Below are 144,179 nucleotides of genomic sequence, written 5' to 3' on the forward strand. Positions count from 1 at the left end.
AATGTTCTTCAATTGAGGGCATGTGGTCATTTGCAAAGAGACTGTGATCAAGCCCTTAAAAGTCTCAGATCTCAAAATACCTGATGCTTTAAGTGTGGGAAGAGAGAGATACAATTTAATGCCAGTGATAGAAATTTTCAGTTCTATTGTTTTCACACATCAAAGGCAAAGCCTCTCCAGTAGAAAGAGCAGGAGAAGTCTCCTGAAAACCTTGGCCACTGGTCCAAAAAGTGCTTACTTCACTGAAAATGTCTCTATGTATAATTTCCTGCCACATACAGCACAATTAATGGCTTAAAACAGAAGGTGGTGGAAAATGTAGTAAGAATTCTGGAATTTTAGTTTCTTTAAAAAACACAGAAATATTTTAAGAATGTGTTTTCATGTTAGTCCCATGTGTATGCATGTGGGGATGCTTTGGACTGCATGTGTATGCATGTGGGGATCCTTTGGACTGTATGCAGCAACTGCCTATGATTTGCCTTATGCTCCAGCAGAGAAATGTTTTTTCCAGCTGCAGATAATTTCTGTGGTTGAGTAACATCTGGAATTCCCAGTATCTTTTCAGAGAGTACATAAATGCTAGAGCCTCAATGGAAGTTTTGGGTATTGGTTGGTCATTTAGGGAGGTTGGTAGTAGTTGTGCTCAAAGAAGAAACCAAGGAAAGAAATTAGATTCAGATTTCTCTCTCTCTTATTTCTCTTCTATCTAATGATAGGAGGTGAAATAGAGGGTAGGGAGATAATGGGTGGGAAAAGGAAAGACTCCCAAAGTAGAAAGATCAGCTACAAGCAATAAAGAAACAAGAAGAAAGAAATTTTAGTTTCAGAAATTTCCTGATTTCATTCTCCTCTCTATCCTTCTTTCTCTCCTATCTAGTGATAAGGGGTGAACCCAGAGGAAGGGGGGATAAAGGGTGGCATAAAAGAGAACCCACAACATAGCAAAGACCAGATACAGGTAACTATTTGCTTTTCAAAAATTTTGTGAATGGTTTGTTTTTTATATACAGACTCTCACTATGCATCTCAGGGCTGGCCTCAGGCTGGCTAGGCTGATGTCGAACAATCCTCAGCTTCAGCTTTGTGAGTGCTTGGATTATGGGTAGGTTAGGAGCTTCCTTCATAAATATTCAGATATATCTAATTATATTTTCATAATATTTTGTGTATAACTTCAGGGAATTAGGGGAATCTCCTGATAATCATCTATGCATATGTGGGAGCCCTGAGCTTACAGTAAATATTACACAAATTATTTTCTATGGACAATGTTACTGCTCCACTATAAAGTGGGTTGGACTTTGCAGAGTTTTTTGTTTTGTTTGTTTGTTCTAACCTCATATGATGAGCTAATAGACCAATTAAATTTAAAATTCCATTAGAATGGAGAAGACCTCTGCTCAGTGCCCAGAGCTGATCCTGTGCCAACAGAGCTCCATACCCAAATACCACTTGGAGAGAGCTGGCCTCCCAGGAATGCAGACAAGCCTGTGACCACAGGTAAGACTACCACTTCTGCTCAGAGGGACCTGCCCGGAATTCTCAGGACAAAGGAACTGAGGAGTGGCCTGGGACAGGAGCCTTTTGATTTCCCTCTGCTCCAGGAGCTGATCCTGTGCCATAGTGCTCCATACCCAAATACGACCAGGAGAGAGCTGGTCTCCCAGGAGTGCTGATACACCTGTGAGCACAGGTAAGACCATCACTTCTGATCAAATTCCGGGCCCAAGTGGGGTCCTCCCAGAGCCATCAGGACCCAGGATCCAAGGAACATCTGGGGACAGGATCCTTCTAGTTTCTGTCTGCAACCCAGAGCTGACTCTGTGCCACAGCTCTCCATACCCAAATTCTTCCCAGAGAGAACTGGTTTCCCAGGCTTGCAGGAGGGACAGGCCACAGTCAGAGACAAGGCCGGCTAACATCAGAGATAACCAGATGGTGAGAGGCAAGGACAAGAACATAAGCAACAGAAACCCTGGATACCCCAGCACAACAGAAAACAAGACTCTGATTTAAAATCACATCGCATGATGATGATAGCGGACTTTAAGAAGGACATAAATAAGTCCCTTAAAGAAATACGGGAGAACATAGGTAAACAAGTAGAAGCCCTAAAAGAGGAAACACAAAAATCCTTTAAAGAATTATAGGAAAACACAACCAAAGAAGTGAGGGAATTAAACAAAATCTTCCAGGATCTAAAAACGGAAATAGAAACAATAAAGAAATCACAAAAGGAGACAACCCTGGAGATAGAAAACTTAGGAAAGAGATCAAGAGTCATAGATGCAAGCATCACCAACAGAATACCAGAGATAGAAGAGAGAATCTTAGGTGCAGAAGATACCATATAAAACACTGACTTTGATTGTTATAATCAAAGAAAATGCAATGAGTTCCTAAATCAAAACATCCAGGAAGTGCAGGACATAATGAGAAGACCAAACCTAGGGATATTAGATATAGAAGAAAGTGAGGATTCCTAAGTTAAAGGGCCAAGAAATATCTTCAATAAAATTATTGAAGAAAACTTTCCTATCCTAAAGAAATAGATGCCCATAAACATACAAGAAGCTTACAGAATTCCAAATAGATAAAGAAATAGATAAAGCTAGAAAAGAAATTCCTTTAGTCACATAATGGTCAAAACACCAAATGCATAAATTTGAAAGAAAGAATATTAAAAGCAGTAAGGGATAAGGTCAAAAAACATATAAAGGCAGATCTATCAGAATTACATCAGACTTCTCACCAGAGAATATGAAAGCTAGAAGATCCTGGGCAGATCTCATACAGACACTAAGAGAATGCAAATGCTAGCCCAGACTACTATACCCAGCAAAACTCTCAATTACCATAGATGGAGAAACCAAGATATTCTATGACAAAACCAAATTTATACAATATCTTTCTACAAATCCAGCTCTACAAAGGATATTAGATGGAAAATGCCAACACAAGGAGGGAAACTATACACTGGAAAAATCAAGAAAATAATCTTCTTTTAACAAACCCAAAAGAAGATAACCACACAAACATAAAAATAACATCAAAAATAACAGGAAGCAACAATTACTATTCCTTAATATCTAACATCAATGGACTCAATTCCACAATAAAAAGACATAGACTAACAGGACCCAGCATTTTGCTGCATACAAAAAACACACCTTAGTGTCAAAGACAGATACTACCTCAGAGTAAAGGGCTAGAAAACAATTTTCCAAGCAAATGGTCCCAAGAAGCAAACTGGAGTAGCCATTCTGATATTGGATAAAATTGACTTTCAACCAAAAGTTATCAAAAAGGATAAGGAAGGATACTTCATATTCATCAGAGGAAAAATCTACCAAGAAGAACTCTCAATTCTGAACATTTATGTTCCAAATGCAAGGGCACCCACATTCTCTGTTTTTCTTATGCTTTGGGATGCCTAATACACACAATTCAATTCCTTTGCTAGTTCCCATGACAAGCCTACATTGGACATTTTGTGACTTTAATAACTAGTGACATTGTGAGGTTGAGCTTTTCTCTGTGTTGATATTATTATATTACCTCCCTTCTTCCTTTCTGGTACATCACAGCTTCTGACAGAATTTAGTGAATGTGACCTTCAAATATGAGACCCTGGTATCCTGCTTTTAAAGGTACTTTGGAGTCAGAAGTTGGGGGCTGGGAACCAAGGAGAAAGGAAGAGAGAAATCTATGACTTGTACTGTGTCCAGCTGTGAGGGAAGTAGCCATCTCAAATGTTGTTATTTTAAGTAGGTTTTCTCTAGTACTGTCAAGAATAACATCCTTTATATTTATGACATTTCCAATATCGCAACAATTTCTCTACAAAGCCAATTTCTAATTCTCAAAAATAGATTCACTCTATGGTTCTTCCTAGTTTTTTTCATTGAGAAGTTCACAGTTCAGCTCAGAATCCCAGGCATGTAATTAATTAACTCAGGGGGGTATCCTCATTAAGCCAGGAGCGTGTTGGCTTTCATTTCCCTGTCTAAAATTTTCTTCCCTCTATTAATATCACCTTTCCTTAGCCAGGGCAAAAATTAATCTGTGTTTCTCCCTTTTTCGGACATAATTTGTCCCTTTCCTAGATCAGTTTTTAGAATAATAATTTCCTCATTTCCTTTCAACTATAGTCCTGTGTGACTTTTTGCTTTTTAGAAAGAATTTACTAGGATTTGAGAATGAATCTTCCCCGATACACAATATAAATATAAATGCAAGATTCTCCAATTTTTAGGTGACTTCTGGGATTCTGGGAGACCAAGGCTTAGGATGACTCAGCAAGAACAAGCTCTGGTGAATGGAATTTAGAAAAAGGAAAGGGAAGTTAGAGGAAGCCATAGACAACTTCTTTTTCCAGAATGACGAAGCCCAATTTCAGGTTCCCACAGTTACTCTTAGACCCACACTGGCACCAAAAAAAGAGAAGTTAGGGTGTTCCCCTCGCAAAGTTAAAGGAATGTATTCTGTCAGCCAAGACTGGGTGACTCAGCTGCTAAACTTGTAACCTAATCACAGATGTAAAACATACACATCAAGGCTGTGGGGCTGTGGTGTGAGTTTGAGGGATGCCACCTTCAATTCCCCATCTCGGCCCTTGGCTCAGTGCGAGTCACAGGGTGAAATGTCCAAGTGTTCTTTGGCTTGATGGAACTGAATGCTGTGGTGGAGCTCAGTGAACATAGAGGTGAGGATATCACACTGGCAGACTATTTTAAAGAAATAAATAAGAAAGGTGCCCCTCTATAATATTCATATAATTGAAGATGATCTTCAAAAACCCTTGTGAGATTTTGATGGGAAATATCTATTTTATTTTCTATTTATTTCATGTTCTATATTACATAAAGATTAAGGGAAATGAAAACCCAGTCCTTGACTCCATGGATTTAATAATCTACAAGGTCAGAGGAGGAAGTAAATGCTCATTGAAAGTGCATGATAAAAAATAAGAATTGCATATAATCTCAATAGTGGTTGAAGATGAAGGTGAATTTACTTAGTGGATTAGAACTAAACTTGTCTGTTAATGAGAAAAACATTTATGAGATAATGCTATGTTTTTTTAGGATGAAATGCTAAGCCTCACAGGTGGGAGCACAGAGCAACACTACTTCTTAAACTCAGCTATGTCAATAAAAGCATATTCTACCATTTGTCCTCCTCCACACATTCCATGCCAGCATCCCCACCCACCTTCCAGAAATCTCTGACAGATAGGCTTTTTCGGCAGCATTATTTCCAGCACAGTAAGGGGGAGTAGAGTTATAGGCCGCAATAACTACAATAGCAAGAGTCAGGTTTTCAGTTTTTTCACCACTCACATGACTCCTGCCCTTCCTCATTTATGCTACTCTGCTTTTGAAACTTTCCTAACTTGAAAATGAAAGTGAGGCTGGAGCACTTTAAGGGCAGTTTCATTTTCCGCTTTATCTTGGGCATTATTTTGTAATGCTGTTTGCTATTTCTTTCCGTAGCTTACTACATCGAGAATTAGACATAGACAAGGGTTTAATCCAGGTCTGATTTTGTGATGGAAGACATAGAGGCAAGCTCTAAGATGTTTGGATGAAACTTGCATTTCTTTTTTCAAACCAGACTTTGCCATACAAACTGAAATACAGGATTATATTAAAACTTGGCTATGATGTGAACGTATCAGCAAGGAGCCCCCACTGCCTTTCAAAATTAGCTGAACCCACTGAGCAATTTGAAACATGAGTGACACTTGACCCAACATACTAGACATCAATTTTCTTAAAGTGAATGCAGCTTGTAATATTGCTGTCATTTAAACAAGGAAGTTTGTCAAATTACAATGTCCAGCATAACTTGGAAGAGTGAATCTAGGAGTCTGGGAAACTTATCTTTATATTGCCAGCATATAGCCAATAGCCACCAAGAAAGAAATAAGCCAATGGGGCAGCTACAGAATTCCTTTTTCAGAACAAAAAATCTATTAGGATTTGGGTATGAATATTTTATTTCAGAATATTGCAGAATAGAGATGGGCATAGTAGATCTTGCCTACAATCTCAAAATATGGGGGGGGGGCAAATAGAGAAGGATTAATACAAATTTCAAAAAGCCAACCTGGTCTACAAGGTAAGTTTTAGGCCAGCCATGACCACATAGTGAGAGTCTGTCTCAAAAATGAAAAACAAAATAAAGAAAAATATTTTTTGAGAGATTCCTTCATGGGGTTCTGGGAGAGCCCAGTGTTGATGCAGCCTGGACTTCTGGGTGGGGCCAACTAAAAAGGTCACTAAATGTCACGACACATGCAACAACATGAGTCACGGGTTCACAGTACAGTGGATGAATGGATAATCTAATGAGACACATGGGGATGGCAGGGGGCAGGGAGGGAATGCTTGCAGAGCACATTCAATCACACTGAGTACTAAAATGGCCTTCTAAAATGAAAGCTCTCCATTCTCTACAGGTTCTCAGCTTTGCAGCAGGAGAATGCAAGTTCACCAGAGGGCAGATTTAAATCTCATGTGATGATAACACAGAGGTGAAGGCTTAGCCCAAGGTCTCTTTTCCCTTCATGCAGTTGCCTATTCTCTGGTGAATAAAAGCAGGACAAGTAGTTGAGAGTATTGTTATTTAAATGTATGCTAATTACCAACCTCTGTTACATTCCAGTATCCAGATCCCATCATGAATCTGAAACTTGGTGTGGAGCCTGATCTCAGGATGTGCCAACTCCATGCAATGACATCATATATACTGAGAGAAATGCTCATTAATTCATCCCAGAGGAGGGAAGCCAGCCACTGAAATGTTTGAGTTAGGAAAGCCATAAAGACATAGGTTTGATTATTTTCACATTCTCACCAGCAAGAACTGAAGTATTGGCAGGAGATAAAGAACTGCCACATGTCTAAGAGAACCACATGGATATCTTTATAGATAGGAATCACTTTTACTTAGCATTGTTCAGTATTGAAAAGCACCTAGTGGGGCTGGAGAGAGTGATGATAGATGGGGAGAGGACAGAGAGATCCATGACTCTAATTTCTTTCCTTTTGTTTCTTCTTTGAGCATGACTAACAAACCTCAACCAACCTTCCTGAATGACCAACCACCACCCCTCCAGCTTCTCAGGACCTTTGCATTTACATACCCACTGAAAAGTTCCTAGAATTCCAAACACCACACAATTGCAGAAATTATCTTCAGCTGTCAAAATCATGCTTCTGCAGGAGCATGAGGCAAATCAGCAGCAGCTGCTGCAGACTGTTGAAGCAGCCCTGCATCTCCACACCTGGGATTAAAACGGAAGCACATTCTCATAATTTTTAAAGAAACAAAATATTTCAGAATTCTCACTACAGGGTACACTACAGTGTGTATGTGTGTGTGTGTGTGTGTGTGTGTGTGTGTGTGTGTGTGTGTGTGAGAGAGAGAGAGAGAGAGAGAGAGAGAGAGAGAGAGAGAGAGAACACAAAGGTACCTGTGAGTATAAAATTTATGCTTGAATGAAGGCAGACAGTCAGTAAGTTCCTCAAGAAACTTGATCTTTCTTTTCCCTTAATATCAAGCTTGTTTTTCTCTTTTGCTATGAGCTTACCACTTATATTCATGTTAAACATATTTCAAGAAGTCACTCTGAAGCACTCGGCTAGGTTTATCAGGAAGTCCTATCAACAGCACTCACACTCAGAGAAATGACTGAGCCCTCACTCAGCTACTTCTTTGCTGATCTCACTCTAGCCCTAGGAACCTCATGTTTACTGGGATTTTGGAAGTGCTAAGTGAAATTAGACAGTGGATGTAGAACAATATAGACAGAATCTCAGCTAGAACATGTTCACACTCCCAGAGAAAACTGGATAAAACTCAGCAAGAGGGATGATATTGTTCATAAATTGGGTATAGTGAAAAAAAAAACAGAATAATCAGTAATAGAATACAAAAAATATGTTATAATAAACAAATAGATGTGCTCTCTCAAAATACCTTACATTATCTGAATTTGCTGTCTTGCTGGGATGTTGTCAAACATCCTAATGTTTACAGATGAGATGGCATCAGAGAGTGACTAAGATGCTATCACTCCTTGGTGATGCCAATTGACTGGGCAACTGCAACATCAAACAAAGTGTTGTCCAAGGTTATCCTCCAAGCAAAACTGCTACCCTCTTCAGGAGCTTGACAGCTTCTGCTCTCTAAGGATCACCACAGCTGTTTTTGCTGACCATTGACATTCCCTCTTGGAAGGAAGGAGTGTCAAAGGATATGGGATGCTCACTTAAGTATCCAGCTATCCCTCCCAAACAGTTGTATACAATTCCGTCCTAATTATAGGTAGATCTTTGAGAAGGCTTAGCATAGAGGTTGGGAAGGACTAAAGGGCACTTCTATAGCCATGTGGAAGTCATTATTTATGCTGGGTACAGAACTTTGAGTGTGGCTGTTTTAAGGTTACCTGTAACCTCTCTCCCATTGTTCTGTAAGTAAGCCTAGGAAAATTTTTCTGGAGTGAACTTTGGTGGAATCACATGGTTGGATTGTTGTTGGAACCCTGAATGAGGAGTAGATGTTGTTTACCCTTTCCTGCATGGAAGGAATTGTAGCAATATAAGGGTGGACTACTGTAATTGGTTCTTTGACATCAGCCATTGCTCTGGCAATTTGGGACTTTTAGAACCAGGGTTGCTCTCTCTCTCTCTCTGTCTCTCTGTGTCTGTCTCTCTCTCTCTTATCAAGGACAAGAATATCCAGAGAAGAATGGAAAAGAAATAGAAAGGAGAGGTGAAAGAAGGAGAGTGGGGAAGAGGGAGAAAGGGAGAGGAGAAACAGATGTGGGCAGAGGGAAGAAAAGAGGAGGAGAGGTTCGAATAGGAGAAGAAAAAAGAGACACTAGGGTTTTGCATTCTCTTGAATTCCTTTATTGGTAGATAATTCATTTTGTAAAAATGATCAAATAAAATATTGCAATATTGGCTCAGATTTTATCTTTTAGACAATTATTCTAGCTTACATCGTCAACTCCAGAAGACAGCCATTAGCAGTCTGGACAAGCTTGTCACTGTCCTCTGTCCTCAACCTTGTTGTAATGAAGAGTGAGGAGACACAGGACTTCTTCTCCAGTGGATTCATCTGAGGTGAGAGCTTTGGCTGAAGCTCAGGGGTTCATTTCTGGAAGCCAGAACTCTGCCTTTGTTTGTGTCTTGGCTATTAATAAATGGAAATTATAACTGTGTAAGAGCAAATTAAAATGGGTCAAGGACCAGCTCTAGGGCTTTGTAAGCCCTTCCTTCTAAAGTGAATCTGGAATTGAAATCCATTCTCTTTCCTGCCTTTTATCTAAAAGTTTTAGGCCAGGAAAAGGCTGCATATATAATGGTATTTTATCCTTCCATCAGAACCTGTAATCTAGTCTGGGCAGCTACTAAATGACACACAATGGTGAAAAGTACTTGATCATTTCTTGTTTGACACATTTATGAAGTCCCTGAGGAAGACATGTTTCACCTTTCACCCTCGTCACTAATTTATCTATTCCTTTCTCCATGAAATAACATTACTGGATCTCTATAGAATATTAGATTGTACTGGATGATGTTAGAAATGCTGAGGGGACTTGAAAAGACAATTTCCCTACAATCCTATGTGTGGGTCTAATAATACATTTGATGCATCTGATTGATATATATATATATATATATATTTTAAAGTACAAGTAGGGAGGTTTCCTCTAGCAGCTGATGGAGCAGGTTCAGAGATGCACAGCCAGGCATTATGCAGACACAGAGAGAAGCTAAATTGTATGTCTTCATTGGGTCCCTCCCCTTGAAACTTATAGGAATCAAAGGGATGGAAGACACCAGGAGAACATGACCCACTGAATCAACTAAGCCCACAAGTATGGGCTTACAGAGACTAAAGTGGCAAGCACAGGGATTGCATGGGTCTGTACCAGGTCCTCTTTGTATATGTTATGGCTGTTAGCTTGTTGGTTTTGTAGGACTCCTAACTGTAGAGGCAAGTGTATCTCTGACTCATTTGCTTGCTCTTTGGACCCTTTACCTCCTACTGGGTTGCCTTGTCCTGTCTCAATATGAGGGCTTTTGCCCATTTTTTATTATATTTTGTTTTGCCATGCTTGGTTATTTGTCTCTTGGAGGCCTGCTCTTTAATGACAGGAAACAGAGGGGAAATGGATCTGGAGGAGAGGGGAAGTAAGAAGAGCTCGGAGGAGTGGAGGGAGTGGGAACTGTGGTCAGGATATTCTGTATTGTATGAGAAAAGAATCTATTTACAATTACGTATATATATATATATATATATATGTTATATATATGCTTTGATTACACACACACACATATATATATATGTATGTATGTATATATATATATATATATATATATATATATATATATATATGAAACGCAGATGGAACTTGTGGTTCTAGCTGTATATGTAGCAGAGGATGGCCTAGTTGGTCATCAATGGGAGCTCTCCCTTGGTCCTGTGAAGGTTCTATGCCCCAGTATAGGGGAATGCCTGGGCCAGGAAGCAGGGGTGGGCATGTTGGGAAACAGAGGGAGGAGACAGGGGATTTTTGGAGGGGAAACTAGAAAAGGGAATAACATTTGCAATATAAATAAAGAAAATATCTAAGAAAAAAAAGAAATATTTGTTCTTAATTTCATCTTTTGTATTGAGTCTTTTAAGGATAATATTCTTGACAAAAAAAATGTCAATAGGTTGGTTTATATCATCCAAGCAAAATGACAGATCACCTCTCTATATGAGCTAGCACTTCCCAAGGCCAAGTGTGACATTTGTCTCCATGAACATCAAATTAAACTGTTCCTGGTCATTTCTGGAGGCAAAGCTGGAAACTATAAAAGTCAGCATTTAGCTTATAAAAACAAGTTGTGTGTGTGTGTGCATGTGAATGTGAATGTTCACGTACATATGTGTATGTGGGGGGGGGGCATAAATCAATGTTTAGTGTTTTTCCTTAGGAGATATCTACCTTGTTATGTGAGACAGAGACTCTCACTAAGACCCAGGTCTCTTCAGTAGGCTCAGCTGGCCTGCCAGTTAGCCCCAGTCATGCTCCTATCTCTGTTTTCCTAATTAAGGCATCATAAGCAAGAACACCCATGCCCAGCTTTGTTTGTGGATGCTGGGATCAAACTCTGGTTCTCAAGCATCTCTGGGAAAAGCCATGGATTGAGCCCCAAAAACCACAGGGACCTACAATTTTAACTATAGCTGTTCTTGTTCTCTTGAAATTTCTGCTGGTAGGGCAAATTAGGCTATTAAAAACCTAACTTTATCAAGTGCATGTATTTGTTTTCCTGTTTAGATAGCCAATCAAATTAATTGATCAGTAACCTAAGGAGTTTTACATATGATATCTGTACCTTCATAAACCAATTTCATTTGTAATTTGTAATTTAGAATAGAGAGATATGTACTATTGTTGGGACACCCTGGTAGTATTCCATTCTTTTCTTTTGGTTTGTGAAGGTCTGTTTTCAAGAACCTAGAAAACAGAAAACCATAACCAATCAAAACACAGTGTTGTAGAGCCCAGTCTCAACAGATACATACATCTACAACACAACCGGTACCTAAGGCTCAGGGATTGTTGCTGTGGGACTGTGTCTTGTAGGAATGTCAGAATTTATACCTCAGAAGTGGCCTCCTAAACAAAAGCTCCACAAGGGCAGTAGCTACGCTAATGTGGAAGGGGGAGGCCTGGAGGCCTCAGCCCTAAACAAAGAACTACAGGCAACTAAGGGATGCTGAGAGCAGAGAAACGGTCTTCCCAGGGAGGAGCACACATATTCATATAGCACTAGTTAATGTAAAAAGGGGGCATGGATTTGAAAAAGACCAAGGAAGGGCACATGGGAGGGTTTGGGGGAGAAAAGGAAAGAGAAAATCATGTGGTTTTATTATAACCTCAAAAATTGAAAGAGATTCTTTTAAAAAGCACCTAGAAAACATACAAGATATTTGGGATTGGTAGACGTGACCACTCTGAACATTCAAAATGGCTTTGATGTGGCCACTTAACTCATGGAAGTATAGGAGACACATTATAGGGATAGTGTGTCTATTTTACAGAATATAGTGATTCTGTGTGTTGACTGGTCTGGGCTTCGTAGTTTAGCTTGGTTATGGTTGGGGTTTGTTTTATTTTCATTTTTTCTTACTTATTCCTGATCCTTGTGTTGGTTCTCTGGGACCTGGAGATGCCCTTATTACATTCATAACTTGTGAGCGAAATGAACAACAAACCAGATAAAGGTTATAATAATAAGTTTCAGAGTATAAAGGGACAGACCTGTGCTAGGAATCAGATATCTCTCCTAGCAGGAAATGACACTTCTGCAGAGACTTGGAGGGAAACAAGGGAAGTGGAACAGGGGAGTGGATGAAATCATCCTCCACGGGGCAGCCTGGTTCCTATCTTCCTATGAATGAATAAGAGAACCAACACAGGATCAGGCATATATGAGAAGAAAAAAAAAAAAACCCCAACCATAACCAAACTAAACCATGAAGCCAAGACCAGTCAACACACGGAATTGTGACCAACACTCAGTTACTATAACCCTCTGCCATTAGTTTGGTGGATGGTGTGCAAAAAAATCACTGGCCTGTGATGGTTACCTTCCATTTTGCAAGTAAGCATGGTTGTGAGCTTTGTTCGTGAGGGTTTGGATGCTGTAGGGCTCTCTGTAATCAGCAGAAACTAAGAATACCCTCCTCTACTCCATAGCAGAAGAGGTTGGCTGGTTTATGTGTAGAGGCCTGTATCTTTAAGGGTGGAATATTTTTGTGTTTTTCCCACAAGTAGAACTTGCAGAGTGAGTTTTGGTCTTAGACTATTTTCCTCATGACACAGGATTCTGGGCAAGAAAACACAGTGGAAAGAAAGATGGTGCCAATTTGGAAATTCTTTGAGGATTCTATGGCTTCTGCCACTACCGTCCAAATGTTGCTTTGTGGGAAGGGAGGACTGTTAGGGAAAAGGACTTGAAGCCTCCTTCTGAAGGCAGTCTGAGTATCGAACAATCTGGAGTGGAGGACTGTAGGTGCCACCCAAGTGAGGACTTAAGGTCCATCCTGGGTCACCCTGAGACAGCTATGGAAAACAGGAAGAGAGCACTGTGAGTCCCAGCCCAGGGAGGTCAAATCCCCATATTCCTGAGTTTCCCTTCTCCTAGTAAGGCTTCTAGACTGCTCATTTTGCGTTTTAACCTTTCCATTCTGGGTAAATTCTTTCTTCTAGGACAATTAATGTAACCTCTGTAAACCCCAATGTCAGTTTTCTTAAATCTGGGGACATGATAATATCTATTCTCAGAAGGAAGTCATGGTGGTTTGTACCATCTAGTGTTTGCTATTCTATTTGGGACACTTCTAGCTGATTTGAAAGCAGTTGGTTCTGGTTGGCTTAAAAAAAAAGTACTCACCATTAGTTAGGCATGGGATTAAAATCGCAGAGATCTGCAGGCAATAGATATGGAATTTGTCTGTCTGTGCATCAATTGGCTTAGACCATGCAAGAGCTAATGAGAGACACTGAGCACATGATACAACTGAAGTATATTTCTTGAACTCTTCCTATGTGCTACACACTGGGAATGCAAGGATGGACCACCCCCTCCCCCCAAAAATAATCTTACTCATGGAATTCTTGAGAAAACAGGAAAACAAGTATTAAAACAAAAATAAGTCAAAAATTCTTCATTTACAAGTTCTACTAAACATAACAAGATGCCTCGTGCCTAGAGACACATTTGGGTTCCATTTTGCTTCTTCTAAGATCACTACCCAGAGAACAATGTTTAATTTTATTTAACTTGGATTCAAATTTAAGACACTTGTTATAAATTATTTAACATAGATTTTTGTCTGAGTTGGTCTTCTCAGTCATAAAATGAAGATGGTACCACGGCAGGGGTCATTGAATGAATGTGTACGTGGACAGATCGTTCATAATTCCTGTTCTCAGAGGACCCAGGGGATGCTCAACATCTTTTTCTCCCTGCATTTTAAGTGGGCTACTGTGAGCATCAAACTTGAAAACAGAGTTGAACAAATACATACTTCCCAGGGAAGCTCTGTGTCTTTAATTCAGATAATTGGCTACATCGCTACCATGTTTGCTTTTCCTTTTTTCTCCAACCTTTCCCTTTTTTTCCCTCTAAATTGTTCTTTCTTCATTCTATTTTAAATAAGCCATGAGGAAACACCAAACTCAAACCATTCCATTTAAGCAGTAGCAGACTGGAAATTGTCTTAGTAACATCATGCATATTGTGATGGTTTGTATATGCTTGGCCCAGGGAGTGGCACTGTTGGGAGGTGTGGCTTTGTTGAAGTAGGTGTGGCCTTATTGCAGTTAGGTGTGTCATTGTGGATGTGGGCTTTAATATCCTTGTTTTAGTGCCTGGAAGCCAGTATTCTGCTAGCTGTTTCATATGAAGACATAGAACTCTCAGTTCCTCCTGTACCATGCCTTCCTGGATGCTGCCATGCTCCCACCTTGATGATACTGGACTGAACCTCTGAACCTGTAAGCTAACCCCAATTAGATGTTGTCCTTTATAAGACTTGCCTTGGTTATGGTGTCTGTTCACAGCAGTAAAACCCTAACTAAGACACATACCAAAGGGCTGAGCCCCAGTGATGGAGGGCATCGGGTCTGTATGACTGAGTGTGTGTGGTAGGTAGTAAGTAGTTGGAGTTTGGGCTCAAGTACATTTATGTGGCAATTTGACCCAAAGTGGAAGCTCAGGGATTATCACATTATGAAACTGGCAATTTGAGATTTTTTTTTTTTCATAAAAAGTGGTTTAGGGAGACAGCATCTTCTTGTGAAATAATTTGTTTACCTAATCTGAAAGTTTCTAATTGACAACTTCAGAACAAATGTGTGATTTTGTAAACAATGTCACACCATTACACAATAACAGGCAATTAGAGTGAGGAGGCTAATGAATATTTTCCCCATCCCTTTCCAACAATGGGCCTCATTCACTCTGTAAATACCCTTACTTACATACTGTAGCCTAATGAACTTTATTTTCATTCTCCATGTCACTCATGTTTCAGATGGAGTGTTTAAACTCCAGACTATAAAACATATTGGTGTTGTAATAGTAAGGCCTGCCTAGGGTCTGTACTGTTCTCCGGATGAAATGTCTATCAGAAGTGGGCTAAAGAACAGTTATCTTAATAACTGGTAATTTTAGGGATCTAACTTTTGATATATTAAAGTTGTTGCTATTACAAATGAGAACAAAAGGGAAGGGCCATGCTTATTATGACTTTGTATTTAATTTATTAAAGTTGGCAGAGTCCCTCCAAGTGTTTTTTTTTTTTTTTTTTTAAGAAAGTCAATAAGTACAGTCTACTTGATGGTTACTACTTCACTTTCTGATGAAGGGAGTTGATGGATAACTCTGAAGGGTCATCGGGAAGAGCATGAACAAACATCTTTTAGCAAATACATGCTTAAGATGACTGACAGGAGGAAAAAGGAATAAATGGCTGATGCGAGGCATTCACTCGCTCTTTCTCTGGGGAAATGGTTTAAGGTGAGAATAATAATTGGGCTTATTGTTCTCATCTAGCTAAATATTAAAATTTAGTTGGAAAATCGAATAATGTGTGGACTATAGATTTCATAACTTTGGATACTCGTGCCAGCACAATGGAACAAAGAAGGCCTCCAAAGGAGATTTTTAAGAGCCAATTAACTCTCAGTATTCATTAGGCTACTTGAGATTTTATAAGCCAATGTTTAACCAAATGAAAGCATACTTATGATGCACATTTCATCTGGAGACCAGTATGGAAAGGGTGTGGTATAGGATAAAGTCACCTGTACCACCTGGTTGTGTCCAGATCTTTATAAATCTGTGTGCACAGTTTCAGTTGACAGTGTGTAGATTCTTAATCTCCGAAGACTATTACTTTAGCACTTGGTATTCAGAGAGATGAACACCAGAATTGCAATTTGTTTTTATTATTTTATGTTTCTACGTTTTGTCCATAGGGAAACAGAAGCCTAGAGTGTAAGAAGATAGATTAAAATATTTACTTTGCTTGAGTATGGATACATTTTTGGATATCATACCTCAGCCACGGTGATGTTTATTGAACCATGTACTTCCATTGGGAATACTAATAAAGAATTCATAAGAGAGAGATTTGTAGCTTATTGGGAATATCTATATCTATCTCTATCTCTACATCTGTCTGTCTATCTATCTATCTATCTATCTATCTATCTATCTATCTACTATCTATGTTCTCGGAAAGTAGATACAAGCAGATGTCTGTGAATTAGCGGCCTGCCTAGTCTACATCGGAAGTCCCAGGATAGCCAGATTTACTTAGTGAGACTGTCTCAAAACAAACAAATGAAATTTCTTTTTAATTGAAAAACTCCCCAGAAAATCAATCCAAGACAGCAGTCTTTTATACTTAGAAGTTCTGACTGGAAATCCCCAATACTTCAAGGCTCTGAGCAAACATCTGCCCAAACTCTGTGACTCTTCAGAATGTGAGTAATAACTTGGGGACAAGTCCAAGAGAGACGGAAATAAATGCATAGTGACTTCACATATGCACCAGCAGAGAAGGCTCTACAATGCTCTAAACTAATTCTCTTGTTCATTTTTCAATAAATATTTTGTTATACGTGCTGTCATAGGAAACTTATTGAAAAGTGGAGTAGATTCATTCATTCTCCATGTCACTCATGTTTCAGATGAAGTGTTTAAACTCCAGACTATAAAACATATTGGTGTTGTAATAGTAAGGCCTGCCTAGGGTCTGTACTGTTCTCCGGATGAAATGTCTATCGGAAGTGGGCTAAGCCCCTGGTAATCTTTAATTGAAAGACTCTTGCCAATGTCACTACAGTTTCAGAAACTGCTAGTACTTTCCAGGAATTATGGTTTATTTCCCAATAAAAGGAGTGCAGAGAGTTCCTTGTATGGCCCTATTTAAGCAGACCAATTACTGTTTTAAATATGAGGACATCTCAGGATAAAAATTACAGTTGGATTAGGCAAGTTGTGTGTCCTCAATTTAATATGGGTCCCAGCTTTCTGCCTTTTGTAGCTTCTGGCCACAGCACTCTTTTTTTTTTTTTTTCTCAATGGATTCAGCACCATCTTTCCTAGGCTGATGCCAGTTTCTGAAAACTCCCTTAGGTACTACATACAAAGTGTCTCATGTAGATTTTTCCTCTCCAGCATCAAAGTCCTTAAATGCCACACCCTGCATCTGCTTTCAAAGCCGTTTTAATTGGATGCCCCAAGATAGCTTGAGGACTTAACCTCTCTTCACTCGAGTCACTGTCTTTTCAAGTCCTGGTTCAACTCTTTCAAGCTTCAAGTTTCAACTCAAATATTTACTGTGTATTTCTTACAATAGTGAGTTACCACATTGAGCATTTAGAGCCACAAGAAGCCTTGGTCTCTGCTTTCTTGGTCTGAGGGGAGCTTCTGTGAACCTGAATACCTATTCCTTCAGAATGACAAGTTATGCTAGCTGACTAAAAGAATCAAAGATGAGAACCAGGAGCAGAATTGAATCTCGTGCCCTCTGGCTTATTTGCTTCCCACCTCGTGTAGGCCATGACATTTCCCTGTACCTCAGTTTTTGCCTCTGTAAGGCCAGGGTGACTCTACCATAGGTCTCAGAGGACTGTTGTGACCAGTGAATGAAGGAACCATAATAAACGTCTCCCCATGGTGTGTAGTGTGTAGACCTTCATCATGCGTTGATCACAATTATCCCAATTGTGCTGCACATCTGATTTTTCAAAGTGTTCTCGTGAAAGCTCTCAGGACTTCAGAGATCATATCAACAAATAATAGACACCTATATCATTCAAGGTCCCAGGAAAACAGAAAACCACTATGTATTTGAGGTAAAAAATAACAGCACAAAGAATTGTTAAGTAGGCCTAAAGTTGCCAAGTTCATAACCAAAAATATGAGAGGAGAAAACGTCAAAGCGGTGGCTCTCTCTTTAGCAGTCGTCTCACTTAAGGGCTGGATGAGCCACAGGAAGAGCCGGACTTACCAAGTACATCTTGGAACCTTGCTAGGTTATCTCTAGGGCTGAGTCTCAGACTTCTGAGCCATGATTTTGTCAGTCTTCCCTGTGCTCTGGGGAAGGATTCTGTTAGTTGATAAGACGTCTGAGAAGGCATCGGGCAGCATGCCTGGGATGATGTGTTGATGAGGATGCAACAAAGCTCTTTTTTTTAAAAAAGATTTATTTATTTATTTATTTATTTATTTATTTATTTATTTATTTATTTATTTATTTATTATATGTAAGTACACTGTAGCTGTCTTCAGACACACCAGAAGAGGGAGTCAGATCTCATTAGGGATGGTTGTGAGCCACCATGAGGTTGCTGGGATTTAAACTCAGGACCTTTGGAAGAGCAGTCGGGTGCTCTTACCTGCTGAGCCATCTCACCAGCCCCAACAAAGCTCTTTTTACATGTGTTAGAAAAATATACATGTGATTCAGCTGTTGCTACTGTTAAAACAAAGATGCTGTTGCTGGGGCAACTCTTCCAGGATTAGGAAGAAATGATTCATTGCTTCTGGGTCCTGTTCTTTTAGAGCTAGCTGCACACAACCTGAGGGTCAAAACAACTCTGAACTCTAATCCTCCATTCTTAATTATTCCAACTTGTTTCTATTTCTTTGGGAAGAACAGTCTTCTTAAAATATTTATTTATTTATTTATTTTACTTTTATTTATGTTATCTGTGTGCAGGTACCTGAAGAGTCCGGAAGAAGGTGTGAGAATATTTGGAGCCTGAGTTACAGGGGGTTGCATGCCCCAGTTAGGACTGCTTGGAACAGAACTCAGGTCCTCTGGAATAGCAGCAAGTGCTTATTGGCCATTTCTCCCTCCAGCTTGTGAGTAGATTTGGCAGGGGAAAGCCAATGAACTTCTTGTCATTAGTCCTAATGTGGCCAGACTGAATTAAGGTTTTTTTTTTTTCTTCTTGCCATTATTTGTTTGTTTAATTATCCCCGGAAAGGTAAGTGGCCAAATCCATCTTGTTAGGTCTACCTAAATATTCTGGTAATACTTCTATGTGAGAAACATGGCTATGAACCCCAAGATATGCAGAGCATCCTGGGTTAGAAAGTTTCTTGACGGCTTTAAATTCCCTTCCTAGGGAATAACCCAGACAAGGAAAATTAAACTTAATTAAAAACTACTTGTAGGGCTTGCCCAAAGAAATCTTGAATTCCTTTAGAAAACATTTTATTGATTTTATTTTACATGTGTGTGTGTGTTTGCTTGTATGTGGTGAAAGTGTACTACAGGTGTGCAGTTTCCACAGAAGCCAAGAGAGGAGGGAGTTAAAGCTCCCCATGAATTGGAGTTGCCAAGAGTAGTGAACCGTGTGGATCTTCTGCAAGATTAGAGAGAATTCTTGACTGCTGAATCTCTAATTTCTTAAAAAGAATTTCAGCTCTCCTGAAGTGAGTGAGCTAATAAATTATGTTCCTTTTGCATGTCAAGCCTGGTGGGGTGGTTAATTTCAGCTGATGCTACAATGCGTTTGACAGGCTCAACATCATTTTTGTCTACTCTCTGGTGCCAGAAAATGCCTGGGAAAGCTTGTCACACAGCACCATACGCAAGTCAGGAGTGTTCATCTGGAAACTGTTTTGAACAGAAAAACAGTGATACTTCCCTGTCCCAGCAAGAATAATCATTTGGGATCACACAGGAAGGAAGATTTGCTATGCAACAGAAAACGTCTGTTAGAGGTAACAGACAAGAAGGCAGAAACCCACACAAGTCGGGGGAAGCCAGTAATTTAGCAGCCTTAGCTCATACCGGAGCTTCTGTTTCTCCTGGTGTCTTAGTTAGGGTTACTACTGGATTGATTAAACACCATGACCAAAAAGCAAGTTGGGGAGGAAAGGGTTTATTCAGATTTTACTTCTACATTGCTATTGATCTCTAAAAGAAATCAGGACAGGAACTCAAACAGGGTAGGAACCTGGAGGCAGGAGCTGAAGCTGAGGTTATGGAAGGGTGCTGTTTGCTTGATTCCCATGTCTTGCTCAGCCAGCATCCTTATAGAATCCAGGGCTAGCTCATGGATAGCACCACCCAGAATTGGATGGGCCTTCCCCCAACAATAACTAATTGAGAAAACGGCCTATCACTGGATCTTATGGAGGCATTTTTCTCAGTTAAGTTCCCTCCTTTCAGATACCTCTAGTTTGTGTGTCAAATTGACGTAAGACCAGCCAACATGTCCCGGGTAGTAATTACTTGTCCAAAGTGCAAGGGCAGCAGAGCTGACAGAGTAAAAGCAAGAGAAGGGCAATTGACTCAATTCAAATCACGCACACCTGCTCAGCGTGATGACAAGTTGTGCTAGCTTGGATTTGTCACTTCTAACTGTTCTTCTGTTAGTGCGTTTTATTCTTGCAGCTGCAGCCACAGGTACCAACTCTAGATTATTGAACAGGTGTTATCCTGTGGGTTAGGAGATGCCGTTTACCACTATGTTTCTTATACGGTACCAGTAGTGAATACACATCCACCTAGTTTGAGTCTAGTCTTTTTGAAATACATCTCCGTTCATCAGTGTAGATGAAAATATTCCCAACTAATCCTTTTGTTTTGTTTTCTGTGCCTACCCTACTGCATTTTATCATGCTTACAGAAAAGCACAATAGTGCAAGGAAAAGAAGCCGTTCACTGGGTCTGGATGGAAAGGTCCTGGTTTAAAGGTTAAACTGTTTATGAATTATATGACTCTGAAGGTGAAGAATTTGTGATGTTTGTATTCCCGAGTTTGTGTGACAGAAAAGTTTCTCTAAGGACCAACTCACTATACTTCCTTCTCTACCTTTCCAAAAGCCCTCAGCTCTAGATGTTAATCTTGTGTGTCATCTTAAAATTGCATTCTGAGAAGGTAGCTTCATAGCTCATTCAGTTAACAACACAGGGCACAGAATTCATGCTTCTCATTAGCTACAGCTAGGACTTAGAGTGATGGGTTGACCTAGCTAGTTTAGAATCCAAAAGTGTACTTACCAAGCAGAGAGACTCAAAACATGGTATCTAGTTTCTGTTGAGCACATACCATGTGCCCAACGTCTCTCTGAATATATTGCATGTCTTAGCACATTAGTAATCTATTCCCAGACTACCACTGTGGAAACTGAGAGTCAGTTAGGTAAGAGAGTTACATACCAAGACCTATGCTTACTCCTCACAGTTCGAATCTACCACATAAGGATGCCTCCATTCCTTCAAGTCTGTTCAGTTCTGCTATAGCAGATGTTAGTCTTCATATTGCCCCACTGCTTCTTATCATATACCATATCATCATTACAATTAAGTAATTAGGCACATAATTGCTTATTTAATATTGGGGGGGGGGGGCTGAGACTAGTTAGCATAAGAGCAGGTACCAAAATTATCCTTGTATCTTGGAGCCTCAGGTCCATATCCAACATACCAAATACATCCAAGAAATTCTTTTTTTCCTTATCTTTTTTAATTAGGTATTTTCTTCATTTACATTTCCAATGCTATCCCAAAAGTCCCCCATCCCCCCCCCCCAACTTCCCTACCCACCCACTCCCACTTCTTGGCCCTGGCATTCCCCTGTACTGAGGCATATAAAGTTTGCAAGACCAATGCACCTCTCTTTCCAATGATGGCCGAATAGGCCATCTTCTGATATATATGCAGCTAGAAACACGAGCTCGAGGGGAGTGGGGGTGTTACTGGTTAGTTCATATTGGTGTTCCACCTATAGGGTTGCAACCCCTTTAGCTCCTTGGGTACTTTCTCTAGCTCCTCCATTAGGGGCCCTGTGATCCATGCAAAGGCTGACTGTGAGCATCTACTTATGTGTTTGATAGGCCCCAGCATAGTCTCACAAGAGACAGCTATATCAGGGTCCTTTCAGCAAAATCTTGCTAGTATATGCAATGGTGTCAGCTTTTGGAGGCAGATTATGGGATGGATCCCTGGGTATGGCAGTCTCTAGATGGTCCATCCTTCTGTCTCAGCTCCAAACTTTGTCTCTGTAACTCCTTCCATGGGTGTTTTGTTCCCAATTCTAAGAAGGGGCAAAGAGTCTACACTTTGGTCTTCGTTCTTCTTGAGTTTCATGTATTTTACAGATTGTATCTTGCATATTCTAAGTTTCTGGGCTAATATCCACTTACAGTGAGTACATATCATGTGAGTTCTTTTGTGATTGGGTTACTTCACTCAGGATGATGCCCTCCAGGTCCATCCATTTGCCTAGGAATTTCATAAATTCATTCTTTTTAATAGCTGAGTAGTACTCCATTGTGTAGATGTACCACATTTTCTGTATCCATTCCTCTGTTGAGGGACATCTGGGTTCTTTCTAGCTTCTGGCTACTATAAATAAGGCTGCTATGAACATAGTAGATCATGTGTCTTTCTTACCAGTTGGAACATCTTCTGGATATATACCCAGGAGAGGTGTTTCTGGATCCTCCCATAGTACTATGTCCAATTTTCTGAGTAACCACCAGACTGATTTCCAGAGTGGTTGTAAAAGCTTGCAATCCCACCAACAATGGAGTAATGTTCCTCTTTCACCACATCTTCGCCAGCATCTGCTGTCACCTGAGTTTTTGATCTTAGCTATTCTGACTGGTGTGAGATGGAATCTCCGGGTTGCTTTGATTTGCATTTCCCTGATGATTAATGATGCTGAACATTTTTTCAGGTGCTTCTCAGCCATTCGGTATTCCTCAGGTGAGAATTCTTTGTTTAGCTCTGAGCCCCATTTTTTAATGCGGTTATTTGATTTTCTGGGGTTCACCTTCTTGAGTTCTTTATATATATTGGATATTAGTCCCCTATCTGATTTAGGAGAGGTAAAGATCCTTTCCCAATCTGTTGGTGACCTTTTGTTTTATTGACGGTGTCTTTTGCCTGACAGAAACTTTGCAATTTTATGAGGTCCCAATTCTCAATCTTACAGCACAAGACATTGCTGTTCTATGCAGGATTTTTCCCCTGTGCCCATATCTTCGAGGCGTTTCCAGACTTTCTCCTCTATAAGTTTCAGTGTCTCTGGTTTTATGTGGAGTTCCTTGATCCACTTAGATTTGACCTTAGTACAAGGAGATAGGAATGGATCAATTTGTATTCTTCTACATGATAACCATCAGTTGTGCCAGCACCATTTGTTGAAAATGCTGTCTTTTTTCCACTGGATGGTTTTATCTCCCTTGTCAGAGATCAAGTGACCATAGGTGTGTGGGTTTATTTCTGGGTCTTCGATTCTATTCCATTGGTCTACTTGTCTGTCGCTATACCAGTACCATGCAGTTTTATCACAATTGCTCTGTAGTACAGCTTTAGTTCCGGAATGGTAATTCCACCAGAGGTTCTTTTATCCTTGAGAAGATTTTTTGCTATCCTAGGTTTTTTGTTATTCCAGATGAATTTGCAGATTGCCCTTTCTAATTCATTGAAGAATTGAGTTGGAATTTTGATGGGGATTGCATTGAATCTGTAGATTGCTTTTGGCAAGATAGCCATTTTTACTATATTGATCCTGCCAATCCATGATCATGGGAGATCTTTCCATCTTCTGAGATCTTCTTTAATTTCTTTCTTCAGAGACTTGAAGTTCTTATCATACAGATCTTTCACTTCCTTAGTTAGAGTCATGCCAAGGTATTTTATATTATTTGTGACTATTGTGAAGGGTGTTGTTTCCCTAATTTCTTTCTCAGCTGGTTTATCCTTAGTGTAGAGAAAGGCCATTGACTTGTTTGAGTTAATTTTATATCCAGCTACTTCACTGAAGCTGTTTATCAGATTTAGGAGTTCTCTGATGGAATTTCTAGGGTCACTTATATATACTATCATATCATCTGCAAAAAGTGATATTTTGACTTCTTCCTTTCCAATTTGTATCCCCTTGATCTCCTTTTGTTGTCTAATTGCTCTGGCTAGGACTTCAAATTATGTTGAATATTTAGGGAGAAAGTGGGCAGCCTTGTCTAGTCCCTGATTTTAGTGGGATTGCTTCCAGCTTCTCGCCATTTACTTTGATGTTGGCTACTGGCCTGGTGTAGATTGCTTTTATCATGTTTAGGTATGGGCCCTGAATTCCTGATCTTTCCAGGACTTTTATCATAAATGAGCGTTGGATTTTGTCAAATGCTTTCTCCGCATCTATCAAGATGATCATGTGGTTTTTGTCTTTGAGTTTGTTTATATACTGGATTATGTTGATGGATTTCCATATACTAAACCGTCCCTGCATCCCTGGGATGAAACCTACTTGGTCAGGATGGATGATTGTTTTGATGTGTTCTTGGATTCAGTTAGCGAGAATTTTATTGAGGATATGTGCATCGATATTCATAAGGGAAATTGGTCTGTCGTTCTCTATATTTGTTGTATCTTTTTCTTCTACCTGTTTGGTTGTGGTTTCCTGTTTTTTCTTTAAGGACTTAGAGCTCTTTAGCAGTGTTCTCCTGTATTTCTTTAAGTGAGTTATTAAAGTCCTTCTTGATGTCCTCTACCATCATCATGAGATATGCTTTTAAATCTGGGTCTAGCTTTTTGGGTGTGTTGGGGTACCCAGGACTGGGCGAGGTGGGAGTGCTGCGTTCTGATGATGGTGAGTGGTCTTGCTTTCTGTTAGTAAGATTCCTACATTTGCCTTTCACCATCTGGTAATCTCTGGAGTTAGTTGTTATAGTTGTCTCTGGTTAGAGATTGTTCTTCTCATGGTTCTGTTAGCCTCTATCAGCAGACCTGGGAGACTAGCTCTCTCCTCTGAGTTTCAGTGGTCAGAGCACTCTCTGCAGGCAAGCTCTCCTCTTACAGGGAAGGTACACAGATATCTGGCATTTGGACCTGCCTCCTGGCAGAAGATGAAGGCCCAAAACAGGACCTTTCCCAGAAGCTATGTTGCTTTGGCCTGTCACAGAAGCTGTTAGTTTCTGTAGTCCACACTCTCACCAGTGCAGATTAGTCTAGGAGGGATCCGGGAACCCAGATGGCTCCCCCAGGTCCTCCAGCAAAGCCCTTCTGGGCAGGGCAGACACTTCTCCTCTGGCAGTGAAGGTGCCCAGATATCTGGATCCCCAAACGGGGTCTGCCTCAGAAGCTGACCTCTTGGGAACCTGGGGGTGTCCGCCAACTCTGCGCCCAGGTGACCCGGTGCTGGAGCTGACTGGAAAGGATTTGGACCCTGGTCAGGCCGGGTTTTCTGCTTTCCTATGCTGTCTCAGGGTCCTGCGTGATTGGATTGGAATAGAAGTTGTGTTCCACTCACCAGTTTCCTAAGAGGGCATGGAGAGTCCTCTAGGAGACCTTGGGTGTGTCTTCTGACTCCGTGCCCAAGGTGACCCGGTGCTGGGAAGACTCCAAGAAATACTTATGGGTGTGTGTGTGTGTGTGTGTATGTGTGTGTGTGTGTGTGAGAGAGAGAGAGAGAGAGAGAGAGAGAGAGAACACATCCTGGTCAAAGAATAACAGGCAACTAAGCAATGCTGAGAGTGAGACAGAGTCTTCTCCAGGGAAGAGCACACCGATTGGCTCTCCAATCCCAAGTGGTCATCCCTGAAATCATATGCACAGCAGTAACATATACAGATGGAGCAAAGTATATTTATATATTTATGAAGATAGAGCTATCAACAATTAAAGAAAAAGAGATGATGAATTTGAGAGATAACAAGGGGGGTGGGTGGGCACATGGGATGGATTCCAGGTAGGAAAGAGAAAGGAGAAATGATGTTATTATAATTTCAAAAAACTAAAAAATATAAAACAACAACAAAAGATTTATCATTACCTCTTGACATGTAAGCATTTTATCCCCAAATCTCATGGCCTCAAAGAGAAATATTTATTATTGCAATTTCTCTGTATTAGGACTTGGAGAGTGGCTTAGCTAGATGCTTCTGGGTAAGGCTCTCCCATAAAGTTTTCAAAAAGGGGTTAGCTTGGGCTTCTGAGCTCCTGCCATCTGAGAGCTTGTTGGAGATGTATGGTGGGCTTTCAGTATGGCTCACTCACATGGTAGGAGGCCTCAGTTCCTAGACTCAAGGACCTCTTTGTAGATGAGAGAGAGAGACAGAGACACAGACAGAGACAGACAGGGAGACAGAGAGACAGAGGGAGACAGAGACACACAGAGAGACAGAGAAACAGAGACATAGAGACCTCTTTGTAGATGAGAGAGAGAGACAGAGAGACAGAGACAGACAGAGAGAGAGAGGGAGAGACAGAGACAGAGAGAGAGACAGAGAGACAGAGAAACAGAGACATAGAGAGACAGAGAAACAGAGACATAGAGAGACATACAGAGAGAAAGAGAGTGACTGACAGGGACATAAAAGGAGATGAGAGAGACAGAAATACACAGAGAGACACAGGAAGAGACAGAGACAGAAAGAAAGACAGAGAAAAAGGAAGGAAGAGGAGGGGATAGGAGAGGGGAGAGGAGAGGAGAGGAGGGGAAGAGAAGAGGAGAAAAGGGGAGGGGAGGCAAGGAGAGCCAGGCACTAGGCCTTGTATCACATTTATGACCCAGTTGTTTAAAATCCTTTGCAACATATTCTAGTCATAGGAACAAATGCTGGTCTGACTTATAATGAGGACAAAAGAAAATGAATTTCTCTGTCCACCCTCCTTTGACAAGAAGCACATTTTAAAGACACTGTACCTTTCCTCATGCAGGTACTAGAGAAAATGTCCTTTCAGGAGCAATGAAGCAAATATAGAGAAACAATGTTTTCTGGTAGGTCAGCAAACCCCTCACTAAGGGAAGCAGTATCAGAGCATAGGACAAAGACATATAGAAAAAGAAAGCATAGGAGGGAAGATATGGGGAACTTTACACAGAAGAGTCAATGCAGTTACATCATTGGGATGGTCCTGTTTAAAAGAATCTATATCCAGAGTTGTGGCATCTCCATTGGAGACTGAAGCTCAAAATCATGAAGGGATCACTAGCATTGAGGTAGGAGCCTTGGGACTTTAAGTTGGCAGGCAGGTTAATTGAGTGAAGATGCTTAGTCATTTCTTAAACATGAAATGAGCCTGGAAAGCTTGTCTAACACTTTGGTTTGGTTGATGATACAGGGCCAGTCAAGAGAGAAATAATGAGGATCAGGGGACTGGGATGTGATCTTTGCAAGCAGGTTCCTCTGGCCAAGATACCAGCCCATAAGAGATAATGGTAAGCCTGGATTTTGTTTATGAAGCCTGGATTGTGGTAGGATATCCAGGGGCTGATGCCCAACCAGCAGGAAATCAGAAATGTGAATCTGAAGTTAGAGGGGAGCCCAGGTTTAAAAACGAGGCATTTCCTAGCTAGATAATTGGACAACGAGCCATGGTTAACCTGGAACCTGTCATGTGACTGTACTGTCAAGAAAAAGATTTCTGTTCCTGATTCATGTTACAAATTTAGCAACTGCAAATTCATGCCATGAACATCCTTTAAGAATCATTTCTCTTAAGAGGATTGCTCTGAACAAAACATGCTTATGTAAACATTTCAGTTCTGGCTGTTGTTATTCTGTTTCTATTGCTGTAGCAAGCTTACACAAATGTAAAGGCTTAGAGCCAGGCCAGTTTATTCTTTTGCAGCACTGAAGGTTAAAACTTCACAACTCTCTGGGCCATTGTGGCCCACATCTTTAATCCCAGCAATTGGGAGGCAGAGATAGGCAGATCTCTGTGAGTTTGAGGCCAGTCTAGTATTCAGAGTAAGTTCCAGGACCTCCAGGGCTACACAATGAAACTCTGTCTCAGAAAGTAAATACAAAATACAAATACAAAATATAAAATACAAAAAAAAAAACCCAACTCCACAACCAGTCCTTTACTCAGTCCCCCACTCAGGATTTAGGAAGTTCAAGTCTTGTCTTCCTCCTCCTCCTCTTTCTCCTCCCCTCTCTTCCTCCTCCATCTCTTCTGTTACTACTTTCTACAAACGAGGCGATCGCTAGGATTAAAATAGAGTCTAAGGTCCTTCAGACCTACAGCTTCTTTGATTGTGCAAAACATGATCTTTCAGTGACTGATGCTAAAGTCAAGTTGATAAAATCTTTTGTCATTTTTCACTACAGATTTCAGTTCAAAGAGATGGTTGGAGCATGAGTTACTGTGTTACTGCTCACTATTGAGCTTAAAGTTTACAAATGAAATCTGTGAGTAATTTTCAGTGTCCTCTGTGTTTAGGCATAAGCATGATGAACGAGTTGGAATTTACAGTGGAGTGAATCTGGAATAAAATGTTAGAGAATCAGCCAGTTTATGGGGACTTATGTTACTTTCTATGAACCTTTGCTTCCTTAAGGGAAAATGGGACTCTTAGGAGCCACCGGGGACTAAGGATTAGATGGGAGGATGACAACAGTACCTGGCACGCCTATCAGCTAGTAGACACTCAATAAATGCTAATCCCAGTTGTTTGGCAGAGCTTTGCTTCGCTTGTGTGGCAGGTTCTCAGTTTGGCTCTCATCATCCACGTCCTCTCTTCACCTCACCACCTTTCAGGAAATCAAAGGAAATGCTCAGCAGTTGACACCCAAGAGCCTTGTCAAACCATGTTAAGGCTCACCATAAAAAATAACAACAAACACAATAGTGATTCATAAAATCATAGTTTTAATGTAAAGGGTCATTACTCAGTAGCTTGAGTGGGGAAACTTCATAGCTATTGTTGGACACATATATAGTTCATAGGCAATAAATTAGTCACACCCTTTAGCCCATTTTTGCTATGCTTTACCAGGAAATGCTCACATAGGTTATAAACTCAGTGCTGATATGCCATTCATGACCTTTCCATTTTTTCATCCCTTAGAGATGTGTGTGTGTGTCTGTGTGCACACACATGTGTATGTATGTGTGTGTGTGCATATGTGCATGGTATGTGTATATGTATGGGTATGTGTATATGTATCTATATTGTGTATATGTGTGTATGTGTGTGTTCATGTGTGTGTACATGTATATATGTGTGTATGTATATGTATGTGTGTGCACACACATGTATATTTGTATGGCATGTGTACATGTGTGTATGTGTATATATGTGTATATATATGTGTATATATGTATGCATGCGTATATGTATTATTTCCCTCATCTGTTTTAGAAAATGCACATGCATCCAATGCTTGTTAAACATTTTACATTCTAAATGATCATCTTAGTATTCAGTAATCTGAGATTCTTTCATTGGCAGAAAAATATATATATATATATATATATATATTATATCAGAATAGAGAACTCTTTATGTAGTGAATACACTGAGTAGAATAGCTATGGATATAGACTCATGCATGTGGAGGCTGAGCCTTTAATTTATGGCGAATTATTTCAAATGAATTAAATGACTGTCCATTTGTTGCCACTTCTTAAATTATCTTGACTCTCAACACATTAATCCAATTCTAGCCTCTGACACTGATGGGGTAATTTTATTTACTAAAGGCATCCTGGATAAATAAAACTCAGTGCCCAAAACGTGTCAGAAGGAATGTAAACTCATTGAATCAGTCGGAGCCAAGTGCATTTGTAAGCTTTAACTTTATCTCAATTCAGAAAAGCCACCGGGACATTTTTTAAATACCTATTTGTGTTTATTAAGATTAAAGAATTTCCTTAGATCCAAGCAAGAGCTTACTGGCATTTCCTGTGGAAAGTATTTGATTCAGCTATTGACATATTATAGATGATCTTATGGAGACATGGATACCTGTAAATTACTATTATATATGACTTATTATTCCTAATTACAACAGGCAATGGGCTGGTAGTGATGGGTGGAGAGGAAGCCCCTTTGCCCCAACACTTACTTTCCATATAACAACACATATCTTGATTTGGATCTTCCCATCCTTATGTGGAAGATATGGAGGTCAACCTTGTGAAGGAAAAAGGTTGATGGAGCGTGAGGTGCCACAGGCTCCCGTGATACTTGAAAGAGTCCCGATCTGCCTCGCACATTAGATCTAAGATGGCCCCCAACTAACCTCATTAAGCAGGGCTTTCATTGGGGCAGGATGACAGTGTGGGGAGATATGATTGGCTGAGGATTTAGGGTTTGCGATTGGCTCAAACAAAATTATAAGCTTATGGGCTAGGTAATAAACTCAGATCTGTGCCTGATGCTGACATCTCCAGAGTCAGATTTCCTGGAATTCTTCATGTGACTCTGTAGTCTCCTATCCCCCATCCTCAGTTCTGTTCCCACATCCTTAAAGTTCAGAAAGTGTGATTATCAACGTTACAAACAAAACTGTCTATGTCAGAACCCCCTCATACCAATTCAGAAACCCACTGATTTCTCTAGTCACCCCAAGATCCTTTTTAATTCTTTGTGTTTTTGAACTTGTAGACTAGACTGATTTAATCTTTTGTGGTTTGTTTGTTTGCTTGTTTGCTTGCTTGTTTTGTATGATATACTTTCTTTTCCAAGGGTCATTAGAATGTCATTCCTGTTTTGTAATAATTTATACAAAATAATTATATAGGCGATTCTGCAAAGAAAGATCAAAATCTTAATATTTATTCATGTACTTGTTTTTGAGTCAAGCTCTGGCTGGCCAGCAACTTTAAGAATTCTGCTGGCCTTCCTCTGCCTTCTAAATGCTGAGGTAAAAATCATATGTGTTACCATACCTACTCTAAACTTTAATTTTAAGGAGCAAAATAACTTATTTATGCTCTTTAGATTTTTTTCTTTTAAATTGCTTCTGGGGATTTCCACCTTTGTATGTCTGTGATTTATTTTGTTATTTTTGCTATTCGAATTAATTTTATCTTCAAGTATTTTGAAAGTTGTATTTTATGTTACTATCCTTAACCCTTGGTATGCAGAAGCCTGTGACAACCCAACTCTGCTTTCTCTCTATCTGTAACTCTCTGCTCAACCCTCACAGCTCAACCTTCTCTGCCTGACTGCATAAGAAATCATCTTTACTTTGGAAACACAAATATTTAACTGGGCTATGACTCAGTGCTGGTTGCCTTTCAACGATTTTGCTTGCTTTGTGATAAACACCCTTGATCTGGAAATTCAGATATTCATCTCAGGCACATGTGCTTCTATTATATTCACCTTTTATTTTGGTTCTTCATGCTTCTTATTTCCATCTGTCTTTTGATCCAGGGGAGTGGCTCCCTCTCTTCCTTTAAGCTGCCAATGAAGTTCCTACGCTAGCCATACTTTTTGCTCCTGATCGCAATGAAGTTTTAATTATAGTAATATTGGTTTCTTCATATTTCACTATCTACCTAGTTCTCTTTATTTCCTAGCATATGACTAAGATCTAATCCTTCTCTTCTATCTCAAAGGCTTGTCTTATTGGATTTTGTTATGAGCACAGAACAGGAGCTATCAAAACTTTATTGCTGATTTAATATAGTAGTTTTTCTAGTGCAAGCTTGTTCCCCAGGTCTTGATTGCAGAGTTATCTACCTTTGAGTTGACAGAATGTTGTAATAGATTCTGTGTTGTTTGTCTGCTCTTGATCATGGAGAGATTGATATTGATTAAAGCCCACCCTTAAGTTTGAAACAGGAGGGCAGGTTGTGTAAGGCCTTAGGTTCAGCATCCTTAAAGCCGGTTATTGCTCTCACTTTAGCATTTAGGGTAGAGGGTTCAGTTGGCATAGGTTTCCATGATGCCACTAGCAGGATGAAAATGGAGAAGGATGCAGGGCTGTAGGGGAGGGCAGAAGACACTTTCTCTTTGCTCCACTTCTTCTCTGTGTTTGTTGAGGCTGTAGAAGCAAGAGTGTCCAGTCTTTTGGAACAGCTGTGTCCAGCCTTTGCCTCCTGTTTTATGTGTCACTGTTTGCTCTCTCTTATATCTTGGAAGAGCTCTCCTACATTCAGGAGACAGCAGTCACTCTGGATTTTTCCTTTGATGGTGTTGTACTTATAACCTCCCTGAAGGAGCTCCTCCAAAAGCTTGCCATCCACAGTGGTAAAATGGTCCTTAACGGGAGTGTCTCCATTTCTTCCATTAGGAAGAGAAAGAAATCAAACTCACCCCCTTCCCTCACTTACAGGCTGTGTACATGGAGTCTGCCTGTTAATAATTAATTATTAAAGTTAATTATTATTGAATTGTCATCATACAATTTAAAGTAGAATTACCTCCCCCCCCAAACAAAACAACTATTGTAAGTTTGTAGAAATACTGCTTTTGTAAAATAAATGTTTTGACAGTCAGTCTAACGATTTCAATCATGAATGAAGCACAATCACTCAGGAATCTGCCATTCACTCCCCAGCAGCAGCGTTCAGGTAGAAAGCCTTCTTGGTACTCATTGTTCCAGGCCAATGAGTCACAGTGGCCTTCTTATGTTCAGAGACAAAGCTACCTGGGAACATGCCGAGGAGAGGGGATCAACACTCAGTTACACAGATTGAGCAATTGTCAGACCATGGCTTAAAAATGCTCAGTGAAGTGAGCACGCTCAGATCCTAGTCAAGTTCTGAGAAAATCTATTCTAGTTAGCTCATTACTTTGTACTGCTGAGATCATGACAGCTCTGTATCCCTGGGACTCCTCATCAGACCTCTAGATTCTGACCTTGTCCCTCACCCTCCTTGGGTCCTCTTGAGGCCTCTGCTCTCCAGATCAGTACACTTCTTAACATCCCTGTTCCATACTGGGGATTGAACTCAAGGCCTGTATACATGAACTCCAACTGAACATTCTACCACTGAGCTACAGCCCTGGATCTGTCATTCTCAATTAATCTTTGAGGCATAGTAGACTTCCAGAAACAGTGTATTCATGAAAAAGAAAAGGGTGAATATCTGAATATCTAGGAGATCAGAGCAAGTACTGAAATCAAGGCAAATGGATATGTGGGCCAATTGGAGAAAACATAAGAAGAGAAGTTTTGAAGAAGGAATCCAAGTGACCAATAAGCATCAAAGAGAAGCCTGCTCTCACTATTGTCCCCAGAACTGTAAATGTAAACAACCAGACATCTTACAACCATTCATTGGTAGAATGTAAACAGTTTGCTAATATGAAGTATTGGCCCAGGAAGAAAGCACAGAGACCAATAGCAAGTGTGAGGTCTAGCATAAAACTTTGGTGTGTGTGTTATGCAAAACTGGAGTCCACAAAGCTCTGGGTCCTTCATTGGATGTCTGGGCTTCCATCCTAGTGAAAACATTTCAAATTTGTGCAGCAGAACAGCATGCCAAGGAATGTCCTTTGCAACATAATTTTCAGTAAAGAAAACTCAGCAATGATTCAAAAGTTCACAAGTGAGAGTGTAGGAGCACTAAACTGTGATATATTGCTGAAAATAGTGTGCTCCAGAATGCCACAGCTAAATGAATAATCTCACATGGCAATGTGGACAGATGATTAATGAGAAAAAAGGTTAAAATCCAATGCTACTTTTTAAAACTAGAAGTAGTACACATGTTAATACTATAGAATGATTATACATGTCTGCAGCTGTGTAGATACATACGTTGTCAAGAATGGATTTGATATGGTTTACATTAAGATTGAGAATTTATGTTCTGAAATTAGAGATATATTAGACAGATAGATAGATAGATAGATAGATAGATAGATAGATAGATAGATAGAGGGTCCTGAGTATACAAGGAAAGATGTCAACTTCCCTGGCAATGCTGGTATCTATTTCTTTAAGCAAGGGATATTGGAGTATCTGGAAATAAAGTTCTTTATGATTGACAGGCACACCAGTATTTGTTGTGTTTCCTTTGTAGATGTTAGCGCACTTTGTTTTTACTTTGTAGTCATTATGGTATTTTTTTTTAATTAAAAGCATTTACCCATCAGATCACTGGTCTTGTGTGACTCAACTCTCTGTGGGTCCTGAGATGGTAACAATACAAATGCATGTGGTGAGCCTTCTGCTCTTCCTGTGTCTAGGAAGTTGTTTTGGTAGCTCCTGGTTTGGTGAGACACACTTGTGACAGCATTCTGCTCAGCTGCACATGAATGGCCTACTATTATGAGGGTGGGGTGGGGCATGGGAGGGGGGTGTTTGAGTGTGTGTATGTGTATGTGTGTGTGTGCATGTGCTAGTCAGACAGAGACAGAGCGGTTGAAAAGAAAATCTGTGTTAAAACTGTCACCGATCTGCAGATGTATCAGGTTTTGTCTTTTTAAAAAGATTTATATACAACTATTAGCATACTTCCTCAATAGAAGCAGCCCAAAGGAAACCTTTCTGAACTTTAGTATCATTCTTGCTTTTTCTGAAAAGTTAGCTGGATTTATCAGGAGAATGCCATTCTCAAAGAGCAGATGACAGGCTCTGTGTTTTCAGAGAGAACTTGAGAGGTAGATACCCATTGCCCCTGCTTCCTCATCTAATAATGCCCCGTCCTCCTTAGCTAATGAAGGAGCCTTAATGTTCCCGAAAACTAAATGCAGTCAGGAAGGACTACACTTTGTTGGACCTGACCAACATTATGTGAAGGGGTTTGAAGTGTTCTAAAGGAAATCTCTGCCTTTCTGGAGGCTAGAGCGAGGATACAGCGGGAAGAGAACAGATGAGCAGGAAAGAGGTGAGGCTCTGTCTCAAGTGGGGCAGTGCCTCGAGGAAGTGGCTTATCAGTTTCCTTTAGAAATTGGGAATGAAGCCATTCATGAGATTAATGGATGTCTAGAAGGGCCCATCGGCTGTAGCTCAAAAGCATCCTCTCCATTTCTATCAGATACCTCTGTTACTGAGGTGTTTAAGAAGGGAGCTATCTTCTTAGGCCAGTGCACTATTCTGATTAAAGACATTACAGTGGCTCCCACATGGCTCTTACATGCAAGGGCAAGATTACCATCAATATTTCATTGGAAAACAAACACCAATTTCAGTATCTAGACATGCTAATAAGCCCCTCACGTGAAATTTCAAAGCCATGTCAACCTGCTGTGAACACCAACAGAACGAGTGGGAAGACACAAGCTCTAACCACTGGCAGGAGTGGGTGCAGTGGGCTTAGTTGTGGAATAGGTAGGATGTTTAAAGTGCCAAATGTGATGCCGGCAAGGAGCGCACATTTTCTTGTTGAGTGCTAAAACCTAGCTCCCAGAACATGCTTTGCAGCCATGTGAAACAGCCCAGGGGGAGCTGAAATAAGACCCCCTTTCATCCTCTAAGTTATTTAGGGTCAAGAATGTTTAAATAAGAACAAGATGGAGAGCTCCTCGGGGCATCAGAGCCAGAACAGAGAACCTTTTACCTGGGGCATGGTGGAACTGTACAGGCAGCCACATTCTTGTGGAAAAGTCTTCAACCAGGGAGGTTTGGCTCAGAGAGCAGCGGCTCAAGAGCTGGACTCCAAAGTCTCCTACCTTTTACCCAGGAATATCTCTTTATAGGTTCTTGGAAAATTTGGATCTGTGTGGTCTGGCCTGACTGCAGAATTGCATCTTCATGTAAATAGACATAGCGGGTGCTCGTATTTTTTTCTTCTAAGCAATTCAAATAGACCTTAAAGTATTTATGGGACTTTCGGGGATCACATAAATAACAGTGTACCTTCCCCCACCCCCCATGTAGTTTTAGACCTCGTGGAGAAAGGTGTGGATGGAAATGAGATGGCTACAGCTCAAAATGCAAGCTTTACTGATAACGCTGCATAGAAAGAACCCGAATCTGTAACTGCCAATAGTTTTCTATCTGAATCAAGCCCACCTACCAAGCAACCAGGTCAGAGGGAGGCCAGACACGGCCTTCATACAAAGCAGAACACTTTAAAGAGGTGTTCTGGGCCAGAGATGCTCCCACTGGGAGAGGGCCAAGCCCACCGCCAGTTCCCTTCCCACCTCACTTAGCTGCTTGGGGAGGTGAAGTAACAGGAAGATGAGAAAGGAACAGGAAGGCTGAGGTGCAAGTGCTTCTCCCACACTTTTCCTGTTTAGAGCAATGTTTCTATAGAAATACCGAGTGTTCTATTATCTGTAGCTAATTTTCACACTGTCCAGGACTGTTCATTTTAACCCACATCCTTAGGTTGAGGTTAGTTAACCTAGATAGAAACACTGAGCTCGGAATTTCCAGGAGTATTCAAACCTCACCTCTGGGAGGATATAGAGTAATAGTTGCTGAAACCCATCAATGCCAGCCCAACCCTCATATTTACATAAGAATGTCAAGGGCCTCTGTCTGAATTACAGAAGCAGGACCATTGGCTACAGTTTCTCTGCAGTTGAGCCAGGCTTCCTTTTAAGAAACTCCATTTACTTTAGTGTTGGGTATCGTTGGTCAACATTTTGGAGGAATGATGGTGTGTAACAAATCATGTGTGAAAGAAGTGGGATGTCTCATTTAATCGTTATAGTCACAATGAGATTAATAGCATAGTTATTCCCACTAAATAGATGAGAAGAATGATGTTCAAGGAAGGAGTTTTCTACGACCATTGAACTCTGACTTGGAGCTTAGGTGCAAATTCAAAGCTATGAAAGGTCATTAGGAAGACCCTGCTGGGTCTCACAAGTCACGGGAACCAGGATTGTTACTCCACATTAGGGAATAAGACTGTACCCATAGACAGTAAATGATCTTACTCGAGGATTCTCCCTGATATTAGGCTTGTTGAGTACTTCTCAGAAAAAAAGAAAACATCAATTAGTGCTTTTGTCTCATTAGCACACAGAGTTACACATATTAGGTTCTCAATAAATGGCTTATGACCTCTATATTACTGGTAATGAGTATTACACATTTAGTTGGTTCATTTAGCACATTCAACAAGATAATTTTCTATTAAGGAGTTATTAACTGCATAGAGAGATAAGAAGACAGGCTAAATGCCAAATTGTGGGATTTTTTAATTACACAAAGTCTATGAAATCAAAGGCTGTATAAAGTATTTTCATGTCCCAGTAATGAGCAATTAGTCCTTTTGAATTATAATTACACACAGGAAGGCTACAATCCTTCAGAATTTACAGGTGGCAACTATATAGAACATCTCAGTAAATAAGATCACTGCAGTTTTAATGGCAAAAGTTTCCTAAAATGTTTGTTGTGTGGGCAGATGTTTTTACTGTGTAGACAAATGAATATTACTGTCTATAGAGTAGGCATTAGAATCTCATGGACTGTCTGGCAGGTTAATCCTTACTTTCTGCCCACTAGTATCACACTCATTCAGTAGATTGGGAGAAATAACGAGGCCTCCTGTGGATAATTTTGCAAAGGAGACAGAGACTTTGAGACAGTCGTTCCTGCTGAATCACTTGCTTACAATGCCGTGGGAAAAATTCATTAGAAGAAAATGATGTTGAAATTTGGTCCCAAGGCTTAGGCTGGGCCACTGGAAGAACTCCTGCTGGCATGGGCAGAGTCAAGAAGTTTAAAGGAAAGACAAGAGGAATCTTTGCCTTTTCCCTGAATCTCAGAGCCCTATTTTCAAATTTTACCATTCCTACTGCGGTTTGAGTGACCAGGAGCCCATCTGCCAGTGAGGAAGGCTGTAGCAAGTCTGTGGGCCACCGAAGGGGAACCCATAAGCTATTATTGGCTTGAAGAATATGTTATTTAGTTTAAATAGTAATTAAAAAGTCAACTAATTCAGGAAACTTTTCCATGAAATAATTTTGAGGTCTGTTTAAGTGTTAGCGATAGGTTGATGTGTCTCCAAGGAGACTGGGGCTACACTATGGTTTTTCATGAGTTTACATAGGGAGACTGCTCACCCTTTGCCCTGTGCTCTTCATCGGATCTACTTTCTACCTAAGCCTGTACTTCTGCAACCTCTCTGTGTCCTGAGTTTCTGGAGTCTCCTAGAAAAGAGAACGAAACATCCAGACCCTGATAGTCTGGCTTGCTCATCACTGGCTTCATTGTAGCACTGCCCTTCCTTTGAGAGTAGAGTAAACAAAATACAGCGTCTGGTTAATGGTCTAGCTACTGCTGGGCAGATGCAGCATGACCAAGGCAACTCTTACAAAAATAAAACATTTGATTTGAGGCTTGCTTATGGTTCCACAGAGTTAGTCCATGATCATCATGGTGGGGAGCATGGCGGTAGACAGGCAAGTGTATGGCTGAGGCAGTGGCTGAGAACTCACATCTAATCTACATGTTTCAGAATGAGAGCGAAGAGGGAGACTGAGCCTTAGAAACCTAAAAGCCCATCCCTAGTGACACCGCTCTTCCAACAAGGCCACACCTCCTAATCCTTTCCAAACAGTTCTACGAACTAGGGACCTAGCACTCAAATATACAAGCTTTTGATAGACATTGTTATTTAGACTACCACATATGGAAATGTCTTTTTATGTGTATCTTTGAGCCAGTCCCCAGTATCTAAGAATTCAGTGAGGCATAAGTAAGCCTGTAAATGATGGTAAAGTGGGCTACATTTGAAGCCAGAGATGTTTGGAGCCGTAGTTGTATGAAAATATTGAAGAACTGTCTCAATAAAGAGGAGAAGGAGGATGAGAGCTTGGGAGGGAGGCCAAACGGAGGACGTTGAGCCTGCTATGTGCCTTCCACATAGCATCATTATTATTGATTTTTATTAATTTTAAGAGTGTGTGTGTGTGTGTGTGTGTGTGTGTGTGTGTGCTGGATAGTTTTATACCAGTTTGGCACATGCTAATGTTATCTGAAATGAGGGAACCTCAGTTAAGAAAATGCCTCCATGAGATTGGGCTGCAGGCAAGCTTTTAGGGCATTTTCTTAATTAGCAATTGAGGGAGGAGGGCCCAGACTGTTGTGGGTGGTGCCATCCCTGGGCTGGTGAGAAGCAGGCTGAGAAAGTCATGGTGAACAATTCAGTAAGCAGCACTCTGCCATGGCCTCTGCATCAGCTCCTGCCTCCAGGTTCCTGCCTGTTCCTTGTGTGAGTTTCTGGCCTCTTGGCTTTTGATGAACTGTTAGACCGAACTGTAAGTGAAACAAACACTTTCCCTCCCCAAGTTGCTTTGATTATGGTGTTTCATCACAGCAATAGACATCCTAAGTAAGCCAGTGTATATTTGCATGTGGATATGGACATGTGAGTTGCAGGTAGCCATGGAGGCAAGAGGTGTCCCCTCGAGCTAGAATTACAGACAGTTGAGAACAGTCTGATATAGATGCTGGGAACTGAACTTGGGTCCTCGTGCGGAGCTTTGCTCGGAGGTTTGCTGGTTCTGCTGAGAATAGAGATCATTCTATGATGGGAATAGCAGTCCATCTACAGAAAGTAGATTAAACTAATCTCGATTTCTTGAACTCTTGACCATAATGTTTCTTCATACTCATGTCTGCGTTGGTAAAAACTGGTTTTCTCCATTCTGGAGATAATTAAGGAAAGGTTCTCACTGGTATGGTCACTGAACAAAGCATTGTTCCTTCACCTTACTCTAGAAACTGGAACAGCTAAAGTGTGTTGAGGATGCGAGAATTTGAGTAATACAGTGGAAAGACTAGGGGAAGACCTGCCCATTGCCAGTGTTCGGGTAGCCTTGCTGTTGCTAGTGAACCAACTGCTGTTTACCCAGAGTTTAGAGAACAATCCATTCCCATTTCCCTCAGTGCTGAATAATGAGCTTCATATCCTTTTGACTCCATACTACTCCAAAAAAGGTCTTAAAACTTATTTCATCCTACCTTATTACAATAATCCCTCTTTGGTATTAAAGCTAGGTTTAAAAAGAAATAAATTAATGAATCAAATCTTTTGAACCAAATTCTGGTGCTCCAAAATGAGTTCATGCATCATTATAAAGGCCCAGGACACAGCTTCAGCTCCACCACAAACCATTGCATGACTCAACCTTTCCCAGTGATAGAGAACTAAAAAGGCAAGTCACATGATCAGTTTATTTGAGGACAGCAGGAACTGTGCAAAGTGGACTGCCAAAGGAGGAGGCAGCCCAGCCAGAAGAGTGGCACTTAAAATGAGCAGTGCTGGGGAGACGCTGCCTATTCTTCAAACCCACCCCTTTTCCATTGTGTCACATAGGTAGACTGAACCTCCAGCCTCTCTTGCTGAGTGTGGCACAACTCTGAATCTAGACCAGGAGAATGTGGGCAGAAGTGAGCTCGCCATGCACTGCCTCCTCCTTCAGTTTCCCCGAGCCCCACTTCCTTCTTTAATAGACATATGCTGAGACCTTGCTGAGACCATGGAAACCATCTGTCGATGGCAGGGCTTTCATGAGGCTGGGTCCATGAATGACTTAATGAAACATGTGCAAACAACCACATCTCTGAAGATCAACCACATAAATGTCTCTATCCATATATCCAACTCACCAACATTTACTAGTTCACCTCTCAGTAAAGCTAATATTTCCTTTGTACTTTCTGCGTCTTTGGTTAGACAGGGTTCAGTCTTTATGTGCTGATGGCCCTGTTGTATACTTAACTTTCCTCCTTTCCAGTCTCTTATTAATGGAAAGTTAGAAAAGTAGAAAGAAAATGAACGTAAGGAACCACTCACGAGCTAGGAGTGGGTGTCTTAACACTCTGCCATATTGTCTTTCACACTTTTTTTCTAGAGCAAAAAAAAAAGGGGGCAGGCTGTTCTTCACTATTTTCATATGACCATCACTTCAAACTTCCCTGACTTCAAACAGAGCCCAGTTTAATAGTTTTCACTTAGTGGCTTATTTGCTCATTCAATGTTCACTGAATGCTTGCATGTCAGGGACTGGCTCAGGGCTAGGGACAAAGATAGGCATGGTATAATTCTTGTTCTCAAGGGATCTATATTTTCATAGAAGGGAGAGGTATCTAAGCAAATAATGAAAAAAAAAGAGTTCAATGTGGTGATAGAGAAAGGAGCAAAGAAGACAAAAACATATTTGAAACAAACATCAGAATGTTTACTATATGTACTAGAAATTGCTCATTTAATATTTGTACCAATCCCATGAGATGTATATCACAGTCGTTCAGGGCTAAAGATAAGGAAACTAAACCACTAAGAGGTTAAATAGCTTGTCCCCTTTCTCCAAGGAGCAAGTTACTTAGTACATATAGAGAGATTGTGTATGTATTTGCATTTGTATGTGCTATGTGTATTTGTGTTTCCGTGTGTGGTGTGTGAGTGTGTGGTGGGGTATGTGTATATGTGTTTGGTGGAGTATATGTGTGTGTATGTGTTTGGTGGAGTATATGTGTGTATATGTGTTTGGTGGAGTATATGTGTGTGTGTGGTATGTTTGTGAGTATGTACTTGAATGTGTGTATGTGATATGTATATGTGTTTCTCTGTGTGTGCTGTATATATGTCTCTGTGTGTCTGTATGTGTGTGGTAAGGTTTGTATGTATGTGTGGTATTTTTGTATGTTTATTTGAATGTGTGTATATTGTATATATATGTGTATTTCTATGTGTGTCTCTGTGTCTGTATGTGTGTGGTGTGTTTGTGTGTATTTGAATGTGTGCTTGTGGTATGAATATGTGTGTGTGTGCACGCCCGCGTGTATCTGCATGTACGTGAGATGAGGTGTGTTTGTGTGTTTTTTTTTATGTGTGTGTGTGTGTGTGTGTGTGTGTGTGTGTGTGTGTGTGTGTGTGTAGTTCAGAGTTGGAAACAGTGATGCCTCAGTGAAGGAAGAGTAAGAATGACCAAGGACAGAGGGACACATGGGAAACTTCATATGACCAGGGACTTGGGATTCTCCTATGTTCTGCTGGGTAGTGGAATGTCAATAGAACATGTGTTTAGACTCTTTGAGGCAGTCAGAAGAGACAATGAGTCTGTAAAGCAGGCCTATTCAGCTTACATATTCTGTGGAGATAAAAATGACCCATGAAAATGACAGAGATAAGAGAAGAGAAACTATTGCTATTGCAATGGTGACAGCTCAAGGTACTGTCACATGCAGAGGAGATGTGGTATAAAATTAGTAAAGTGCCCATGGCATTTTCACTGAAGAATTTGGGAAGGTATAGGTCCTTGGAATGGGGTGAGTTTTCAGTACAGAAACATGAAATGGCTCTCAAATACTCACTGTAGTCAGCTCCAAGGCAGCCTGTTGACCTTATTGGTCTTTATCTACAAGGCAGCATATGTCATAGAAACAACACTTTTGCAACTTTTATACCACTCCTGTGTTGCTCCAAGCAATTTTGAATTATGGCAAATCTAGGATCCTCACAGTGTCATGCTCTTTCTCACTGCCAAATCTGACTTTTCTATCTTGACCTTCTAGCTCAGTTCCAAGTCTTCCCTGTCAGGAGCGTTCTAGTTGTTCAATATTCTTGCTGTTTCTGAGGTCTCAGGCAGGACTTGTTTTAATTCTACCCCAGGACTCCTTTCTATCGTCCCAATATCATTATTCTCATCTCCTACCCCTGCCATATCGATGGCTCAACGACTGCATGGGACGTGTTATGTTCACTTTGATGGAACTCCACCTTCCACACGTGATTTTAATTTAGGCTCTTGACTTTGGATTGTCTGTGTGAGCCCAGTGTTACCACAGTGGTCCTTAAGAGTGGAGGGAGGATGCAGAAGAGGAATGTGATGATGGAAGAGAAGGTCAAATTCTGCAGCTTTAAGAGGATGACACCTGCCATTGCTGGCTTTGAAGACAGAGGAAGGTGCCATAAGCCAAGGACCACACACCATCTTTTTAAAAGAGGGAAAAGACAAAGACATAGTTTACTACTTATACCCTTTAGAAATGGGATGCAACTCTGCCACCATCTTAGTATTAGCTGAGTAGAATTGTATCAGCTTTTGATCTCTAGAATTGTGAGACAACAAATTGATGGTCTTCTTTAGACCCTGTAGTCCACATTATCACATTAATAAAGAGAATGTAACTACATAGGCAGTGTTCTGTCTTAAAGGGCAAACAGTTCAGAGCATTATAGCTCATGTAAGTCTGCAGTTTCTTTCCATCTTCCTTCTATGCATAGCCACAGAGACTCCTGCTTTCAATTCAGCTTTTGAAGACTCCAGGGCATCTCTTGTTGGGGATACAATGTTCCTATAGACAGATGGAATAGGTTCCCTGACCTATGATGTCATCTGGTTTAATACAACAGCAGCTGATAAGTAATACATGGCCTTTCTGCTTTGTCAGAGCACTGTCCATGGCAAGCCCCTTCTCTTGACTATCACATTCTTCCTCTACTTCTTTTGGAAATGCCTGTTTTCACACTTTGCCCGTTACCACGGTTCTTGCCTTGAAATCAAGCCTTGCACCTGCCATGTTTGAGGAAAGAGGACAGAACACCCAACAGTCAGTAACTATATACTAGAGTAACTATCTACTGAATTAACATTCAGAGTGCAAGCAAACTCTGAAAGGCCATAATCACTCAATTAGGAGGGCTCAGTAGGAATCCAGGAAGTCAGCTTGGGCTCCTCACTTAAGCAATGATGGTCCACATCCTCCACTGTATCCAAGTTGAAGAGGACTAGAGACTTCAAGCCCATTTCAAGATTTGTGAAATAAAACCACCTTGTAATACATCTAAGTTCTGCGAGGCTCTCTTGGTGTGGTGCTCCCACAGTGGGATGCTTGAGATGATGGTGGATGAAGTAGTTTAAAGTGATCCATAGACAGCGTCCAATATCACTGAATCCAATCATGGAGTGTGAAGTGAGTTTCTTTAGAATTCTCTTACTATTCCCTCATGCATTAAGCCTTCTGTTCCATTGTGTCTATCACACCTTATAATCGAAACTATATCTTATTATAGGGAAGGAAGTTCTCAATTGGGCAAAGGCTACTGTTGACAGTGTTGTGAATGTACAGTAAACATGATACAAATTGAGTATATTAAAAGTGCATAATTTAAAGTTTTGACATGTCTCTACATCCATAAAAATCCACTGCCATAGTCACCCTACAAATTTGCTTGTGATCTCGTTCCACACCTGTTTCTACCTCATCTCCAGACAACTGCTGACCTTTCTGCCATTATAGATTAATTGAATCTTTTAGAGGTTTGGGAAAATGGGACAATATAATGTCTTCCCAGTTGTGGGCAGGGACCTGGCTACAGGAACCTAAGCTGTTTGTGTTGAGTGCACCCACATTGGTTTAATAGTCCACTGTACCACAATTTCTCTATCCATTTCTTTGGAGATATACATTTGTGTTTTTTCCCAGCCTTTGATTGTCACAGATAAAGAATGTAGAACCACTCCATTCACATCTTTGTAAGAACAAAGGCTTTTATTTCCCTTGGGTAAATGTCCAGGAGGTGAGCCAGGTATTAGATTTGCACTCAACTTAAAAAATCATAAACAGGGGTGTGTTTCACATAAAATTTCAAACTGATTTTCAAAGTGTGGGGGGGTATAATGTTGTGATAATTTCTGGATAGTATGTGAGTGTTGGTTCCTATAGTCAATCTCTTCAAATTAAGTCACTTTTGATCATCATGATATTTCAGTTAGTTTCCCTTCTTTAATGACTAATATGTTAACCATAGTATGTTTGTCTACATGTTTATCATTTTATTGAGGTGTATTTTTAAATATTCTTTAAATTTTCTACATTAAGTTATTATATTATCAATTTTTAAAGAGTACTTTACATGCATACACACACATACACACACATTTTAATACATTATTTAATAGTATTTTCTCCTACTCTGAGTTATCTTTTCCTCCTCTTAATGATTTTTTAGAGCACACGCTGTTAATTTTGATAAAATTCAACTTACGAATTAGGTTTATGTTTTGTGGTTATACGTGTGAGTGTATGCATGTGTGCGTGCGTGCGTGCGCGCGCGTGGTTGTGTGCGTGTGTTTCCAAGCTAAAAAAAAATTATTCCTTAGCTCAAAATCCTAGATATTTTTTCTTTTATTTTCTTCTAGACATTTTATATTGTTAGATTTTGAACTGCCAAGGACCTATTCTGAGTTAAGTTTTTGCTTATGATGTGATATGTGGGGGTTAAAGTACAGGTTGTTTTGCTTTTATATACAATTGACTCAGCACAATCTATTGATAAAGTGTGGTTTCCCTACCGAATTACCTTTATTCCTTTGTTACGTATCCACTGGCTCCATGAACATAGGCCTAATCTGCATTCTATCCTATTCCAGCAATCTGTGTCTGCCATACCTGCCTCACATTGTCCAGTTGTCACCTCTAAGCCTTTTGGGATCTGAACATCTTTGTTGTTGCTCTGCTGGCGTTTCTGGGTGTCATTTCACTATTCTCTAAGCTATTGAATCAGGCTGTCAGTCAATGACAAGGCATGCTGTCCTTTGTTTAAATTGCACTGAATCTATAAATCAATTTGGAGAACCAACTTCCTAACAACATTAAGCCTATCAAATCAGATAAATCTCTTTCCACTTGTACAAATACTTGTTCACTTGCTCCTCCCTACAGAGTTTTCAGTGTGCAGATCATTTATGAAATTGTCCATATTTGTCCCTACATATTTAAGATTTTTGGTGCTATTATAGATGTGATTTTTTTTTTTAGAATTTTAATTACGAGTATGACTAGTGAGTATATACATGCAATTTATTTTACATGTTAGCCTTGACTCTTGTTACTTTTGTTTTAGTGACTTATCTGTTGCTGTATTAAATACCATGACCAAAAGCAATGTAGAGCAGACTTCTGAGTCACAGTCTATCACTGAGAGAAGTTAGGGGAGGAACCTGGAGGCAGGAACGGAACCAGTGGCTGTAGAGGAATTGCTTTCTTATAGAACTCAGAACAACTTGTGAAGGCATGGTGTTGCCCATCATATTTGGGCTGTCCCATATCAATCATTAATCAAGAAAATGCCTGATAGACTTGTCTACTTATGAAGGCATATTTCTCCTATTTCTCAAATAATTTATCTTGTGTCAAGTTGACATACAACCAAACAGCTCATCTTTTAAACATTGTTAGCTATAGGTGAGCTTTGAAGCCTCTGTTAGATTTGCTTTAATGTGTGTAGAGGGAGGGAGTGTATGCATGTGTGAGTATGTCTGTGTTCATCTGATTTTGGGGACAGGGTTTCTTACTAAACCTGGACTCACTGTTTTAGCAAGGTTTCTTGAGTGCACTCCAAGGCTTCTCCCAGTACCAGCCTTCATCTCCCATCAGCAGCAGCAGTCACTGCTCCCAGCTTTTATGTGGGTACTGAGGATTGAACTCAGGTCTTCATTGTCAGCTCTTTACCCACTGAGCTATGGTATTCCCAGACTCAAGCATCATGCTGTTTGCCATTAAAGGCAGTTCTATTTTTTTCCATTCTAGATGTCCTGCTTCTTGTCAGTTATTGTCAGCATGGCTCTGTTGCACAAAGGTGGAAAGAGCAGACATCCCTTTCTTGTCCTTGATATCAGGGGGAAGTGTTACACATTCATAGGTAAGCTGGATAACATCATTAAACTTTACTGCATGGAGAAAGGTTTTTTCTATTCATATTTTGAAAAAAATATATAGATATGTAACATTTATGATTTTTGGGGGGTTGTTTTTTGTTTTTTGTTTGGTTTTTCAAGACAGGTTTCTCTGTGTAGCTCTGGCTGTCCTGGAACTCACTTTGTAGACCAGGCTGGCCTCGAACTCAGAAATCCGCCTGCCTCTGCCTCCCAAGTGCTGGGATTAAAGGCGTGCACCACCATGCCTGCCTTCATTTATGATTTTAATACACTTCTAGTAAGTTGAGCCCTTCACACTTCAAATGGTATTATCTATTTTATCCCTGGTAATTGTTTTTACTCTGACATCCATTGTCTATCTTAGTATAGCTGTTAAGCTACTTTCACTAGGGTTGGCAGGACATGTCTCTCTACCATTAACTTATTTGCTTTCTTGAGGAAATGGTGGTTATGATTAGACCATTTAAATTTATTGTAATGATTGGTACAATTATGTTTATATCCATTATGTTGCTTATTTTATATTTATTCTATCTGTTCTTTTTTTCCACTTCTCTGTTCTCTCTCAATAATTTTTCTTACTGTTCTATTTATTCCCCTTCTGATTTATTAGTAATATATTCTCAGAATTACTGTCTTAATTTTTGAATTGTGGTTTATCACATACACTATTAACTGTTCATGCTCTAGGCCTGAGTTCTATTATTCTGCCCTGCAGATAATACAACAACTTTGCAAGAGTATGCTTCCATTTCTTCCCTTCCTACTATATTATGGTTGCCTTCACTATTATGTATGTACTGAACTTGATATTTTATTATTTTTTTAATATTTAAAGAGTCCGTTGTGTTTCAGAGAACGTTACATAAGAAAAGCATCACCCCCTTTCACCCATGTATCTACCATTCTGTTCTCCTTCTTTAAGAGCAGGCACACTTCCATTTAATATTGGTTTTTTCCTTGAAGGCCCCTCAGGACTATTTCTTATAGAGCAGTCTGCTGCGGCTGAATCCACACAGGTGTCTGAAAGCATCTATATTCCCCTTGCTGTCTGAGAGTTATCTTTGTGTGGTGCTGGTTTCTAGGCTACAGCACTTTAGTACTTTAAAGGTGCTACTCTAATGCCCTCCTGTGTGTGTATTTCCACTGAGAGTCCATGCTGACCTTAACTAGTCCCTCCTCACAGAAAGTTTCTTATTACTCCCTGAAACTTTTTAAGATTTTCTTTTGGCAATTTGATTTTGATGTGCTTTGCTATAGCTTCAACTTAGCTTCTTAGATTTGGGATTATGATTTAAAAAAAATTTTTTTTACTGATTCTTTGTGATTTTCACATCATGTTCTCCAATCCCACTCACCTTCCCATTCTTTCATATCTGCCCTCTACCCTTGTAAGCACCCCCTAAAAGAAAATAAAATCAAAATAAAAAATGAAAAAAACAAAACATCAGAAAACCACCTCGCCATGGAAACTGGTGTGTGCCACTGTATTTCACACAATATATCCTTTTGCCCACACAGCTTTACTTACAAATATTCATTGTAATGAGTCATCGTCCTGGCTTGAGACCTCTGACTTCTGTTATACCATCAATACTGGCTCTTCACTAGGACTGCTTTCAGATATCCTGTTGTTGCCCTATGTCATGGAGATCCTGAGTCTTTGGTTCTTTAGGACTGGCTCCTTCACATACGCCAGCAGTTCATAGATGGGGTAGATGTTGGGGGTGGGCCAACTCCATGACCTGGGATCTGGGCCCAAGTGGTAGCTGAGTTGTCAGCCCTCTAACTCTCCTGTGCCCATGCTAGCAGTGCCAGCTCTCCAGCTTTGCCCAGGTTAGGGGCAGGAATAGCTCTCATGACTGCAGTAGCTGGTAAGGGGAGGGACTGGCTCCCCTGCATGGTCAGTGAGGGGCAGGTGAGGCCAGCTTCCCTGCAGTCGAGCCTTTGGGGCTGACTCCTAAGTCCAGGGTCAGCTCTACTGAGCTGCCTAGGGAAAGTGCTAGGTCATGCTCTTCAGTGCTACAGCCAGGGAGGGGCATGGTCAGCTCTCTCACACTTATACCACCAGGGCCAGCTCTCTTGTATCATCCTGGGGAGTGTCATGGCCAGCTCTCTTACACTTACACCACCAGGGCTAGCTGCCCTGTCCTACCCAAGGGAGGCACAGGGACAGTTCTCTTGCCTTTCTGATTATGATTTTATAAAGTTAAATTTGTAATGCTTTTATTCACTTTCAATAAATTTTTAAGTTAGCATGTACAGTGATGGATTTTGTGACCTTTTCTTTTCTTTCCTTTTCTTTTTTCTTTTCTTTTATTAAAATTTTCTTTATTTACATTTTAAATGTAAATAAAAACCCTTTCCTGGTTTCCCCTCTGGAAAACCCTTATCCCATCCCTCTTCCCGTGCTTCTATGAGGATGCTCCCTCACCCACCCACCCACTCCCGCCTCCCTGCCCTGGCATTCCCCTATACTGGGGCATTGAGCCTTCATAGAAGCAAGGGCCTCTCCTCCTATTGATGCCCAACAAGGCCATCCTCTGCTACATATGCGGCTGGAGCCATGGTTCGCTTCATGTGTATTTTTTGGTTGGTGGTTTATTTTCTGGAAGCTCTGGGGAGTCTGGTTGATAATGTTGTTCTTCCTATGGGGTCCCGAAGCCCTTCATTTCCTTCAGTCCATTCTCCAACTCTTCCACTGGGAACCCTGTGATCAGTCCAATGGTTGCTGTGAGCATCCACCTCTGTATTTGTTAGGCTCTGGCAGAGCCTCTCAGGAGACAGCTATATCAGGCTCCTGTCAGCAAGCACTTCTTGGCATCCACAATAGTGTCTGGGTTTGGTGGTTGTTTATGGGATGGATCACCAGGTGGGGCCAACTCTGGATGGATTTTCCTTCAGCCTCTGCTTCACACTTTGTCTCTGTATTTCCTCCTGTGAGTATTTTGTTCTCCCTTCTAAGAAGGACTGAAGCATCCACACTTTGGTCTTCCTTATTCTTGAGCTTCATGTGGTCTGTGAATTGTATCTTAGGTATTCCGAGCTTTTGGGCTAGTACCCACTTATCAGTGAATGCTTACCATGTGTGTTCTTTTGTGATTGGGTTACCTCACTTAGGATGATATCTTCTAGTTCCATCCATTTGCCTAAGAATTTCATGAAGCCATTGCTTTTAATAGCTGAGTAGTGACATTTTCATAAATATATTTTTCCTTAGCTTCCTTTTATATTTTTATGTCATCTCTCCTTTGTCTAGTCCTCCAGAGACTTCAAATACACATATTGGACTCAGTGACTTTGTCCTATAGTTCTGTGCCTTTTTCCTTTCAAAGGTCTTCTCTGAGTCATTTCATTTCGTTGCTCCTATTTCTGTCTTTAGGTTTATAAACTGTTTCAAAAGCAACATCTAGCCTGTTATTCATCCATCAGCATGTTCTCATCAAATCTGTTTTCTTCAGATCTACTGGTATGGCTTCAGCCATTTGTACATCTTCTTTGCCTTTATTTAAATATTTGAAAATTAGGAAATATATGGCCTTTATAACTTTCAGTATCCTATCTGCTTGTTGTAGCATGTAGATCAGTTCTGAATTGATTGATGATTGATTTTTTTTCTCTAAATATAGGTAAAGATTTTACATTCCTTTCTATGTTTAGTATTTTTTATTTAAGACATCTTAATTTTTACTTTATTGGGTTGATAGTATTGTATTCTTGTAAATGTTTCTGAACTTTGTTCAGGGTCACAATTATGTTACCCCAAAACAACCTAACAGCTAGGGGTTGCTGCCATGAGTTCTTAAGTTTTATAGGGCAGCAATCCATGCTAGGGTAGTTTCTTACAACTTCTAAGGCAAGCTTCACTTAAGACAAATTGACTAAGTAACTCACTGATCTTGAGATTATCTGATCTAACTGTGTAGTATGGCCTGGATACATCCTGAATACAAGCTGTTCTAACCCTTTTGTGTAATTTTTTTCTCCATCTTCAGAGATTTTCTTTGTGTATATGTGGTGACCAGTCATTATCTTTCTGAATAATTGGTGGGAAACATCTGCATAACCTTTGAGTATTCATCTTGTGGCATATTCACCTATAGCTGTCTATTCTGTGAATTATAGATGCCTTGCTCTCTCTGAACTTGACAGCATTTCCTCAGGTCTGTAATTCCTATGGGTCTGACTGTCCTGGCTGTCACTGGCTGTTGGATATTGACAGAAGCTCAGGCAACTGTAGCTCAGCTAAATATTTCTCTTTGCAAAATCATGTTCCTTTGCTATGTAATGCTCATTCTCTAGGCTTTTGGGAAAGAACACCTATTCCCTCTCACTGTAGGGTGGCTAGAGTCAGACATGTACCACTAGTATTTTATATAATTAATTGGTTCCATTATACTTATTTTTATAGTTACCTCCTATTTGTGATAATTAGTATTGATTCTCCATTTTGAATAAGTCATATCATTTTTAAAGGCAAACCTATTGAAGTTTCATGAATTAAATTGGTTAATGAATTAGTCAATTTTAAGAAAAATATTTGGGAACCAGTAATAAAGGTTTAAAAATGTGAGAAATAATAAAATAGCAGGAAAATATTACAGAAATTTGGGGAAATAAAGTCTAATCATCAGATCACAGTAGGCACTGAAGCCCATTAATAAAGACTTGGTCGAAGATTCCTAACCTGAGATGTCTGTCAAGCTCAAATCTATTAATCTTTTGAGCACTATTAAGGATAATAAAATTTCTTGGTTTCTTAAGATGCTCAGATTTCATGAAGCCCACTAGGATAAAAGAAGAGGGGAGGCATACAGACTAGTGTTAGAACTGGCATGTGTGTGAGGCCCTGTGCTTACTTCAGGGGAGATGGAGGGAGAGAAAAAGCAAGGAACTTTGTATGAGTAGCTTTTAAAAGAATGTCCAGTATTTTTTTAATGGTTTTTTTTTCTCCACTGTTGTATCCCAGTATGAGAGATTTTTGGTCAGTAGGGTGGTGTGAGACTCGAGAAAGTATATACAATGTCGAATGAAACAAAGTTGGCTTATCTGATTTTATTCTGTAAGTCTTGGTAAATGCGGAAAAGGATGAAGATCATCACCCACTGCTTCCTCTCTGGCTCTGGTCTATATTGAATTGGTGAAATAGTTCAAGTCGTTGACAGTCTGGTGACTCCCTTCTCCTCAATATAAAGAACCAAATCTGAGTTATATTTATGAGGTTAATAACAAGTCCACGTAAAGTTTAACTTTGACCTTTAACCATAGATTATACAACACCAGCTATCAATTTCTACTCCCTTCTCAACCCTTTTAGACACCATTATAAACTATAGTAATGTATAGGCTGCCTTAGTCATCGCTGCATTGCAGGAGTGCATTAAAGGCCTGGGCCATATCAGGTGTTCTGGAAGTGTTTCTGGAAGGAAAGTAGGAAGGGAAGAAGAGAGACAAGTGGAAGAACACAATTCAAGGGCAGTTGATCCTTCCAAACAGCTTAAGAACACAGAACTTTTCTAAGTTGATTACTATACTTCTTCCCTGGCACACAGTGCTAGATACATGTCTGCTGAATGCACACATCAGAGAAGACACACACAGTCCTCAAGTTTGCCATCTAATGAGAGTGACAGTGATAAACTCATATACAATCATGACTACTGCCATGAGAGGTGACAAAGGCACATAACGTGAGAAAAAATTAGAATGTGTAGTGAAACCAAAGCATCCTGGGAAGTAAGGGCCGATCTAGCTGAGACCTGAAGGGTAAGGAGAAGATGACTAGGAGATCAGTTGTGAGACCAGAAAAAAAAATGCTTATCTCTTTAATGAGGTCCTTTGGATGCTATCATTAATTAATTAATTAGTTAGTTAATATTTATTCTTCTCTTATTTATTATATCCCTATAGCACCTCCTCTTCATCCTCTTCTCACTGTCCCTCCACCCTGACCTCTTCTCTCCCCCAGTTCCATTTCCCCTCCATTTCCCTTCAGAAAAACACAGGCCTCCCAGAGATATCAACCAATCATGGCATAATAAGTTACAATAAGACCAGGCAAACACCCTCATATCAAGGCTGGACAAGGCAACCCAGTATGAGCAAAAGGTTCCCAAAGGCAGGCAAAAGAGTCAGAGACAGACCTCTCCCCCACTGTTAGGAGTCTTACAAGGATACCAAGCTACACAACTATAAATTATATGCAGAGGACCTAGGTCAGACCTATACAGGCTTAGTGGCTGTTGGTTCAGTCTCTATGGGCCTCTCTGAGGCCAGGTTAGTTGATTTTAGGGACTGTTTTCTTGTGCTGTCCTTGACCTACTGGCTCCTACAATCCTTCCTCACATTCTTCTGCAAGATGGCCTGAGCTCCACCTAATGTTTGGTTGTGAGTCTCTGCATCTGTGCCTATCAGTTGATGGATGAAGTCTCTCTGATAATGGTTATACAATGCTTTGGTCTCTGAGTATAGCAGAATATAAAGATTGCATAAAAATCAAATTGCCTAATCTACCATTAGGGCATTTATTCATTTTCTCACATCTGAGTGGCCATCACTGCACGACTCTGCCAAACAATGCATCTGCCCGGCAGTGTAAGCTTTGAGCAGACCAGTCACATGACCCAGAAGGAAAAGTCAGGTCTCTATCTAATGTTTTAAGGGAAACTTCTTCTGGAGCATTTGAGAGACAAAACTAAGTCAAACTTTCTCCCAACATCTAGGAGTTGTCATATGACTTTCCTAAGTGGAACTGCCTGTGTTTATCTTACAGAACATGGGTTACTCTTAAAGAGAAGATTCAAAGAAACACGAAGAAGCCAGCTCTGACTCCAAGGAACAAGGTAATGGTACACATACTCTGGGAGGCAAGGTGGACAGATGCTGAAAGTTGAGAGCCATCTTCAGACCTCAGATTTTTAATGGAAATACAAATAGGTTCCTGTCTATGTGTGCAAGCTCCCTCCTTCCCTCCTTCCACCCCATCCTGTCCCACCCCATCCACACACCCACCCATTCTAAACACTCCATAGCGATTTCAGCTTCCTTTCTGCTCCTTGAGTAGTCTGGAACCTCCACTTAGGCTTTGCTGTGTTCTTCCAAGAACGCCATGGAAGGAGCCTCTTTCTACTCCTCAGTGCAGGGCCAGGGAGTGCCTCTTCAGAAGGGTTTCCTGAAAACTCATGGATATAGTCCTTTTTTCCTATTGTCTTTCCCAGCTTTTTATGTAAAATACAAGCCTAAGAAGAGCAAAGGGCACAGAGCAAAGGGCAAAGGTGTTACTATGCTATTCTTCAACCGTACCCTGAGCACTAGAAATAATACTTTATATACAGTAGGTATTTGATAAGTACTTTGAAATATATGAGCTAAAATCAGACACTATGTTAGGTAGTAGTCAGTAAATTAATAGGTTAATTAGTTCTAGAATAAAATAGAGACTCCACATGGTTCTCTATGTGACATAGAGAAATAGTTAATCGAGATTTTCAGTTTTAGTTTGATGATATTTCTCACCAAATCACCACCACCAAAAATCCCAAACCACTTGTTTAAAAGGGTGATGCACATGGGCTTCTGCTGGCACAAACACTGCTGGAGACACAGCAAAGAAACTGTCTGTGACCCCTGAGGATCTGTCTCTTCTATTTGATAGAAACAAAAATTGTTCTGATTTGATCTGGGAACTAAGTGTATTCAGTTTAAATTTCCTTCTAGCCTTGATATGAGCTTATCCTTTTGCCATTTGCTCAATACAACTGACAGTACCATTGTTCCTGCCAGCATGCCTGGTAATGATGTCTCATACTCGCTGTTCCCCATGTTGTCAAGACTATGTCCCTAAAATAATATGCAAACCCAACTTCTGCCAAAGCCAGGAATGATGCAGGTTTGTCAGCCTGGAAGGTCAGCAGATATTATAGAGGAGACAGTTTTGGCTGATGAGAAATCTCACACTCTGTTAGCAACTTGAACATCTATTATTGCTTAAAGCAAAACAAAATCCCAGCAGTTCTCTCTCCTGTGATCTGTTGTTCTTTGAGAGTGCTGACAAGAGGATGATTTCATCAGAATCACAAGCTTGTTCAGCAGGCTCCCACCCACCTGTGCTGTACTCTTCATCAGAAAACACAAAGGAATAGAGTCTCAGTGACCAGGCAGGAAAGAGAGCGAGAATAACGGGACTGTTACTCTGAGATCTGAGACTGGGTGGTAAGGCTGAGCCAGGGAGGATAGATAGCACAGGCAGAGGAGCTGGGTTTGAATCTGAGTCTTATCCATTTCTGGATTATAGGATCAAGGGCAGCTCCTTCACCTTCTCCTAACCTCAGTTATCTGCCTCTAAAGTCAGAATAATAGTTTTGGTTATGAGCCTAGTTGTAAATGGCTGAGCCAGAGGGGAGGTAGGGGTTGGCACTGGAAGAGGTGGAGGGAGGGGAAACTGCAGTCAGGATGTAATGTAAGAGAGAAGAATAAAACGAGTTAAAAACCAGCATAACAACATTCAATTCATTAGTTGGTGTGAGCACAATAAATACACAGCCCCTTAAAACTAAACGTTGCTATGGAAAGTCAGTGCTTTCCTACTATTTCTAGTAAATTTTGGGGAGATGGTAGAAAGGTCTGGGCATTAGAGGCCTGTGAGATGTTAGAGGTGTAATGTCCAGATTGTTCGGAAGACACTTATCACGATGGAGGAGAAAGTTAGGTACCATAAACCTGGATGGAATTGTGCTTCTAACCCTCACTCATCACTTTCACACCTTGCTTGTCACTTACACATTGTTGGGCAGTGTTCTGTTCAACTCTGCACCAATTTCTTTGCACACAGAGCAGGAGTCCTGAGCAATTTCTATGTGCCTCATTTGCAAGGTTATCTGAGAACACCTGTTAAGTTTCCTATGGATTTTTGTGGAGTTATCTATGGAAAGAAAGCACTAATTGGCTTTTAAAGCAAGAGTTCTTCAAATTGGCTTGTCATCTGACATACTTTGTAAATGTGGCTTTCTGCTGTACAAACTGCCTCCCAATGCCACAGACAAGAGACAGTGCACAGTGCATGGCCTCTTCCATTTTCAGGAGCTCTGAGTGTAGTTGCCTTGGCTTCCTCCTCCTCTTCCTCCTTCTCCTCTTCCTCCTCCTCCTTTCCCTCCTTCTCTTCCTCCTCCTCTTTCTTTTCTTCCTCTTCCTCCTTCTCCTGTTCTTCTTTGTCCTCATCCCAAATCTCTCTATTAGCCCTTGGGATATAAAACAGAAGGGCTCCAATGTCACAGCAGTCCTCTTTTCTCTCCTCCCCAAGTCCTGCCATTACAGCAACCAGTCCTGTACCCAGATTCTGGGTGCTTTCTGATACATGGCTGAGAGTTCTGTCAAGGATTAAACACTCCTTGCTTTTTGTATGGAGAAGAGCTCCTTGCAGATCCTGTCCAGCACCAAGAGACATTTCTTGTTTACTTCCGGGGTCTTCACTTTCTTGTTCATAACTTGCACGAGACCAAACCCATGACACAGCTGCTGTGGAGCCCAGAGCACACAGGGCCAGGCTCTGCAGTAAGGCCACACAATGGGAAAAGAGACTCAGTATGTCAGTGAGGTGTATTGGACCCTTTCTTCTCAACATGTATTCATGAGCCCAAGCCTACAGGCCACCATTCACAATAAAATCTCACCACAGCTTCATTTGTTTCATTTCTATCACATGCGTAATTCTCCGGAAAAAAAATTAAATAGATTTTGATTTCTTTATGGAAAAATAACTCTCAAAAGATAGCCAGTATAGAGTACCAAATAAAGGGAAAAAACCAGAAAGTTAAAAAGGGTGCTTGCCAGAGAGTAATATTTTCTCGTTTATTCATAGTCTTTCCTGCTCAAAATCACCAAGGATAGTTTCTAGTGGATTCAAGAGCTATTCCTGTTAGGGAAGGCGGCATCAGGGCCTGTACTATACAGAGCATCGAGATTCAAGCATCGAACCCACTAGTCATGGTCACTCAGCCTGTACTGCACCAAGTGAAAACCAACTTTTCCCTTGCCTGGGAGCTGTGTGGTCTTAGTGGTCCAGATGCTGAGGCTCCGCATCCTTTTCCAGCAGGGCTAACACAATCATCCATTTGCTAAAGGCGAATGGCTCAGACTGCCTTTGCTTCGGAAGGTCAGGCAGCTATTAAATTTCCACTCTTCAATCAGCCTCATGTCTCTTCCCCGAGGACTGGTGTGGGAAATTTTCTCCCCTCTGTGTGAATTGTGTTGGCTCTATTATTAAATTTTCTGCTGCTGAATGAGGAAATCAAGGAGACACGAGGCACTTAGAAAGTACATATTCCGAACTCTTTTCAGCGGGGCCTAGGAGACAGTGTACTGCTAGATTATTTTAGGGCTTTATTTTATTTTAATTTTTTAAAAACAAAACAATGAGTTGCTTCTGTAGGATTATACCTATTAAGAGAATTCAAACAATAATAATTGAAGTAATTAGGAAGCTAGTTTCCTCCATGGCGATGCCTTTGGAGACATTGGGGTACATCCCAGGGGAAGGAGGACAGGTACTATGAGGATGGGGAGCACAGCCCTTCGGGCTCTGTTGCTGGCTGGGGTGTTTTGCGGGAGCAGAGTTTCTCTGAGCTCGCATTCACCCACCATCCTCCTATGTTTCTGCTATGAATAGTCTAAGATTGGGGCCAACAGGAAAGATTTTTTTTTCCATTTCTGTTCCTTAGCCATTGAGCAGATGGATTGTTCAACAATCAAAATTTACTTAGGTTTCCTAATACCCCTCTGAAGACCATTATTTCTCAGGTTTACATGGGGGTGGGGGGAGACAACCCTGGAGTTAGGTGAAGTAGCTAACTCACTCTTGACAGCTTGGGGCTTAAATCAGGTGGCAGATGGGAGGGTCTGTGTGTTTCAGCACTGTGTGGTGAGACCTTGCTCAAATCTCACTCTCCTCCTGATGCAGGGTTTTACCTTGGAAGGCCTGGCTAGAGGGCTCCTCCACCCAGTAGTAAATATCTATAAATGAAATCTCAGATAATTCCCCTTCCTCTAAGCAACCAGCATGTTTATCAAATATTCTCATTGGACATTTCTTCCCATATTCCCAGCATCCAGGTTGTACTTAGATCTCTGCAATTCTTTGATACTTACCTTAACTGATTTTAACACTTTACTAGACATGCTCATTCATTTATAATTCTTCCCTGCATCCTTCTACCCACTCGCCATTTCACTTCAACATCTCTTGCTCAGTACGTATGGAAAACCCAGTAGACTACCGGCACTAAATCAGACGATGGGAATAAATGCAGAGCGAACTAGCTACTCCTCCTCTTCTCATTTGCATAACAGCTTAGCACAGGAGACTGAAGCTATTCCAATAGCCAACCTAATATATAGCTCCAAACATTCACAAGAATTAAAATAAGGGCAGGGAGGACTTGAGTGTGTCAGCTCTGTGGGCCTGCATTTGTCCTGGAGAAGTTCAGACTCCTCTGAGTTAGGAGTGGAAGAGCATACACCACTGTCAAAACCAGCTATCACTGACTGAGTGTATGCTAGGCTTTGTTTGAACCACTGTTCATATAGTAACTTATAAAATCCTAAATGTGACCATAGATATTGTCCTTCAGAACCAGTACTTGGAGTCACTTACAGTCACACCCCACTCTCAGCCCCTCATATAACTGAAGAGGGAAACAGGCTATCAGGCATAGGATTTTGAAACCAAAGCATATAAAACAGGAAGCAGCATGTGACAAACACACAGAGAGGATTGGCTAGGGGATACTGAGGCCTTTGCCTTTGTTTCTAGGTTTTAAGAAGTCACTGTCTGTTATTATGCTAGGAAAGTGATATGATTAGATCCATCATTCCAAAAACCACATCGGCTGGGGCTGAAGAGATGGTTCGTAAGTTAGAAGCACTCCTCTTGCATAGGACTCAAGTTTGATTCACAGCACCCATCTCAGGCAGCACAAGTGCCTGTAACTCCAGATCCAGGGGTTCTGTTTTCTGCAGGCACATCTCTGTGCTTGTTGAGACTAAGGAAAGCAGGGAGTGTGTGTGTGTGTGTGTGTGTGTGTGTGTGTGTGTGTGTGTGTGTGTGTGTGCGTGTGTGTGTGTGTATGCGCATGCGTGTATGCCAGCCAGGAGACTATTGGACTCTTTGGGGTTTGACAGAGGACATGCCATGACAGGTGAAGGTAAATAGAGGGATTCAAGGATATTCATGAACAGTCCTGTATTAAATTTCAGTTATGTAAGGTGAAGCACATGCAGGCCTATGAGCTAAAATAGAGTGTTTTATGCATCTCCATTCTTTAGTTACAAGATCTCTGCCGGGGAAAACTGTGTTGTTTCTTACAGTTGCTGATGCATAGGGTCTTGAGGTTATTCTGATGTATATAGTTCTCCCGCAGCAAGCAGAACTAAACGTCCTGGCTAACTCAGAGGCACTTGACACTGACAACAGATATTAAGCAAGTCTAAACTCAGCAAGCTCAGGATTTCTTCAGTGTTGAGTTAAAGAAAAAAGAAAAGACTTTCATAGATTCTATGAGCTCTGAATGGGGAGTTAAGGACAGCTCTAACAGATTCTATAACTACAAACTAAAGATATTATTCTGCCAGCATGCCCTTAAACTCAGAAGAATCACACAGGCCTCGTGTCCATGAAGCGACTCAAGAGGCTTTTTAGTTAAATGGAGAAGTTCTAGGGGCTAACTCTCTTGTTTGTAAGGATTACAGTATTTCTGTGGGTGCTGGATTAAAAACATTCAAAAAGAAGAGAAGCCTTCATTAGCACAAACACAGAAAGCTGTGTTATTTGGGCCTATGCCGGTAAATACAATGAAGCAGACAATGGAGAGGCTTGCCCCACCATTTTGGGGTCACTGGGTCACCTTTCTAATTATTGGTATCCAAATAGCCAAGCTGGATATTCAAGGTAAAGCTTTTTCAATTCTTTGGAAAATATCTTATTCTATTTTGTTTGGTGGTCAATGTTTGGATTTAAGTAACGGAATCAAATGGCCTTAAGCCAAATCAGAGGACTAAGCCCCAATCAGAGGGGTTGGCCGGGTGTTATTAGGATATAAATGGGAACGGAGAAGGATGTCTCTGGATGCCCACACTCACCAGCACAAGGCATGGAGACCAGAAAGGATCAAGCTGCACATGACTGTGACTCTGTGGAATCCCAGATTGCTGTGACTTCCTACTAGGTCAGGGCCTCCTACTGGATCTCCAAGAATGAGCAATGCCTCATTTGAAGTAATGGACTTATGAGTACAGGGCTTCTGGGAACGTGTTCTCGTCAGATTGTCTTACAGTCCTCTTAGAAGGGCATGCATGGACACTGTAAATTCCACTTCAGGGGTAGAGGGAAATGTTAATCCAGCTATCTGCAGGGCAGGAGGGACCTGGAAGAGACAAGGCTTAGTAGCAATCCTTTGACTCAGATCAGCTCTTAGGTGGATACTCACTGAGAGCCATTCTCCCCACCCCCACCCCCACCCCCGACTGCTCTCTCTGTTCCTCACTCGGCTCCCTCCCTTCCTTCTTTTCCTCTCCTTAGTCTGTGCTTATGAAATACTTCTTTGAATAACCCTACTGTGGCAGTCACTGATGAGAGAACCCAGGCAAAAAGCCAGATAACCCAAGCCAAAACAAAACACAACTGTTCCTAGAAAAGAGAAGACTAGAATTTCTGAGCCAAATGTTAATCGTGGTGAGCCAGAATTCAGATAATTGAGGTAAATATGGTTTGTTTTGTCTGTTTGGCCTAATTAGCTGAAAATTTTCCTTATTTCTATTTATATCTGAGTGCTGAAACTCCAACCCATGAGATAGCCCTTCTCTGGAGAATTCATTTCAGTGATCAATGGCTTTCTATTATAAATTATATAAAAAATTGTTCTTAAGGTTGAATGACATCACACATTGAATTGTTCTGCAAATGGAGAAATGTCCATGAAAATCATTAATGTCTATTTTAATGTGGAAACCGAAGTGTTAGGTGCATGCATGAGAAGGGCTTTCTGGGGGCTAATAACTGTGACATACTTACTATTGCAGTGTATTTACCAAAAAGGTGCCATAGCACTTGGCTGTGACATCAATGTACTCCCTCTAAGCCCCATAGAGTCCCTGTAACCAGAAAAACTGTCAGCCCTGCATCCCATTTTTAACACACACATCCACGCTCCTGGGAGTCCTTAGACAAAGAATTATATCTCCCTTACTACTAGCTGAAGAAATGACCCCCTTTAACCTCTTTTGTTGATGACTTGACCAAACAGAAGTCTGGGTTTCAAGGTATTAAGCTTTTAACATTAGATCATTTCAACCTTTACCCAAAATAAGTAGGGGACGAGCTTAGGGCCTTACGTAGACGCCTCATAAAGCAACTTCACTTTTTACAGTTATTTGTTTACAGGGCTGTTGTACAATTAAACTAATAACATCAGGCTTCCTTTTGAATAACTTCTGGTTAAAAGATGAGGTGGGCAAATGAATTGAAATATTAAGCAACTATGTTATAGATAAGGAAAATGTAACTTGCTGCTGACAATTTGCCAAAAATCACAGTCATAGTATTAAAATGACCAAAGCTTGGTCACATTATAGTCACAATCAAGGAGCCATGGCTGTTCTACAGATCACATAGAGTCTTGGCCTTAATTTTAGGGTTCCCCAAGTCTTTCTTCCCCAAAAGAATGAAAAAGTGATAGAAATGGCTGGCTCATGCCATCGCAAGAGAGGGTACTATGCTGTTTCAGACATCAGCAACGAACTTGTGTGTGTGTGTGTGTGTGTGTGTGTGTGTGTGTGTGTGTGTGTGTTTCCACACAAATCCAGAGAGAAGCTTCCTAGTGTAGAAGATGTTTTGGGTCTATAACTTTCTTTCATGATAACTGGATAGCAAAGTTGGTTGGGAGAAAATTCTCAATTTTAAAATGCCTCTAACATTGTTAAGTTTATCAGCTCTAAATGACTTTAATTACTGTGAACAATCAAATTTGGGTTGGTTCATTTCTAATCTAGAGACCAATGTGCATCTTTTCCACACATCACTTCCATGGTAGTAAACCAACAAACTATTTATGATTTTGTTTCTTATTGTAAAAGCACTGAGCAATTTGATTTGCCTGGTTCTAAAAATCCAAAGCTTTGTAAATATACTGTTTTTCACCTTTGGGCTTTCTTTCTTTCTTTTTTTTAAAAATATTTTTTCTTAGGTGTTTTCCTCATTTACATTTCCAATGCTATCCCAAAAGTCCCCCATACCCTCCCCCCCACTCCCCTACCCACCCACTCCCACTTTTTGGCCCTGGCGTTAATGTACTGGGGCATATAAAGACTAGGCCATCTTTTGATATATATGCAGCTAGAGTCAAGAGCTCAGGGGTACTGGTTAGTTCATAATGTTGTTCCATCTATAGGGTTGCAGATCCCTTTAGCTCCTTGGGTACTTTCTCTAGCTCCTCCATTGGGGGCCCTGTGATCCATCCAATAGCTGACTGTGAGCATCCACTTCTGTGTTTGCTAGGCCCCGGCATAGTCTCACAAGAGACAGCTATATCAGGGTCCTTTCAGCAAAATCTTGCTAGTGTATGCAATGGAGTCAGCGTTTGGAAGCTGATTATGGGATGGATCCCTGGATATGGCAGTCTCTAGATGGTCCATCCTTTCATCTCAGCTCCAAACTTTGTCTCTGTAACTCCATCCATGGGTGTTTGGTTCCGAATTCTAAGAAGGGGCAAAGTGTCCACACTTTGGTCTTCGTTCTTCTTGAGTTTCATGTGTTTAGCAAATTGTATCTTATATCTTGGGTATCCTAAGTTTCTGGGCTAATATCCACTTATCAGTGAGTACATACTGTGTGAGTTCCTTTGTGATTGGGCTTTCTTGATTAAAGTCTTAACAACACCTCTAATAGGTCTCCTCATTCTTCATGTTTCATTATTTTCTGGATCTACCAAAATGCCTAATTCATATCATTGTAATTAAGCTTTCAAGATTCTTTTCTCCCTAGCTTTGTTCTTTATTTATTCATTCAGGGAAGAATTGATAAATATTATTTCATTGCATTCAGAGCTAACATTATCAGTAAGCTACATGCTGGTGCCATATGTGAGAAATTGATTCTCTTTGGTTATATATACCCAATGGTATATCCTGTTTGGTATGAATGACAACATATATTTTATTGTACAATAATTCTTGGTCCAAAACAGAATCTATGACTTTTCCTATCACTTTACCACTGAAATGTAGCATGCTTTCCTGCATACAATGAACACTTGATAAATATGTTGTATTCATACATCCAGTGATACAATGTTACTAGTAATATAATTGCTATTCACCAATACAATAATATATTACTCCAGAAAGGTGAAAGAATATACACAATTTCTAATCTTTTTCACTTTCGTCTTCTGAATCTTGTATTTTGCTGAGCCAGAAATCCATTTGGTACTCTCAGTGGTGGAGAATAATCAGAAAGATATTTTTAAAATCAATTGTCACTTTTGAAAGAGAGGGAAAGTAAGGTAGAAGATTCATTAAAAGGGAGAGGTTCACAAATGCTCTTGCAAATGCATATCAAACAAGTATAGATAGAAGTTTTCAGGCAGGTTCCTAGAAAGGCTTCAAAAAGGTAAGAACAGGTACTAAAAAGTTCACTAGAGGAAGCCAGACAGGAAGTTGACCTGACTTTCTCAGTAAAAGCTGCAGAAGGAAGCTACTTGGAAGAGGCCTTCTGCCAAACAAAGGCAAGGCTTTTTCCCCTCAGTGCATTAGGACAAGAGGCATTGCTTCCATAGTAAACTGTACAGAAAGAGAATCAGCTTAAACCGTGGTTCTCAACCTGTGGGTTGCCACCCCATTGGGGTGGACTGACCTTTTCATAGGGGTCACCTAAGATAAGTCAAAGTAGATATTTACATTACAAGTGATAACAGTAGCAAAATTACAGTTATGAAGTAGCAATAAAAATAATGTCATGGTTGGGGGTGGGGAGGGGGGTCACCACAACATGAATTGGATTAAAGGGGTCTAGCATTAGGAAAGTTGAGAACCACTGGTCTAAACATGCTGAAAGAGGTGGGAGTCATTTGAAGGCCACCCTGTGCCAAAGCAGCCATTCCTTCCTCTTCCATTTTATTTTCCTTTCATAGAGGAAATAATCTCTAGAAGGATTTCTCCCACATAAGTGCTTGCTTTCCATAGGACCCTGAACTCTTTGCTCTGATCTCTCCAGAGGACATTTGTCTGTGTGGTGGATATTGGGATCAAGCATGTCGGGGGCATTCCACACAAAGGTGGGACTGTCACTCAGTGGATGGTCCAGTACAGGTAAATAATCAGGATGGTTCCAAATTAATTTATAGATTATAGAGGGTTAAGTCTGAATGAACCAATACATTTACAAAGGGCCTTCAGAATTAAGGCCAAGACTCTATGTGACTGCAAAGAACATCCATGGCACCTTTGATTGTGACTATAGTCCCCAAGCTTTGGTCATTTTAATTATGTCTGGAATTTTTGTCAAATTGTCCACAGCAAGTTATATTATCCTTATTAGTAACATAATTCATTTAACCGCTTAGTCTTTTAACTAAAAGTTATTGAAAAGGAAGCCTTACATTATTAGTTTAATTGTGCAACAAGCCTGTATAAGCCAATGTGAAAAGTGAAGTTGCCCTATGAGGTGTCTCCCTAAGGTCCTAAGCTGGTACCCTGCTCATTTTGGGTAAAGATTGACATGATCTAATGTTAAAAGCTTGACAACTCGAAACCCAGAAGTCCTGTTTGATGAAGTCAGCAACAAAAGAGATTGAAGGGGAATCACTTACTCATGTAGTACTGTAGGAGATCTGATGCTTTACCTAAGGACAATCCAGTGCATGCTAAGGATGGGGTGTAAAGGCAACCCGTTTTTCTGGCTTAAGAGGAATACACTGATGCCATGGTCGAGTGCCATGACACCTTTATGGTGAATTCACTGCAACAGCAAACCAGGAAAGGAGATAACATTTGAAATGTAAATAAAGAACATATCTAATAAAAATATTTTTTAAAAAGGACAGACAACTTATTTATTATTTCTCCAGTTCTCTTGGGATTGTCCCAACTGGGGGTCATTATAAATAAGAGTACTTTAGAGCTTTGCCTACAGATTTCCTGTGAGCATAAATATTCACTTAAATTTGGGTAAAGAATGTAATTGTTTGGGTCATATGATAAATCTACATATAAGAATTTACCAAATTCAAAGCATCTGTTACATTTTGAATTCCCTCAAGTAGTGTAGGAAAGTATTAGTTGCTGCACATCTTTCTCAGGGGTTTTGTGTGTGTGTGTGTGTGTGTGTGTGTGTGAGTGTGTGTGTGCATGTGCATGAATATGCTTCTCTGTGTCTATAATCACCTTTATTGTGAATTAGCTTGTCAGTTGGCCTTCCAGGTTCTTCTGTGGCTTTACTGTGGTTGGGAGTATGCATTACAGATGAAATTGCTCTAAGACCATAGGTCGAGGGCAAGAAAAACAGTGAAAAAGAAAATCTTAAGGGAAAAGGAGAGCAAAACAATATTTCTCTTTTCAAATCTGTAGAAATGGTTCGTAAGAGCTGGTGTTTTCTTGACCAGTCAAAAGCATTGATTACCCAGTGGGAGGAAAAGGCAGGCAGGAAACAAAAGCTCACAGGGACATTATTTGGCTTTTGGTTTAGCCTTGAATACTTTTTTTTAATGCAGTAGGAGTTTAAAACACCATCTTTAATGTACCTGCCAGTCCTTCTCTTGCCAATGCCTTCAGAATAGGGGCTCTTCCCACTGAAACACAAACTCCAGCTTCTCCACACACTGAGTGATGTGAAGTATCCCTAGACTTGAAATACATGGAGGGTGGAGTGAGTCATATTCTTGCAAAAATAGTTGTGCATGGAGATACAACTCAAGTCAAACTCTCTGCGCTATAACCTTTGCCTACAATTTTTCTGTGGGCAATGGGGCACAGATCCAGGGCCCCTGGGTTAAACCCATCCTGGGCTCAAATCCTCATTTCTATTTTTCCATGTACTAGGCTACAGTGGCTTAGTTGTTGTTTGCAAACCTTGGTTTCCTCATACAATGGAGATAATAAAACATAAGAACACAATACTGGCTTCGGGGCACAGCTTATCAGTAAGGAGCTTGCCATACCAATATGAAGCTATAAGTATGATTTTTAGAACCCACATAAAAAGGCCAGGAGTGGTGGTGGTGGTAATCCCAGGTCTCAGGAGATGGAGTTGGCTGGATTCCTGGAGTTCCCTGGCCAGCCAGCCTAGTGTACTTGGCAAACTCTAGGTCAATGAGTTATTCTGTCTGCTTGTTTTACAGAGCAAAAAGGACGAACCCCCAAGAAATAACACCTGTGGTTGTCTTCTAGCCTCCACAGAGATGTACATCCTCAGCCCATGAACATACATGCAATCACACACACACACACACACACACACACACACACACACAACATACACAACTCTATCTATCTATCTATCTATCTATCTATCTATCTATCTATCTATCTATCTATCATCTATCACACCTGGAAGTCAAGCATCTGCTGATAATTTGTTTACATTATTTCCTATGGACTTTTGACCTTTCTGGGTTTATTTATAGGCACTTGGATCAACTGTACTCAGTTGATAATAAACTGGAAATAGAAGATGCTGAGACACAGACGCTGGGAAGTAATTGCCTTTCCGAAACGGGTTGATTTTTATCTTTAAAGGTCAGAAATGAAAACTGGTCCACCTTTAGTACCATCAAGTCTCAGCTGTCTGCCTATGGGTGTGCTGGCTTCACCTCTCTGGCATCTCCTTTTTCTATACTAGTGAAACTCTCTCTCTCCCACTTGGGAATGTCCTGGTAGAATATATGTTACATTTTCAATTTGCATAGGAGAATTTATATTCTGTTGGGGTATTTCTCCTTAAGACAGTTTTATTTATAAGAGAAGTACACTTTGTGGCTGACTTTTCAGTATTTCCTTAAAGGCTTTATGTGGATAAGATGGAGTCTCTGGACTTTGCTTCTATGGCATTTTCTGTGAATCTCCGGGAATCTGTTTCCTGCCTCTTTTCTATCTCTTCTGGGAGGGATATTGTGCTTTTTAAAAAATGTATGTTTTCAAATCTTTCACTGTGTCTAGAGAAAATAAGACTGAATTTCTTCCTAACGCTGTATGTAGAGATAGACTCTAGATGTATTTAAATCTATAGGGGAATATGTTAAATATATTTGCTAAATATACGATGATAAACATATATGCTGGCTAGGGTTTGTCAACCTGACATTAGCTAGAATCATTTGGGAACAGGGGACCTCTGTTGTGAAGCAACCCTCACCAGGTTAGCCTGTGGGCAAGTTTGTGTGTGTGCGTGTGTGTGTGTGTGTGCGTGTGTGTGTGTGTGTGTGTGTGTATCTTGGATATATTAGGCCCATCCCATTGTGCTGCTATAAAAACCCACTCTGGGTGCTGAGAAAGCAGACTGAGCAAGACATGAGGAGCAAGCCAGTAAGCAGCATTCATCCATGGCCTTCGATTCGATTCCTGCCTCCAGGTTCCTGCCTTGCTTAAGTTTCTGTCCTGACCTCCTTTGATAATGGGAGGTGATGTGGCAGTGTGAGCTGAAACCCTTTCCTCCTCAAGTTTTTTTCACTCTCTGTGTTTTATCACAGCAATGGAAACCCTAACTAAGACAGAAATTGATGGCAGAGTCATGAGGTATTAGCTGTGTCAGAGCTGGCCATATATTCTGGGAGGATTTCAATAGTATTTGGACCTTGTGCCGGAAAAAATCATTAAGCTCAGAGCTTAATGATATGTTCAGTGGAAGCTTAGAAGGTATGAATGTTGAAAACAATGTAGAGAATGGAGGCTTGTCTTGAGACGTTTCAGAGGAAACCAAAGGTGCTACTAGGGCCCTTGTGTGATAATTTGAACTAAGACCTACTAAAGTGAAACCTTTGCTCTGCTGCGACAATAGATACTGGTCAGCTGGGACTGAGAAGCAGATGTGATTAAGAAGAGACCAGTGCCTTTGCAGTGACATTTTTCTGGGAAGTGTTTTCCCAGAGTCCGTGCATAGAAGCTAAGGTCTAGATGGGGCCAAGGCTATAACTTGTGTGGGCAGCTGATCTTGATACTGTGTAAGCATCTCCCAGGTGGCACTGGTTCTGAAGGCACGAAGGGGTTAAGGAGAACAGCTGAGCCTTGGCACCTTGAAAGGTCAGAACAAGCCACTGGTTAATATGAAGGCTTGGTTGAAGTACAAGAACCAGGATTGAATGTGTCATGGAGTGAAGCTGAGGCTTGATACAATGTGACAGGGTCAGAGTCCCTAAAGAGTTCTCAGGAGAAGCTTTTGGTGAGAGTGCAACTCCGTTGCGGCAAAGGCCCCAGCATTATGGAGATCCCAGTACTATAGCGTGACCATCAAGGACAGCGACAGGTATGGAACAAGACAAGCTGCCTGTGCTATGGATGGCAGAGCTGGAGAAACAGAGCTCTTAGAAGCCCGGAGGATAGATAATGAGTGTGTCTTGGGCACTGAGCCTTTTACACTACTGAAGTTTGATTTTGTTTTACTTTGATTACACTCTACTTCTTCCCTTCTTGAAATAATAAAGCACTTAATTTGTTGTTTTGACTTTAAAGGAGCGAGATACTAACCAGCATTCTTCCAAGGTTTCAGCGTCAGCTCCTGCTTCCAGGGTCCTCCTCTCTTTGAATTCTTCCCCTGACTTTCCTCAGTGATGGCCTGAGATTTGGACCTACAGCTGGCATAAACTCTTTCCTCCTCAAGTTTGCTTCTGACTATAGCTTTTATCCCAGTCACAGAATCCCTAGCTCTGGCAATGCAATAGAAGAATATCTTTGTTGCCAAAGGTATGAAAGTGCTCGTTGAACAAAACGTCAAAGGCTCAGTGAGAAAGTTCTTTAAAAGATTACTGCATTTATCTTAAAGGTGATAACTTCTGTTTAGTGAAGGGCAACATGAATACCTAGATGGTAAGTGGGAAAGTTCTCACCAACCTGAAATTGGCAAGATATTTCTGATTAATGTTATATCAGAAAAAATCTTATATACCGTCAAGATAACAACCCCAGACAGGCCACAAATGAACAAAAATATAACTAGATCACCCCAGAAAGGTGCTAAAAAGACTGTAAGCATGGAAACCATGTTCACTCGTGCTTTGGCTATGATGTATTAGTTAACTGGAAAAACTTAAACTCAGGACACTTTCAAAGCTGGTGGTTTTGGAAACCCTGACCTCCTTTGGTATTGCTGACTGAGCAGATGTTCAGGGAAATCACTTGGCACAATTTAGTCAAACCAAGTCTATATAAGTCTATGATTCAGTAACTCTACTATAAATGTACATGGAAAAACAAGTGGTACGTGCTGATCCATCTCTACCCATATATATATATATATATATATATATATATATATATATATATATGTGTGTGTGTGTGTGTGTGTGTGTGTGTGTGTGTGTGTGTGTGTGCAAAAAAAAAAAAAACCAATCTTGAACAGGTTTTGCTATTTGCTGGGAAAAAAAAAAACTTTCCAAAAGCAAAGCTTTGCCAACACTGGATGCACTGTTGAGGTTCCTCCATCTCAAAAACAGAGCTCTATGCACAGAATAACCTCAGACTCTAACATCAAACCATTCATCCACCCACCCACCCACCCATCCATCTACCCATCCATCCATTCATCCATCCATCCATCCATCCATTCAATCATCTAGCAATCACTGATGAGTGTCTGCTGTGTATGAGGCAGACCTGTGGTGGCAAGTCAGATGTGCAAAGCAAGAAGGAGTTTATGTTCTAATGGAAGGAAATAGCCACAGAACGTTAGAGAAATAGAAAGTAGACAACATGAGACGTTTAAAAGTCACATGATTAAAACTAGTCAGGGTGATATTCCGAGGCAGTCAATGAAGGAGCAGTGCTGTGATGAGTGCTTGGTTTTAGCATTATGTTGCTTTTGTTCAATCCCTGCTCTCTCTATGCGCCCCCCCCCAAGCATAAACTCCCTCCAAGTCTAGGCTTGTTATCTAGGAATCAGATATCTTAACAACATCACCTGTTGAAAAGATTTGCTTTTTAAGCAAACAAGCATTCATAACAGAGCCCTCAGAAACAAGCATGGGCTCTTGTAGATTTTAATAGAATTCTCCTAGAAGTTTACTTCTTAATACTGTATGTCAGAATTCTAGACGACAGTGCAAGTGCTGTTACACATGACCCAATATCTGTATGGACTGAAACTGAACGAAGAGAAAAGCTAGCTTCCTAGCTGGCATTCATCTGCACTATACCCCATGAGAAAGTAAGACATGGGTGGTGGAAAAATTTGAAAAGGAAAGGTCTCAAGGCTGATGGCAAGGGATGGGAAGAGTCCCCCAGATAGAAACATTTCCAAGTGCGAAGCCTTTCAGATGGAAGACAGCAGTTTCCCAGAGGGCGGAGAAAAGTTCAAGGCTGAAGTGATGCTTGCCCCAGGACTTATTTAAAAACTACCAATATGCAAAGTTTGGCTATTAATGAGGACACAGTATGAACCAGAGATCGAAGTCCCCTCCTTCAGGGAGCCATGTCTAGTGGGGAGGAGAAGCTGTAAAGGGTGTTCATATTAAGCAAGGACCTGGCAAATAAATATAACTTAGTGCAGTGGTCGCTCTGAAGAAAACGAGCAGGCTGACAGGACAGCAGTGGCTGCGGAGCAGTGTGGGGGAATTAAACTGGAGACTGAAGCAGCTCATTTATCTTTTCAAAAGTCACTTTGCCTTCTGTGTGGGTAGCAGATTGGGCAAGGGTAAGAATAGAAGAGGGGAAACAAGCAGCAGCCAGAAGCTGATACATGGACATTGAAGGAGATGCTGGCATCATGGACTGAGCAGTGGGGTAGGGATACAGATGAGAGAGGCAGGTGGACCATGAGTCAGCTAGAACAGGAAAAGCAGACACAAAAGACAAACATAACAAAGGTAACAGGATGGGACTCTCGGGCAGAAAGAACACTGCAAGCTCATTCTGGTCCAACTTCTTTAATGCTACAGATGAGGAAACCAGGGGTGGGGGTGGGGCAAAGTGGCTTACTTGGAAACTGGGCAGCCTCTGAGCTCTCTGATCTGACAGCATCTATCACACTGTATGTAAATGCCAAGACCAGAGGAGGAGGAGGAAGACTTTAAGGAAGGAAAGACAGGTGAGAGAGGAATGGAGAAAGAGGCAGAAGTGGGCAAAGGAAACCCAAGTGCAAATAGAAACGAATGATGAAAGGTGACCAAAAAGTGGGGCCAGGCAGGGAGATGAGGAGGAGGATGGAAGAAGCCTTGTTGCTGGGTTAGTTGGTTTGATGTTTTCTAGTTGAGGTTTGGTTTAGTAGACCATTGCCTGGTTCACCGCAGCGATACTGGGCACCCAGGGCAGCAGTTGGAGCAGCTGCCAGCACCACCTGAGCCACAGGAACAACGGCAGAGGAAGTGCAGATGTGCAGGAAGTCCCCTGGGTCAGAGCCAGGTTAGTTAAGATCACATTGTTCTTGTACACCTCTTGGGAGGGTCCACCTTCCTAGGGCAGCCCTGGGACCAGGCACACCGGTTATCCCTCCCATTCCTAGTGCCACCATTGTGCAGCCCTTTCTGTATGTGTCATTTTCATCTTTATGAAAACACTCCAGGGACATGTTGCTTCCTCCACATTCTCCCTAAGATTAACTCTCTAACATCATCTCAGAGCCAGGAAGTGGCAAAAAGTCTCTGCTGTCATCTTCTCCTTCTTAAAAAGACAACCCGGGGTCCTTGGCAGACTTTTTAAGAATCACTGTCATTGATGACACATTCTTGGGAGACCTGATGCGCTTGCTCACTCTCTGATGATGCGGGGTGCTTAACCTTGGCAGTGAGGCTCATGGCAAGCTTTGCTCCGTCTAGCTGACCCTTGACCCCAGCCATACTCTCTCAAATGCAGTAGCCCCCTCACAGGCTTCCTTTTAGAAGTTTTGTGCCATTGCACAGTCAAAAACAAAATTGCTGCCCCTTTCCCCCTTGTCTGCCAAGATCTTTTTCAAGTGTCATTTCTTCTAAAAGAGATTTTCTTTCTTTCCAAATAATATAAATTGCTCCTTCCTTGGTGCCTCTTGGTCCTCAATTTGGATCCGCAGCCCTCCTCCACGGCAGCAGAGGCTGTGCCCCGCACAATCATCTCTGTAACTCCATGCTGAGTGCAGTACTTGGCACAGTAGAAGCCCTTAGTTACAGCTAGCTAAGCTGAGGGAAGCATCTGCTGGAGCCAGCGTAAATGGGCTGATTGTCCCATTGTTTCCTTAGCCCTGAAACTCCAACCAAAGGAGAGATTGTCAATCTCCTGAGTGCATATGCACATTTTCTGTTGGTGAGAGACTAAAGAGAGTACAGATTTTTTTCTTTCCCCTTTTTAGTGCATGTAAACACTGATGTGGTGTGTATGTGTGTGTACATGTGTGTGTACACCCCTGTAGATGTCTAAAGTCATATTGTGTGCTTTTCCTAAATTGCTCCCCACTTTCACTTTTTAAAGTAGCATCTCTCACTATCACAAAGCTGATGGATTCTGCTGGCCTGGTTGGCTGAGGAGCTTTCAGGCTCCTCTTGTCTCTCTCAGGGCTGTAGTCACAGACACAGCACTCCATGCTCTCCCCCCTTTTTTTTTCCCACATGGGTTTTAGGAATCAAAACTCACGACCTTATATTCATGAGGTCACACTTTACCAACTGGGCTATCTACCCAGTGCAACCTACAGACTTGTTTTGAGATGCTGACTAGAAGAATTTTGTAAATATATGAGATATATCATTAGCTTCTGACAGGCTTGGTGGTACATGTCTTTCATTGAAGCACTCGGGAGGCAGAGGCAGAGGCAGAGGCAGAAGCAGAGAGGCAGAGAGGCAGAGAGGCAGAGAGGCAGAGAGGCAGAGAGGCAGAGAGGCAGAGAGGCAGAGAGGCAGAGAGGCAGAGAGGCAGAGAGGCAGAGAGGCAGAGAGGCAGAGAGGCAGAGAGGCAGAGAGGCAGAGAGGCAGAGAGGCAGAGAGGCAGAGAGGCAGAGAGGCAGAGGCAGAGGCAGAGGCAGGCAGGTGGATCTCTGAGTTCCAGGCCAGCCTGGTCTACAAAGTGAGTCCAGGAGAGTCAGGGCTACACAGAGAAACCCTGTCTTAAAAAGTCAATATCAAAACCAAAACCAAACCAAAAAAAAAAAGTAGCTTCTGTGATCTTCAAAATATCATTCTTCAAAGAACTAATATAAGTGAGTATGTGTGGGTGTCCTTTTTTAATGTTAATCTTTTGAATCTCAGACTTTGCTCTGTAAGCAGTAGAAGTGAGCTGGCTAGCCGCAATACTAAATAAGCACAGATATAAAATTTTAGAGGCAAATATTATATGGCACATGCTATATTTTTACAAGCTACTGTTGGTAACATTGAAAATTCACTTTATGATTTTGCTCTTCACAGCTTCAGTTTCTACTGAGACTTCAAAGCATGATTCTTACTGACAGGCCCCTGGAAAAATAAAAGTACATTATTCACATTTTTCCTCTTCTATCTTTGTCTTGTTCCATGTCAAAAAATGTAGCCACAGGCAAACTTTTTTTAAAAAAAGGGCGGGGGGGGGGGGCTGGAGATAAACATCCCAAAATCACATTGCACATTGGGGACACATGACAGTTGTATGCAATATTACAGCAGGTATCAGTGATGAATCCCTGCTTAGTGCTCAGTCTGAACCCAGCTGTCAGAGAGCACGACTGAGGGCTGCATGGAATTACCCACAGTCTCAGGTCCTGCTCCTTTCCCTCCACTCTTGAACTAGGAATCAAGTGATCAAGGGTGAGTCTTTCATTGTCTCTCTCCTGACAAGCACTTCATTCATAAAAGTGAAAAACAAGTATTAGTATATCATAGCTCTTATTGGAGCCCTAGTTGTCCTCACCTGCAAATAGATCATAATTATAAACTCTTCTCTGTCAGTCTCCTCATCCGTGGGACTGGGAGAATACAGATTATCTTGAGTTATCTAGGAAGGCTCAATGTGGTCAACAGTGTCCTTACAGGCAGAAGAAGTGGGACTACAGGCAGAGAGTATAAGCAGCATCAAAAAGCCAGGAAGGGGGCTGGAAAGTAGCTCAGTGGGCAAAGTCCTTGCTGTGTATGCATGAGGACCAAAGTTCAGCTCCCCACATCCAGGTTCAAAGCTGGGTTTAGCAGCACTGGGAGGCAAGGACACAGGATCCCTGGGGCTCGCTGGCCAACCACTCTGCTCTGAAGATCAGACCAGTGGTCTCCAGATTCAGCTTATAGTTGTGGAATTTCATAAAATTAACAAACCTTATAACACAGAGAACATAACAGGGTATGTGGTCAGCATGACCCTGCTCTGAGTCAAGTTATTTTTCTGCTTCAAAGACTGGCAGGCATGTTACAGCAACAATATGAAATAGCTGGCAGGCATGCAAAAAAATGGTTACAGCTTTGCTGGGGGGGGGCAGGCCTCAACAATTACCATTTGAATAAACATTTATAAATATTCAACATCTAGAAAAAAATCTGTTTTGTAAACTATAAAACAGTGCTGAGAGAAACACTAAGAAAGATTTTGCAACAACACAAAAGTATACTATGTTCATGGATTAGAAGACCAAATATTGTGAAGGGTCATCTTCCCAGACTGAGTTGATGCGATTTTAATTAAAGAATACAAGCATAATATTTTGTTTTTCTTTTAGTATTGAAACTCATTTGTTTAAGGGGCAGTGCACTGACTGCCATTTCAATTCATACAGGATCCTTAACAGTAAAGTTGAAAGAACCAACACACCATGCTTTAGAGGCAGTTGTTCTGTTAATGTTTCAGCATCAAACATGATGGTGAGCTTTCCTCGTGAGGCTCCGACTTATCAATATCATCACATGTCAATCCCTAGACTGGACTCTCACCGAGACACAGTTTTATGTCATATACAGTATATTCAATTTTCTAGTCATTCACAACATATTATCAAATTCGTTAGGACAACTGAATGACCAGTACCAGAGAAATTACAGAGGGCAAGGGGTCCTGCTGACAATGACCAGGGTGTGGCTTTCTTTAGGAAGTAGGTCTACTGAAAACAAGGGATAGAAATAAGTTAATACATTCAAGATATATTGGATGCACCATGGTGACTCTGCCATTTATCACACTCTAAATGCACTGCATTGTGGGATGGAACACTAGGTGACAGTAACTCCCCATCTGTGGAATGTTATCAAGTAGCTAGACTTAACCTCTTTCTCCTTTGCTTTGTCAGAGGTTACCTTTTGAATTTTTGTTTTCTTCCGGTGGGTCTTTAGTCTCTTGGGTGGCTGCCAAAAGTTTGATTTATGTTTGTTTGTTTGTTTTGTATTTGTTGTTGTTTTGTTTGTTTTTGTTTTGCTTCCCTTTCTTGTTTGCACTTTTTTTTCTTGTCATCTAAAGATTTATCCTTTCCCACTACCTTGTTTGCCTTTGATTTTCGTTTTACAGGTGGAGAGTTTAGTGAGCAGCCCTGCCCATTTGTGCCTGGACCCCTTCTTTGCTCCCCTTCTGCTAAGCTGCCTTTGTGTTTGGACACCGTGGGAGCCTCAGCAGCTGCAGGAGGGCCTGGGCTCTTCAGAGATGTCCCTGCACTGTTCTGGCTGCTGCCTCAGGGAGATCTCTTTTAGAAATGGACAAGCCAATTTTGAGGATGTAGAAAACATTAGAAGTGTGACACACATGGTCACTTGTGATTAAGATGGATGCAATATGGATTATAATTGAGCTTCTACTATGTTCCGGATGATGAGTAAGGCAGGTAACAATGGCCAAGTGAAGCAGTGAGATTGGTCTGTGTTCAAATCCTAGCTCTGCTCTTCCACACTCCCACAACCACTGCCACCATAGTTAATCAGAGTCTTCTGGGGAAAGGCAAGAGAGGCATGAAGGCAGGCACAACTTTAAAAAGGCATCTAAGGGTGCTTGGGTGTAACAAGTTCTCAGCCCAACCACTTGGGCAAAGAAACACCCTGATAAATGGCTAGTGGTTTCCATTAATGCATCTGGCAGGGGCATTCAAGGGCATTTTATTTGTCCAATAGAGTGAATTAGTTTGCTCATGAGCACAGAAGTATCCAAATGAGTGTCCCTTATCTGATCAAGTCCATCCCAATGACCCACATTTGAATGCAAAGCCAAGATCTGTCACTAGCTAAATGTGACTCAGGGCACACCCCCTGGTTTCCTGATCTCTTACCAGGAACCATAAGGGGACAGCAGTGGGGAAATATCTTCTACTTTTAGATACTTTGAAGAGTAGTAAACACAATTTAAAAGTCCTTAACAAATTGGATGACATATGCAGGCTGAGAAACTGGGTGATATTTGCGGGGCGAGCGTTTTCTTTTTCACAGTGTTTTCTTTGACTTCCACACCTGTATGCTTTCTCCTTTGTTGCATGTTATCAGACATCCACTAGCTAGAACTTTTGCTACAAATAACTGAATTCTACTTAGGTAAGCACCAGACAAAGTGACAGGACCCAATGTAAGGACAGAGGGCCACTCACCAGTCCTCTGAAATGTACCAGCATCAGGGACCCCAAACAGGATACCCTGTTTTGCTTTTCTCTTTTTCTTTCTTTTCTGATTGGCCACCAAAGCTACCCAGTATAAAAACATGACTGCCAGGGATCCAGAGCTAGAACCAAGCCAGTAGTTCTGAGGTCCACCGAGATGTCTAAGAATCTACGCCTGTTACAAGTCCCTCTGTGGGCATCTGGGGGAAATCCTTGTCCCTATTAGAGAGGCCCTCAGTAGCTCTGTGAGGAGCCACAATGGCACCCATCACATCTCAGCATCTGTACACAGGTATTTGTGTTTGCCAGTTCTGAAGCGCCCTGGCCACTCTTTAAGCACCCAGACTTACTGTGGCAGAATGAGCTTTCTCAGACACTTCTTAACTTAGTTATGAGGAAAGTGAGACCAGAAAGTCTGTCCTTTTTACCTGGACCGCTGGAAACCTGCTCTTAACAGAATAACCATGCCTCAGACAGGACTGGCATTAAAATAAAAGGTCCTTTTCATGGTGTTGCTATGGAGATCTACCGTGGAATATACAATACCAGGAAAAATACTGGCTCTGTGTCTTTCTGTTAGTCAATAATTATTCTCAGAGCTGAGTTATTTGAGTCTCCTCAGTTTAGTAGTCAGGTTTCTTCTTGTATATACGATTGTCCTCTAGTTAATGAAGTCTATGTGGTTAGATATTTGTAGGAGATAGCATGGTCTTTTATTAATAAAAAAATGCCTCTCTAAGTCTTAGATTTTCTTATTTTCCCCTCAAATTAACTCATTTTGGTGGGAAATTAAGTGAATTACATATTTGTTACATTTCAATTATTTTATTATTTTTAAATGTGTACTGGTGTTTTTTCTGCATGTGGGTCTGTGTACCACATATGTGCTTTGTGTCCACAGAGGCCAGAAAAAGGCATTGGGTGTCCTGGAACTGGAGTTATAGAGGGTTGTGAGCCATCATGTGATTACTAGGAACTGAACCCAGGTCCTCTGGGATAGCAGCCCGTGCCTTTAACTTCTAAGCCATCTCTCTAAACCGAAACGATGTTACTGTTAATGAATGTAAATTTATACTGTATAAATATCAAAGCAATGTGCCTTGCTACAAATACTAATGTCTATCAATAACACAAATCTACTTTGGCCCACACAACAGCTCTGCTCTTCTTTCTAGTTTGCTAATGCTAAGCAGAAAGCATGATATATGTTGAGAAGTTTTAAGCTCATTTTTTTTTTTGAGACAGGGTCTCTCTGTGTAGCCCTGGCTGTCCTGGAACTCACTCTGTAGAGCAGGCTGGCCTCGAACTCAGAAATCTGCCTACCTCTGCCTCCAAAGTGCTGGGATTTAAAGGCATGTGCCACCACTGCCCAGCTAAGCTCAATTATTAACACTGTGTGACACTGTGTGTGTGTGTGTGTGTGTGTGTGTGTGTGTGTGCAAGTGTGCACATGCTAGGGACCCATGCTAGGACTGTATGAACGTTAGGTAAGTGCTCTACCACTGAGTTACAGCCCCAGCTTACAGCTGAAGGTCACCCTTTTCAATTAGCTCTCTGCATATTTGAGCCTGAATCAACTGAAGCTGTAAATAGTATGTATCCAAGGCACAGCTCTTCTCTGGTGAGCATTGACACCATGGCTGAGATTAGCCAGGACAACCAGGCTTTTGTAGGAACAAGGGAAGACAAGGCTCAATTTGAGGAAGGTGCGAGTTAGAGATCAGAATGCACACCTCTTGCCTCTGCAGTGCACAGGAAGTGACAGGTCCATAGTTGAGCCAGTGTTTCTCCCATTTTCCCCAAACACAGGCAACCTGCCAAGGTTGATGAATCAACTGTTTTCCTGGACACTTTCTTTATTTTCTGTTGGCGTCTCCTGTGAGAGCATCCAGAATCCTCTGAGAAAGGGAAGTAGCTTGTACCAGTTCATTCCAGCATGGAAGCTCATGGTGGCCAGGCATAGGTTATTTATTTATTTTTTCTCTCATCAGCCTTTTGGGAAACAAGTTGCTGCTACATTTGCATGGACTACACTTGTGGAAGTCAGTGCGCATCAACTTTTAAAAAAAATGTGCAAATATTTGAATTAAGGGCTTTAACCTTTAAAAATGTGTCCCACAGGCATGCTTACTTGAGGGAACTGGAATTTTTTTTTTAATTGTAACTGTGTTTTCGAAAGAGAAAAAAATATCTTTGAAGACAGAGGAATGTCTGTCATGAGGGCCTTAAAGTATTAAGTATAAGTAAAGCATTGTACCGGAGAATATTATGCAGGCGGTAGAAGAAGTGGATTATATGCTGAATACAGCATCCTCTTGATATCTGGTTGAAAGGAAAAAGAGAAACAGCGCATTTTGTGGTAAAATTTTTGTAAATTAAAATATTTCCATGAACTTATAAATGTGATATAAATGTTTTCAGCACACAAAGAGGACACAGAGGTTACACAGCAGTTAAACATAAAAAGTGGGTACATATTAGACCAGAGAGATTGGGCTCTTTGTTTTAGATACTTTTTTGAGATTTAAAAACCATCCCACTTCCATAAAACGTCCTTTACTATTTAAAATATAGGTTGCAGAGTTTGATGGGGGGATGCAGATGTTGGAGATGAAGAGCCAGATGCTGGCCAAGCATTTGGCATGTATTTAGTGGGACTGAATTACATTCAAAATGCTTAAAAGGGGAACTTTATGTTGTGCCCGCTTTATTGCAATAAAACATTGATGAGGCTCTTTACAAGGACATTTCTATTGCATAAGAACTGGACAGTGTGCAGCTGAAAGGTAAGAGAGGCGGGGCCATCTGTATCACATTATGAACCCCCTGAATGCAGTGCACATGACATCAGTGTGTCAGGGCCTCTGATACATCTAGAATTGTAAGGTGATACCTGCAAGCTATGTAGCTCAGGTCAGTCACATTCTGCTGTGGGTCTCAGTGGGGGTTCCCTTGTGATGCAGATATTTGGAAGGAGGTCTTCTGTGGTTTCTAAGTACCTGTCCTTCCTTATTTATTTATTTATTTATTTATTTATTTATTTATTTACTATAGCCTTTCTCCCAGTAAAGATTAACTTTGCTCCTTCTGAAATCTGTCTGTCAGCAATAGCATGTGTAGTATATTGGTATTTATATACATAGTTGCCTTAACCCATTTATCCCAACAGACATGGGCTAGAATTCCTTACAAGTTCAAATTACATTTTCTGAAAATTTAATTGTCTATAATTACAATGTCCAGGGTTCACATTTACCACATAGTTGACACAAGCAGACATGTGAATGGTCCTCACTGTCTCCCATCTATCCCTTTAAACTGTGAGGTGACTCTGCTCGCAGCAGTTGTCTGGTACAAATGAGACGTCTTGATAGTGGAGAGTTGTGAGGACAATTGTGTCGTGTTGCTGTGCACTGTTTACCCGCTTCCTTAGCTGTTTAATTTATTCTCTCTACTCTGAAAGCATAGATTTGAGGGATAAGAACCAAGCTCTACAGGTAAAACATATGGAATACCCCCCTTTGAGTCCCGGGAGCATCCAGAAAACACTGGGAAAGCCATAAGGAATATGGAGCAGCCTCGGGAGAGGTTTTCTGTTTGAAAAGACTTTTGTAGTTAGCACCCTCACCAATGACCTTCAGTAACTACCCACTCATGTGCACAGTAAGGACAAAAATCAGGACAGGGCTCATAGGGCATCTGGGGAGCTAAAGCAAGATGATTTATATTGCCATTTGTCAGAGCCAGGACCACTGGATTTCATATACGGTAACTGGAGAGCTTTTGCTCCAAAGTTTTATCTGCTCTTTGGACAATGTAGTCTGAGGGCTTGTCATTTGCTTTAGGCAGAAACAAACTCATGCTTTTCTTGACTGGAATGGACATATCCCTTCACGTTTTGCTTAGGTAGCAGTGATCTCCACTGCCCCTCACCCCCAGAAGCAGGTTGGTCTGCCTGCTCCCCTAGGGGACTAACGGCCTCAGTTATTGGGTCAGGAGTGTGTGGCTCCATGCTGCCCTCTGCTGGTAGCAATGTAGGCTGCCCCTTCCCTGTGTGGGGCTTTCTGTAGTACTTACATGAAGGTATGAAGAACTGATGGAGAAAAGACAGCGGTCAGGGGAGAGTCTGGAGAAGACAATGTAATAGAGAGAGAAGCACTCCACTGACTGCACATTTGACTCATCTCCCCTTGTGTCCTTGTTCCCATACCCACCGTGGGAATGGCCATTGCCATCAACACAACTCACTATCCTCAAGGGACCTGGAACTCAGACAAGAATGGCCAGAGGCTCTCAGAGGGGCAGGCTCTGGCCTTAAACTGCACAGCTGAGCACAGACTTTGGCTTCATAGGCCTTATATAATAATCATCTGGAGACCACTTGACTTCAGCAAGAGCAGTCATCCTGCTTCCTGTAAAATGCCAGTTATTGTAAGAAGGAACCCTCACTGCTTGTAGCATTAGCTGATAATGGAGCCAGAAGCCATTTTCCTATCCCCTCTGCCGTCATACTCTACAAACACATGGCACTTTGGTGTTCTATGCCATGTGTCCACCCACCGTGCTCTGTCTCAAATGCTGCTGCTAATGGGCACTGTTCCTGTCTTTCTCTGATGACTCAGTTGTCCCCTGATGGCTGTCTCTGCTCCCTCTCTCTCCTTTCAACAGCCAAAAGGAGCTGATGGCAGACCACACATCAGTCCCAGCTAAACCTTTCTCATTGTACTTTCAGTATCCCAGCCCCTCGTTTGCCAACACATCTCTGTGTGGCATCGATCTCCTTGCATATTCGTGTCTCTGGTTCTCCACATTTCAACCACCTTGATCTCTCTACTGTGCCCCCATTGCCTTGGCACTCTATCTGTTCTCTCTATCTGTAATGCTCTCCCTGCAGAGCCAGCTCTTCCATCTTCCACATCAGTAGAAACATCTCAGAATAACCACCCTAGCTAAAGTAGCCTCATCCAAAACATCATTCTTTTTCTTCCTTATTCTTCATATTTTCATAGTAATTTCCTCAATGACAGCAATCGCTGTTGTTATTTTGTTTCTTTGTGTATGATAATAAATCTCGAGGGAGGATGGGGGGTTTTACCTTTCTGTTATTGTGGTCTTGGTATCTGGTACATTATAGATGTTTCAAAATTCCTCCATAGGGGAAAGAGCAGCAGTTTATATCTTCTGCCCTTTGATAACTTTTTCTAACCTAGCCTCATCTGCCCCTGCTCTTCCTGCCACATTTAACTATGTATAGCTATATCAAGCAGACCATGGTCTTATGTTGGTTGGCTGAATACCAGAGTATACACAGAGAATTCAATTTCCTTGGGTGGGTATATTATATGTATATATGGTCATAAATACATACATATATATGCATATGTAAGACTGAGTATTTATGTGAGATCCAAGATCTTCTGTAGAACGTATAATGGTAAATTTGACTCCTTTCTTAGCCATTGTAAGTCTGGGTAGCAAGACTTGTTACTAAATGTCATCTCACCCCATGAACACAATGCTTGATATTCTGTTTATTTGGTGATGGTTTCTTCTTGAAACTAGGCCCTCAGGAGTTATTTCCAAGAAAGATAATTGAATAGGGAAAGAGCTGACAGTTGCCATTAAAATTAAAACCAGAAATCATTCTCTGTGTTATTCTTCTCTGCTTCTACCTCTAGCAATGACTGGAATGAGCTCCTCAAGGGTGAATTAAAAGAACGGATGTCACAAGAGTCAGAAATAATGAACCAATATCTTGTCGGGATCAGAAATAATGAACCAATATCTTGCATAGTCTCTACAGAAAGAAGGTTGAAGAAAAATATGCACATGCAAAAAAAAATAAGCATCTCACTAAAGAAACACACAGAGGCCCTCCTTGCAGGCATACACGGTGGCGCCCTATCTCCTTTTGACTCAGCAGCAATCGTCTGATCACACAGACTAAAGTTTCAGTTTGTCACTGCCTTTTGATGTGGAAGGTGCTGAATCACTCGCCCAGGGGAAGCTGCAGACAGTCAGCACTCTCAAAGCAGCTAAAAGAATTACAGTCTTGCTCACTACTCACACTTGGCTCCATTGTGCCAGCGAGCTTGTAGAGCAGACCTGCTCTCTCTAAAGCACACGGCAAATTACCCTTCACAGACCATCTTCCTCCTATCTGGACATCATTCTGCATGTGCAAAATGGACAGAGGGGTGTCCAGAGGGGTGTCCAGGGGCAGTGGTTAGTAAAATCCTCCTAGATGCCTATTTAGTCATTTATCTATACTTGGATTTCATTCTCTAGGTCTTATTTTATAAACTAAACTCAATTTAAATTCAAATTATTATTTTATTTATTTACATTCAAATGTTGTCCCTCTTCCTTGTCTCCCTTCTGCAACCCCCACCCCATCGCTACTCCCATTTGCCTCTAAAAGTATGCTCCCCCACCCACCCACCCACTCATGCCTCACCTCTCTAGCATCCCCATTTGCTGGGGCAACAAGCCTCCATAGGACCAGACACCTCCCCTCCCAGATAAGGCAGACCTCTGCTACATATGGAGAGGGAGCCATGGACCCAACCATGTATACTCTTTGGTTGGTCCCTGGAAGCTATGATGAGTCCCCTTCAGCTCCTTCATTCTTTCCCTTAACTCTTCCGTTGAGGTCTCTGTGCTCAGTCCAATGGTTGACTGTGAGTATCTGCATCTGTCTTAGTCAGTTGCTGGCAGAGCCTCTCAGAGAACAGCTATGCTAGACTTCTGTCAGCAAGTGCTAGTTGCCATCAGCAATAGTGTAAGGGTTTTGTGTCTGCAGATGGGATGGATCCAGAGGTGCGCTGGTCTCTGGATGGCCTTTCCTTCAGTCTCTGCTCCATTTTTTTTTTTGTCCTTGTGTTTCCTTTAGAAAGGAACAATTTTGAAATTTTGAGATGGGTGGGTGACCTCAACATGGGCCATGTCTATGTAATGGAGGTGGTCTCTTCAGGTTCTATCTCCCCTTGGTTGGGTATTTCAGCTAATGTCATCCCCATTGGGCCCTAGGATCCTCATGCATCCCTTGTTTCTGGGACTCTCTAGTGACACCTCCCCACCTCATTCCCCACCTCCTCTGCCACATATTCTATTCATTCTCCTGGCCCTCTGAACTTCTTTCCTGTCTCTTCCCATACTTGATCCTGTCCTGCCTTTTTGCTGCCCATGCCCTCTCCCATCCAGGTCCCTCTCTCCCTCTGGTTCCTGTGATTATTTTGTTCCCTCTTCTAGGTGGAATTGGAGCATCCACACTTTAGCCTTCCTTCTTGATAAGCTTCATATTGTCTGTGAGTTGCATCATGGGTATTTTGAGCTTTTGGGCTAATATCCACTTATTAGTGACTGCATACCATGTATGTCCTTTGGGTATGTGTTACTTTACTCAGGATGATATTTTCTAGTTCCATCCATTTGCCTGCAAAATTCATGAAGTCATTTTTTTAAAATAACTGAGTAGTATTCCATTATGTAAATGTACCATGTTATATATCCAATCTTCCATTGAGGGACATCTGTGTTGTTTCCAGCTTCTGGCTATTATAAATAAGGCTGCTATGAACACAGTGGAGCATGCATCCTTGTTATATGGTGGAGGATCTTTTGGGTATATGCCCAAGAGTGGTATAGTTGGGTCTTCAGGTAGAACTATTTCCAACTTTCTGAGGAACCACCAATCTGATTTCCAGAGTGGTTATACCAGCCTGCAATCCCACCAGCAATGTAGTGATTCCTCTTTCTCCACATCCTCACCAGCATTTTCTGACACCTGAGTTTTTGATCTTAGCCATTCTGACTGGTGTGAAGTGAAATCTCAGGGTTGTTTTGATTTGCAATTCCCTGATGACTAAGGATGTTGAACACTTCTTTACAATCTTCTTTTATCTGTTGAGGCTTGTTTTGTGTCTGATTATATGGTCAGTTTTGGAGAAGGTACCATAAGGGGCTGAGAAGAGTATAATGTTCTGTAGGTGTCTGTTAAATCCATTTGGTTCATTACTTCTGTTAGTTTCCTCATAGTACTATGGAGTTGTAACTACCAGCAGTTGAAGTTAATCATAAACTAGAAATGTATTAGTACTAGGATCTACTACAAGGAGCTTACATCTCCTTGCCAACACTTGTGATTGTCCTTGTCTTTAATTTTAGCCATTCTAATAGGTAGACCATGGCATTAGTTTGTGTTGCCCTAATGGCTAGGGATGTTGAAAATCATATTTTCTTAAGTCTATCCTTTCTTTACTGAGTGAATATGAGCCATTCATGTTATGTTTTAAATTGGGAAAATTGGTTTTCTTTAAAAGTTTGAGCTTTCTGTGTGTATTGTAAACATACCCTTGTAGGGAAGTTATGCCCTTTAAAATATTCCTTTCGTTTTCTTAGCACTGTCTTTTGCAAATAACTATTTTTGATGTTGATGAATTGAAATGTATCAATGTTCTTATTTATGGGTTGTGCCTAAGATTATATTATCCAGCCTCAGTGCCCCACCATCTCCAGTTTTCTTTGGAGAATTCAAAGGATTTCTAGCTTACATGTGTATCTATGACCCATATCATGTTCTGCACATAAAGTGTGAGGTTCAGTTTAGGTCTGTTCTTTCTGTGTATTTCCAATTGCTTCATTAACATCTATGAAAAGAGAGGATCTTATATTTCTTTACTTAATCACTTTTGCACCTTTGTCAAAAATTACTTAGCCACTTATAATATATAGAATTTGTCCTAGGATATGTTTTAAAATGGATGTAATATAAGTAAGTGAAGACTTAAAGCGTTGCACCCATGTGAATTTTCTATTTCACAGAAGCGCCGTGGTCCTGTAAGATGCTAACACTGAGGATCAGTGGCTTAGTGGTGCACAGGCACTATGTTTTATTTTTGTAACTTTTCTATATATCTAAAATTATTCCAAAACATAAAGTTTTTACTTTAAAAAAAATTGGTCTTATTTTGTAGACCTTCTGGATTTCCCATTTGGCTCCTTTGGTCTGTGTCACTCCTTTCTTCAAGATCATACTGTCGAGGTTACTATTGCTATCCTTTTGCTAGATCATTTACAAGCTTTGTACACACCCCTTCTCTGGACTAGCCTATGGTCAGAAATGTGGGAAAAAATGCAGGCATAATCTGGAAGCCAGCCTACCTGTCATGCTGCTCTTCTAAATAAGAAGTGTGGTACACCAAGCTCTTGAATCAGAACACTGAATTCTGAAGTAGTGGGAGTAGCTGGTAGGTGGTCTTCAGACGAGTGTGCACTCTCCATGTCTCTTATAATGTGCTTCTTCTGTATAGAGACCCTGGTGGCTTAAGTGCTCACTATCCAATCAGATGTGATATGCTAACCAATCACAGTTGAGAGGCTTCCACTATCTAAGTATTTGCTCACATACAATAAAGCAAACTCAGTTTCCTGAATCTGGAGTGGTTCATTGCCACACCCTTTACTTACCTATTGGCATTGCCCAACTATGTGTGTGGGAGGAGGTGGCAGTGGGTGGCTTCCCCACAGCACAGAAACACGTGCCTCTGGTAAACTATCAAATCCTAATACCATCTCTGACATATGACAAGCACTTTACACTGCTCTATGTCTCTTCTTCATTCTTTTTTCTTTTTTGGGGGGTGGTGGTGGTGGTGCAAATAAATCAAAATGTGATTAAGGAGACTGAATGACTGAATCATTTGGCTGTTCTGCATTCTTGGGTCTATCAAACTTCTAGGAATGTCAAAGAAAGAGTGGAGAGAGGGAGGGCAGAGGAGATGTGGATAGGGCTTTCTGTTAATCCTCTGCACAGGTGAGAGATCCTGGCGGTCAGCATTTCCAATGTCCCCTTTAAGCACCTCCCTCACTGTCCTTTTCCCTTCTGCCTGTTCCTTTTAGCCTTTAGGGCCTTTGCCTTTACTGTTAGGAATTTCCAGGTAAAACTATGCTAAGAATTTAGCAGACTCACTTGCAAGATCACATAGAAAAGGTTTTTAGCATCTGTCAGAGACTACAACATGGTAAATACTCAGCTTTTTAACCATTAAAAAATAATTTGAATTTTTCACTTGATCTTCAAAACATTAATTACTTAGTCATCATTTCCTCATAAAACTCACATCTGTTTGCTCTGTTGTAGTCCAGGCAAGAAAGTTACAGGCCACCATGTACAAGAGGCCAAATTAGAGTCCCCGTAATTAGAGCCCTTTGCCTGCCACCAAGTGCAGGATAGTGCCACAGAAATACTCATGACACAGAATCTCTGAAGCACAGCATTTCTAAAGGCAGAAATTATCAAAACCAACAATAACATCACTGTCAGGCGTGGGCTCAGGGGAAGAAGCCAACACTTGTTTTACCTATCCATTCAGCAGATGTTTTGGTTATACCTCTGGGTCATGGTTAGGGCCACAGAAATCTTCAATGTGCCACTAAGGGCACACATGACCATCTGGCAGGTTAGGATCTGAAAAGCTCATGAACAGACTCAATAAGGAGAGAGATTAGGATTAGGACAAGATGGCGTCACCTCAGTCACTCCAGTCAGCTTGTATGCACTTGTTTTCCTAAGCCACCCACTTTTCTAGGAATGGAAATAGAACACAGAGAAGGACAGATATAGCCCTGCCTCCAGGAGTAAATGCTTTGAGTGAGGACTCCAACCCATTTCCTCCAAACATCAAAACTCATTGCCCATGAATCCTTAGTCCATGCGGGTATGCACTTTATCTGGAAGCAAAACTTTCTCCTTTACAAACAAGCATATAAAGAATGGTGTGGAGATCCTGACAATGCAGATCTGTGCTAATTTTGTATCCTTAATAATGGCCAGTGGTTGTATGTATAAATTTCTCCTACCATCACTGCTTTCATGCATATGCTATCTTGACTCTGTAGTGGTCACTTAACACTCTAAAGGGTTTTTAATCCCTTCTTTCTGATTATGTGATCAAGTCTGATTTTTGCCTTGCTATCTCCTTATGGACTATGAAGAAATAGAGTTATAGACTGGAGGAAGCTTATCATCTCCTTTCCTCATTAGCAATCTGCCTTTCATCTGGGACACTTTGATCTCACTTGCTCTGCATCATTAGCTAATTAATAGCAAGACAATTAAGAAGCTGTGTTGTTGGTGGTGGATAAAAGCAGTTTCCTAGCAAAGCCAATACATGGCACATGGGCAGCCATGGTCTTTGAAACCAGTTTCCTGCAAAGATTAATAATGCAAGCCCCGTTGGACTCTCCACCTCGCTGCTTACATTGACAAAAATCTTCCCAGTGGCACATCCCTCTGATCCATGTACCCTCGGAGCAAACTGTGATCATTCTTGGGAAGCAGCTCAAAAAATGCCAGGCTTGTCTTGTCAGCTCCAGGATTACACATCCACTGTGTTTTTATTTTCTGAGACATTTACAGAGAAGAAAAAAAAAATCTTAGGAGCACTGTGCTAATATGCTAATCTTTACCGAATGTCTACAGAGTCATATGCCAGTTTAACAGGCATTTATCTTCTTTATTTTACCTCTAAGGAAGGCCTAATCTTAAATGCTAAAATACTTACACATAAGTAATAAGATCCCCATTTTCCCAGCCTGTCTACAAAATGTATTGGCCATGGCTTAGTTTTTGCTTGGTTCTCATTTTATTTGAAGGTATCCATGGGTGACAAGTCATATCTGCTTCTAGGTGTGGAGAACTTTATATTATTCAGGGCATATCACAATGCCAAAATTGCGTGACTAGCCAGTGAGGAGCTATCGTGTATGGATGAGAACATTAAAGGACAAACTGTCCTAGGGGCTATGATTTGTTGGCTGATTCATTCATTCACTAAAAGATTCTTCAATATTGTGTGCTAGACACTGAGCCAAGCGTTGGTTTGTTGTGGAGCGCTGAAGAGAAGCCCACATGAAAAGCATGACCCTTTTTCTTGGGATAAAAATCTCTAATTTATTCTCTGGCAATTCAATTACCATACAGCAAACAACAGACCAAGCGTTTTATGCTCATCCCTTCGTTCAAATTTACAACTTAAAACTAGCTGAGGCATACAGTGTTTTTCCTACCTGGGCCAGCTTCTAAGCAGGCAGGTAAGCCTATGGAAGCTTATGCAAAGTCAATTGCCGTCTTACTGAAGTTTAGTGATTCCTTGGCTCAGTGTGCTAACGAGTACCTCCATTGCTGGATAGAAAGAAAGCAGTTTCCAGTCAATTAAGCAACCAATTGGCAGTGTTTGCTGAATGATTACTCTGTGCCTAGCGCTGTGTTTGGCCCTTTCCTCGTCCCTGGAGAATGGGTGGACATTGTGAGAATGTGGGTAATTGCCCATGAATGTGCAATGTAGGGTAGTTAATATAGTAAATATGGGCTGAGCCCAGTGAAACAGAATGGATTCCGTTCTCTGGACACTTATTAGGAAATGGTACAATAGGCACACATTACCACTGTGCCTTACGAACAAATGGCTCATCCAAGAGCCCTTATTGCTTCTGATGGGTAACATTTCCTTCCACTTTGCCTTTTAAATATTTTTCATTGGTCCACAGTGTTTAGCTTACAGTGAAATGGGAGATTTGAGCTGCTAGAAAAATAATATAAAATTTCACCTAGTTTAAGAAAGGATATTTAGGGAATATTAATAAAAAAATCTTTGTAGTCTACATAGGACAGAGGGATTTTTTTTTTATTGGACACAGGGATTTGATACTTTTTCAAGTAATATCTTTTCTAGGAACTAGAGTGCACTGGTTTCAAGGTGATGCACTGTTAGACAAACACATAATTACCCATTAATTCCATTTTATTATAGCAGTTGTTGTATACAACTGCTGCTTTAAAACCCACTTTCTGCAGGAGAGGTCTCAAACGTGGTTAATTATGAGACAAACTATGCTTAAGATGTAAAACGCTCACCAAAGTCTCTTAAGGTAAAGCATTTATCCTTAGCCTTTGTTGAGAAGTTGTGGAACCCTTAAGAGATGAGTCCTAATAGGAGGTCTTCTGGGCCATTGAGGGAGTACCTCTGAAGAGGCTAGTGGAACAGATTCGAATCTCACTCTCCCTCTCTCCCCTCCCCCTCCCCCTCCCCCTCCCCCTCTCCCTCTCCCTCCAGCTTCTGGCCACTAGATATATAGTTTTTCTATACTGTGTACACCTGCTGTGATGTATTGTACCCTAACCCTAACTATAACCCTAACTAACCCTAAGGTCTATCTCTAGAAACCTAAAAGCAATAGCCCTGCCATACTGCTTCCAGGCTGACATCTTAAAGCTGAGTCCAAGCAAACCTTTTCTCTGTATATACTGATAACTGTACTAATTACTTTTCTTATTGTTGCAACAAAACTCCTAATAAAGAAAATCTTATTTAACAAACAATTAATAATAGTAATAAAACTTTTGCTTGGGGGCTAGAAAGCGTGGCTCAGAGGATAAGACAGCTGCCCTTTCAGAGGTCCTGAGCTCAATTCCCAGCAATCATGTAGTGGCTCATAACCCTCTCTACTGACATCTGGTGCCCTCTTCTGGTCTGCAGGCATACATGCACATGCAGGCAGAACACTGTATACATAATAAATAAATTAGGAGGAGAAGGAGAAGAAGCAGAAGCAGGAGAAGAAGAAGAAGAAGAAGAAGAAGAAGAAGAAGAAGAAGAAGAAGAAGAAGAAGAAGAAGAAGAAGGAGGAGGAGGAGGAGGAGGAGGAGGAGGAGGAGGAGGAGGAGGAGGAGGAGGAGGAGGAGGGGAAGGGAGAAGGAGAAGGAAGTTCAAGAAACCAATCAAACTAATTTGAAACTTTGGGGGATGGTGAGATCGTTCAGCGGTTAGAGCACTGGCTGCTCTTCCAATGGTTCTGAGTTCAATTCCTAGCATCCACATGGTGGCTTTCAACCATCTATAAGGGGATGTGATGCCCTCTTCTGGCCTGTAGATGTATATGCAGCAGAATGTTCATACATTAAATAAAATTAAAAACTAAATTTTGCTTGTAATTTGAGGTACAGTGGGGAGTTACATGAGGAACACAAGGTCATACTGTGTCTGCACTCAGGAAACAAAACAATTATAAATGCTGGCTCTTAGCTCCCTTTTGCATTTTTATTCAGTCTGGGACCTCAGCCCATGAAGTAGAGCTGCCACATTTAGAATGGGTCTCCCCACTTCAAGTAATCCAATCTAGAAACTCCCTCACCTAGAGGTTTGTTTCCATGGTACTTCTAAATGCCAACAACTTGACATTTAAGATTAACTTCACACTGTCCCAGGTATTGTTACAGTAGCAGACAGAAAGTATGCTGAGCATTGGGGAAAGAAATTGGAGACAATTTTTAAAAGAAACGTGAAGGCATCCGAGATTCCAGAAGTTGGGGGAATTATTCAGGGCATTTCCTGAAGCCCTTTGCTCTGGCTTTTATGATGCTTTTCTTTGGCACGGTATACTGTTTTATTGTCAAAATTTGGAGGAAGAGGGAGGCTTCTGTCTGTTCATTTAGTGTCAGGTTTTTTTTTCTTTTGCTGTTTCTTCTAGAAGCAGTGTTTGTTAGTTCTCCATAGAAGTCAGCTCTGTTATATTGGAGGCCCAGCCTTTCAGAATAACTTTAAGGACACCAATGGGGGTAGAGACGCATGGGGGTGATGCTAATAAACAATGTCTGCTTGCACGCACTGTGCAATGCTTGCAGATGATGGAGAGCATGCTTGCTTCCTGTCTGGGAGCATCTAATAAAATGTTATGAGTTCAGCCTCAAAGAGGTGAAGATTGATGGGGTACTGTCAGCCCTCAAGTTTCCCAAGTGCTCTCCTTGATTTCCTGTTGCAAAAGCTCAAGGAAATATATTTGTCTTTGGTTGTTTATTGACTTGTGGTACAGAACACAGTTGATATTTTTGCCATGTAGGAAAATAAGATAAAGTTGCTATGACCCAGTTTGGTACTTATTGGACATCACTGGAAATAAATGAACTCTTTATCTTCGCCTGTATAGAAGAGTCAAACATCATCTGGAAGTCTCAAAAAACCCAGTTATTTAACTGTTATTTGTTGAGGAGCTGATCTATTAGATGGACTGTGCTTCACTAGAAATGAGGCCTTGGACCTATTAAGAACAGCAAGTTGCACACTCTTCTAATGAACGGGTCTCTGACATACAAATATATAACAGGGTCACATAGGATGAGAATGGTTTTGGGGTCAAACCTATGTGTACTGTGGTCTAATAACTCACATAACTCTGAGTATCCTTTCCTTAATGTAGGTCACACTATTGTAGCATAGTATCTCAGTGCATTTAGGTGTGAAAAGTGCACACAGTGAGCCCCAAAGCACACCTGCCAGGAGTGTACATGCTCAAGACTCTCAGATCCATTTTTATTCTCAGATGTACTCTTTCTGATGCCATCACCCCTAAGATACTAATTATTTTCTCTGAGCTTCAGTCACCTCCCCTGGAAAATAATCTCTACACTGTAACTATCTCCAAAGGCTGTTGTAAGAATGAATTATATTCCACTAACTGAAAGTGCAATTCATTAGCACCTTTTCTGTCCCCAAAGTGCCTCGCCCAACATCGGGCATGGAAACCACTCTTCAGTAACTGACCGAGTTACAGTTTGAGCAAAACCATTTTCGTAAATATTCTGCAGGTGAACTGCAGGATGCTGATGGAGACAAGCTGTTGGCCGTGGGGGTTGGGATAGACGTTGGAAGGTTTGCACTTCTGATGCTCCTTCTTCTTTTCTTGAAGAGATGATTACAAGAGGAAGCTTAATGCTGTGGCACTACCAGGAGACTTTCACATTATAGAGGTGTAAAACCAAAGACTTGGTGGCAAGTTTTCTTCCTTCCCTGTTGAGTCGAGTTTGTGTTGCCCAGATAGTCTTGGGATTAGGGATGTGGTCAGTCACCAAGGGATTATATCATTTAGCAAGGAAACACCCAATTGTCCCTTTCCCAGGAGATATCAAATACTGATAGCTCCTCGGCAAGTGGTAGGATTGCGTGTCTATCTTCCAGCCCTTTATGCTGAGATTGTGTCTGGCTGGAACTTGTATATTCCTTGCTCATGCTGTTACAATCACTGTGAGCTCATCTGTGTTCCTTCCATGCTGTGTCTGGAAATCTGTTTTCTGCCACCTCTGGCTTTTTCAATTTTTCCAACCCCTCTTCTTCTGCAGCCTTGGGGTGAGATATGTCTAATTTGGGACTTAGCACTCCATAGTCTTTTATTCTCTGCATATCGAGTAGGTTGAAAGTGGGGGATGTATCTATGCTAATTGCTATCTATCACAAAGAAGATCTTCTCTAATGAGGTTGCAGGATACTCTGATTTGTGGTTATAATAACAGTTCATTGGGAGTCATTTTAACACTTTGTCCATTTAACATAGGATCTATGACCTGTCTAGACACAGGTTCTTGGCCAGCCCCTTTCCTAATACAAGGTATGGGTTCTTATTTCATACAGTGGGCCTTTGATCAGAAAGTGATTGGTTACTCCAGCTAACGCCACCATTGCGACAGTGAGCTAATCTGATCATCCCAGTCAACTTGCAGATTTCATAGTTGGTGAAGATTGAGCTGTCCTTTTCTTCCCCAGCAGTACATTATAAAAAAGTCTTATTTTTATTATAAAAATGAATTGACTGTACACAGCATGATATGCCTTACATTAATTTTCTATGTATTTTTCATGGCTGGTAAAGAAAACATACCCCAAATTGGATGTCTTACATTTGTTTAAATACAATCTATGAAGCTCACATAATGATGACATTCCCCAGTGGTCCATTTCTCAGCTCCTAGAGGTTAAGCAAAGATATGTGAGCATGCCAATCTTAAGAATGAATGTTTGTCAGATAGGCCTACTTGGCTCTCATAGGATGTCAATGAGAACGCCAAGTGCCTATTGTTTCCTGGATACATTTGAGCATATAAAAAAGATATCAACTTTATTCTTACCTGAAAGTGCTCTGGGTAAATGTTTTGATAAGGAATCAGTGCAGGGCACAGCAATAAAGAGCAAGGATGTATTTTCAGGCAGAATTTTGCTGTCTGTAGAGCTTGTTTCTCTACCCCCTGCAGGACTGCATATAAAACTCTCTCTTATGAGACCATCTGGTTCTAATGATCTGATTTCCTCTCTCTGGAGCACTAATGTGCAGTGTAAACACTGTGTGAATCAATGTGTGCCTAAGGTTCTTTGCATGGAACTATCTTATTTTAAGGTCCCCTTCTTCTGCACACCCTACTGTGTGATACTGTAAAGAGCAAAAGGCAAAAGCATTGGAGTCAGATAGGCTCAGATACCCACCTGACCACTTTCCCACCAATGATCTGGACTCCAAAATCTCTTTGAGCTTTTGCTCATTGGTAACATGGGAAGCTAAAATGGAAAAGGCTTAGTAGAGAGTTGCCACATAATAAACACGCAATAAAATATGTTCTGAGAGTCTACATCATAGTTTTGTGGGTGAACTAAAAACTGGTTAGAGTACAAATATTAAATATTATACACATTTGGAAAATCTGTGTCAGTTGTGATATGTTCATTCTCTCTTCTGACATGTAAATCTGTAGGGAAAAATCTATATATCTTTATGGCCCTGAGATATACATTCTCTGTGTTAGCACTTAGTAAGACAATCTCATTCTCAAACTCTAAAACATCTTTAACTCTTTGGTACAATTTTATTTCTTTTTATTCTTTGAAGTTTTCATACATGTATAAAATGTGTCTTGATCATATCCATACCTCATATGTGTATGTAGACACACACACACACACACACACACACACATATATATATATATATATATATATATATATATATATATATATATATATATATATATACTTACTGAGTCCAGCAGGGTCATCTACTGGGACATGGGGAATCTACCAGCGGTCAAAGATCCAAAGAAAAGTGACTAAGTGACTCCCCCTGCCTCAAGAGCTATGTCCTGCCAATAGAACTTCAGCTGAGGATGTGGCTTTGGGACACCCCCCCCCCCCACTCTATGCTGAAAAAATTTAACTAGTTTGATCTTGTGCAGTTTTTTTTTTTTTTTTGCCAGTGACCTACAGTTGCTGTAAGTTCATGTGTATGTAGTTATGTCATGTCCAGAAGACAGCATTTCATGGGTCTCCCTCTTTTTTTTTATTTTTTAAAACAAATGTGATGGGTAACCTTGACTACATCTGGGATCAGCTTGCTATAAACCAAGCTGTTGAGTAGGCACGCCTATGAAGAAGTTTTTTGATCAGATTATTTGAGCTGGGAAGGTCTACCCTAAATCTGCCTTCTAGGGGCAGTCCACATTAAAGAACATGGACGAAGGAAGCCTTTGCTTTTTGCCTGCTTGCCCTTAGTCCAGCTAGCAAGTTGATCTACCCTACTACTGATACATTTCTTTACCTGTATCCAGGATTCTAACACAGAATGCAGATGCCCAGGTTTCCAGAATTTCTCTAGTACTCCAGCACTAGATTGGGAATGATCAGACATCCAGCCTCTTAGACTGAACAACTAGAAGATTCTTGGCCTTTCTGCATAAGAAAACACTACCTAGATAGATGCTTTGGCATCAAGGGGTTCATGGAAATTAGACCAGCTTTTCTAAAGAGTTTGTATTATATTTAAGATTATTTTTGCTGCAAAGAGCTGGAGTGCAGTGAATTTTCAGCATAAAAGCTGACAGTGATCACTTATTAGTTTACTCTGTTCCAAGTTGTTTAAGTTAATTCATTGGACAATGTCGCACATATAGTATATTCAGGTCACAAGAACATGGCCATTCTTTCTTTCTTTTTTTTTAATTTTTATTTATTTTTTTATGGCCGTTCTTTCTTATCATCTTCCACCAATCCCTCTCACTCCTCCTGCCAAATGTTCATCTCACCTTCACATCTTATTATTCTGTTTTTGTTTTTGCTTTGTGACTCACTGAGTTTAACACAAGGTATGCTGCTTGGGCAAAGGCATGGAGCTAGCCACTGGAACATGAGTAACTCAGTACATTACTGAAGAAAAGTACTTCCTCTTGCCCAACAAGCCTTCCTTGCCAAGTAATAGCCCTTCTGATTGAATGGTTGAATGTTTACAGGATCAGTCTTATTGGGCCGTATGCAGGCAACCTAAACTACTGTGAGCTCATGTGTTTTATGGCTCTGTTACATTCATAATAACATGTCTCACATGCACATTAGACAGTATTTCACAATCCTCCTCCATACTGTCCAGGTCTTGCATTCTTTCTTCTACCTCTTCCATAATGTTCTCCGCACCTTGGAAGGGTGATATATGTGTTCTGCTTAAGGACCAACACTCAACACTCACTTTCTCTCAACTCACTGACCATCTAAGAGTCTCTGTATTAGCCACCATTTGGTACAAAGAGGAACATTTTTGGTCAAGGTTGAGGGCAGCACTTGTGTATGGGTATAAACAAATATTTAGGAGGAAGTTTAACAACTTATCCATTTAGTAAAATGAAAGTAGCAAGTTTACCCCTAGAGCCTGTGACCTCCCTCACTCATAAGCCTTTGGCCAGGTCTACAGCACTAGGCAGGAACTCCTTCCTACAGAGTAAGACTCAGATTTGAGGAGAAGGTAGTTGGCTAGTCTCATAAATCTCATGCCACTTTTGCATATTTTTCCTAGAAATGTGATATTGTGGAATAATTATGGAACTACTCAGTCTTGTGATTGCACAGGCCAGTCTAATAAAACTCATCATAAACACACACACACACACACACACACACACACACACACACACACACACACACACATGACACACAATACACATTATCCATTCTGTTTTAGAAAACTTTGACTAATATAGCCATAAAACCATTGTGAGGTACAACCAAGTTTGAGACCTATATTTTAGAACTTAACTTCATTCTCCAATGGCCTCATTTAATATTAACATAGCATTATAAAACAGAAAAAAGCATTCTCAGGCCATTCTTAAAGAGGAAAAGAGCAAGGCCAGGGTGTAGGAAAAGGGGTGGAAGGAGCGAATCAGGTATGATGCTCTATATCAGTCACAAGGGGAGAAGTCAGTGCCACTCTGCCTTGCCAGTGTTCTGTCTTGTTTTACAGTATTGGACAGTGAGTTCAGGCCCTACACACGCCAGGCATGCATTCTACTGCTGAATTATATGCTCAGCCTTCATCTATTATCTTAATCTCCAATGCCTAATAGTGCTCAATTGTCTGCTATTGCTTAACTTTCCTCAAACATAGTAGCTTATAACAGCCTTTTCAATTTGTTAATGATTTTATGGGCCAGGCCTTTAGGATAAATATGGCTCTGTGGTTTGATTTCTGGACTACTGTGTTTTCAATAGGGCAGATGGAGCTGCAGGAGCCACTTTAAAAATGGAATCTTTATCTACTTCACTGGAGCTTCTTTGCACATTGGGGCCTTCTCTATTCATGTCTGTGGTGTCTTGCTTTATGTTAACTTTACACAATCTAGAGTCACTTAGGAAGAGGGAATCCCAATTGACAAAATGTTCCCACCACACTGGCCTGTGGGGGGGGGGCATTTTCTTGGCTTCTGATTGATTGATGAGCATCCAGCTCACTGTGGGTTGTGCCAATCCTGCCAGGCAGTCTAGAGTGCTAGAAGAATGCCTGATGAGCAAGCTATGAGGAGCAAGTCAGTAAGCAGTGCTCACTCTTCCATGGCCATTGCTTCAGGTCCTGCCTTAAGTTCCTTCTATGATGGACTGTGATGTTGACCTGTAAGCTGAAATAAACTCTTCTCTCCCCTATGTTACTTTTGGACTTAGTGTTTTATCATAGCAATAGAAACTATAACTAAGACAATATCTCTTAGCATCCAAAGATCTTCATATGCTTTGAGCGTCTTATAACCGCTCATATAGAATACACATTCTTGCCAACTTCTCTTATAAGGACTGTTCTAAAAGAATATATTCCAAGAAACCTGGAAAGAAGCCATGAAGCTTTCTAGGAATTATCTCCATTGGCAGTGGAATGTCACTTTTTCTGCATTTTGTTGGCCATTCATGTGAACTCAGGCTCAGGATGTGTGAGTGAGGGATGGACCTATTATAAGACAGTGATGGCATGTGACTACAGGAAAGAACAGACCCATGTAGACCTTGCTGGAGATGACTACCTTAGACAGCTCCCCAAACCAGCCCATCTTAGTAGCAAACACACAGATGAATATTCTGAACTCCTTGCTCATGTTCCTTATGACAGCTTATCACAAAGGACTCTAATGCATAATAGCCATGTGCTGAATAAGAGATCCTGAGTCAAGTAATTTGCATGCATCATTTCTTTTAAGCCTTGTAACAAGAACCAAGCTTATCTAATTACTCACAGTATGATGAAGAAAGTACCTGGGGAAGATGAATTCTTACTTAAAGGGACATAGTAAGTAGAGCCTTTGAGAGTTGATCCAGACCTTGTCAACTACATAAAGTGTGCTCATAGCCAATCACTGAGAAGGTGAGTTCATAAATGGAGATTTCAGATAAAGTGAGTGGGCTAAGAATAAAAAGTTAGAGGAGCAGGAAGTGATCTATTGAATAGTGAAGGAGAATGAGGGAAGCTTAGAGCAAGAAATCCAGGTGGCCATGGGATCCAGGCAGAGGATCATCGCCCACTGAAACAGGATGACAGGCAACCCCCAGCCACCAGCAGAGGCTCCTGAAGCCAAAGCTTAGGATCTCAGTTGATTGCCCTTCTCTTCTTTAACAAAGACTCAGACTGTCTTCAGTCAACTCATCTTCAAAAATTGCCCTAGAGAGGCACAGCCTTAAGTGAAAAAAACCTCAGTTCTCCTTTTCCTTAGGACTGACAGCATTTGGAAGCCTTGCCTGGTAAGGTGATTTCTAGACCAACTCTTGCCATTGACCCAAACAGCAGGTAGAATAAACAGTGTCCTAGGTAGACATTTGGGATCTGACCTCTTATTCACGGGTTAGCGAAGCAGAACGGTTAAGGACAATAGCTTCAGAGACACATTGACCTGAGGTCAAATGTTGCCCCACAGATTGCTCAGTCACCTTGGGTGAGTCACCTCTTGAAGCCCCATTGGGACTCATTTTAAAACAGGAAGAATAACACTCAGAAGAGAATGCAAGGATTCAAAGCATTTGTATTGTGTCTGCTTGGGACTTGGGTTGTGGGAGATGCTCAATGCATGTGAGTCATTTACACTGGGTCTTAGATTCCCTGATATGTGACCTAGCCCTCAGGATTAGTGTTTGTTACATTGCACAGGGCTACGTCTGAGCCATCAACAGTAGGTGCTATGATTATGCACCAGATTCAGATCTCTGTAGGAACTGGGGCTTCTGACTAGTAGTGGGATGCAGGAGGAAGCTGAGTCAAAACCTTACTCTGTCTCGTATTTGCATAAGAATTGGAAATATGACATTACCTCTCTCTAGGAGGTGGTACAAAGGTTAATCAATGATAAACTATAGAACGACGCAAGTCACACATATGACTGTCCTATGGTAAACAGTCTTTGTATGTTTTCTATTGTTATTAGACACTCAGGTGTTTGTTCAGTGGCTTCTGTGTCTAGGCACTGTCTAGACCTTGGGCCTATGCCCAGAAGATCTATTCCTGGAAAGAGTTCAAGAGTAGTTTTCTGGTTTTTCAGCCTCTAGCTAAACGTATTGGTGAAGTACATGCTGCTTGCCTGCACATGTGCTCATGACAAACCCAGGAATAAGGAGCTAACACAGCCTGGACCAGTTGACCATGAATACCTTAGTCAGTGTACATGCCTGGGAATGATTTCTATGCATGACCAGGGCGTGGCGCAAGCTGGGCCATCTGACTTAAAGTGATTGAGTAGGTGAAAAGTCAAAGGAAATGCACTTTCAATAAAATTTGAGTCTCTTAGTTTCCTTTTTCTTTTAATGAAGTCCAAGTTCAGGTACTAGAGGTTTCTAAAACAGAAGTTTAAATAAATAATTAATTACCAAGCCTTTCTTTCAATGGCTTCCTGCAGGATAAGCAGAGCCTAAGCTTTAGAGAATATGTGTGGGAGACAAGCTTCATGCAAAGCAGCAACCAAATGGCATTTACATGTTTAATTCAGGTTTATGTCACAAGTGGACATTGTCATTGTCAGTCCTGGAACCCCATTTTCTGATAGAACCTGCAAATCGGTGAATTAGGTATGACCCTCAGGGTATCTGTGTGCAAGTGGCTCATGGAAACTCTTCAGCCCATTGTCTACAGTAAACAGTGAGTAGAAAGGTGAAAAGATATGGCTTCCAGGTTATTTTGGATTCAGATGCTCTCTATGAGCAAAGCAGGAGTCTGAATTCAGAGGGATTGCTCATCCATCAGCAGGGAAGACTTTGCCTTGAAGTGAGAGATGAAAATGATGAATTGTTTAATTGTTGGCAAACAGGCCCTGATGTTCTTATGTGAGGTGATAAGCAAACAAGTTAGGCTGCAAAGGAAACTCCAGTGCAGACACATGGCACAGAACAAGCAAACCTACTGTCTGATGGTTAACCTTTTGGCTAGTCAACCAATTGAGGGCAGTGTCTGCCTATTGCAGACTCTTAATGGTCTTTAATTGAGTTGGCCCCATTTCCCTAAATAGCCCTTCCTGGATTTCCTCTAATACACTTAACTCCTCTGCCTCTCGTCCCCTTCTCTACCTTCTGGAAAAGCACTATCTCAGATGAGCCTCACCTGCCTTCTCTGGGATTATAAATGAGCTCATGAATGTTATCAGCTAAGACAGCAAGAGGACATGTCTTCACTTTTAGGAGTGCTAGTCTTTCATTAAGCCTCCAGTACCCTCCAGCACCCACCCTGCTTCTCCAAGAGGCTGGACTCTTAAACTGTATGCTCGGAACACTGTTTTGTGTCTCCTCCAATATCCTCATGCCTCAAGCATCCTTGCATTGCAAAGAACTCCCCTCATGCTTCATTGAAAAAGCAGAAGCCACCAACACCTGAAGGACCAAATCAATACAGACTTGCAACCTGGAATCCACTCTTAATTCCCTGTGGTCATGGTGGGGATTGAGTTCCACATGCCACTTAACAAAGCATTCCATCTCTCTCCTTTCCAGTAGCTTCTCCATTTCCTTTATACTGGTTCATTTCTCTCAGCAATCAAACAGGTCCCAGTATACCTCACTGTAAAATCAGCAGAACAAAAACTTTTCTTTGGCCCATGTACTCTTCTAGATAACCCCATTTCTCCATTTTCTTCTATGCTAGGCTTGTCAAGAGTTGCATGCAAATTCTGCTAACATTCCCTTATCTTCTATTCCCTCTTATTGACAATATGGCACTTAAGCTGATTGTCAGAGTCTTTGGTGACTTGCATTTGACCAAAGCAATGTCTTTATTACAGTTAGGGCCATTCAGCAGCATTCAGCATGACATTCTCTCCATGTAGAGATACTTTCTCCTCTTGGCTTTCATGATGTTGTCATCTCCTGGCTTGTCTTCTCCATAAACTGCTTTCTTAGTTACCATTGATTTTATTTAAATACCATGTTTATGTTAATCATATTCAAGTGTGTATCTCCAGTCTAAATTTTTTTGTAAGTTCTTTTCACATATTCATGGTGACTTTATCATTATGTTCACTTGTGTGTCCCACAGGTATCTTGAACTTAATTAGCAAGATGGAGTTTTTAATTTTATTGCCATCCCAAATTTGTTTCCATCCTCACTTGATCATCCACATGTCGGTTAACTATAAAAGTATGTATCTACACAATGATTTCATTCAAAATTCAAATCATCACCTTTCCTTCCCTTATCAAGCCCATTGGAAGTCTGGACAATTTCATTCATAAGAAGAACTTGCATCTGTCTACATCACCATCTCAATTGACATTATTTACCCTAAGACATCATAGCCTCTCATTTGAAGAACTTCATCCATAGGTTCCCTTTTTAGTCATTCTTGATGCAGCATCAAAATGGACCTTAAAATAAAGCCACCCAATGGTTTCAGTTACATGTAAGAGAAATAACAGATTTTCTTCTCCTCACTTTCTTCCTCCAAGCATCCAAGGAAACTTTCCTCCTCAGCTGCTGTGCCATGGCCATGCTGGTAGAAGGATTTCAAAAATGCCAAACTCTCTACAACATATGGTTTTGCCTACGCTGTTCCCTAAAGTTTTGCTTTCTTTAGTCATTTATCTCCTTTTAGGTTTCCATCTAAATGGTAGCTTCTCAAAGAAACCCTTCCAAGCCACTGATCCTTGGGTGAAATCTGTAACCTCCAGTCCAGCCTTTCACTTATGTCCTTCATGAGTCTAAGTGAGGTCAAAAGAACTCCATAGCAACAACGGCCACATTTCCTTGTGCACCATTGTGTGGTCAGCATTTAGCCAAAGCCAAGAACAAAACAAGTGATTAATGCCATCTTCTTGGAAAAAACAAGAGGAACCTCTTTTGGGATCTAACCTACACAGTCATGAATAGGAATGGAATCGCCAGTGTTTCTTTATGCCCAGGGTACCACTCACAAGAGAGTCTCCCTGTTTTTCCAAGTTCCAACTTGCAAAATGATACCTAGCCAGCTCACCTTATTGATGCCTGACGAGTTAATGTCAGTGTTGGTGATGGCGATGCTAAGTAGTATGCCCGTTCCTTCTGAGCTAACAGATGTAGAGAGTTAACTTTGTGATAGACTCTAGACTATGCAGTTTAAGTAGATTTTTTTTTCATTTAAAACTTCAGATAATCTCACAAGGCAGGTTTTACTGATCACCATCACCTCCAGCATACATGTGAGACCTCTGTCTAAAACTTCAGATGGCATGTAAACTACCTAAAAGCCTGTGGATTCTATTAAAGAAACCCAACACAATCATAATATTGTTCTTCAAGCTACAATACTAAATATTTTAAGTGCATAAAGAAAGTATTGGTGTATCCATTTATTTATTTACAAATAAAGAAGTTTTAAGACTTGTAGTATGCATCAAACATATTGATGTCTCTTGTCATGGAACATGGGAGACATTCCAAACATTAAAGAAAAGGGGGATTTGGATTTAGCAGTGGGACTCATATGTTTATTTTACCTCCAAAACATGACAAATGGCTTTAATTGATGCTTCTGAGAAGTATTAAGACAATACTTAGTGCAAACACAAGTAAAGAAGAAAACATTGGTCACCTCTTGTCCTAGTGCAAGCTCTTTATCAACATTATGAAATTAAACATCTGATCTGGTCCAAAATGTATATTCCTGCTTTCCGATGATGCAGCTCTACTCAACAGTATGACTGTATTGCAAGGTAGGCTCTTTATAAGCAACCATGGTTAAATGAAATTATAATAATAAGGATATAATTAGAGAGGACTAGAACTTTGTCTAAAGCATTTCCTCTCTCTCTCTCTCTCTCTCTCTCTCTCTCTCTCTCTCTCTCTCACTCTCTCTCTCTCTCGGACAAAATGAGAAGTCAACTGTCTAGAATCCAGAAATCAAGTCCTCAGCAGGATGCCACCACACTAGTATCCTGATCTAAGTCTTCCAACATCTAGAATGCTCAGGAAATATATCTCTGTGTTTAAACTATCTAGCCTAAAATGAGCAGGGTGATGGTTCTAATATATTCAAACATAACAAACTAACTTTTAACTAATGTTTATAGCCACATTACTCTCAAGCTAAGAACTTATGAAAGTTTACTAAATTTAATGATCTATTACAGTCTTATTTGAGGCTTCCTTACTGGTAGCGTTAGCAGAGACCATTTATGTCTATAGATACAACCCCATTCCTTCTTTCTTGTTAATATTAGGGCTCTAATGTTTAACAGAGAAAATTACTGCCAGGATTTGGTATTCCCTGGCTTCACTTCCAGTTGTATATTCTTGTAACAGAGTTCTACCCACTGACATATCCATGTCAACACTCTTAGACTTCCAGAAATGGCCCTCAGATTGAGGAAGACATGCTAGTTTTCCTCCTTTTCCCTTTCCTGTTGGCTCATGCAATAGTTACCTATTGTTGCATAACAAATGACCCTGAAGATTTAGTGGCTTAAAACAATAACATTTGCAATCTCATAGATCCTAGAATACAGGAATTTGGGCATGGAATAGGTGAGTTCTTTCTCAGGGTCTCTGAGACAGCTGTAATGAAAATGTTTATGAGATTGGAGATATTTTGAGGCTTCATTATGGAAGACTCTGATTTCCAAATCCACTCACACTTGCATTAGCAGGATTGTTTACCATGTGGACTGAGAGCCTGGCCCTGCTGGCACCCTTCACTCCCTCAACTCTGCCATATAAGCCTTTCTGAAGGGCAGCTGTTATCAGGGCAGCTTTCTTCAGTAAAATAATGGGGGTAGAAAACGAGGGCGGGAAGGGCAGTAAGGGAGAGAGCCTAGCTAGTTGGAAACCTCAAGCCTTTGTCACCAAATCATGGTTGAAATATTCCATCACTTTTATTATATTCTACTCCCTAAAGCAAGTGTTTGGGTCTAGGGCATAGTAGGTTCAAGTAGCATGGTGGGGGGGGGGGGGGGCTGAGCATGAAAAGGTGGGGATTATCAGCATGTAAGAGGCTGTTTATGCCGGCTGGAACACAAGTGCACAGGCAGAGTCTTGAATATTATAAACAATATAGTAACAAGCTAGGCAACACTGATATATGTCAAAGTATTTCTGTGATATACATTTTAAAAAGCTGAAGATGAGGAGAAATAATTTTTAGGAACCAACAATATACTCTAGAAATTTTGTTTGACAGTCAGTTGGAAGTATAAGTATTTCTAGCATATCTTCAAGTAGACTCTTTGCTAGTCTAGGTTCTGGTAAAAAGAAAACAACATGAAGACCTGTATTTATCTGATATGTCATCAATTCAAGATTATTTTTAAAAGGTGTATTTATGAGTGAGTAACTGTTTTTCATCAGTTTTTAAAACTTTGTAATCCATCTTATTTATCTATTTATTTATTTATTCATTTATTTTTATGTATGTATGTATGTATGTATGTATGTATGTATGTATCTATCTATCTATCTATCTATCTATCTATCTATCTATCTATCTATCTATCTATCCACTTGCTTGTGTGTGCATATGTGTATCAGGAAGAACATTCGGGAGTCAGATGATAACTTGTAGGAATCAGTTCTCTCCACCACGCAGACCTAGGGATCAAATCCAGGCCATCAAACTTGACGACACATGTCCCTACTGAGCCATCTTGCTCTCCCTCTTTCATTGATTTTTAAGTTTATTTAACATATTTCATTAAGATAGGATAGGCATCAGTGAAGGAGTAGAAAAGAATTCAGTAGAAAATATCAGTGCCATTTTATTTATAGGGAAGAGGTAGAAACTCGGATAAAGAACAAGAAAGACACTGGAAGGCCATCCCAGAGGATATGACGTAAGGAATTCAAGGACCTGAATAATGTATTCTTTCAATAATCTAGAAAGAAAAGATAGGATCTAAAGGAATTTTTACATTAAATACAGAGAGACTAACTGTTTGCAAAGTTAAACTCTGAGATGGGCCATTACTTGGTGACTGTAAAAATCTATATTAATCTACACTGCAGCTTTCTATGCCCCATGAACCTTGGCTCCTGTGCCTTGCAGGTAAACGTAGACTAATTTCTGAGTGTATTCAATGCTTTATGAGAAGGTATTTAAATACATTATAGAAGATAATGAGTTTTGGGTTTTATTTCCGATGTTTCTTTAGGAGTGTAACACAGATAATAACACCTATCTTAGATTTCATTTATTATATTGTCTGTTTACGGGGATCATAACCACAAGTACAGATGGATGCACCAATTTCAAAAATTAAATCTAAATACATTTTAAAATTAAGAATTAAAAACCTGTAGCAGAATCTGTGCATCATTTCATGAAGAGATGGAGAAAGACAATGACCCCGTTTAGTTGCTGTTTAGGCGCTCACTTAAAGACTTGAGACCTCAAGAGACACAGTCGCCTTTCACAAAAACACTAAGGCATGTACTTGTTGATCTGCTCTGTAATGACGGGGTCTAGTTTCACTTTCTGGAGCAGATTTAGATATAAGCATATTTAGTCTATTCCTTCATTACACTTTATATTTTAATAATGTGTGAAGACTAAACTATTTGGAAGACCGATTTTGGATAGAGCATTTGCAAACGAGATGTCTGGAAATGTTCCCATTGTCTTCAGAGCCTGCCGCTCGGCGTGATCACGTGCCATCTGAAAAAAAAAAAAAACCCAAAAACAAAAAACAAAAAACAACTCTGCACTCTTAAAACTGAGAAGCTGAGCCTCTGAAGTCCATTTTGCTGTGTAACATAACATTGCTGTGTTGATCTGCAGCAGCTGAACACAGAGCACACGTTCCTTGTCTCGGTGTCCCACAGCCGGTAGTGTGGACAGAGACAGTTTAGTGGCTACCAATGAGGCTCTCAATGAGGCTCAAATTGAAGTCCCAGATGAACTGCGTTCTCATTTGGAGGCTCAATTGGAAATTAATGTACTTCTAAGTTCATTCTGCCACTACAAAAATTCACTTTCTTTGAACCATGTGACTAGGGGCCAAGGCTCTTTGGGGCTGTGGGTCACCTGCTCCCAAATTCTAGTGGTCATCTTCTTTGCTCTGCAGCTCCTCTTCTTCCATATTAAGTAGCACCCCTCACTGCAGTGCGCTGGAACAATACCTTAGTACCCGAACAGATGTTTTTAATCAGTTTGTTAATCTTCACAGTGCAGATGTACGTAGACTTTGAATACATGCCTTAGAAGTGTCAGAAGAAAACTGCAAACACTGGGGACTGACAGCAGGCCAGTGGAAATTTCCTTGCAGAATTGTTACAGAGACTGTTTTTAAAAGACAGTGCTAAAAGAGAATTTAAAAAAAATGAATGTCATGATTTCAAGTGCATCTAGAAATGCACTCATTAATTTACATCAATTTATCTTTGGGAAGAGTTCTAGTTTTCAACTGTGACAGACATTAAAACAAGGACTAGAAATACAAGGAACAGTGTCGGCGCTTCAGTTTGCTTAATTATATGTGAAATCGAGATGTTCAAGGAAAACAATGCTCTTTGATCCCATTGTACTTAATAATAGTAGTGAACAAAGTTTTAATCAGTGAATGCAAAATTCAAGGGATGTATTTTGTCCATTTCTCATCTCAAGCTGTTCTGGTACATTTACAGAATAAATATATATTAGAGTATCCAATATGCAAAATCTTGAAAGGAGCAAGTATTCACCTGTAATATTAGGGATCCTTATTTATCGTTGTCTTCCAATTGACCTGTGGTCTAGAATTGGCCTTGGCTGAGTGCCCACTATTCTCACTCCACCCTGCTTTGTGTCATAACTGCCAGTGACATGTCAAGAAGGAAATGCAATATCCTCCAAAATACTTCCTAGAGCAGTGGTTCTCAACCTCCCTAATGCTGTGACCTCCCAAAATATAGCCTCTTATATTGTGGTGACCCCCAAATCACAAAAATTATTTCATTGCTACTTCATAACTGTAATTTTGCTGCTGTTATGAATCATAATGTAAATATCTGATATGAAGGATATCTGAAATATGACCCCTAAAGGTATCACAACCAAGGTGGAAAACTAATGTTCTAGGTTTTCGTGGTTCCAAGGAGTGTGAAATAGCTCAATAGAGAACTTGTATTGATTACACATAAAGAGGAAAGTATTTTAGGTATGTTGGATTAAATGAGATACACTATCAGAACTAATTTTATTTATTTATTTTTGTTAATATTTTAAGTTGGACCCTAAAAATTAGAATTCCTTGTGTGATTCATATTGTATTTGTTGTATGAAGCTGTCCTAGTGGGTTGACAGAAAGTTGGAAAAAAGTGACAATGGTGACAATGGTAGATTAGTTTTACTTGTAGGTTTTTTGTTGCTTATTTTGTTTATTCTCTCTCTCTCTTTCTTCCTTCCTTTCTTTCTTTCTTTCTTTCTTTCTTTCTTTCTTTGGACTAGGTGATAACAGAATTAATTCAAACAATGGGTGAGGAGGATATGGCCTCAGTTGACCTGGTTTTTGTTGTTGTTGCTGTTTGGTTGGTTGGTGTGTATGTGTGTGTGTGTATGTTTGTGTGTGTTTTATGCTTTGGTCCTTCAGACTATGTTTTCCTTTACTCATCAATAGGTAAAAACAGGATGTTTTACTTCTCATTAACAGTTAAAGTGAATAGTGAAGGATTGCATTTACTTCCACTTTGACTGCACCCTCCCCTCCCCTCCCCTCCCCTCCCCTCCCCTCCCCTCCTCTCCTTTCCTCTCCTCTTCTCACATTGCCAGACAGCTAATGGTACATCCTCTCAGATGGTTTGGTGGTTAATTTGAATTGTCAACTTGTCAAAGTCTAGAATCAGCTGAAAGATGGATTGTCATGTTTGGGCTAATTGATGTAGGAAGGCCTGTCTTAACTGTGGGAAGACCTTGGGCTGAGCATCAGTGTGCATTTGTTCATTGCCTTCTGGACTTGACTGTGGGAGTGTCGTGACTAGCTTCTCTATTGGATGAACTATCACCTGGAGCTGTGAGATAACAAACCCCATTACCGCAAAGTTGCTTCTGTTGGGGTATATTATCATAGCAATAGGAAGAGAAACTAAGATAGATAGTCTGACTTGAGAATCAGGGTTAACAGAAAGATGCTCAGATGGTCGATCTCTCTCTCTCTCTCTCTCTCTCTCTCTCTGTGTGTGTGTGTGTGTGTGTGTGAATGTGTGAATCTATTCATATCAATGCAATGTAATGTGTCTCTTTACTATAATAAAACTGTACCAAGATAGAACACAGTATTTTTATGCCAAATGCTTAAGCTATGCTGTTTTTGAAAGCTTGCATTAAAGCTCTCTTATTTAAGTGTATAAAATTCTGTATAGTTCTGTCTTAGCTCTAGTCATTTCCTTTGCAAATTGACTTACTTTCCACTATTTTAAGGACTATATAATCTTCACATTTTTCCAAGTCTCAGAAAGGGTGCCTTCTCATAAAGGCGCCTTTCGTTGGCTTGCAGTATCTGCCTTCTCCATGTCCCCACACGGCCTTTCCTCTGCATTTGCATGTCTTAGAGTGATCATGTTGGTGAGGCAGATCTTGTCTCCATTTTGTTTCCCAGGAGCACTCACATTTAGATTTTATGGGAGCAAACTGCCAGCTGGCTATTCCTGCAACTGGGCTCCCTAAGCTGCTCTTTAAACTCCAGAGGTTTATACTGTTTATCCTGAAGAATTACAATCAAGTTTAGTTGTTGGCTGAAGGTTTTTCTAATTTGTCTATTCTCTACTTCTCTACAGTTTCCAAATTTTGGCCTGGGATATGCTAGGGATACAGAGAGCACACAAGTGCTGCTGAAAATTCCAAACCTTATTCTCTAGTCTCCCGTTTGGATTACTTGCATCCTCAAAATGCTCTCTAATTCCTTAGGGTTATTTATATGTCTGAGTATTATATTTATTCCTATTATTGCCATAACAAAATACCATAGCCTAATGGCTTACAGAGCAGAAATTTATTTTCTTAATGTTCTGAAAGTTAGTAGTCCCAAGACCATGGTGCCAGAGGATTGCTTTCTGATCTCAAACCTTAAGGAATGTTATCAACTCAACTGGCAGCTAGAGCATAACCCCATATTATGCAGTAGGCTTAAGTAACACAAAACAGACAGTGATGGATTTCTACTTCTACTAATCCATAGCCTGTTTATTCAGTCCAAGAAACTGCTCACTTGTTAGGATTGTTGGCACAAAAGAGCCTCCTCTTAGGTATCTCTCCAGTCACTTTTCTCTTGGTGTCTATGGTAACATTCCATTTCTACCCCAGACTGTAAGCTAATCAGAGCTGAAGGCAATGTTTTGCACTGTAATTCTTAGTAATGCTATATTTTGATAAACACTGAGCATTGTAAAAAGTTTGCTAGTTGAGGGGGCAGACTCCACGTGAGTGTTATCTGTGCAATTAATTGGTTGATATTCTGCTGTGGCTATCTTTAGCTTCTTAATACCTGTTTAATAAGAAGCTCATATTTTCATTTTGTATCAACCTCACAAATTATGGGACTGACTTTTAAAAGAGATTCATCCTTTTGTAAAGGATTGATTGAACTACATGTCCAAAGACCTGAGCTTTCTCCAGATCTGCTACAAAAAAAAAGGAACTAAAATATGATGTCCATCTCTAGTTTACTCCCCACCAGAGTGACTGTCTGTATCTTTTAAAATGCAGTAATCTGTTTTAGAAAAGGAATTCTTTGTATAGAGGACATCTGCTGTTTCCTGCCAATGTTCTTGCCCCATTTGTTCCCCCAGAGTCGTAACTTTATCCTGTTGGTTGCTAGATTCAGAGAATGGACCTTACTTCACCTTCTAGCCTAATCCAGGGTCTGGGTCAGGCATGATCTACTGTATATATCTACTCTTCAACTAAACTGGAATGGATCCAGAAATATGCTTGTGGACCAATGCAGGACCATGAGATTGGATCACAGGTCTTCAATGGACAACTGGGAATTGTGATTCTGCTCTCTGGCAAAAGGATCATATCATTAGTTCTTAGATGACTGGTTAAACCGGTTAAATAAATCAACAGAGGTTATGAGATGAAGTTTCCCTAAGTTTATTTTGCTCCATATTTATCATTTCGTAGACCAGATCATATAATACCTCTTGGAGTGTATTGCATTACTGGGCTTGCTCCATGTTTGTTTTTTTTTTTTTTATTCTCATAAAACTGACATTTTACCTGTTAAGATGGTCAATGATTTCTCTGATACTTTTGTAGGTCCTTCAGTATTTAGATATTTAAAAGATAATGACAGCCTTCTTGGATGCCACAAATATTTTGCAGATACTGTCTCCTCCTTATAAGGATCACTCTGCTGAGGATATTACACATTCTCCCTTCACAGCCTAGGCTATCTAGAGTGCCCCAGATCACTTACGCTAGTCTTTGCTGTGTGTATAGAATCATTGCCAGCATGGTACTCTTCAAAATCAGCACAACTACAGAAGACTTTAGTGGATCACTGTAAGTAAAAACTGAGGCCAAAGAACTTAGAAATGGTTTAAAGTGGAGCCCTTCAGTTTGTCTATGAAAAACTAAGGCCAACTCCTAAAGAGAAAATGTTTGTTCAACGTTGCTGAGAAACAGCAAGCACTCAGAAATCCTGATCCAGGAACTCTGCTTCTGCAGGCGTGCCTGTCTTCAGCATGGGCATACATCTATAGTGACTTCACTTTTTATTAACTAGAGTTAACTTCTTAAATATTCCTTTTCAAAAGCCCCCATCATCAAACACAAAAGAAGGGCGTTTGCATTGAATGTGAAATGCCCAGAGGATCAGGCTTTCCTTTTCCCACAGATCAAATAGATGGTGTCAGAACTTGTACCTTACAAGCCGTTTCTAAAGGGACTGAAAGGATGTTCTTTGCTCTCTGAAAGCTAGTACTTGATGTCAAAAGAAAACTCACACATACTTCTTGAGTTCAAAGACACCAACTAATCATGCTCTTGCTACTGAACTCCTGGGGTAGACCACAAATACGTTGCACGCGTGAATACTAATTACTGGCTGGATGCTGCGGCTGGTGGAGAATATGCTCAGCTTCCCCTCAGCACTTGACCTTGACTCTTCAGTTCCAGTCTTGCATCGCCAATAGTCGTGTAGGTCATAGCTCCTGTGCCTTCTTGCTGAGTTTCTAGAGACGAAATCATTCTAGATCTCTCTTCTACTCAAAGTCCTCTGGTAGCTTTAATATAAATTCAAGTACAATTAGACTTCCATATCACATAAAGTCTACCTTCATGGGTTCAATCAACAATGTATTGATATTACTTGAAAACAATTGTATCTGCACTGGGCATATAAAGACACTTGCCGTTGTTATTCTTTAACCAATAGAATTTAACTCTTTGGATGGCACTTACAATGGTTTAGGTACTATAAATAATCTAAAGGTGATTTAGGGTATAAAAGAGCACATACACAGGTTCTATGCAAACATGATGCTATGTCCTGTAAGAATTTTGTGTTTGGGGTATCTATAAAAGTCCACCCTATCATCGTCATGGCATTTTATTTAGTTTGCAGTGCATTTCAACAACTAAAGTTATCTTGGGAATCAACTTTTGTGTGATTTGAAATATCTGCTCTATGAGACTACAGATACTATCTTGTTTCATCTTGTTCTCTATTGTTTTGCAGGTTCTAGAAGACAACCTACACACAGTGCATGGAATACACACTGGTCCATAAATAGTCTGTTTTGTTTTTTTGTTTTTGTTTTACAGAGAACAAGAAAAATATACGTCTAGTTTCTAAATGAGATTCTATAACCAGGAAAGCCACTCATATGTGGCTGAGGGAAAAGCAAACTCTTGGCTAGTTAATTGTATCTTTAAGTCTCACTGCTACTTTTAATGGTGATAGAAAAAAATTCAGAGCTTAAAGAAGTACCCGTCCTTATTTTTTGTTTGCTTTTTAAAAGATGGAGTCTTCCTGTGTATCCCAGGCTGTTCTTGAATCTGATATTCACTTGTATATCATCATCCCTTGTGCTTAAATTACAGGTGTGGACAGGTAAAATAGTCCATTTTTAAAAGATGATTTTATTTAATTTACATTTAGATGCATCAATAGTAAAACATAAAAATAAAAACAATGGATAGAAATAACAAATGGTTTCATAGCACGTGGGTGACTTTGGAGTCGTGGTAGTTGATTGCTGCCTGAGCCCATCCCCCCTTAGAGGTATTCCAAGAATGATGAATCCCCTATGTTAGCTGTGGTTCTGCTTAGAAGTGGCTATGTGACAGTGAGTTCTAGTCCTTTCTAATTCTGCAGTAGACTGACACCCTTGGAGAGTGTGGTTTAGTTGAAGTATAAAACCATCTAGGTTGGCCAGGATGGCCACTTTGACTTCTGTGCAACGACGATATACAAATGGCGAAAGCGCTGCCATTTTTAGCTTGTGACATGGAACAGACAGAGAGCATAACACCTCCAGGATTCAGTTCTCTCATTCTTAATGTGGCTGAGACCATTAAGGATCCCATTATAAAGTCTAAGCAAAGTCCATTTATTTACACTATACAAATACATGGTTGTTTGTGAGATTCTGTCAGCCTCCAGACCATATGATTATTTCTGTGAGCTCTAAATCTTGGCTTTATTCTTAATTCTGCTGACAATTTTGGGGTTGAGGAGTGGCTGGAAAGCTATGAAGAAAGTACAGAGGCCTCTCCCTGCAACACACACTGTGGATCCTCCATGTTATTTTTCAAATGACTTGGCTCATTCTAGAATTTGTCTGGAATTGGGGTTTAGCTAAAGACTGTTAGAGCAGAGGTTGGTAGACATATTAGCTTGATGCAGGGAAGGTAAACAATAGTTTCTCAGGGACTGAGATGTCAGGCTTTGAAGGGACCATATGTATATTTCTATTTCCAAGTTCATGAGCCTTTCATCTTCTGGCCAATGTTCAGATGTGTTGCTGGTTTTTCATAAAACATTCAAATGCAAAAGAAGGCAGCAGGGAAATAGAAGCTGAGCAAAGTGGTAAGAAATTCTTTAAGAAGTCCAGGCGCCACTAGGGAGGGAGAGGGAACAGGGAAAAGGTTGTGCTGACTGACAAGTGATGGAAAATCACTGAACCATAATAGACCTCACTTGTATTGACATGCGCTAGCTGAAGTGAGCAGCTGGGTAAAGCTGCCGAGCATCTTATTTTGGGGTTTGGCAGTGGACTGGGCTCTATTTGTGAAGCAGACAGCTATGACAGGATTTTACAGGTCTAATGCTGAGCAAAAATGTAGTTTGTTTAGCCCAGGGGCAGAAGTCTTGCAATGGACCATTGCCTTTGTTAGACATCACTGTCAAGGAGGGGACACACTGCTGGCTCCTCTTTCACGTGTTGTGGCTCTAGAGATGTTGTGAGCTTGTAGTGTTTAGCCTAGTCAGGCATCTAATGTAGCAGTGTGATTGGGCAGGTGCAGTGCCAAATCTGATCATTTACACACACAACTTGAACCAGAGAGAGGAAAGGGGAGGAGAAAGAGAGAGGAGGCTTTACATAATGGTGCTTTTTCTGAACGCTGAGCTGAAATACTTACTCTAGCAACCACTGTGCTAAATCTTCCATGTGGTTACTCTGTGGGATCATCTCAAGAACCCTCTGGGACTGCTTCCGTTAGCATCCCTTCCTCTCTGTCACGGGTGGGCAAACCTCAGTTTGGGATGGAGACATGTAGTCATCTTCGCTGAAAAGTAATTAGCTAGTCATAGAACCAACTCCACAGCATGACTATGCCTGGCATGCTAGCCCGTACTCCGCCCAGGTCCAATTGCTCTATATTAACCACATGTATCTCAGAAGCTGGGGAACCTTTGGATCCAATTCTACTCTGGAGACTTAGGTCCTGAGTCTTCAGTGATGGCTACCTTGCTCTCATTGCCTCCACATGGTGTAAACATCACTGTAGTTTGGACTTTCCCCACTAGTAGCTGGCTCACTTAGGGTTTGTTAGTATGCTGTGGAAGACTACTTACTTGGAGTTAGATAATTCATAGAAGGAGAAAAAGAAAAAAAATGGCTTATTTCTGGCCCCCATAATCTTAGGAAGAAAACTAGGTTAATGTGCCTAATGGAGAGGATGAAGCCAGTGGAAATCCCATTCTGTGCTCTCTTCCAAAGCCAGAACCAAATGTTCAGCCCTTAGAGGGAGTGCCACCTCTCTTTCCTTTTAGTCTTATATATATAGGCTGAAAAAAATTAGACCTTGGTTTTCATGCTGTAGTTACTTTTCTAACTGCTGTGACAAAAACAACCCAAGGAAAAGAAAGTCAAGGAAGTAGGGGCTTATTTTAGCTCACGGTTCCAGGGGACCGTCCACCATGGCCGTAAAATAGGTGGCAGAAGCTGGAGGCAGCTTTTCAAATCGCACCTGTAATCAGACACAGAGGGTGACAGCTTAGGCACCGTGGCAGGCTTTCCCTTTTTAAATTCTGGCTAAGGACTCTAACCCATGGAACGGTGCCACCCACAGTGACTGTGGATCTTTTCACCTCAATAGATTTAACCCATCATAGTCTTCTCCGGAGATCTGACTCATAGGTGATTCTAGATCCTATTAAATCAACAAGTAACCATTACACATACTTTAATTTAGTATATCATGTAATTATAAAATAGACAATAAGTCACAGTTTCATAAGCAGTGTCTACAACCTATTACCAAAGGAATCTCAGATTTTCAGACTGTCTTTAAAATACTGTAAAAATATTGGAAATCATTTATGCTGATTGCTACTCAGTAATTATGGTAGCCATTAAAACTTCTACTATATTTTTTATGGGTACAGAGATTTTTTTTTATGGGCACAGATTTTTTTTTCGAGACAGGGTTTCTCTGTATAGCCCTGGCTGTCCTGGAACTCACTTTGTAGACCAGGCTGGCCTCGAACTCAGAAATCCACCTGCCTCTGCCTCCCAAGTGCTGGGAATAAAGGCATGCCCCACCATGACTGGCTATGGGCACAGATCTTATTTGTGTCTGTGTGCTTCTATCCCAATGAAAATAATTTGAGAATTATGTTATTTTGAGAATTGTGTTTAAATATAGTTGATTTCCTTTTAAACCATCACCCACAACCATTAATTTTACACACACACACACACACACACACACACACACACACTCACACACATTTTACTGAAAAGAGTGATAAGTTTTGCAGAGATCCAAAGGAATACATAGCATTAAAGCAAGACAAAATACAGAAAACAAAACAAAAAAAGGAAAAAGGAAAATCAAATTCAAAAGAAGAAAAAGAGATCAGCTGCCTCATTTAGAAATATTTTATGAGTATTCTCACTTAAACTACACTCTATCACTTGGAGTAGAGAAAGAGCTGCTATTATTTTCCCTGCCTAAAGTAAGAGGACACTGAGACATCATGAGTTTTGGGGCGTTTCCCAGGGCAAATCTACTGTCATGTGCTGACTGTGCTGGTTGTGTGGATTCTCCTTTGCCAGCTCAGCTCCATGGTTCTCCATGCATCACAAGGAGAACGGCTGGAGATTATGGAGTTCTTCTGTCCCATGGAGGCCAGACTCCAGACAAGGTCCTGTAAAAAGAAGCACCCTATGAGCTATTGACATAAGAAAGGAGAAATTCCTGGCCCTGCCAGCAGTAATAAATAGGTTCATGTTCAGGGAGTTGGTTGGACTTACGTTTTGGGGCACTGGCTTCAGTGAACTAAAGTGTGGTTTCTTCAGTTAGACCTAGCTGTCTACTTGGCTGCTGTCTGTGTAATTTCTGTAGCTTTCTAATCTTTGGAAAGCTGTGATTTTCCTTGCTCCTCCTCTGGTTTATAGAAAGATTTAGTGAATGGCTGAGCTAAACCCCTCCCAGTTTCAGAGTATCTTTCATCCCAAAAGAACTATATGCTTATGACAGACCAGGAACAAAGAATTTAATAGCAGAGTTGGGGTTCTTATAAAAATAAAAACAAACAAACAAACAAACAAACAGGTGAAGCTATGCACAAAATTCTGAGATACTACTAGAAAAAAAATGACTAAGGCATAATGCCCTAGGCTAGACCTAGTGGGGCAGCCTTTACCTTCTCAGTAGAGAGAGCTAGAGAAGGTCGGTTACAGAAACCCAGAGAGAGGTGTTTCCTTGTCAGAGTTCCTCTGTGCAGGGTAGGAACTAGCAATAAACACTGTTTCTCAGCTCTCTTACGGCATTATAGCATTCTGCCTGCTTGCTTCAAGAAGTCACTCTACACTGCCATAAGAAGAAGCTTGGAATAGCGAGCAGGGGAGGGAGGGTCACAAAAAATGGGAGGAAGGTGGGAACAAGGTGTTGATGTACTCAACAGACAAAATATTCGCCTATGAGAAAATTTAAATGAAATGAAGTGAAATGAAATAAAAATTCCTTCTGCTAGGTTCAAGCCTTGGAAGAGAAGTAAAGCAATGTGAGCTACAGGTAAGCAAGCATGGTAAATATTTGACAGTCTTTCCTTTGCCTACCTTACAAAGCTAGTCATTCTGTTATGTCCTATGTGGTCATACCTTAAAAACAAAATGAAACAAAACACAAAACAACAAAAAATTCATGTAATATGCTCCTTGAATTTAAAAATACTTGATACAATTTAATTTAGTGAATGCTGGTGATGGCTTTGATTTTTGAAGCCTCTTGGAGAAGAGAACAGAAGAGAAGAGAAGAGAAGAGAAGAGAAGAGAAGAGAAGAGAAGAGAAGAGAAGAGAAGAGGAGAGGAGAAGAGAAAAGCTTTGCATGACCATTAGACCTCAGGTACTTCTGCAGAGCTGCTGGTCCTCTGTGCCTGATGGAAACTGCCCAGAGTACAGAAATCCCTAGTGACTCCAGCTTTGATCTCTCGCCTTGAGCATGTGCCATCTCTTTGTGGTACTTGCACCAACATCAAACCTTGCTTTCAAGGGCAGTTTTAACGAGGTGGATTGGGCTGGGTGTTTCAGGCCATGGTTTTCAACTTCTAGCATCTGCAATTAAGAATGATAATCACTTACAAGGGAATAAAGATGAGCTCAAACATTGAACACATGTAGATGTTTGGGCTACAGGGAATCAATCTGTCCATTAGAATGCTAATGAATGCAGACTATCCCCATTCCTAATGAATTGGTTAACTAAACAGAGAGGCTGGGGTGAGACACAAGCATGATTATTTAACATAGAAAAATCAAGAAGGTCGGATGAATAGCAATTACATAATTAAAAAAATAAACAACATTTGAGTCTCAATTAATCCTTATTGGTAGTTCAGAAACATCCACCCGAATCTATTCCAATTCATTGCAAACTGAGCCTTTCAAGCTAAAACAATTTTAACACTTGGTCTCTAATATAAATCTCCTAATTAAAAATGTTCAAGATCAAGATGATACATTGAACTAGAAGAGCAAGGGCAATTAAGAAACTAATTTGGTCAAGTGAAAGTATATTATTTTTCTTGTTCAAATATAAAGGTTCTATTGCTTGAATTCAGTGTGTTATTCTGAAATAAAAACAAAACAACAACCAATTATTTTATTCTTGAATTGTAATGAAGACTTTGAGGGTAGCATATTAAAAAACCCATAGTCCTGTTAAAAGTACAGAACTGAGTATAGGACTATGTTTGCTAGGACAATAGAAGCAATAGGGTTGAGTTTGTCTGTGCGCGTGTGTGTGTGTGTGTGTGTGTGTGTGGTCTGTTTGTCTGTCTGAATTTCTGTGTATTTGCCTATCTGTGTCTCTACTGGGAGGTTTATTTTAAGGAATTGGCTCACAACTGGAAGTTAACAAGTCTCACATCTTCAGGGTAGGCTAGCAAGCTAGAAAGCCAGGAAAGACTATATTGCAACTGATGGTCTAAGGCAATTTAAAGGCAAAGTTGCATCTTTTATTGGGGGCCAAGGTCTTTTCACTTAAAACTGTCAGCTCAAGTGTTGGGATATGTTGGTAGAATGCTTGCCTCACAAACACAAAAACCTGAGTTTGGATCCCTAATACCAATGTAAAAAGCCCGCCATGATATTTTACATTTGTGGTGAGAGCATTTCCTACCCAAGTATGAGGACCTGAGTTCAAACTTCCAGCACCTATTTTAAAACCTCAGCATGGCCAAGTGTTCCCTGTAACTCCAGTGCTATGGGGGTAGTGGAGACAGTATTGTAAGAGTCTGCTGGTTTCCAGCCTAGCTCTAAGTTCAGTGAGAAACCCTTTCTCAAAGGAATAAGGGGAAGGAGGTAAGAGTAGGGAAGTTGATCAAAGATGAGAAAGCTCTTCTGGACTCTATGCGCACACAGGCATAGGCACCCCTTCCCCCGCCCCCAAAACATGTTGTTCGTGACTAGGTGAGGCCACATCCACATTGTAGAGGGGAATCTGTGTACTAAAAATGTGTTGATTCAGTGTTAAGAACATCACAGTAATATCTACACTGATGTTTGCCGATAACTGGACACTGTGGCGTAAAAAAATTGATGCAGGGACCTAAATATGTAGAAACTGAATTGAAGATTGTTCACTTTCTATACTGATTTTGACATAATCGGTCTGTGATGCAAATGAGGCATTAGAAATTTTAAACTGCCCATTCAACACTCCTCTACATTCCTGCCTAGAATTCTTTCAGAGCGTAACCATCCTTTATCTGTGGTCTCACCTTCTGCTACTTCAGCTACCTTTGGGAAGCTATGTTGAAAAAAAATATTGAATAGAAATTTTTAGAATATGCATTCTGCAAATTTTAAATTGTATGCTGTTCTGAGCAGCGTGGTGAAATCCAGCAGCGGGTTTTGATCTGTGAGGAGGTGAGTGGTTCTTTTGCCCTTTGCATCCATATTGTATATACTACCTGCCTGTCAGTCCATAATGTCTGTCTTGAGTATCAGGTTGGGACAATGTTGAGTTTAAGAACCCTTATCTTATTATCTAATGCACATGAGTAGAGAAGCTGGCAGTGTATATGAGCCAGAGAGAAGCCTAGGTATATCTTTAAGGAAAAAGATGAAAGTTTTCATCTTAAGCAACGATAAGATCATGTGTTGAGGTGGTGTGGTGGTTTGAATATGTTTGGGCCATGGGAAGTGATGTGACCTTGTTGAAGGAAGTATATCACTGTGTAGGTAGACTTTGAGGGTTCCTAGTGCTCCATCTCTGCCCAGTGTGGAAGAGTCTTCTCCTGGCTGCCTTTAAATCAAGATGTAGAACTCTCAGCTTCCTTATCTAGCACCATGTCTGCCTGCTCACTGCCATGCTTCCCACCATAATGATAATAGGTTGAATGTTTGAAACCATAAGCCAGCCCCAATTATATGTTTGTCCTTATAAGAGTTGCCTTGGCCATGGTGTCTCTTCACAGCAATGAAACCCTAACTAAGACAGGTAGGCTAAGAGAAAATCTTCTATATGTGAAATTATAAAGAAGGAAAAATGAACTGAATTAGCTTTGCTATTGCATCTCAGACTTTAAAAGTCAGGGCTGTAGCACATGATGAACACTTAAGAAGAAAAAGGCATTAATCATAGAGTCCAATGCTGCCTGTGGCTTTGGATCCTTTGAAGAGTCTCTGAGTGCATTTCCCATCTATTCCAAGACAAGAGGGACCATTTTATAGTGACATTTGAAAACCAATACCCAGAAGTCTGGACATTATAAATCATTTCTAAAGTTAGGAATTCAAGAAAGGAAAGAAAATCACAGTCAACCTCGAGAATTTCAAGACAAAACAAAGGAAATTCCCCAAATTAAAGAGGGTGAGAGAAAACACACGTGATCATCATCATCATCATCATCATCATCATCAGCAGCAGCAGCAGCAGCAGCAGCAGCAGCAACAACAACAACAACAACAAACTCTCCTAGTCAAGGAAAAGGTGAAATTTGATATCAAACCTGGCTCCTTCCTCAATCCTCCCAGGTACAGCTAAACTTTGAATTGCATCATACCTGAACATCCCTGCCATTCTCTACCACCAAGCACTAATTATTACCTGTTAGCAAATCACATTTTCAAAATACCATCTGGTTTGCTTTCATAACATAATAGAGAAGAAAGCCTTAGGACAGAATAACAATTCTCTGGATATTTAGTTGCATGGTTTACGAGCAGTTCTAAGGGGAATTTTTTGAGCAACATTTTCCAGGGTGGGTCTGCAGAACACAGATCCTGAACTGCTCTTTGAAGAGGTTTCCTGTCTCTGTTTTAGAACGTGGTTTATAATACTCCCCATCGTTGGAGATTCATATTTTGTTTTTAGTAAATCTTGTTATTAAGAAACCTGTTTTAACCTGGTATTTCTCAAATCTACTCTGCATTCCCATTCCTCCGTGGAATCCATCTCTACATCCTAGGGAGTAAGCTGCAGACAATTCATGTAAGTGATGAAAACCTGAAAATAAAACCTTTCCAATCAGATAAGATAGCCCCTTGTTCTGCAATGCATTTAGTGAGCTAAAATATAGTCCTGGTAGATGCTTCCTTAATTCAGACTGGTCACTTCCCAACATCCTTGTCAGTAAGCTAAGTTCTCAGGGTTAAAGGCTTTGCTGATGCACCCACTCCTGAAATCATGCAAAATTCACTGCAGGGAACACCACAAAAAGAAAGAAAAAGTGTTGGCTGGCTCTGCAAAAACATAATTCATTTCCTTATTAAAATTTGATGCTGGAAGAAGAACAAAACTGCTTACGTCTTCATGGGAGAGGTACAAAGTGCCAACTTATACCCAAACTATTTTTAAGTGCTTATCATGTTTTCTCCACCTCAATTCTTCATCAGATTCCCCATCAGTCATCAAACTTTATGTCCATTCTCTCTGTCTCTGACTCTCTCCAAGTAAAAACTAAAACACAAAATTCAAAATCAAAACAATTAAAAGACTATTAAAAATGTCAAAATAAAACAAACCTCAAACTCTATTGAACTGACTTAGTTTAAAGTTACTCAAACAGTGAGTTGCTGTAGTGTGGTCAATTATGTCAATTTGCTGGGGCATGTTCATTAGAAATGAGAGTAGAAGAGCCATTCTTAGCCCTCTCAACAACTCAAGGTGAATTTTAAACTGTGTTATGCGTTGCCATGACTTAGTTCAAAAAGTAAGTTCAAGAATGGCACATGCCTATGACTAACAATCTCGGGAGTTCTTATGCAAACTGTAAAGAGGCAACCCTCCTGGTCACACAAATTACAAAAGTGCATCTACTCCTCTACTTGTGAATTGGATGTAGCCTCTGGGTTTTCTGCAGTCTCACATCTGGTCCAGGGCTTAAGACTACAGCTCCACCTTCCCTGGCTCTCTAGTTGGAGCCTCTGTGCTCAGAAGTTTAAGCATAGCTATGATGAGAGAGAAGGAAAAGAGGTGGGTTTGAGGAGAGGACAGACATTCTAGGCAGAGCTTAGTAGGAGAACAAGTATAAACTGCGGTGCTCAGTCTTGTTTCAAACTTCAGTGAGCCCCGTCCAACATTAATACATCCATGACTACTGGTAAATGTGTAGGGCTTGTATCTTGTTTCTTAGAACCTAATCTAGTTCTAGGCCTAAGTTTTCTACAAAATGAGCATCTATTTCCAATATAGTATTTTAGTAGCAGAATACCTTGAATCAAAATCAGTTGTTTTACAAACAAATATGTTAGTATATTCATTTACCCCTTACTAAACAAACAAGTTGAGTGATTTCAAAGAGTATGATGTGGTTCTAGTTGCAAAGGGTACTATGGAACACAAATTTGTTATTTATTTTGCCTTTTGGAGTTTATGTTCTGTCAGAGAAGACATTGACATACTGATGGCAGACATAATGAAGATAATAGTGGGGTCACCTGGGAAACACAGGGGTAGCTATAGACTTAGCTCTTAATGCTAACCCAATTCTAGTTCCAACACTAACCCTGACCCTAGCTCTCATCCAACTATCACCTTAACCTTCACCATGTCTCCAAAGATAGTCCTGATTTGACTTCCTTCAGCTATCCTAAAGGGATATGCATGAAAGAGGCAACGAAAGAGTTACAAAGAAAGCGTAAGCAGAGGGAATTTGGAGGATCACAGAGGAAGAAGGACTTCAAATCTGTATAATTGTTGAATAGAGAAGAGTGGTCTGAATTGAGGATAGATTTCCAGACAAAGTACACATTTTCACAGGCTTTCAGCTGTGTTATGCGTTGCCATGACTACTGAGGAGCAAAACTGAAATTGAGTAGCAGGCTAGCATAGACCAGGAGAAATACAGTAGTTGTAAGTATATGAAAGTGGTTAGATTGGAAACCTAGTTACAGGTTGGTAGTAGCTTGGTTAAATGAATACCCTTTAAGGACTAAGCAGTAGGATAGAGGGGGATGAGAGAGATGCTACCAGATACCAAGGATGATCCCCAGATTTACTACCCCCTACAAATTGTGGGGGGAACCAAATGGGAACCAAATGGTGCCATTTAATAGAGTATGCAAGTGATTATGCAGGAGCAGCAGGACCACCTGAGGAGTTAACAGAGCTCAGTTTGGATGCATTGTATCTGGATAGTCTATGAGATATATTTAAGTAGAAGCTGAAAGGACCACCGTACTATGAGTGCTCCCCTCTGACACAGACAACATCCAAACACTAATTTCCAAACACAAAGAGATCCTTCATTAAACAAGGCAAAGAGACAAGGTGGCTGAGTATAAATCAGGCAGAAAGAACAGCAAATACCTTTGCAAGTCTTAATTTTAAGAGGAAGAGAAAGAAGGGGAATGTCTATGTTAGAATGAGCTATGATGGGCTGATAAGTTCTGATTGGGTATGTTAATTAGGGTAGCCAAATGGGGATTTTTGCTAGACTGTGGGGCATTGGGCTATGTACAGACAGGTTGGTCTCTAGTTGAGCTGAGGTCTGAACCCAGAAGTCATAATTCACCTACATGACATGGTAGGCATTTCCTTATGCTCCTGGAACTCTGGCTCCTGCCTAAGTTACCCCCCCCCAGCCCCCACAAGAGAAGCATGGCTAGAAGTCACATAGACAATGGCCCAAGCTTCTGACCTTCTGCCTAAACTCCTCCCCAGTTACCTAGCAACAGTGAAGACCAGAAAAAGGGCTATTCAGCCCCTGCTTGCTCTCTTGCTCCTCTTACTTCTCATTCTCTCACTTGTCTCCCTCTTACCCCTCACTGTCACCCCCTCTCTCCTCTCTCTTTGTCTTCTCTCCTCTCTCCATTCTCTTTGTCTTCTCCTTTCCTCTCCTCTCTTCCACTTACTCTCTTTCTCTCTAGCCCCCCCTCTGTCTCTCTCTCTCTCCCTTCTCTCTTTCCCCCTGCATTTCTATAATAAAGCTCTAAAACCATAAAGAGTCTCTGCTCATCAAAATCTGCTGCACACACTCTCGCAGATGTTGGGAACCTCTTCCCTCATCCCTCTCTTCTATAACCCCGGTGGCTTTAGCAAAGTAGCTCTAGGAATCCCAGGTAGGGCTGCCCCTTGGCCACCCCCTGAAGAGTGGGTCTGAGGCTTGAATGCCCACTCAGGGCTGAGTGGAAAGTGTATGGCAGCTCTCCCATGCCTGAAAGACCAGAGAATAGGTAAAATTCTGGCAAGGTGTGGTTCTTTCCTCCCCTTCCCCTCTTCCCCAGGGCCCCCCTTTTAATTCTCAACACTGGACCTGGATGTTTTGATAGCTAGACCTTCGTTATTAGCCTCAAGAATGACTTGGGCATAAGAAAGTGGCCAAATAAGGGACTAGACCTTGGTGGCTAATTTTAGAAATATAATCAAATGGTTTAGCAAGGGAGAAGGAAAGGAAAGGACAAGACCTGCAGATGCAATGTCTGCTGTGCTTGGACCTGCTAGAGCCCTTCAGAGACAGCTACCAATAGGGATAGGCAGTTATGAAATGCTACTCAGAGAGAGGATGCTCAGAGAAAGAAGATGAGAATGTGGGTTGTTCTTAATGGAAAAGAGGAATCTGTTCAGGGATTGAGAGTTGTAAGAAGAATAAGAGACAAACCAACAATTCTGGTGACTCTGAACCCAAAAGAGAGAAGACCTTTGAAAGAGAATTTTGGCTGGAGTCTTTGACAGACAGGGATATCAGAAATAGCTATAACATGCTCATCACATTTGACAGTTTTGAGGCCACTGCTGGCTTGATCAGATAGTCTGCCAAATTGTCATTAGGATGCGATTCAAGGATCACTGAGCAAGCAGAGGGGAACTGGGGAAATGAGAAGACAGATTGGCAAGAGGCTGTAATGAAAAGGAAGGATAAGGAAGCATCAAGCTCCGACATGCTGGTGTACTGTGGGATGGGGCGGCAGAGATTCTTCACCATTGGACTGAAGAGAAGAGCTGGAGAGAACGTGGATATAATGACATCAAATAGAAAAAATAGGGAAATTAAGAAATGGAGGAGCAATGCTGTATACAAGCCCTGTAGAAGCGGAGTAGAATGGTTCAATCTAGTCTTGGATAGGATGGCCTTTTGTCATGGAGGAGCAGAGGGGAAAGAGGAGGTGCTGAGTGTGGGTATAAAATCAGAAGTAGTCGTTAGCAAAATTGAGGTCATTCTTCCTTAAAACTACATTTTCCTGAAGGAACAGGCATTGAGGATAGACTCTCACCAGTGTCAGCCAGTGCTTGGAGATATGCACGAGCAAACACCTCCCCCTGCTTGCTCAGAACCCTAGATATTTCAGCTGAATTGTATAGTCTGGCTAGTGATGTGAGGAGAGTCTCTCATTGGTTCTTAGATGGAAACATTGTTACTATGGACAGAGGATATTTGGTTGCATATTGCACTGATTGAAAATTCAAGGTAAAGATCTGAAGTATTTCATTCAGAGAACAGAAAAGAAAAAAAAAATCTACCAAGTGGCTGTGTGGGCTTCCTCCAGCTCTCCTCTTTTCTTTTTTCTGCCTCACCTTTTGCTCTCATTTTTATAAAGCATTCAACAGTCACCAAGTTTATAACACCATCTTTTATTCCTGCCCCCAGAAAGCATTCTGTTTGTTTAATTTATTTTTCTTTTTTAATCCCATCTAAATGAAACACACATACATCAAAGACTCTCACCCCTTCTTTTGGTCCTAGGAGACTGCCGAAATGCCAGCTGTTTTCAACCTATAGAAGACTGTTATAAACCACTGACTTAAGAGAGCAACTCCCCTCCACTTAGTTTTAGACTTTCCTACTCTATCTAATTGGCTTTAAGGATTTGAGAGCCCAACCTCAGACAGAACTAAGGCTGCTGACCTGCCTCCCCCCATGCAGTATGCAGCATTAGGAAAATTAAGATTATACGAAGGCTGCCACAGTTGTGAAAAGCTACCCAGATTAGGATTTCAAAAGTGCCCGAAATGACAAGTTGGCTTGGAGGAATATATGAATGGAAAAGGAGAGAGGGAGAAAAAAAAAGCCCCAGAATAGCTTCTGTGAATAGGATGACAACTTTATTACATCTCTGGTTCCTTTCCTTCCATTTCCTATTCCTCTTCATTGTCAGTGAGAAGCCTTTGGGCTTGAAAGAACAAAGTTGGCAGAAAACAAAGTCAATGAAATACTTTTTGATGTTCATGGCCACCTTGTTTAGCATCCTATGTTTACCCATAATATCTGCAAAAACATTTAGATGAATTGCACACCCCCTTAGAAGCATTACCATCCCTCACATTTTGGACTTTTTAAAAAATTACCAAAGAAACACAGTGCAAGATTCAATGAGCTTTTCAAAGTCCCCATTCTCTGTAGCTTTTGCCTGCTATTTTCTACATCTTCTCTCCAGACAATGAGTAATAATAGCTTTGGGTATTGCCTTCCACTCCTTTATAGCACCCCACACCTGACCATCCTTCAGTGTGCACTTGGCACTAAACTCAGTCATTTCCTTGGAGCATTTCCATTATCTGAGCTCTAGGGAATGTGGGGCACCACTGGCTCACCTTTTCTTCTTAGGATCCTCATTCTTTTTGTTTTCTATAACTCCCTACCTCTCTGGAATTTTCTTACCTTCCTGGTCTTCCTTCCCAATATCTGTCACTAGTCTTCACTTCTCTGTTTGTCAGTCAATTTCTTCATATATGGAACTATAGGAACTTTGGGGTAACATAAGACAATAGTCAGTACCTTCACTTTTCTGGGTAGAAAAGCAAAACACAGTAAGGAGGATGTCTATGTCACCTCAGAGGTAGAGCCAGATAAGTAACTGCCTGACTCAGACTCTAAGAGATCAACAACCCACAACTGTTGTGTCTGGGTTTTGTTTTATTTTTGTTTTTTCCTTCTTTGCTAAGTCTTTTCCTTTTCCTATTGATGGATTAACAGCACAATAACAAAGTAGACAATCATTATAATTCATTAATTTTTACTTTGGGGGTTATAATTTAATTCCATTTCTCCCTTCACTTTCCTTCCTCCAACCTCTTCTGTATACCTCTCTCCACTCTCCTTCAAATTCATTTCTTCTTTTTTCACTATTTGTTATTGTGAGCACATATGTATCTATTTTCATATTTATTCCCTAAACATAACCTGTTGAGGTCATAGAATGTTATTTGCATGCATGTTTTCCCGGCTGACCATTTGGCAGGAGACCAAAAATGTGTGCACTCTCCTAGGAACGAATACCTCTTGCACTCCAAGCAACCCTCAGTTGTCCAGAGTTCTTTGGGTAGGGTTGAGACCTCGTGTGCTTTTCCCCTGTACAGTTGGATTCCAAACAGTCAACATAAAAACTACACTCTCCTCTTGAAGGGAATAAGGGATAGCTTACTGTGGAGCTATTTCGAGTGACTATGACCCAGATCTAAGTTGCTCCAAATTCCATGTTCTAACACGGAAGCAGTGTCATAGTTTCAGAGAAAGAAGAAAGCCATACATGAATCAAGACAAATTTAAAATATATTTGTGAGTACATTAGATGCAGGTACAGTGAGATTGGAAAGCTTTTGTTTTAGCCCAAGATGCTATCTGATGAATTTCTTAGCTTTTGGGTTGGCAGGAGCTAGTAGCTTGCTAAGTTAGTAAGTAAATTCCAAAAGGTTTATATTGAGTAATCACAAGAAGTATATTCCTACATAGAAGTGCAAGGAATGGCTGTTCAGAAGGGCTATAACTAGGCAAAGATAAGGTAATTTGCCTGAGGACCTGCACTATTCTGGTCTCTCCTCAGTACTAATATTATTCAGTCAGTCTCTGCAAAAATAGTTCTTTTCAGGAGCTCTCATTCCTAGTTTCCCCTATTTGGGCAAGCATCACATTCACTCCTGCATCCACGTTCAGAAAACATTGAGGAAGTGAAAGATTTTACAAAGTAGAGAATCATGAAGTGTGCTGTGAGATGGTGTCTCCTAGAGATGTCAGAAGCTGTATATTCATAAGGTCTCACCAACATGACCACCCAAACACGAACTGAATAAGGACAAGGACAGCATCAATGACCCAGTCTTAAAAGTCCTCTGTGGCGGCCAAATGTTCTGACTAGGAATTCATTTGAGGAAGTCAACAAACCACAGAAATGTTTTAATTATCCAAAGAACACAGGCAAGCACAAAGACTGGGACAATGATAACATGCACAAAAAGAGAGCTACAGTTCTGTGTGATGAAGCTTCTCCCAAGGTCATCCAGGGAGCTCTAGGCCTGGGGAGCAGCACTCACCCAAACTCACCTCCGGGTGTCTTCCAGATTTAGGAAATCATGGACTCAAGGCCATCATGCCAGAAAGAGCTAAGGATCAGATGTGGCAAAGCTCATGAAAGAAACCACAGAACTCATTGGGTGACTTGCCTTCCCACAGAGTTCAGGCCACTGAGGACAGACAAGTCCATCAGGAAGATGATAGAGCAGCACACTGGGTGATAGGTTCCTGCAAGCCACGAACCAGGGGCAGCACATATACTTCAGCTTCTTAGTGTCACCTCCCACCAGGTGTTGGTCCATCCCTGAATGTTAGGGTTGAACAATGAGTTTTTATTGGGTCTAGACTTCCAGAGGAAGATGTTTTCCCTGGTTATCAGTACTTCTGGCACCTGCAGAAGGAGGAGGTCTTTGCAGCCTATCTCGGCCATCTTTAGGTATACAAGTGCCCAAACCACTCCTTATCTGACAGAGGGAAGAAGTCTCATTTCTTCTTCTGTTCTTCATAATAAATCCAGAAGTGAATCTTCATGGAGATAGACAAGAGTAGTTTCTGCTCTGACAAAAAGCCCCCAGAGCTCCACAGTACGGAGAGATCAGGCAGGCATGACTTGACTCTCACACATCTTTTCACATACTTCTTCTGCTTTTACATTCTATTCTACATGACCCAGTTCCATTTTCCATCCTCTTGTATCTCAGAGTCTCTGCATGTGGTTACCTCTCTGCTTAGAATTCTGGCCCCTCACCTCCCTTCCTATTCCTTTGTTTACAGGCTAAGGAATATTCTTTTCTTAGATATATCCCTGAGATACTCTCCTCTGTCAAAAGCTGTCCCTCTCCCTTTGAATATCACCTCTTTGTGTATCACAAAATACTACCAGTGTGAGTTAAAAAGTACCTGCATTTCTGTGTCATGATTACATGTCTCAGAGACTCTAAAGACGTTACCACAATGTTCTTAGATTTAATAAGTACTTTCAGCAATGTGGATGGATACAAAATTAACATACAAAGATCAGTATTTTTCCTATACACAAAAAGAGAGACCTTGAGAAAGAAATAAAGCAAATTTCATTCATGGCTGCAACAGAAAGGTAACTTTAAGCTAAATGTAGTGAAGGTGGCGAAAGACTGCTATGACCAAAAACTTCAAAATGCATAAAATTCACAAAGGTGCTAGAAGGTTGAAGGACTGCCCATGCTCATAGATGGAAAGATTTAATGTTTTGACAATGCCTGCACTGCCAACAGCCATCTACAGATGCAATGCAATCCCCATGAAATACCCAACTCCATTTGTCAGAGAAATAGAGAACACAATCTTAAAATTCACGTGGAATCACAAAATCTCCTGGATAGCCAAAGCAATTTCAGACAAGAAGAAAACCACTGGAGGTATAACCACATCTGACTCCAAGTTCATATATATACAACAGATCCATAATAATCAAAATATCCTGACATTCATACCAAAACAGAAATGTAGACAGATGGAATAGAATACAGGATCCAGTTACAAAACTACACAGCCACAGCTAGGGCTACCCGAGCTTTTAGAAAAATGCTAAATTATGCATGTGAGAAAAGAGCTGCTTCAATAAACAGTTCTGGGAACACTGAGTATTCACACACAGGAGGGTGAGACTACATCCCCATGTCTCACCCTATAGGAGAATAATTCCAAGTGGGTGAAAGGCCTTAATGTAAGACCCAAAACTCTAAATCATTTTCGTAAGAGATACAGACATAGGCAAGAAGCTTCTGAACAGAAAATAATGCTGACATTGACAGATGGAACCTCATGAAATTAAGTCATGTTTACACCTCCAAGGAAACAGTGAGAAGCCTGCAGAGGGGGAGAGAAATATTTGCCAGTTATATATCTGATAGAGGGTTAATACCTTCCAGAATGAAAAGCAAAACAAAACAAAACAAAACAAAACAAAGAAATAATAAAATAAATTGGCAAATGAATAAACATGAAAATTATTACCATGACTAACCAAAGAAGAAATGAAAGTTGAAAACACATTGAGATCTCTTCCACTTTACTTCAGTGAGACCAACAGGTCAATAAGAAAACAAATAACAAATGCTGGCAAAGTGAAGAAAAGGGCAGAAGCCCTGAATATGCTGTGGGTGAAAATGTAAACAGCCATTGTGGAAACTGTATGGGGATCTGTCAAAAATAAAACGAAATATAAATCTAACATATGACCACTTCTGAGTATTCACCTGAAAGAGTCCAAGTGAACATGTCACAGACACACTTATGCATCAGTGTTCACAATATTTCACAGTAGCTAAGCACTGGAACCAAGCTATCCATCCACATCAGCAGAGGAGTGGAGAAAGAGAATTTAGTGAGTGAAAATTGGGAGAGTATGGATTATGAGATTATGCTTGAAGTATCTTATGTGCATGCACGAAAATGTCCTTAATAACCTAGTACCATGTACAATTGACATACAGCAATAATATTTACAATATTATTTCAAAAATCTGTTTTTTATGTTGATTCTCACTTAGTTTTGTTTCCTTAGCATTATTCTCCAAGGCTGACTCACAATACACAATTAATAGTTTTGGGAAAGTGATCAATGGCTACAGTTATTGAGACCTTTCATGGTAAAGGTTGGAACTAAGCAAGATGCAAACTCTAGAGCCAGAACTACAGCAGTCATTTGGGTTTCTGTGAAAATCTAGAATACGATTTTTTTTTTACAAGCAAATCATACTGGAGACATTTTATTAACTTAAGAGTCCCTCTTCTTCAATGACTAGCTTGTGTCAAGCTGACATAAAACTAAGCAGCACATCAGGTGGACAAATTCTGGTAGAGCAACTGGCAGCTTGTTGATGCTGAGATAATCAGATAGACGGGTATTTACACTTGGGTGGAGTTAAGGATGAGTCTTTTTATTCTTGCTAATTACTCAGTTTATATTGATATCTATTAATTTCAAGAATACAAACTTTTGAAGGCTTTTATAATGTAGATACTAACCTACTCCATGTAGAGCTGTGCTATTCAAGGGGCAAAATCTCACCTAACAAATGGATTAATGTTCATGTGCACAATATTTGCACAGCTGCAAAATGTTCGCAAACAATATGTTTGAGCTTCACTTTCTTTATTCAAGACATTTGGTGACCAGGTGACAACATTAAAGCTGTCATACAAAGCATGGGAAAATTGTGGAAAGCGCTACGTCCATTAAAAACCATTGTTTCCGGAAATCCTTTGAAGAGTTTGTTTCTTTATTGGGAGGGGCTGTGGGGAAGCACTCTTTTTAGTTTAGCAAGCCCTTTAGCAACTGTCATGAACCAGGGGAAATATCAGTCTGAATAGCCAGGGTTCTAAACAATCAGTTGTGTATCTGGGCAATTCCTGATCTGCTAAAACAAAGCCCTGTGGAGTCTCTCCTGAAGCCTGTTATTTCAGCTCAACTTCTGCATGCTCTGACCACCTTACCAAATAGAGAACCATGCTGTTGAATTTGAGAGGACTCAGTTTTATTCTACCTTAGAATATTAGTAGAGAGATCATAAGAGATAGAGGTCAGGAAAGACTAGAGCAAACCAGTGTCATCAGGACATGTAAGGACCATTGTGCTCATAAACTTGGACTCATGAACTTGCAGTAGCTGTGCAAGATCTGAAGAGCTACTGAAAGTTAATGGCTTCTGGGAAAGTCAATGTTCTTTAACAAGATTCTGGTACCTCCAGTAGTAGCCCCACACCTGTGAATAAAAGTACAGAACAAATTGGACACAGTGCATTATATAGGAGGAGAAAAGAAGGGGAAGAGAAAAAGGAAGAGGAAGTAGAGGAAGAAGAGGAAGAGGAAGAAGAAAAGAGAAAAAGAAGGAAGAGGAGAAGGAGGAGGAGGGGGAAGGGATGAGAGGAAGAGGAAGAGGAAGAAGAGGAGGAGGAGGAGGAGGAGGAGGAGGAGGAGGAGGAGGAGGAATTGAATGGGTCTGGTTGGAATTAAAGGGATTCCTGGGGAGTGAATATGGTCAACCTACATTGAATGTATGTGGTGGTTTGAATGAGCTGAGCTGAGATGGAGTTTTTCTGGCTGGCTTTGGAATGTTACTTTTTGGAATGATAACACGTATAATGTGCATATACTGAAAGTGTGTAATTTTCCTTTTGATTTTACAGGAGATTACAAGGAAGAGATTGACTTGGGTTTCAGAAAAGACTTGGGACTTTTAAACAGTGTTGAGACTATGAAAGACTGTAGAGATTTTTGACATTGGACTAAATGCATTTCGCATATGACAACGGGGGTTTGGCATAGAAGGTGGTGCTTTAAGATTTCCTCCATATACCCAAGCATCTTGAACCTAAATTGCCTCTGTCTGCGCAAGATTAGGGGATGTGTGCTTGCAGGAGGAAGTTCATGACTAGAAGCAAGTTTTGAAAGTTTAATGACTTGGACCATTTTGAGTTTGCTTTCTCTGTGTCCTGCTTGTTGTTTGAGATACATTCTCTCAGCTCTCAGCTTCCAGCTCCAGCCACCATGTCTGCCACCTGCTTTTCCTGCCACTACCAATCTTAACCCAGAACCAAAAACCCTAAAGAAATTTTTTTCTGAAAGTTGTTTTGACCGTGGTGTTTAATCAAACCAACAGGAAAGTAACTAATATAATGCTTGTATGGAATTCTCAATTATATAACATTTGTCAGTTATATAATAAATATATAAATTCTTTATACTTCTTTAAGACTGGAGGATGAAAGAACTGGCCTTAGGTGAGAAACACTCTCAATGTCGAGTGAAGTGAAGTGAGGGGGAATGAGACCAAGGGTTCCAGGTCAACACTGACAGTGTGCAATGGCCACGTGCTCCAAAGTGAATTTCTGTCGGTAAAAATATCTGAGAAGGTCCAAACCAACATATTTTAAATCTTCAATGTGGCATACTGAGAATTTCAAATGCCTCACAGCCCTAGTGATCCTCCATGCTGTGGAAGCTCTTTAATACATAATGCACTCCTTTGTACTTCTTTTGCAGTTTTTTTTATGTTGAAACGCCACAAAAATCATAGACAAGAAGTGCATGAAATGAAAAAGGTCTGAAATAAAAAAAAAAGAAACAACTACATAGGGATGGAAAATAACTTTAAAATTCAAGACAATTAAGCACCCAGTGAGAGCAACTGCAGAGGCTTAGGTGAGCTGGCTTAACTCATTCTCACATCAGAACCTTTATTAGGCAAACAGCTATGCTTATATTGTGGGTTATGGAAACAGGCATTCAGAGAAGTGATGTAACTTGGTAAATTAACATAGCTAGTCAATGCTCATGCCCACACAGTCATTCAGTTGTCTGATGGAGTAGAATGGTACCAGGCCCTCTATCTTTCTCATTTAGAAATTCGAGGCTCAATGTCATCACCTGGCTATGTGTACCAGAGCCAGATTCAATCCAAGGCTACCTGACACTAGAGCCCATGCTTGCAAATGACTAAACCAAAGAGGTGTCTATGAATTGACAGACATTCATGTTAGAAGTGACAGCCAGGGTTATTTGACCTCTAATTACTATCCATTGAGCATTGCTCAAAGGGGATAGCAACACATACTTGAAAGTTTTGTCATCAAGAATTCAGACTACCTTGTAAAGCTTCAAGAGTCTTACATGTTTGGCATGTATTATAGTGACCTCCCAACACCTTCCAGTTACCATTATTTACTGAATTTTGTGCCGAGCATTGTGCTGGGTACTTTACATGTGTTAGCTTATTTAGTTCTCACTTAAGCCTCATTACTTAGATACCTATGCTTATTCTATTGGTGTGGAAATCGATGCTTAGAGGAGCGATGTACCATGATTAAACAACCCACAGCTTGCCAGTGCCCAAGGCTCCACAATTATTCAGTTGTTTCTTGGAGTAGCATGACACTAGCCTGGATTATTTTTTTTCTCTCATAGAAAATTCCGTCAAAAAGAACAGAACAGAGCCCAGCCACAGCAGAGAGAGGATTGACATCCTCTTGCTGACCCCTTCCTGGGTTTGGTGAGCTCCTATCCTTCTGGTGTTTCTTGCCTTAGCTTTGTAGGCAAAGAGTTTGCACCTCTGCATTTACAACCTTGAACAGACAAACTTAGAGCCGCAGCTGAAAGGGAGAAAACACATACTTACGTGCACTTATTGAGCTCCTGCAGTGTTCCCCCGAGACACATAAAGTATCCCCATCTGAAGTGGCTTTCCAGCTGGCCCACTGACAGGCTCAGTCACTGCACAAACTCTTTCCTTGTCCCTGTTTTTCCTGATGCTCCTCCCATGGGCGAGCTGGCACACACAGCAAGGATCTAACAACTGGCTCATTAGTTTAGGCCTTGTAGATTATTCAGACTGGGGGTTGAGGGTGGGAGGGGAATTCACACTGAATCTAAAGAAAACTATTGGAACAAACTGACCATGCAGATTAAATAATCCAGATGACTTTGTGAGCAATTATAAGAGAAAAATAAGTGTCTCCATCATAGGGTGAACCAACAGACAAGAGTTTGGAGGATAATAGGCTGCTTTACCTGATGTGACCCATTTCTTCTCATCTTAGCTTGGCTAGCTTAATTTGCTGTTCAAGTGCCAAATCTATCCCTCATTTAGGCTGGAGTCATACTGCTGTTGTTTTGTATGAAGCCATAAAAAGTAAGTGACCAAGTTTTAATGGTAGGGGGTGGCATTTGGAACAAAGGTTCATCAGCTGTGTCGCTGTCACTTGGGAGGCAAAATCAAGGCTCTTGTTTTGGGGAACACTGTTGCATGGGGTAATCTCCACATTACCAGGTTGCTTTTCACTTAAACTCACAGCTGATTTGCTGTGGCAGAGGCTGCTGCAAACTGCTGGCACTGTTGCTGCTTACAGAATGTGTCTGCCAAGCTGCTTGGGTGGAGAGTCATGCTGTAGTCTTTGATGGTGAACTCATCTGGCACAGAATAGACTGCACAGAAAAAGCCCCAATTCATCTTCTTCCCTGAACCTCAATGTAGCCTCAGTGAAATCAATTGATCAGACCATCCTAAGAGAAATTGGCAGAGACATCTCTGCTTTCTTCTCCACCACAGCTGTGCTTGGAGGAGTTCAGTTGCAGGCCCAGCTTTTGTTCCTTAAGACTTGAGTGTTAGAAACCAGGAAAATGCTGGTGGTCACCTCAGCCTCTCTGGGATGGAGAAACACAAGTATTGGTAGGTGTCGGAAGCTGAAGGAGTCATCATCAGTTGTGAAATGTGTTTGCCAGTCTGTTTCTGGTGGAATGAGTATAAAACCAGAGGATCTTGGAAAAGTTATGGAATGTGATTCTTTCTCATGGAAAACCTCAAATCCATCAGTATATTGTACTATGCGGATGATAGCTTCTCTCTCTCTCTCTCTCTCTCTCTCTCTCTCTCTCTCTCTCTCTCTCTCTCTCTCTCTCTCTCCTCTCTCTCTCTCCTCTCTCTCTCTCTCTCTCTCTCTCTCTCTCTCTCTCTCTCTCTCTCTCTCTCTCTCTCTCTCTCTCTCTCCTGTTCCCATTCACAGATGTAAATATACGGTGAATGGTTTCTAAAAATTTACTTCATTTGCATCCAAAAGGAAGAAGTCAAGACAGCTCACACCATGCTGGCCTACTGACAGGCCCACAGTCTCCAGCAGCATACCTTTGTGCCCAACTCCTGGACGCCAAGAAAGAAAACAAGGACTTTCAGTGGATAAGGCACAGTCTCAAACTGGAATTAAATTGTCACACTATTCCCTCTCTGAACTCTGATTCAAAGAAACAGAGTCAAGAGGAGTATTTCAATTACTTCAGAGTTGCTTTGGAGAATAGCTGTGTGTGTGTGTGTGTGTGTGTGTGTGTGTGTGTGAGAGAGAGAGAGAGAGAGAGAGAGAGAGAGAGAGAGAGAGAGAGAGAGAAAGGAACAGGGACAGAAATGAAGATTTTTCTTATTCAAATCAGCCATGGAAATTAACATAGTGGTGGGAAGGAAGGGAAGAGATAAGACAGTGGGATAAGTGGGTGTGGCCACCATGCATCTTTGGTCTCTACCAGAGTCACTTAACTCTTCATTCTTGCATGCTTGTATGCAGTGATAAGGATTGATGATGATCTCAGAAACAATACAGTGAGAAACAAGCTCTTGCTGTGTAGCAGACAGTGTACCGACAGCTTTCTCCATGTTGCACCTTCAGTCTTTATCAAGCACTAGTATTAGCCTTAGTTTACAGAGTAGAGAGCTAACACAGAGCAGTGGAATGGCATTCCCTCAACAACAGCTTATCTACATCATGTAAAGCAAGGATGTGGATTGATTTCATTAATGGAACTCTCTGTAGGCAACGTTCTGGCCACAGCCCAGGTGCCTGAGCGCTTTATAAGAGGACAGGCTCTCATCATTTCTGCTTCCAATATTCTTACTGTCTTCTTTACAAGAATGTTTTGGGGGAATGAACAAAGGAAGTGTCCTCATGGAGAGGAAGAAATAGATGAGTCACACTGAATAAGGAGAATGGAAGGACAAATGCTTTCAAGCCACACACAGACACACACACAAATTGGTGCCTTGGAGGGGGTCTCTAGCTGAATCATAGGGGAGAAATGGATCTTGTGAAGCTTTGCAGATCACCATCTTACCTTTGATAAAGATGCTTTGAAGCAAGAAAAATTATCTAAAGAATCCTGGGATTAGAATAGTTATGCTATAGTGGCCGACAGTGTGGTCTTTATGAGTTGACCAGATGTCTTGTTTTTGGTTGGAGCTCAGATTAGGAAGGTTCATTTCAGTGATGCTACATGTGGTTCTCTGTTCCTTACAACACAAGCATGGGAAATTACAGAGTAAACAGTTAACCTTAATCTGTTCTCTTGTCCTTGCTGATGGTTCATCACACAGGCCCTTCCTCCCATCCTATTTAGCTGCTTGCAGACTGTGCATTGATCATGTGATATATTAAATAATTTTCAGGTATTGATGAAAATGTAGTAACTTGTTTCATCCTCTGAGATAATTTACTTGCTAGTATCATTTTCAACACGAGGGAAGTGAAGCACCTTTAAACCCAAGTTTAAAATGATATGCCTTAGGTAAAAGACTAGCTGCTTGTAAGTACAGGAGTAGAACCTTAGCAATCTGGTTCCAAAGTGCTTGGTTTAAGCTGCTTATAGGCACTCATCTGAAAATATTGTCACTGTGGACAAGAAAATACTTTTAAGAAGACATAAGAATGAACTCGAGGCAAAGCTAGGAATAGGTGCTAATTGCAAAGTCTACAGTACAGCAAATATACAATGTCTGAAACCCTCAGTGCCTCTGTGAGATTGATGCCGTTATCTGACAAGGAAATGATGAGCCAGCTCCAGACCTAGTCAACTGCTATCTGAATCCTGGGCTGTCTAACTCACTTCCTTTTGTTGCATTCCTTGTGGTAAGTAGAATGGTAGAGAGTGCAAAAAATTTTTTCTTTGCTAGGAATAAGATTACAGTTGAGATGAAAGTGCAACTACTATCTAATAAGAATGTTAGCATTAGACAGGCATCCAGATTACACAGCCAATAACTTGTCACCAGCAGATCAAATCTCTATCCACATCCTTATTAAAAAGCTTGGGGACAAATTTAGAGAATAGAATACCCCAAACACAACAATAGTAAATTTGTAAGAGTGGTTTGTAAGCTTAAATGTTGTTTCAAGTGTTGGACAAACTGAAGATACCATGAGTCTCTTCATTGGCTGCGCCTCTGCTAAACAAACATCCTCTTTGGTGAGAGATTGGCATTTTGCATCGCTTGTCCACCCAACTTAGATCATAGTCTGCTCCATTACAGGAGTGAGAGAGTTTGTGTGTGTGTGTGTGTGTGTGTGTGTGTGTGTGTGTGTGTTTCTTGTTTGGTTTTGTGGTTGTTTGTTTGCTTTGTTTGTTTGTTTGTTTGTTTTTTAAAGAGAAAAAAGAGACTGGGAGTTGAGGTATGGAGGTTGGGGAAAATCTGGTAGGAATTGGGGTTTAGGGAACTTTTATCAGAATATATTATATGAAAAACTGTTTTTCAATTAAAAACACAATAATATGCAAATTGGTCCATTTAGTTCACACAAATCTCCCTATGAGATAGCCCCATATTAGAGTGGTAGTTTATTTTAAAAAAAAATTACTATGCTGTGCAACCTACGTATGGCAAAGGGCCTTGGCTAGGACTCAACCTGGCCTGATAGACCCTTCAGCCTGTTTGCTGACACTGTAGTTCTCTGGCTGTGGCTACAGACCAGCCTCTGTTAAACCAAGCAAATATAGATGCTCTTGTTTCATTCTGAGTTTGGAAGTTTTTTAATAAAAGAGAAAATCCTTATTTCCTGTAACTCTAAATGGAGGTTGCTGGGCTTGCTTTGAACTTTGCAAGCAAACTTAAAAATCAAGCGCACAACCTCCTACTCTCAGGTATTTGCCTATTTAATGGAACCATTTCTGTAGTAAAATACATGGGTATAAAGATATATGAGGTCTGTATGTGTGTGTGTGTGTGTGTGTGTGTGTGTGTGTGTGTGTGTATGTGTGTGTGTATGTGTGTGTGTATGTGTGAGCGTGTGAGTGTGTGTGTATGTGCATATGTGTGTGTGTGAGTGTGTGTGTGTGAGTGTGTGTGTGTGTGAGTGTGTGTGTGTGTGAGTGTGTGTGTGTGAGTGTGTGTGTGTGTGTATGTGTGTGTGTGTGTGTGTGTGTGTGAGTGCTGCTCATTTATGTTAAATGCTCTATCATGAGAACCAAGGCATGTGCTTGACACATGGTGAGTGACTTGTGAGCCACCATTGATTCAGAATAAATATTAAGTTTAAAGAGAGTCTACATGCTTGTGTCTCACTTGGCCACATAGATGTCTAATTCCCTCAGAATATCATATCAAACCCATTGATGGAACATCTAAATGTAGACACTAGAGGCAGAGTATTCTACAATTGGAAAAAACTTTACATTTATTTAAATAGTCCCTTATCCCTAGCTGAGAAAATGTAGTTCCTTGTCTTTGTGCTTGATCATGTCTCTTTAGTCATTTTAGAAATCACACACACACACACACACACACACACACACACACACAGAGAGAGAGAGAGAGAGAGAGAGAGAGGCTGAGAGACACAGAGACAGATATTAAGGAAGAGGTGAATAGTCAAAGTCATGAAATATAATTATTAAAGCTTTAAACTATGGCCCATCTGCTCTACTCCATGAGAAATTTGAAATGTAAATATCACCCCAAAAGGAATTGTAATGAGTTGTGGCATCTTTCAACAACATATGTGACAAAATTATTAAAACCATCTGCTTTCTGCTTTGAACTCAGAAGTTCCTGGAGCCTCCCATTATCTCATCCGGTACCATCTCCTTCTTGAGGTCCATCTCCCTCATTCCCATCTGCCTTTCAATCCAAAGGACTCTGGGATAAGCAATTGCCCCCTCCTTAGGGCGCTAGAGACTGGGAAACTTCTGTCATGGTTTATTTGCCCTGTCTCGTGACTCAGCATCTCCAATGGAAGAATGCCCAGGTGAGATAAGGAAGGAAAGGGCTTGCCAGTCCTCACCTTTCTTATGGACGACGAGGAGGAGAAAAGCTGTGAACATTCATGGGCTGATGCTGTTCCCATTTGTCATCATAAAATGACAGCTGAGAGAATTGGTTTCCCCCAGTTCTGTAGATGCCTTTATCTACTAAAACTCTATGTAAAAAAATAAAAAATCCCATTCCCCAAAGAAGTCTTAAATTTCCAGACAGTAATGACTCTGCCAAGTCCATCATCAGGCTTAGAGCAAGGACCCCACAGGCCTTAGGTTTCACATCATTTTCTATTTTATTTACTGGTTTGAGTTATCTTGTATAAGGTAGACTTTGGCTATGTTTTCCTCCTTCTTCCAGCACAGCCCACTTGGTTGGTGCCATATTAAACTGAGAGTGCTTGCTTGCATTAGCCTTCCTCCTGTGCACATCAAGACTTCCCTTGTCACATTTCTGTCCAGATATTAATAAACCTGAGTGGGAAGGAGAATAAAGGCGTGAAGTGCTGCTGACTGGTTTCGCTCAGCTTGTGGGTTGTCCTCATCTGCTTCAAAGATGGTTGAAATTGCCCAGAGCCTAGTGGTCCCCAGGGGCAGTGGGACTTCAAGAGGAGATGACCAATTGAAAAAAAAGATGTGCTGGATTCCACAATAAGCAGGCATGTCAGGGTGACAGGAGGCAAGCAGCTTTCAGAAAAGAGAGAGCTGCAGGGCACTAGTCCCATCTCCCAAACTCAGAGAGTGGTCTATCTCTGAAAGTCTGTCCAGTCTTCCCCAATTAAACGGCAAGGAATCACCAAAGGGCACCACCCACCCCCTTTTCTTTTAAAATTGTTTCATGTAACATATTGTACTTTGAGTTCATATGCATTAACACAAAGGACAGGACTGAATGATAATTAATTGATGCATTCATTTGTAGATAGATACACCTTGTTTAATTTGTTCCCTAGCCATGTCTCTTTTACTTGATTTTACTTTTTTAAATACACACACACATACACATATATATACATACATATATATATATATATATATATATATACATATATATATATACAATATACACATACACACACACATATATACATATATATATATATACAGATATATACACACACACACACATACACACACACACACACACACGCACACACACACACACACACACACACACACATATATATATATGTGGATTCTTTTACACAGCCATTCTTTTAGCCTATTTTTTTGTTTTTTGTTTGTTTTGGTTTTTTGTTTTGTTTTATTTTGTTTTTTTTTTTACTTTTGAATTGAGTCTGTTTACATTGAGAGATATTAATAACCAATGCAATTGTTACTTCCTGTTATTTTGATGTTGGTGAGAGAGAGAGAGAGAGAGAGAGAGAGAGAGAGTGTTTCTCTTCTATTGATTTTATTGGTGTGAAATTATTTCCTGTGTTTTCTTGAGTGTTGTTTGCTCTATTGGGTTGGAGTTTTCCTTCTACTATCCTCTGTAGGGATGGGTTAGTGGAAAGGTATTGTTGAAAATTGATTTTATCATGGACTATCTTGGTTTCTCCATTATTGTGATTGAAAGTTTTGCAGAGTAAAAAAAAAATCAATCACAAGGCTGACAGCTGTGGCCTCTGTGGACCTTCAAGACCTCTGCCCAGTCCCTTCTAGCTTTTAGAGTCTTAGGTGAGGAATCAGGTGTCATTTTAAATGCCACATGGCCTTTTTCCCTTGCTGATTTTAAAATTCTTTCTTTGTTCTGTATATTTACTGTTTTGATTATTATGTGGTGGGAGGATTTTCTTTTTTGGTCCAATCTGTTTGATATTCTGTAAGTTTCTTGTACCTTTATAGGCATCTCTTTCTTTAGTTAGCAAAGTCTATGATTTTGTTAAAGACGTTTTCTGGGCCTTTGATCTGAGAATCTTTTTCTTCTACTATTATTCTTAGGTTTGGTCTTTGCATTGTGTCCCAAATTTCCTGGATGTTTTGTGTCATGAACTGTTTAGCTTTTTCATTTTCTTTGATTGTTATGTTGATTTTTGTCTACTGTATCTTCATTTTTTAATGGATATTTTATTTATTTACATTTCAAATGTTATCCCCTTTCCTGATTTTCCCCCAGAAACACCCTACCCCACCCCTTCCTCTGCTTCTATAAGGGTATGCTCCCACCCACCCACTCATTCCTACCTCCCCACCCTCACATTCCCCTACACTGGGGCATCAAGCCTTCATGGGATAAAGGGCCTCCTCTCCCATTGAAGAATGACAAGGCCATCCCCTGCTACATATGTGGCTGGAGCCATGGGTCCCTCCATGTGTACTCCTTGGTTGGTGGTTTAGACCCTAGGAGATCTGGTTGGTTGATATTTCACAGACCACATGAAGCTCAAGAAGAAGGAAGATCAAAGAGCGGATACTTCAGTCCTTCTTAGAAGAGGTAACAAAATACTTATGGGAAGAAATATGGAGACAAAGTGTGGAGCAGAGTCTGAAGGAAAGGCCATCCAGAGACTGCCCCTTGGGGATCCATCCCATATACAGTCACCAAATGCAGAAACTATTGTGGATGCCAAGAAGTGCATACTGACAGGAGTCTGATATAGCCGTCTCCTGAGAGGCTCTGCTAGAGCTTGACATATACAGAGGCAGATGCTCACAGCCAACCATTGAACTGAGCATGGGGTCCCCAATGGAGGAGTTAGACAAAGGACTGAAGGAGCTATTGCATCTTCTACATCTGAGATTCTTCCTTCCATCTCCTGTATTCTGTTGGTGATACTTACATCTGTAGTGCCTAGTCTCTTTCCTAGGTTTTCCATCTCCAATATTACCTTAGTTTATACTTTCTTTATTACATCTATTTCCCTTTTCTTGTTTTGGACAATTTTATTCATATCCTTTACCTGTTTGATTGTATTTTCCTGTATTTTTAAAAAAAATTTTTTTTCATCCGCCCTTAATTCCTTAACCTGTTTGAATGTATTTTCCTATATTTCCTTAAGGAATTTATTCATATCTATTTAAAGACCTGTATTATTTTTATAAGATTAGATTGAAGATCTTCTTCTTGTGCTTCAGTTTCATTAGGATATCCAGGGTTTGCTATAGCAAGATAGCTGGGCTGTAGTGGTGCCCTTGGTCTTGTTGATTGTGTTCTTATGCTGTCCTTTAGGTGTCTGGTTTTTCCTAGTGTTGGCTACATGAGCAGGACCTCTCAGAAATGTGTGGGGAGCCCTAGGCCAGACAATAGAGGTCAGAATATCTAAGTCTGTTGGCTATGCCTCAGGTAGACCCCACTCTGCAGGCTGGATGGAACCTATGCTGTAGGCTGTATCCCAGATGGACCCAACTGGGATGGCAGGTGGATCAAACTGGGATGGGACTGGTGGAGTAGGATTCCAAACTGTTTACTCTTGCCCCCCCTTCAAAGTTTCCACAGGGAAGCACGATTGGGTCCTTCAAGGATCCTCTGGACTGATGAACTAATCCAGAACTAGACAATGGGGCTCAGGGAACCTCAGGAAACTCAAGTCTTCAGGCTGTGTTTCAGGCAGACCAATGGGAATGACAAGTAGATCCAACCAGGATGGGATTAGTCAGGCAGGATTCCAAGCTGATTAGTTTTGCCCCCCTCTCCACACACACACAAAGGTTTCCACAGGGAAGTAGGATGCTCTTGTGGTCCTGCAAGGCTCATCTTGACTGAAGAACAAGCCCAGAGCTAGAAAATGTGACTAAGGGGACTGCATGTAACTTACCTCTGCCTGAACTTTTCTTTGAGAGACTTCCATACTATTCCCTATACTGGCTCTACTAATTTGTATTCTCACAAGTTCTGCATGAAGTTTCTTGCTTCCCTCCATTCTGACCTGCACTTGATACATTTTACAAATAAAAGTATTTATTTAGATTTCGTGACCCCCACCCCTTTTGTATCCCAGGCTGCCCTAGAACTCACTATATAGCCCAAACCATTTCAAACTTGCAGTTCTCCAGCTTCTGTCTCTTGACCACTGGGATCATTTTGCCTTCTTCCTCATTATTCCATGGCTCCTTAATACAGTTCCTCATGTTTTACATTTTTTAACTATGAGATTTCTCATAAAAAAATCACCTTTGTCTATAGTCAAACTCAAGGTACTAGCAATAATTTTGCTGTTGTTATCAGTTGTAATATAAATATCTGATATACAGGATATTTGATATGTGACCCTTGTAAAAGAGTCATTTGACTCCCAAAGAGATCACAAACCACAATTTGAGAACCACTGAACTATGGTTAGTCATGTGAAACACTTCTCATGTGGTTTTTAGCCATTTTTTTTGGTCTCCTACTTAGAAATGAATATTAAGGTCTTTTCCCCCCATTAAAATGCTGAATATCTTGGTTTTTTAGTGTTACTAAGATATTTGACTCCTTATGTGTTTGATATTGACATTATTCTCGTAGAGATTTTGTGAATATTTTCTTTCATTCTGAGGGTGTCCCTTTGGTACATTTTTCTCCTATTTCTTTAACAACTTGGCCCTTTGCTCTTACAGATGCAAACACCTATCAGTCTTGGGATGAGAGCACCAGAAAGAAAGAGTTGGAAGAGTTCTAGGAATGGCATTCCATTCACTGCACCTATGACCCAACCTTGGGTCTTTGCCAAGCATGTCACTATCTTGGGCTGGGTTTGTTTCTATGTCGATGTCTTGAAAAGTGTCTTTGAGAACCAAGGTGGAGGAAGTGGCAGATGCAAATCTAAGAATGACAGACTTGGAAACAGCTGTTCACAGATGGGACAGTAGAACCTTGTTTGTTTGAGTCTAATAACACAGGCTCTAGTTTCAAGGTAACTTCTTGGCAGTGTGTGACCATCCTGTCTCCAGAGGTGTCTATTGGGCCTACAACATGCTTAAAGAAACATATTTAAAATAAATACATACTCAAATTTTTTAACTATGAGATTTCACATAAAAAAATCACCTTCCTCTATAGTCAAACTCAAGGTACTAGGTTATATAGTAACTATCCATGTGTCCTGGTGTCTGCCCTGGTCTCTTCCTTACTTGTTTTAGTCACTTGTATTATTAGCTTTACCTATAATGCCATGAACTTTTGGTTTTTTTGTTTTTGTTTTTGTTTTCTCTTTTGGCTTGTGCATCATTGGTCACTGCTACTTCAGGCCTATGATTTTTTCTTTACTTATTATGATAAAACTAACATCATATAATGGCACAGGTAAGTTAATGAGAGATTACATGCAAAGTGACAAACACATAAATATTTAATATATCTTAATTATCATTGCCATCAACAGCATTGCTCTTCCTGAATAAATGTTTAGTTTTTTCTCCCACTTTCTTCTATATAAATGAGGAAATTGAAGTAATAGCAACAGATATAAAGCTCCT

General features: G+C 40.7%; 2 long non-coding RNA genes across 3 annotated transcripts; one reads left to right on the forward strand and one right to left on the reverse strand.

Annotated features, from left to right (window-relative positions):
• Window positions 1-8,887: 8,887 nt before the first annotated feature.
• On the forward strand, window positions 8,888-75,080 carry Gm41707. Its single transcript, XR_877346.3, has 4 exons — window positions 8,888-9,137; window positions 18,820-18,965; window positions 53,157-53,226; window positions 74,996-75,080. It is a non-coding gene; the product is annotated as a predicted gene, 41707 (long non-coding RNA).
• A 35,453-nt stretch (window positions 75,081-110,533) lies between these two features.
• Window positions 110,534-133,482, reverse strand: Gm41708. 2 transcript variants are annotated; one of them, XR_877348.2, is made up of 4 exons: window positions 133,393-133,482; window positions 113,954-114,024; window positions 113,194-113,335; window positions 110,534-110,831 (listed from the first exon to the last, which is right to left on the reverse strand). It is a non-coding gene; the product is annotated as a predicted gene, 41708 (long non-coding RNA). The 2 variants fall into 2 exon arrangements; XR_877347.2 differs by having other exon boundaries at window positions 113,194-114,024.
• Between the last annotated feature and the right edge of the window lie 10,697 nt (window positions 133,483-144,179).

Source organism: Mus musculus, chromosome 18 (assembly GCF_000001635.26).
Source record: "Mus musculus strain C57BL/6J chromosome 18, GRCm38.p6 C57BL/6J".
NCBI classification, from domain to species: Eukaryota; Metazoa; Chordata; class Mammalia; order Rodentia; family Muridae; genus Mus; species Mus musculus.